This window comes from Phaseolus vulgaris, chromosome 1 (assembly GCF_051622355.1).
Source record: "Phaseolus vulgaris cultivar YP4 chromosome 1, ASM5162235v1, whole genome shotgun sequence".
Lineage (NCBI taxonomy): Eukaryota > Viridiplantae > Streptophyta > Magnoliopsida > Fabales > Fabaceae > Phaseolus > Phaseolus vulgaris.
This window is the reverse complement of record NC_143498.1, coordinates 47,024,258-47,139,516: the sequence shown is the minus strand read 5'-3', so window position 1 is coordinate 47,139,516 and position 115,259 is coordinate 47,024,258. Positions and strand designations below refer to the sequence as shown.

General features: G+C 30.4%; 12 protein-coding genes, 1 long non-coding RNA gene and 1 pseudogene across 28 annotated transcripts in view; 6 read left to right on the top strand and 8 right to left on the bottom strand.

Moving 5' to 3' along the window:
- Positions 1-860, bottom strand: part of LOC137814446 (putative catabolite repression protein creC) — a 6,374-nt gene extending 5,514 nt beyond the window's left edge. For both annotated transcript variants that reach the window (XM_090304206.1, XM_068617204.2), the window contains exon 1: positions 420-860. Coding sequence is in view for 1 of the 2 variants with exons in the window: in XM_068617204.2 (XP_068473305.1) it covers positions 420-590 (171 nt within the window). In the remaining variant the exon portion in view is untranslated. The remainder of the gene's footprint in view (positions 1-419) is intronic.
- Positions 861-12,772: 11,912 nt separating this feature from the next.
- FLA11 (FASCICLIN-like arabinogalactan-protein 11) lies at positions 12,773-13,861 on the top strand. Its single transcript, XM_068617203.2, has one exon. It carries the CDS (start codon positions 12,829-12,831, stop codon positions 13,549-13,551), a length of 723 nt encoding a protein of 240 aa, XP_068473304.1. The 5' UTR covers positions 12,773-12,828; the 3' UTR covers positions 13,552-13,861.
- Positions 13,862-15,068: 1,207 nt separating this feature from the next.
- P58IPK (DnaJ P58IPK-like protein) lies at positions 15,069-19,366 on the bottom strand. The gene is made up of 9 exons (XM_068617202.2): positions 19,065-19,366; positions 18,295-18,460; positions 17,572-17,773; positions 17,248-17,408; positions 17,063-17,156; positions 16,734-16,946; positions 16,464-16,544; positions 15,982-16,200; positions 15,069-15,614 (listed from the first exon to the last, which is right to left on the bottom strand). Exons 1-9 carry the CDS (start codon positions 19,198-19,200, stop codon positions 15,414-15,416), a joined length of 1,473 nt encoding a protein of 490 aa, XP_068473303.1. The 5' UTR covers positions 19,201-19,366; the 3' UTR covers positions 15,069-15,413.
- A 9,719-nt stretch (positions 19,367-29,085) lies between these two features.
- LOC137814443 (zinc finger protein JACKDAW) lies at positions 29,086-31,829 on the bottom strand. The gene is made up of 3 exons (XM_068617201.2): positions 31,309-31,829; positions 30,818-31,214; positions 29,086-30,466 (listed from the first exon to the last, which is right to left on the bottom strand). The coding sequence occupies exons 1-3, from the start codon at positions 31,442-31,444 to the stop codon at positions 29,500-29,502; spliced, it is 1,500 nt and encodes a 499-aa protein (XP_068473302.2). The 5' UTR covers positions 31,445-31,829; the 3' UTR covers positions 29,086-29,499.
- A 12,474-nt stretch (positions 31,830-44,303) lies between these two features.
- LOC137814442 (NAC transcription factor 29) lies at positions 44,304-45,835 on the top strand. Its single transcript, XM_068617200.2, is given in 4 exon segments — positions 44,304-44,564; positions 44,722-45,008; positions 45,131-45,567; positions 45,569-45,835. Coding segments are annotated over 4 exon segments (945 nt in total). The 5' UTR covers positions 44,304-44,380; the 3' UTR covers positions 45,606-45,835.
- A 2,015-nt stretch (positions 45,836-47,850) lies between these two features.
- On the bottom strand, positions 47,851-51,671 carry LOC137814441 (syntaxin-71-like; annotated as a pseudogene). The gene is made up of 9 exons (XR_016522754.1): positions 51,542-51,671; positions 51,164-51,289; positions 50,206-50,368; positions 50,010-50,119; positions 49,838-49,906; positions 49,692-49,736; positions 49,509-49,571; positions 48,154-48,198; positions 47,851-48,078 (listed from the first exon to the last, which is right to left on the bottom strand). The product of XR_016522754.1 is annotated as a syntaxin-71-like (transcript).
- A 7,863-nt stretch (positions 51,672-59,534) lies between these two features.
- Positions 59,535-68,452, top strand: LOC137814440 (RING/U-box superfamily protein). Of its 14 annotated transcripts, none has more exons than XM_068617187.2 (10): positions 59,593-59,927; positions 61,206-61,255; positions 61,532-64,064; positions 64,235-64,285; positions 65,593-65,760; positions 65,884-66,630; positions 66,721-67,136; positions 67,725-67,823; positions 67,914-68,051; positions 68,144-68,452. In XM_068617187.2, the coding sequence occupies exons 5-10, from the start codon at positions 65,661-65,663 to the stop codon at positions 68,291-68,293; spliced, it is 1,650 nt and encodes a 549-aa protein (XP_068473288.1). In that variant the 5' UTR covers positions 59,593-59,927; positions 61,206-61,255; positions 61,532-64,064; positions 64,235-64,285; positions 65,593-65,660; the 3' UTR covers positions 68,294-68,452. The 14 variants fall into 14 exon arrangements, with proteins under 14 accessions (XP_068473297.1, XP_068473296.1, XP_068473298.1 ...); XM_068617193.2 differs by having other exon boundaries at positions 59,613-59,927; positions 64,013-64,064; XM_068617185.2 differs by having other exon boundaries at positions 59,613-59,927; positions 61,473-64,064.
- A 5,239-nt stretch (positions 68,453-73,691) lies between these two features.
- LOC137814435 (MLO-like protein 3) lies at positions 73,692-82,441 on the top strand. The gene is given in 16 exon segments (XM_068617179.2): positions 73,692-73,844; positions 73,922-73,979; positions 74,087-74,247; positions 74,318-74,437; positions 77,471-77,531; positions 80,189-80,277; positions 80,361-80,435; positions 80,532-80,623; positions 80,756-80,805; positions 80,894-80,934; positions 81,027-81,200; positions 81,305-81,340; positions 81,483-81,550; positions 81,663-81,723; positions 82,067-82,306; positions 82,308-82,441. Coding segments are annotated over 16 exon segments (1,497 nt in total). The 5' UTR covers positions 73,692-73,718; the 3' UTR covers positions 82,353-82,441.
- A 150-nt stretch (positions 82,442-82,591) lies between these two features.
- On the bottom strand, positions 82,592-84,357 carry LOC150029668 (uncharacterized). Its single transcript, XR_016522401.1, has 2 exons — positions 83,890-84,357; positions 82,592-83,715 (listed from the first exon to the last, which is right to left on the bottom strand). It is a non-coding gene; the product is annotated as an uncharacterized LOC150029668 (long non-coding RNA).
- LOC137814436 (uncharacterized) lies at positions 83,437-84,863 on the top strand. Its single transcript, XM_068617180.2, has 2 exons — positions 83,437-83,709; positions 83,836-84,863. Exons 1-2 carry the CDS (start codon positions 83,437-83,439, stop codon positions 84,352-84,354), a joined length of 792 nt encoding a protein of 263 aa, XP_068473281.1. The 3' UTR covers positions 84,355-84,863.
- A 3,581-nt stretch (positions 84,864-88,444) lies between these two features.
- LOC137814433 (DNA-binding protein S1FA) lies at positions 88,445-90,454 on the top strand. The gene is made up of 2 exons (XM_068617178.2): positions 88,445-88,527; positions 90,056-90,454. The coding sequence occupies exons 1-2, from the start codon at positions 88,474-88,476 to the stop codon at positions 90,251-90,253; spliced, it is 252 nt and encodes an 83-aa protein (XP_068473279.1). The 5' UTR covers positions 88,445-88,473; the 3' UTR covers positions 90,254-90,454.
- A 1,982-nt stretch (positions 90,455-92,436) lies between these two features.
- On the bottom strand, positions 92,437-95,354 carry LOC137814439 (TFIIB zinc-binding protein). Its single transcript, XM_068617183.2, has 5 exons — positions 95,113-95,354; positions 94,900-94,940; positions 93,002-93,061; positions 92,836-92,892; positions 92,437-92,746 (listed from the first exon to the last, which is right to left on the bottom strand). Exons 1-5 carry the CDS (start codon positions 95,225-95,227, stop codon positions 92,672-92,674), a joined length of 348 nt encoding a protein of 115 aa, XP_068473284.1. The 5' UTR covers positions 95,228-95,354; the 3' UTR covers positions 92,437-92,671.
- Positions 95,355-97,578: 2,224 nt separating this feature from the next.
- Positions 97,579-100,460, bottom strand: LOC137814438 (PLAC8 family protein). The gene is made up of 3 exons (XM_068617182.1): positions 99,897-100,460; positions 99,286-99,488; positions 97,579-98,027 (listed from the first exon to the last, which is right to left on the bottom strand). The coding sequence occupies exons 1-3, from the start codon at positions 100,135-100,137 to the stop codon at positions 97,788-97,790; spliced, it is 684 nt and encodes a 227-aa protein (XP_068473283.1). The 5' UTR covers positions 100,138-100,460; the 3' UTR covers positions 97,579-97,787.
- A 7,867-nt stretch (positions 100,461-108,327) lies between these two features.
- Positions 108,328-110,111, bottom strand: LOC137814437 (uncharacterized). The gene has a single exon (XM_068617181.2). The coding sequence runs from the start codon at positions 109,830-109,832 to the stop codon at positions 109,047-109,049; it is 786 nt and encodes a 261-aa protein (XP_068473282.1). The 5' UTR covers positions 109,833-110,111; the 3' UTR covers positions 108,328-109,046.
- Positions 110,112-115,259: the final 5,148 nt, after the last annotated feature.

Sequence of the window (115,259 nt, the reverse complement as noted above, 5' to 3'; positions counted from 1 at the left end):
ACCATTTTGACTCAATAAATAGTAACGAAAGAGAAAGCATTACAGAATTCCCCGAAACCATTACAAAATAATAGCTAAAAGACAATAAAATAACATGTGGAATTGAATGCCAAGGTCAATTACCCATCCCAAAAATGCCAACATTCCCCTAAAAACATCGCCACGGTTGAATTTAGAAGAGAAAATCAGAACTCGCATGAGTCAAGATTATAAAATATAATGAATATCAAGGAAACTCCTAGAAATGCATCAAAACAGAAATTAAGAAAAAAAATGTAAAAAGATAGATTATAATATTACAAATGATAAACAATGAAGAAAGCGAGTCTTTACAACCCTAAGACAAAAAAACCACAAGCAATAGCAACACGAGCATCAAGCATCATCGCAAAGAGAATTAAGTCAGGTTTACAGCAAACCTGAGTAACGGTTTTTCCATGGGCGTAATGAAGAAGACCAGAAGGGTGAGTCTTCTCGTACTGAAGCTTATATCTTCCTTCAAGAGTTTTGAAATAAGTTTTGAGTCCCGGCGACTGTACCGTTCCCGACGAAGACGACGGTGCCATCATGCCGTTCGATGTGTTCATCATCGTGGCGTGTAGAGTCACGTGTGCACGATCATCACATCGCAATTGACTTCGTGACTCTGTTAGGGTTTGGAAGGTCCAGAAATGGCTTCTCTGCCAGCACGGATCAGAGGGCACGCCAACGAGAAGAAGAGACTAAGGGTTTGCGGCTGTTTGATTTGATGTGTGCGCTGGCGATGCCAATGGGGATGGCAAGTGCGAATCGCGTCTTTTTTATATTCATCGGTCAACGTAATCGACGGTCACGATTGCCATTTGCGAATTAGTTACAACTTTTTTTTTTTTTTTTTGCTCTCTTCTTATCTTATCTGATCGTATCAGCTTGCACTTTTTGAACAGAAAAACCGATTCCGGGATACGCCGATAAGTGGGATGCGCTAATTCCTGCAGGCAAGCAAGCTAGTCTAGTCTACAATGAACCGCGGTACCATTCATGTGTTGTTTTGTGCTGTTGCTGCGCAATCTTTCACTGTCATGCTTTGTTGTGCGTGCCAATTTCCATCGGCCTTTCCGTTCACGCCAGCCCATATTTTGGCCTTTTAGGAGTCCATGTCAAAGGCCCGTTAAGGCACTAAATGGACTCTCTGAAGCCCGCTAAACCCCATTGCGTAGTAGTAGAATTGTTAATAAAAAGTCAGAGTGAACTCTCAATATTCTTCTCCAAGTTCACCCTGTCTCCGTTGGTCCTCCTTAATTGTTGTCTCATATTCATAACTTTTTGTCATTGTCAAGAAGAATCGTCTTGGACACTCATCGCTCATCGCTTTGTCGCATCGATTAAAGACGTTAGTTGTGTATTTTCATTTCAGATTGATTATTTTGGGAAGTTTTGGAATTAGACAATTCAAAAATTATTTTTTTAATTTGTATATATTTTAAATTGTGCAATCCATAATGCATTTTTAGATCCAAAATTATATTTTGGATTACCCATTTCATAATGCAATTTTAAATCTAGAAATTCATTTCATATTTGAATGTATTTTCAATAAGATAATACAACTGGGTTGTGAAATTTGAAATGCATTTTAAAAAAATAATTTTATTAAATTATCTTTTTTATTAATATAAGAATTGTGTAATATGCATAGTTGTGGCTAGGAAAAAAGGTGGTGCATCAATGTAGGTCTGTAGAAGAAATCATGAATAAGTTTTTCAAGGTATGGTGTTGATATAATGGATGCGCATACAATAGGACATGATGACTAGAACAGATTTTCTAGAGGACCTTTTGATAGTTTTTTACCACTGAGTTTTGTTGATCATATTGGGTTATGATTGTTGGAGGGTGAGATAAGAAACAAAAACTAACCATATTTTTTTATTATAATTAAGGGGAACTAAAGTTGGTCTCCCATGGTTAGAAGTTAAGTAAACTTAGGATCTCTTAGATTGATGTTGCAATGCTTAACTTTGGATTTTGTTAGCGTTATCCATCAATAATATAATGTTAAATGCATTCAACAATTTAACTGAATCAAGGTATGTCCAAAAGACATTTTAAACAACTTGTGACAACTTATTACATTGTTGCATTTCAATTCTACATTCTCTATGTGATCTTTTTTATGCATATATGGAATTGTAAACTTCTTTTATTGTCGTGGCATTTTCTTCATTGTTCTCTTTCAATGTAAGTAATATGTTTGTCGGCTTCTCCAAACTTTTAGTCACGAAAAACGAGCACAAAATGTTCATTAAGTTTTAATCTATTAGCATAAGGGTGACCAACTAATGTATTAGTCAATTCATGATTACGACTCCAACATATTACCTTCAACACACAATCTTCTCAAGTGTGAACTGGTTTACCCTACAATTTCAAAGGACAATCACGTTTTCTTATACTAGTTACAATAACCTCCAAATCGTGTTTACATTCTCTATACATATAACCTCTTTAACAACCTAACAATATATTTGTCTTTATTTCCCATTGTCCATTTGTTTTGTAGGATTCAAAATGAAAATTACAAACCCGAGTTGAAAGACTACCCTACACACCCATTGGAGTAAGTAATCTCGCGTATCAAATACCTATACAAATACATTATAACATAAGTATATGTCTTGTGTCAAATTTTACACACAAGTGATATGAAATTCCACTTACATCATTTGTTGTAAAAAGGTGAATGTAGTCTCTTCCAACCAATTCATCTTCGGTTGCCACAAACTTGATAATATCATACTCATCCATGTCGAACAACTTATCTACTTCATCAGTTATCTTGGTCCACAATTGGGATTTCATATCTAGATTCAGCAATCATTGCTACAGTTGTATGTAGAGTGAGTACAAAGCAATGTAATATCTAAGGTTATGATCTGCATTTACACTACATAAAAAAATATAAAAATGATAAAATACATCAAAAAAAATTATAATACAAATTTGTTTGTTGGAATGTACAATTTGGAATACAAATTTGTATTTTGGATTGTACATTCCAAAACTCAAAAAAAAGTTATGTTTTACATTTCGGATCATATAACTTGGAAGGCCCTTGAATTGCACAATTCAAAACTAAAACTAAAAATCTAAAACCAGATAAATAGGAATCCTACCGGAGTCACAAATGCACCAACAACCACCACCTCCAAAGAGTGATTTGCAAATGTTGTTCTTGAAATCAAATATACCAATTTTTTTCTAAATTTTGCAATATAAAGCACAACCTATATAGTTTCTCCAAGGACATATATTCATTGTATTCCATTTTTAGTATTGTTCCACACAAATTAAAATTGGAGGTTTAGGGATTTAAAACCATGAAACACAAATTCAAAATGCAAACAATAATTAAAAGCGAAAATCAATAAGATGAAAAGAGATCAATCCAAAAATTCAAGAACAAAAAAATATTTTTATCATATTTCTCTATAAATTTATATATAAGTTTGAACAATTAATCGATTCAATTAATCAATTAAATAGACTATACAAATCATATCAAAGTATCATTCAATATAATATGCATTTAATCAATTCCTAATTTAATTCTAAAATCATAACGACAAATTGTAATCACAAAGTGCAAAATCGAAACTGGATAAGAGAAGAACAAACTTGGAGCATTAAACTATTACTGAAAACTCAATTCAGTTTGTTTCATCTTGATTCCGTGAATTGATCTTCAAGATTTAGTTCTCCATGAATGAAAAACAACAAGAAAATTTTATAGAAGAAGGGACGATAAGAGGAAAAGTAAAAAACAAAAATTGGGAGAAAAGAGAACAAAATGAGATGAAGAGACAATTTCTAAAGCAGACAATTTAGTAAATGATTTTTACTATATGTGTCATTTTAAAGCTTATTTAGGCTATAGATAAGCTCTGAAATCTGAAGTAAACATGGACCAAAATGTGTGGACTATAATTAGATTCATAAGTTCAATTACAAAAGTTTAAGTTAATACAAAGAAAATTTAATCTACATGGGTTGTTTTATAAAATTTCAATAAATATGTCTCAACTTCAACTCCAAATCCAACAAACTATATATCAAACTTAAGTCCTAAACATCTCGAATTCAATGCAACTAAAATCAAGAAAAAAATATCCAAAAAAAAGTTATGGTCAAAACAATGCCTAAAAATCATACGAGTTAAAAATATAAAATTGAAACAAATATGTATAATGAATCTAATTTATTACCATTAAACAAAAATAAGCTAAAAAATAGAAATAAAGCATATATGAAGAGTGCTTTCCTGCAATAAAGGTATAAATGTAGACAAAATATTTGTCATGAAGAATCACACCATGCATCACCACCAAGCATTATGGTTAGACTGAAATTATAAAGGTGTAATAAGAAAAGGAAAAAGTTAAATATAAAGAATGGAACCTTTTAATATATGTGACACATTGTCTAATGAGTAAGAAGTTTCTCTCACGTTATTGTCTCTCTCAAAGGAGTCACGTAGTATGAGTGTAATAGTTGAGTGTGCACGTTATTACAGTAAATGAAGATGAATATTGGAACATGGTCCCCAAATATCAAAGTGTACAAGATAAAAAAATAGCAGAGGTAACAATATTACTTAAAGTGAAAGGAAGTTTTCTCTGTTTTGCACTACTACAAGTGTCACATACATGATGAGTATCAACAGTAATAAAAGAGTATTGTTTGCTTAAGACATGTAATCTTTCATGTGAAGGGTGTCCTGGTCTATAATGCCATAGTGTTTTGTCTGTGATATTACAATTAATAAAAGGAGCAAAACAATGCGGTTTAGAATGACTAGAAGCAGGCAAGGTAGTGACAAGGTACAAGCCAGCAGTGACTTTAACTGTACCAATCCTCTCTTGAGTGAGATTGTCTTGTATAATGCAGTGGGTTGAAGTGAAAGTTAAAGTGCATTTAAGTTGGTGTGTGAGTTTAGAAACAGATATTAAGTTTAATTGAAAATGAGGCACGTATAACACATCAGACAAATAAAACTGATCAGAAAAACGTACTAAACCAGAATATGTGGCATAAACAGTTTGGCCATTTGGAAGACTAATTAAGACAGGTTTAATTTTAGTATAAGTAGTAAAAACGTTCAAATTGTGACAAACATGATCAGTGGCACCAGAATCAATAATCCAAGATTCTTTTATAGAAGATAGTGAAGAGAGAAACTTACCTGTTGAAGAATGCTCAGTATTGGGGATTTCATCCGTAGAGATGGTGCCGACTTGATTAATTTGAGTGTGAGGGGCAGGATCCTCAAGGTTTTGCTGACGCAAAATGTTGGTAAGGAATTGGCACTGTTGTGATATAAGTTGAATCCCCTTTACATCCTATTCTTTAGGAAAAAGCTCAGAAAAAGTGTTAGTAGTAATCATATTATTGGCAATTGGTGAATTTGTAGCCAGGAGGGAACCCATGCTTTTTATAATAGGTGTCAACAGTGTGGCCAAAACGATTACAAAAAGTGCAGACTTTTCTAGTAAAAGAAAACTTTGAGGTTTTAACATTACCAGAAGGAAAACCCACTTTGCGAAAACAAACAGCCTCAGTATGACCATATTTACCACAAAAATTGCATGTAATAGTGTGACTACTATTAAGACTATGAAGACTAGGGTTTTCATTAAACATTGCCTAAAAGATTTTTAAAACCAATCAAGATTTTGAAAGAGAACAGAAAAAAAAAAAACAAGAACAGCAAATAGGGAAATAAAAATCAGAGAGAAGCGCAGCATAACTCTTCATTCGAAGAGCTCTGATACCATATTACAGTAAATGAAAATGAATATTCCTTGTCTGATGTGATGTTTTAATGTAGCGTACGTAATCACACGTAATCGTAATGAAGAAAGAGAGGTTTTGATGAACCCTAATTGTAGAGAAAAATAAATATAAAAGAAACTTTTATTCACTTGTATATTAGAGAGTAAAATACATGGTGTATATATAAGAAAAAGATTAAGACCTAGATGAAACAGAAAAAGGAAAGTTGGGTCAAACAAACAAAGCCCAATAATTTAAAATAGAAAATTAAATATATTAACACACGTATAATTCATTCAATCTCGCAAATAAATATGTAATGTATATATTTTTTTATGACTCTCAAAGAAATTTTTTGTGTCTTCCTCTTTGTAATGTCTTGTTACCTTATACCAATTGGTACTTTATTTTGTTGTGATTGTGGCAATCGTTGTTTCTTATTTGTAGACATAAGACTTCTTATATTTTGTTTTTGTTTATTTAGCTTGTGTCGTGTGTGAGCTTGAGTTTATTGGTGATGAAGGTCTCGTGTATTTTTTTGTCTCTTACTGAGTTAAAATTTTGGGTTCCATGTACTACAAGAAATATAATTTTTTGTGACAAAAAATTAGTGATAAAAGTAAAAGTTGTCATTGTTTATCTATTATTTGTGACTACTCATTCTACTTGTCACAAATGTTATTCGTAATAGCGACAAAATTAAAAAATGTTACAAAAATTATATTAAAAGGTTAAAAACACATATCATAAATAATTACTAAAATATATATATAATAAAGTTATTTTTTATAATAAGGATATAATTAATCTAAATTATTAAATATTTATAAATTAATAGCTATTTTTATCAATGTTAAATTATTAATTATTAGTTTGTTAAAATATGTCTCAATAATAATGTGTTATATTTTTTTTATATTTAATAAAAAATTTACAAGTACGTGTATTTATATTAGTGGTAAAAAATATTAAGTTTATGTTATTTTAAATTTATAATTTTTTATAAGTTAACATTATTTACAATTTATGATAATGTAATTAATAGTGAAAAGTATAAAAATTGTGACCAATTTTTTAATTTGTGACAAAAAGTTAAAAATAAATTTTTACTTTATATTTGAACTCAAAACCCTTAAATGAAAGAAATTCATTATTTTCATTATACCACTTTAGAATTATCATGATATTTGTATCAATAATAATATATCATAATTTTTTTTCATAAGTTAATATTATTTTTATTTTGTGATAATGCAATTAATAGTGTTATTTATAAAATTTGTCACTATTTGTATATTAGTTGTAATTGTATTTTAAGTTGTTAGTATTTGTATATTACTTGTGACTATTTGTAAGTTGTCACTAAATTTTTATAAAAAATAAAAAATATATTTGTTATAAATAATTATTTATTAATGGAAAATACCATATGATAGATTTATTTTTCTTTCAATAAAAGTATAATTAATAAAAAAATTATTGAATGTTTATAAATTAATAATGATTATATAATATAAAATATCATATACAACTAATTTCATTATTTCATTATCATTATATCACTAGTGATTGTTAAAAAAATATTAAATTTTTTCTACTTTTAAAAAATATTATATCACTAGCATTTTGTCTATTTTCATCTAGGTTCTTAGAGGTTGTTTACTTATTGACCTAATTAATAATATTTTTTTAGGGTTATTAAAATATACAAGATTCATCATAAAAGAGTACATATGTGGATTGGAACGTCCTTCCAATGTGATATTTCTTATAGTCAAGGAAACTGTTATTCGCTATTAAATGTTAATTACATAATTGAGTTAGTTTGGACTAATTATAAGACCTTATTCCAGAATTTTTTCAACCAAATCAAATATACCAAAGAAAACTATCAAAATGTTATGGAAAATATAGTTATGTGTATTCATTCAACTCATGTATACAATCATATTAGAGAGATATGCTCCGTATAATTTGTCACTTCATATGTTATGTATATTTATTAGCAATTACACTAAATTATTGTCTTATTTACATTGATACACTTTTTATATACATCTATGTGGAAAATATAACAATTTAATAATTTCAATACTCCCCTCAAGTTGGTGAGTAAATATCATGGACTCCCAACTTGTTTTGCAAAGTCACGAGCTGATCTTTCCCAAGAGACTTAGTAAGTATATCTGCTAACTGGAAATATGAAGAGACATGTGATGGACTTCTCATCCCAACTTGCAACTTTTTCCCGTATGATCTGACAGTTTATCTCGATATGCTTCGTACGCTAATGAAATACAGGATTTGCTGCAATATGGAGTGTCGCTTGGTTATCGTAATACAAAGGTGTATGCATGCTAATTGAAACCTTGAGGTCTCGCAGGATATAGCGTAACCATGTTAGCTCCATACAAGAATTTGCCATGGCCTGATATTCTGCTTCGACAAATGACCTTGACACGTTGGTTTGTTTCTTAAACTTCTAGTATATCAATGAATTTCCCAGGAAAATGCAATAACCACTTAATGATCTTCGAGTAATACGACATCCTCCCCAGTCTGAATCATAACAGGCTTTCATCTTAAGGTCATTATCAGAGGTTGGAGAGATATGCTCCATATAATTTGTTACTCCATATGTTATGCTTATCTATAAGTAATTAAAGAGTATATAAGATGTCTATATGGAGTGTCTATGTGTGTAATTTTACTTGAATTATAATAGTGACTTGTATGACAAACCATGAGATGTAATTTTAAAGGTGAATCACATTATTATACTAATTATTCATCGTTTACAATTACACATGAAATCTCATTCACTACAAGAAACTCATTAAATAAAAATTAATTTTAGAGACAAAAAATAATTAGTTACTATGTTAACTAGATTAGGTACCAATTTAGAAACTATTTTTTAATAATAGAATTACTTTAGATACCAATAATTCTTTTAGTCTCTAAAATAGTATCTAATCTAGTTAATATAGTAACTAAATATTTTTATCTCTAAAATTAGTTTCTATTTAATGAGTTTCTTGTAGTGATTTTTCACATATGTCTAAGTTAATATAAGGTTGCAACATTTCAGTCTCTATATAGTGTTACGTTTACTTAACTACTATCAGTCTAATTAGTAGTTTATTTTGGGTTGTTTCATTGTTTTGGGTGAGGTGAGGTTGTGGTTCCTTGTTTTTCAAAGAGAAAGATGTTTCAAACTAAGATCAATGTAAAAATGGCTTTGGATATTTTTAGGAATGAGATTTACTTTGGTTGGATCATCCTAAGTGAATTTGCAAAACTCAAGAAAGACTATAAGAAAACACCAATAATTTCAAATGGATCATTCTCAAATACAATGTCAAATGTTCAACATCAATCCAAGGGGGCATATTTAAGAAGAATTGTTATTAAGTTGTAAGAGTTTGTCTTATTGGTGTACTTACAAATACTCTTAAGAAGATTTTGGAATATGATTTCTTGTAAGACAAGATGAAGAGGATAAATATACAAAAATATACATTCATTTAATAAGTATTGTTTGAGTAGTGGCATATGCTAGTTTTTTTTCCTAATATAGGTAATCCTTGGGTAGAATAAGGTTACCTTTGAGTGTCTAATACACCTGGGGCAAAGTTCAGGTCAAACATGTGAATAATGACCTTGCTTACTAACGGTGAAATCCTACCTTAGTAAGCTTTGTAAGGTAACTTTTATTTGAAAAATACATGAGTGTATGTTTTTTCTTTTCACTAAAGAGTTTTTAGCCTAGACGTATGTTTATTAGTTTATCCTCATAGGTGTTAAAGGTTTATCAAAGTTCATCTATGTTATGGTGTTAAAGGTTTATCAAAGTTCATCTATGTTATATGAGATTCCAACCTTTCATTTGATTCATTTTTTTTCCTTTCTTTTTCTTTTATAATTAGAATGGTGTAGCCTTCTCCTTTCCTACTCCATTTAACCATATTTGGTCAAGTAAGAAAAACAAGAACAACCAAATTTCCAAAAGCAAAGACACTAATATACCACCCAATAGCTATCGGTCATTCACCTAAAACCCTACCAAATTCCTTCCATAATTCAAGTCAACTAGACCATTGTCTTTCTTATACCATCCACAACAAAATCAATCGAAGAAGTTAGCTAAAATATCATAGCATTCCATAACCAAGATCAACATCATACCTCCAAGAAATTCTTTAAGATTCAAACAATAACTTTACCAATCCTTACCAAACCAAGCCAAGAACCTAAACCACCATAAAATTATCGAAATATAACTTGACCTTACCTTTAAACATTTAAGAACACGTCAATTTTTTTATTTTATTTTTTTTATCAGCAAGAAAAAATAAATAAATATATGTGGTACAACCTTTTACAAAACTGAACAGAAATGTACAACACTTCCCTCCCAAAAACTTATCACAAATATCCTACTTGAGCAACTAATAAACAAGTCAATAGACCGAAATAAAGACACCTCAGAAACAACTTGACACCTCATCCCAACCTTCTAAAAAACAAAAGTTTAGAGTTTCAAAGTCTCTTGATCAAATACATACAAATCAGAGGATCAAGGCATCAATCAGAATAAGAAAAGCATGCAGAGATAAATTATAAGTGACCCAAGACCATACCTTTAATTGAACCAAGGCTGATCAAACACACCACCTTTAAAAAAGTGTTTATTTCTATGTGTCCAAAACTCACCAACAATTTCAATCCAGACACTTCCCAAACAGCATTAACATAAACAAGTACATTAACAAGAACTCATCAATTTGATACCATTAGGGATTGTTCTTTATCAGTGTATTTTTTGTCCTTGAGTTATGAAGTTTAGAGTGAAAAGATCATTCTTTAAACTCACCTCTAGACTCACATAAGTTTGATAGTTTAAATTTGAAAGTATGTCTAATTCCTTTTTAGTCTATTTATATCATTGTTACCTAAGCTATAATAATGATTCTTACATAAAGAGAAATGTTGAGGTGCCTAGTATCGTTTGTCTCTTACAATGTTTATCAAATCTTGTGCTTTGAAACAACATGGAGCTTTAGTAGTAGTGAAAGATTCTTGACTTCTATGCCCTAGCTTTTATCTTAATCTAAACTTAAACTTAGTAGCATCAAGCCAATCTATTATCCTTGTTGATTTGTATGGATCAAAGTTCTTGAGATGGAATCTAATTATGAGATGAATTTTTGCTAACATTTCACCTTCTCAAGTACAAAAAGATAGATTTATGTAGTAACAATTTAAAAAATAAATGAGTAAATAATAAAGTCAAAAAGAAATATTTGAGAGATAGTGAGAATTGAGAGGATCCAAATCCAAACTAATAATTGGGATCATTATTTTAAAAAAATAACAATTTAAAATATATTAGTCTTAATTTGGAAATAATTATTTATTAAAAATGAGTAAATAGTCATAATTTTAGAAAAAAAAACTAGTTGAAAATGACTAAATTATTCTTTCATTATACATTAATATTTTCTTATCTCACTTAATCAAAATATTAAAATTAAAATATATTTAAAAGTAAAAATGAATGCATTAAAAAAAACTATGTAACGGGAAATTTAAAAAATATTAGTTGTTAAGCTTGATATTATTAGTATAGTTTTTAATAACGAAAATGAAGTTATTAGTACATAAACCTCTATAGATTTATACTAATACGACACGGAACTTTAATACTATGATGCATGAAAGCTATGTATTAATTTTCTTACCAAAAGCATTGTTGTGTTGTTAGTATAAACAAATCCAAATTTTATTAGCTTATAAATTTTCAATAGACAAAAGTTATACTAATGAAAAGAAGTATAATGGCAATATTTTTTTTTTTTGTTAGCTTATGACATTTTCTACAGTGACATCTTCATAACTTTTTAAGGATAAAACAAAATAAAACCCATAAAAGTAAAAAATAGTTTAGTATGGATGAAATTAAAAGAATAACATATTAATGTTGACGAGTGCACTTATCAAAACATTAATTTGTTTGTATTGAAAATGCAAAGAAAAAGAAAACTTCTAGATTATCTTATCATGTATTTATTCTCTTTGGATTTCTTAATAAATGAACAGAGTACATAGTTTCATGTACACCAAAAACTAACATAAAAAAATAATATCAACTGCAAAATACCTTGAATTCTGAGAATTAAGTTACACAGTGGAAATAGTAATTATATTTAAAGCGTGACGCCATTAATTATTTCAGTCTATTTCTTTCTTTCTTCTATCATATTTTCAATATTTTTTTTTCTATAGCAAACAATGTGCATGAATCATTTTCCACATAAAAATGGAAAACCTACTTCTTACGGCAATGGATTGGTGACATTGAGGTATACGAGTATAGTAGATGAATTAAAATTTCACTACTAACAGTTGCAGCTAAATATGTAGTCACTTATCACTAGAACTGAAGTTTTCATACCATTAACTGTGAATCAATTAAATTGACTGAAATGTGTGAGAAACTGTTACGGTTACCTGGAATTTAAAGTCATCTTGTATTGTGACAACCACCACAGAAAAGGAAACGGGACACCATCAAAATGACCCTCCTTAACTAACATCCACCTCATCATCACTTCTTCACAAAGCAAAAGATTTCTGTAAAGCACATTGCTTTTCTTACAAGCATCTAGGAATGCCTTATTAAGTATTTATTTACCTAAACCACACCATTAGCAAGTGGTCCCTTCAACAAAACAACTTCCTCTAACAAAATCATCACCCATTTCCCAATCTTCACCAATAAAAAGACCATTCAAAGGAAGCAATTCTCCCTCCCTGTAATGTCAAGCTTTTAGAAAGAAAATTGATTGCATGAGGGCCTCTTGCCACCTTATACTAATTGCAACCTTTCACCTAACCTTTTACCTATCCAATCTCCATGCACCCTCTTCTTCATATATATATTACAACACCACATCTCTTCTTCCACTTGTAACAAACATCTTGGTCTTCTTCTTAGCTTCTTTCCTCACACCAATGGCAAAGCTATTCCATTTCCTCCTTCTCCTCTTCATCCAAACAATATCAGCCCAAGTAGCACCAGCACCAGCAGGACCCACCAACATCACCCAGGTCCTAGAGAAAGCAGGCCAATTCACAACCTTCATCAAACTTCTCAAAGCCACACAAACAGCTGACAGACTCAATTCACAGCTCAACAACTCAAACCAAGGCCTAACTGTGTTTGCACCCACTGACAATGCTTTCACAAGCCTAAAAGCAGGAACACTAAACTCCATAAACTCACAAGACCAAATGCAGTTGGTGCAGTTTCACATCCTCCCCACTCTCTACACCATCTCACAGTTCCAAACCGCCAGTAACCCTTTGCACACGCAAGCTGGGAACAGTGACGACGGAGAGTACCCTCTCAACGTGACCACCTCAGGGAACCAAGTCAATGTAACAACTGGGGTGGTTGATACAACAGTGTCCAACACTATATTCAGTGATAACCAGCTCGCAGTGTATCAGGTCGATAAGGTGCTTCTTCCTATGGCCCTTTTTGGCTCGACGGCGCCGGCGGCAGCACCGGCGGAGGCTCCTGCGCCGACCAAGCCGGAGAAGAATGTCCGGGCAGGGGCAGCTGATTCTCCATCAGGGTCGTCGGCTGATGCTTCCGGTGCAGTGAGTTTGAAAAGGAAGACAGTTGAAGTTGTTACCTTCGTTGTTGCAGTTATTGCTGTTTCTTGTTTCTGAATGTAAGTCCTGAAATGGCTTATTTTTCATGTTCTTGTTTTAACTTTTTTTTTTCCCTGGAGCAAGTTTGGGTTGATTGATGATGGTGGAGATTCAGATCTTGTGTATTGGTGTTGCTACGATGTTAAAAAAATGTATCATTATACTTTGACACCGACATTACAACTCCTGGATGTCAAAGTATCATTTTTGATTTGTTTATCATGTTTAAAATGTATGTTTGTTCCTATCTCATATACACTTCTACAAGACAATCAAAAAGTTTGTAACTTTTAATCATGGATTGCAATGATGGAAATTGTGCCTGTCATCTAAAGTGTACTGGCCCTTGGAATTGGTTACGTTTCCATACCATTATAAAAGTTTTGAATAAAATTTATTTCACCCTCTAATATTAAAAAAAAAAAATTTCACAACTATTTTTAATAAAATATTATAATAAAATAAAATATTTATATTATAATAAAATAATAATTTTTTATGTCAATTGATTAAAATTGATGTGAAAGTATCATTATCCTAAAAATTATAATATTATATAAAAAAATTATTAATTAAGAGTGTTGATATCTTGACACCTTAATAGTGAATGATAGACATCAATTTATAAGTGTGATTTGATTAATGTAATTTCAAATTTTCTCAATTTGAACTAAAATATATTTTTCTTTCCAGTTATATTCTGGTGCAGGATTGTTAACATATTAACACTCATAATTTTTCACCGAAATGTGGGTTCATAATATATTCTTTAAAAATAAAAATTTAAAATAAATTAAAAAAATACGAATATAATTTGCCTACTTAAAATAAAAATAAAAGTTAAATATTTAGAAGTAAAAATTTGAAACACTTTATATTTTATTCTTTTTCACATAAAATCTTTATTAGCGGTTGGAATATTGTCAGCTTAGAATTTTAAGAATTATCTTTTTTGTTAATGTAAAGTAATTCAACATTAGTTTGAGTTTCATTAAAATGTAAAGTAATTCAACGTTAGTTTGAGTTAATATCAATTAAAATAATTTTTTAATAAATATAAAATTATTTTACCCAACATCAATTAAAAGATATTGATAGAGAAATGGACCAAAAAAATTCTACCTAATAGAGTAAAAAAAATCTCATTATAAAAGTCAAATGATTAGTAACATCGACTAAGGAATAACCTAGGTCAACACTAATAAAGAAAAACTTTTGATAATATCTTTCAAAACTCAAATCTTCATTAGAAAATAACATAATCAACTCAAGAAATCTTTCGAAACTTCCGTTCAAAAACAACTTCAATCAATATTAACTAAATAATATTATTGACTACTTTCTTATCTATTAAATATTTTTTGTATTTTGTAATAATTAAAATATTTTAAAAAAATCTAATTTAATAAAACAAAATGTTTAATCCAAACAATATTTTAAAAATAAATAATTCAAAACATTTGAAGAAAAATTGTAAAATTTTGTATCAATGGAAAAACTTGATTGTGAGTAAATTGTAGAGACACAGCCACAGGTACAGAGCTAATCAGTTTTACATTTTACTGGATAATTGCAAGTTCACAACTAAAAAGATCTCAAGTAGCAGCTCAAAACTGCGAAGGTGTTAATTGTGAAGCAATTCCATTGATTTAAATCCGTCAAAACTACCAAGGTGCCTCCTTAACTAACATATGCAACTCCAACCCCAACACTTCTGCATAAGGCAAAAATTTCTCTAAAGCATGCCTCTTATCTTACAAGTAACCGGGGATGGCCTACGTATTAATCTCAACAACAGTTAGAAAGGGATTAGTTAAATAAAATTGCTGTGATCCCTTGAGGAAATAAAAAATATGGAGGTGTGGGTGTGCCTTTTCCAATCAGAAGTGAAATTCAAACCCTCCAGGAAAGCCCCCTCCAAATCCACCACCACCAGGGAAGCCACCCTCAAAATTAAAGGTAAACTGCTGGCCTCCACCACCAAAAGGGTTGAAACCGCCGCCGCCACCGCCGCCCATTCCCATCTCGTCAAGGTCCTCCCCCCTGTCATATCTTACGCGTTTGTCTTCATCGCTAAGAACCTAAAACAAATTGCAACAATCAGTCATTGGACAAATTATTGACATCCAGATTAATGCCACAATAACATCAAAGATATGATTGCGTAAAGAGAAATGCTAGTAACATACTGCACACTCCTTTCAACACACACTTATCGGGTTCTTGCTGATAAAAAAAACAAAACACACTTATTGGGTGAACTTCGTATAAGTCCCACCAAACTAGGAATAAGACAAAATTTAATTGGTCCCACTTAAATTTCACTAATATCAAAACATGTGTTAAAAAGGAATGGGTTGTTAGCCATTCCCATTCAACAATGATCCGTAAGTCTCGTTAAATACTGTAGAAGAAAGGTGAGGTAACCAAAAGATGAAAATAATAGACCTCATATGCAGCAGCAATTTCTCGGAATTTAGCCTCTGCTTCTTCTCTTTTGTCGACATTCTTATCTGGGTGCCATTGTAAGGCTAGTTTCTTGTAGGCACGTTTTATATCAGCGGCAGAAGCAGTTTTTGAAATTCCCAAAGTCTTGTAGTGATCCTTACGTTTGCTTATCTTTAAAGCTTTCTCCGCCCTCATTACTGCTTCACGGATACTCATATCCTGCAGTTACAGATAAACCATTACTGAAACGCAGACAAATGTTAAGGTAGTACAGTATTAGTGAATCTCATGATGTCACGATCAAAGAACTGTCGAAACTTGAAAACTTTCAAATCACAAACAATTGTAGGATGAGTGTTTTTTTGTATCTTTCTCAAGGGAATTCAACATTGAACATCTGTTCCTCACAAAAGTCATCCTAACAAGTTCTAATTTATTGGTGAACTTGAACATGCTATATGAGTACTATGTAGATAACAAACCTGAGGAGATTTTTGAGCAGCTGATTTCATATCATCCACAGCTCCCTCCCAATCCTCTATTAAGAGTTTAGCTTCTCCTCTCTACAAAAAATAGCATCATCAAGATAAGTACTAAGAGCAACGTACACTACAGTTATCTTACTGCAATCACGTATTTGTCCCATTACACAATGCAGCAAATGAAGAGAGAAATAGCTAGCAGATTGTAGCCAAAGAAATACTGCTAAAGCTAAAAAACAAGACAAAAGGCCAATGATATTCATAGCATACCTGAACAAGAGCTTCAACAAGTTCTTCATTGATCTTAAGAGCTTCACTACAACTTTCCAAGGCATCTTTTCCTCTGCCAAGCTTGACTAGCACTTTACATAAGCCAAGATGAAGATGTACATTGTGCGCAAGATGGTTAGGGTCTACAGCAAGAGCAGCTTTGAATTCTTCCACTGCCACACGTAGTTTACCCTTACTCGCATTATCTTCAGCCTTTCACATAGAAATAAAAGGCAACCAACCATTCTTCAACACCCAAAAGAAAGAAAAAAGGAAAATAGACTCGAGATGAAACGAAAAGGAAATTTCCACAATAGACAAGGCCTTACACTTTTACTCTTCTTTAGTAGATTTTTCAATCCAAAATATGCTTTTTTCAGTTCACTGTGCTCTGGATCTGAGCGAAGACCTTTCTGAAAATGCCTGAGAATATACTCTCATATAAGATAGATTATATATAAAAAAAAATTATTAGAATACCATACAAATTTAACAACATTTCCACAAGACACACCTCGTGGCAACATCATGATCAGCTAAATAGTAATATGCTCGACCACGTAACAACAATGCCTCTAAATTATTTTCATCCTCCTTGAGAAGAAACCCTGACTCAGCAATGGCACCCTCATATTCTTTATCAGCTATTAACACCTTCACTTTAAGAAGCTTGGCCTGCATAAAACAATGCTCATAGAGTTAACATGTTGGTTCCACAAACCAAATGCCAGAATAAACCCAATGCTTATTTATGCATTCACTTTAAGACTGTATACTGGAACTACAGAGACACAACAGATAGCATATTTATACAACTAAAAGAGAATGAAAGAGTAACCTTAGTGCAATCTGGAGAGAAAACAAGAACAACTTTATCAATAAATTCCAAAGATTTTGAGAAGTTGCCCAAATCATGGAGGGACTGAGCTGTTTCTAGGGCACTTTGAGCCTGCAATAGTTGAGAGAGCTCCTTTTCTGCAACTGAATCTCCAGGCTTTAACTCCAGAAACTTTTTGTAGCTCCTCTCGGATTGCTCATATCTACATTAGCCAAAAAGCACCTGAATGATATAACTTCCCAATTAGGAGTTTGAGAGACTTGGGATGAGGGGTAGATTAGAGATGGGAGGTGAGGAGAAGAGATATGATCGCCATTTTCTGAAACAGAGTTTAAAAAAGGCCCTTGTTATGTCTCTGCTAACTTTAGGAAGATATGCACCAGGGAGGAGTGCATTACTGCTGTTTTTCATAATGCTTGATTGATAATAAGAAGGTTTGGGGTATATCTCCCCTCCCTCATAACAAAAAGAAAGTGGAAAACTTCGAAATAAAAATAATTCTGAACAAGACAGCATTAAATTAAATAAATAAATAAATAAAACAGTCTTAAAACTACTTTGAATGTGCATAAAAAATACTCAAGAGGAAACAGACACATTTTTTACAGTATCTCCTGTCCTCGTGATAAGATGAGCTTATTTTAAGCATTTGTTATCAATTCCAAAAAGTTCATCGCAAGTATTTAACAAGGAATATTCTCTAAGATTGCAAAGGAACCACACCTGCATATCTGACGAAGAACTGAGGCTCTGAAAAGGTATGCTTTTGAAAGGGTTGGGTCTGCTTCTATTGCAGCATTTAGATCATTAAGTGCCTCAGTATAGTGTTTCACTTTTACGCTTTGCGATGCCCGCTCAAACAACTCAGCAGCATTTTCAGGATTTCCATCTGATCACATCCAAAAAAAAATAAAGAATGTTCAGGCAACACAAACAGTTATCAAACTTGAACATATGACCGTTGCAGAACTTCAATCTAACATCAGAGATACATTCTTTCACCTTCTCCATTTTCTCATGCCTCTATGATATTCAGATTCGTTGTTGGGTTCATAACACTCATCTACTACTAAATCCTCACAACAACATATACTGTTAACAATCTACTTCAGTTTCTAATGTTGATACTCCCTACACAAAAGCCCCATGAAATTTCAGCTCTAAAATCATAATTTACGGTGGAATAACCATATCAAAGTCTATTGATAAAATTCATATATCTTGAAAAAAAAAGTAACTTGATTAATAGCAGTCTTGCAAAATGCACTTCTTTATTTTGCAAACCAAACCACACGAATCTACAATTAAATTATACTAAAAAGCAGTAATAATTCTGGTGCTAATACAAAAACCGTTATCATACATAAATTTAAACTGTGGCAACAACACAACTCGTGGAGAACTAGGGAAAAACGAAAAGGAAGATCAAATAAAAAAGTAGAAGAGAAAATTTCAAACGAAAATTGAATCGATAGAAACAGATCAGGGTATACCGGAAGCAGAAACGAGAGGGTGAAGGAGAATGAGTTGGCAGACCAAAACGAAATTGAGTATGAAGAATGTGTAGAGCAATCCCCTGTACGCCACCGAATCCATTGTCAACAACGAAGAACCGATAACATTGAACATTATGATCTTCCTTTTCCTCTGCGATGGTTTTTCGAATCCTTTTTTGTTGTTTTTCGCATTCGCACAGACAAGAAATGGAGGCCACTGTTCCAAGAATCACCACAAGCAGCTTAATATTTATTTTTAATTTTTGTAATTTGAAACAGGGAGTTCCAAAAATTGAAACAGGGAGAGGGGGTTTTTTGTAATTTGCTTAATAGCTTTGAGCTACAACTGTCTACATGCCACGTTGTTCATCCAATGGACGCTTCACACGTGGATTTTAGACACACTTCCCATTAAGAAACTTCTGATACCAAACCTGGGCCAATAAATATCTGACACGTCATTTTGCTACGTTATAAATGCCCCGTCATCATTTTTCATTATTAAACTTCATTTTAAAAGAAATGTTTAGTTTTATATAATTAATATTAATATTCATAATAAATACATATTTTAATATATAACTTATATATGCTTCAATTTTAAAATGTATATATTTTATTATGAATTTAGATCAATGATTATATTATCTATACTAACATGTCTGTAATCCTCTCAATTCTCTATTTACAAAACTATACAACTCGATTCAACAACTTATTTATCACGTAAAATTTCACATTCTTTTGATTTTGATTTTTATTATTTATTAAAATAAATTATAAATTTTTAGAATGAATAGTTACAATGATTGTCATTATATATATTAGAATATTTTTTTATATATTAGAAGTACTTTACCTTATTAATTATGTAGAAACTAATTGAAGAAAATAAGAAGGTAAAAGATGGTAGAAATTAATTCTACTTGTAAAACTATTGAGCTGATCTTATTTACTTCAATAATATATAATATATATATAATAAAATTACAATTACTGGAAATTATAAAATAGGAATATCATTAATGCAATAATAATGATAAATAGTTTAAGGGTAATAAAATCATAATTAATAATAATAAAATCTGAATTAATAACAACAACTCAAAATAAATCTTTTAAAATATATAAATGATATTAGAATTAAATTTATAATAAACAAATATTGATAAAATATCAAATATATTTATTATAAATAATTAATATTGCGGTAATTTCATTTTCAATTTTTTAATCAAATATTAAAATTTAAGTCATAATTACAAATATTAAAAAATATACTAAAAAATTATTAAATAGAAACTAATTTTAGAGACAAAAAATAATTAGTTGCTATATTGACAAAATTAAATATTATTTTAGAAACTAAAAAAAAATATTGATATTTAAATTAGTTTCTATTTTTTATAAATTGTGATAAATAATTTATAAATTAGTATCCAATTATTTAGATTCTAAAGTTGGTATATAAAATCTTATATTTAATTAGATATCAATTTAAAAATTATTTATCTCTATTTATCAATAATAAAAACTAATTTAGATACTAATAATTTTTGTAGTCTATATAATTTTGTTAGTATAGTAATTAATTATTTTCTTTATCTAAAATTAATTTTTATTTAATAATTTTTTTAATGATATTTCACACATTGAAAAAATAAAGAGTATTTTTTTTTTAACATTTTCAATAGACTCAAACTTCATCCCAAAATATGGTTTAATATTAAATTTTTCACCAATATTTAGTGAATGTAGTAGACATAATTTTTTTTAAAGGGAATTTTTACCTTCTTGTAACTTCTAGAAAATAATAAGAGCATATAACTTCTATACCTACAACAAAGGGAGAAAAAAAGTGAAGAGACACTTGAGGAGAGAAAATTATAATATATGTTTGTTTGAGTTCTAAATTCTTACTTTTACAATTGTTATATACAGAGAGAGTTGTGAAAAATACAACATATACCTCACCTTTTATATGCTCTACTACCTTCCATCTTTATTTTCAACCTACATTGTATAGAATTTATTTCTAAGGGTGAGAAGAAGAATGAGAGAATTGAATTACAATATATGTAATTGATTATATGCACTGGTTTCTACCAAATGTTATGTTATTTATGGACTAAAAACACCTTATTGTTGTTAATTAATCTGGGTTGTTAATTTGAAATTAAATAAAAAGCTTAAATTAAGAGTAATTTTTTTTTAGGTACTATAGAAGTAAACAGATATTTTATTTTCTCTTATTTATAAGAAAAAACTTTGTGAAGTATGGTACAGAATGTTGAGAATTATTTTTTTCCTTGGTTCCCAGACATTTTTTTATTTTTTGTTGTAACATTTTTACAATTGCTTTGAGAAGGGTCCATGCAAGGGATAAATAATATTTTGTTGCCATTGACATCGCTGGTTTCCTGAATGATTTGATGGTTTGGTTCAATGACTCCAAGCAACAAGTCCTTCAGTTCGAAACTGGCAGAGAGAGATAGAAGAAGAGAGAAAGAAGAGAAATGAGGTATTTCAAAATACCTCTCTTTTTTTATAATATATTTAATCATTTAATAAGTGTACATTTCAATAAATTTAAGAATAAAATAACCTTAGTAGTTTTTCATTTTTTATAATAATAAAATTTGTAATTATCAGTGATAATGTTAAATTATATTTATAATGTTTTTATATTTTAAAATTTCATCATTTATGTTTTATTTAGATTGTGAGATGAATTTGTGAATAGGAAAACAGTCAAAAAAAAATGAAATTATTTGGATTAAAGAAGAAATAATAAGAAATTAATTAAAAAATTTGAAAGTTCCTTAATGTTGTAATGGATGTAATTGATCATTTTTTTTATTTAATAAAATTGTTATTATAATTTTACCTTTAGTTAAAATTAATTTAAAATAAAATATGATTCTTTATTTATACACAAAATTTATGATTATTAAAATATTATTTTCACATTGGTCCATAAACTTAGTTGAAAAAGTACAAATTATTTAACATTATGAATAAATAAAAAATTGTTGAGAATAAATTTTAATAAAATTAAATAAAATGAAATAGTGTTTTATTTATAAAACTTTATAAAATAAATTAAAAATGGTATAAAAATCCAACGTCTAATTAGTATTAACCATAAAACTTTACAATAGAATATGATGAAACAAAAATTAAATTACAATAAATAGAGGAAGAAATAAATCATATAATATGATGAAAAAAATACTTAAATTACAATAAATAGAGGAAGGAAAAAAAATCATATAGTGTATTTATTCAAACTTGATTCTCGTAAGATTCTTGAATTAAACTTAACAAAATTACAATTTATCTAATATTGTCAATACATCTAAAACAGTATAAAAGAATTTATAAAATAAATTTAAAATTAAAATTAAATTAATATTATTATTATTTTATAACTTTTTTTTTTACTTTTGTTATTATTATTTTAGTTATTATTTTATAATTTCATTATTTTATTATTATAATTATTATTTATGATTTTATTATTATTTATATATATTATTATTTATATATATTATTATTATTTTATAAATTTATTTTGATTATTATTTTATTATTTTATTCATTATTATTATATTATAATAATATCATTATTATTTTATTATAATTGATTATCTTATCGAATAAATGAAACATATAAAATATTAAAAAATTCAAAATTAAAAGTATAAAAATATTTATTTTTAAATTGAAGTCAGGAAAGTAAAATTAATTTCAATTATTAAATATATTTATTTGATAAATTAAAAAATATGTGTATCTGATCTCAAAATTCTACATTGATGTGGCTGCATTTGACTTGCAGGCTATGTAGCACAGATACGGATACGGACACTGATACGATATGGATATCGACACAAAGATACGTATAATTTATAAAATGTATGATAGGACACAGATCTATATATTATATAATTTTGAATTATATAAATTAAAAATAAATATTTATGTGCAGAAGTATGTTTCATATTCTTTTGGGAGCATAAAGATATTTTTCATGACTGATTCAAAAAAATTTGTTCCTTATTTTTATAATTATAATAAAAATTTATACAATAAATTTGAGTTTTAAAAAAATTATTGTATTTATACTTTTTAAAATTGTGTTAGAACCGTGCTAAAATTTTAAAAATCTAACAATTTTTTTGAATTGAACACTTCACCTATAAGTGTTCTACGAACGAGTGTCGAAACTGATACGATTTAAAAAGAAATGTTTGAGCCTCTTGGTAGTTACACCTATCATGCCAACAACACTCCAATTCTTTATGAATTATTCTAATTGATTCATATTAAGACACATTTCTGTACTTGAAGTTAAAAAAAATCATCAAATAAGTTTTTTAAATGATATACCAATTCATTTAAGTTCTTAAAAATTAATATTTTTTATTCCTACAAATAAAAATTAACTGTCTCTTATGCCTTCATATTAATTATCAAAATTAAAAAATAATAATTTTTTATACTTAAACAATACTCAAATAAATTTTTTTCATTTTTTAAATTTGAAAAGTTTATTAATATATTAGAGAAATATAATTACAAGTCCTAAATCATCATTTAATTAATGTATTATAGTATCTCTCGATCTTGTAAAATAAATAAATTAAAAGTTATTTAAACAAAATATTAGAATAAATAAATAACAACATATACTTGTTAGTTGTTTATTTGTTCCTGCACCCTAACAAATGTCTTTCTGCACTTTATCATTTTTTAAGAAGACTATTTTATCCTTTTTTTCAAAAATAACTTTCGAATAGCTCTTTTTAAGATATTTTTGGAATATATTTTATTAATTCTTCAATCCGAAATTAAATAAAAAAATATGTTTTAAAAAAATATTATAGAATGATTTTTTGTCTTTCAAATTTTTTATTTCATAAAAAATTTTGTTTACAGAATCTTATTCCGAAAACTTGCTTACAAAATCCTATTGAATCCTATTCTAAAATTATCTAAACTGTGAAATTAACCGTGAAAGGTTAATTTTGATATTTCAAAAACTGTAGGAGTGCAGAAAGAAAATTGTAACAGTGCAAAAATAAGTCCCATACTTATTTTGGATAGGAGTCCAAACTTGAAAGAATTTTGATGGGCCGACTCAAATACCAATAAAATAAAAGTTGTTTCTTTATGTACTTCCATAATTTTTTGTGCATCTCATATATTTAAATATTAAAAATATTTGTTATTATATTAATTTTTTTTATTTTGGAATGGATGACCCTAAATATTTTCAATCTGAAGATATCTTCTTGATTTTATAATTTATATTGGTTTTTTAAAAAAACTACATTTTGAATTATGAAATTCATAAAATATATCCAGATTAAAAAATCTAAAAATATATTTATATAAAATACTTTTCGGATTATGTAATTTAAACGGTATATAAAAAGATGGTAAAAAAATGAAGATTTTTTATTTTTTTTGTGTAATTACATCTATGTACAATAAATATAAGTGTAGTGTATGTACATCCAATTATGTAGTATTATATGCCTCAAACACTATAAGAAAATACTATAAGATTTTCCTTTATATGCCTCAAACATCACCTCATTTGAATTTCAAACACTTTCTTGCAATGATCCCAGAGTACATGATGAGACACGTCTTTAATGAAGACCCACACAAAAATTTACTGTTTATTGGCATCTTTTCTAGTAGTATTCATCAGGAAAAAAGAGTAATTAATCTAGTTCAACCAAATGATAAATGATAAATGCATATCCAAAAGCGTGTAATTGTTACATTAGATAGACTGTAGAAAAAATCCTCACAACTTCATCAAAGGATAATTAAAATGAAAACCTAATTTTTTTTTACAACAAAAGAATTTTTCATGAGTGTAGGCGGAAAATAATTGTCTCTGTTATTCCAACACCTTTTTTCTGTAAGCAACACTTTGAATAGGTTAAAAATTTAGAATTATATAATTTAACTTTAAAAAGGATAGTGTCAGTTAACAAATTTTATGAAATTATTTTTCTCCAAAAGAAAATATTAAATAAAAAGGATACTTTGATGTACAACTATAATAAAAAAATAAAAAATTGTTAACACAATTAACAATAAAAAAACATATATTTAACATTGTTTATAATAATATTTTTAAATTAAAAAATAAAATGAAAAAAATAAAATATTAATTTATTATGATATACGTGAAGTGTGTAAGGACCGAGAAAAATAGTCTTAGATTAGAAATGATACCATTAAAATTACACCTCAATATTTATTAAAGTGAAAAAGCTATATAAATAGAAAATTAGTTATTCAGGTTTCATTTTAAAAGAACCACCATCTCTTTAGAAGTTTCATTTTCCTTTCCTCTCCCTTCTCTCTAAGATTCTGATCTTCTCGCTCATCTGTTTGTTTGACGATCGGAGTCCTGGCAGCGAGATCTACAAGACTGTCCGATCAGAATCTTTCATAGAGTAACTTCATTTTTGTTCCTTTTCCTTTCCTCTCCCTTCTCTCTAAGATTCTGACCTCTTGCTCATCTGTTTGACGATCGGAGTCCACCATCAGAATCCTGACAACGAGATCTACAAGACTGTCCGATCAGAATCTTTCAAAGATTTTATGATCAGAGTCTGTCATTGGACTCCTGACTCCTGACAGATTTCCCGATTAGAATCTTAGATAGAGTTAGGTTATCCTTAGATAGAGTTTGGTGGGTTGGAACTCTTAGTGAGCATCTGCTCAAGTCCAGGTAAAGGAAGCTAGTCTTATTCTTTACATTAAAACCCTAGGTTAGAAGATTTTGGATGTGGGGTGACGTGGTCACCAATTACAATTGTCTTTTTTGAAGAGTAAAGTAATATATTGACTAAAATAGTTGACTTTGAATATTTTATATTGATTTTAAGGTGAATAAGTTGTTGAAGGTGTTTGTGATTGAGAATTGAAAGTGTTTGAATGATAATATAAATTAGTTGAACTGTTTTAGAATATTTTGTTGAATTACTTAAGTGAGATGTTTGATGAGAAGTGGTTGTTTGATTTTAAATGATGATTGATTTAAAGAGCATATATTTGGAATTAATTATGTGTTTAAAGTTTGAGATATATTTGGATTGTTTAGAAAATTTAAATATGATGTGATTGAGTGATGCATTATGTTAAATGATGTATATTTAATGAGGTTAAAATGTGATCAAGACATAGTATTTTTAGGAAAGAAAATAGATTGTTATTAGGGTGTATTGATTTGTGAGTGTCATTTACCCCCGTCATATAAAGATGATGAAATGATAAGATATTGAGATAATTATGTGCATGGTTGTGTGAGTTTCACAATAGTAGTATGACAGGTGCATGTCTCTGGATGCTAATTTCAATACACCTTCCGGAAGTAGAGTTAAATGTCTGAGTATGTGAGTCAAGTGTCTGACAGGAGTAATGTGGATGATGAACGTGATAGACACTCGATGGTTATATGAAATATTTGAGAAATTGTATGAGAATTTATGAATTTTGTGTATCAATTTGAAATTTAAATTATATAGAAAATTTTGTTATAGTTAGTTTACCTGTTATTTGTTTGTATTTGTGTTTTATCTGTGATGATCGTGTACAGGGGAGCAAATAAGATTGCAGGTAATAGAGCTCCTAGGTGAGCAGCTGGAGGATGTGATAATTTTAATTTGAATGCTCTGTTTGTTTTTAAAACTTTTGATGTATATATTAAAATCCCTACGAAGAGGGATATTTTTTTTTAGATACAATTATGAGATAGTTATATATATTCATATGTTAAGTAGATAATGTTTTTTTTACTTTTATTTTATTATATATGGGTAAAAATTATGGATGTTACAAAATGTGTATTTTTACTATTAAGAATGTTAAAATATTAACATCCAAATAATATATATATATATATATATATATATATATATATAAACTATATATCACTCTACCTGCATCAGCTTTGTTCTTGGTTTTAAGGCCTCACCTAACTTACGACTATACTATTAAAAGTTATTAAATAAAAATTAATTTAAAAGATAAAAAATAATTATTTAATATATTAATTAAATTAAATATTATTTTATAAATTAAAATAAATTGTTAGTGATAAATAAAATGTTGTTAAATTAAATATCAAATTAGTAATTAGTTTATTTTATTTTTATTATTAATAGAAATTATTTTAAATATCAATAATTTTTTTAATTTATAAAATAATAACTAATTTAGTCATAATAATAATTAATTAATTCTTTTTTTACACGATTATTTTATATATACCTTTCACATCCATCTCAATATGTCTTTTATACATGTCTTTAACAATAATGATATATAACCAATGATTTGTTATTAAAACAAATAACAATAACTATCTCTTGTAGAAAGCCATATTGTGTTTTTCTCAACAAGGTGCAACTGTCTTTCTAGCATACCTGATCACACTTTTGATATGCACTCTTAAAGAATTAAGTTAGAGTGTAAATATAGCATAGAAAACTAATTTTTTTTATCGATAATAAAAATAAAATAAATATAAATATTTGAGGGATATTTTAATTCTATTACACAAGTTAATTAGTAGTCTAACATATAAGTTTCAATATCCAACCAAAACATCCTACCAAAACCTAATAGAAAATTACAGCTTAAAAAACGCAATAAACCTAAATCTTGAACAAATATCATAAATTAATTTGCACTTATTTATTTTAGGGTTTAGAGTAAACTAAAAAAAATCAACTATAAAACGACAAACTTTAAGTTTAGGGTTATATATATAATATGTTTGTCTCCTATTTAGTATATACGTTTTAACCCTAATCAAATTAGTTACTTAATATTCATCCATATCAAAGATTGTGTCAGATTAAATTTTATTTAGAAATATCATCTATTCCATATTCATGTATGCAATGGTATTTCATTCCATTGTAAATTCTGACTAAATTAAAGCCTATAACACATGTCTGATGCAGTAGATGTGTTACAGGTAAGTGAAGATGCTGCACAGCTACTGTTGGAGATAAGTGAGAAAGTTTGGAATCAGTAGGAACTAGGCGTTTACCTGATGTTTCTCAAGGGTTATGCCCATGAATATGTTTTGGACACATCTGTTTTGTATTGGCTTATGTTAGAATTTTTTTGGACAGTAGAATAGGAATTTTTGTAAGTCTATTCAAGCATTTTATGACTAATGTTTTTAGAATTTCCTCTTTGTTTTGTTGTTGACTTGAGTGGGAACTTTAATCTATTTTTTCTAATAAAAAAATGTCTGATACTGAAATATAGAATAAAATTTGTCTTAAACCTAACTCGAAACTGTTCCAATAGTTATTCCGGCTTTTTTTTTTCACATGCATGGGTTAAGTATGTTTGTATTTGCCATGGGTCGTTTCCAAACATCTGAACTGGTCTAGGGCAAACTTAAAGTTTCTATAAATGCAGAGCAGCAAGTACCAATCAGATAGACTGTGTTTTAACTCACTATACCACCAAATTAAGAAGTTTGACCTGAAAGCTAGTGGCAATGGAGCATAGCCTTTAATTCAATAAATACATACACTTATTTGACCAATATCAAACAAAACTTTAACCTCTAGCTACAGATTTTGGTTATTATCACTAGGGTCTATGAAAAAGCTAGCCTAACATCTAGATTCTGGCTACTTCAAACTACTACTAGGAAGCACTTGACATATATCTACCAAAAAGGCAACCAAATAAAATATGTCAAAATGCTTTTATTCCTCGTGAACCTCCCTTAAGCATCATTATTAATATTATGATTACTACTATAAAACACATCCCAACGTGTAAAGTTAGCTAGACTTATTTATTGTTATAATAATTTCAATAAGCAAGCTATTCCACCTTCTCATAGGTTCTGCAATACGTGAACTAATAATTGTTTTCCTCATTAACCCACGCCATGTAGGGTTGTTCAGGAACCGAAATTTGACTGAAGGTCAACAGTAATAGTTGTAATACCAAATACTATGCAGTGGTCATATTTTTTAATCATTTTCTATATTTCTACATTCGAATTCTTCATATTTTTTCTAATTGTTTTTTCATTACTTTATATCTTCCACTTCTCTCGAGGAAGTGAAGCCAAAAACGATAACAAGGTTAAGACAGAAGACAAACCAACAACAACAACTACTACTTAGAGAACATGCACTGCTAGGGGAACTTGCTGTTCCTTCTTTCATCTCAAACATGCAGTGGTCCCTACTACACTCAGAACAGCTGACAATAAGCAGAAACATATCTGATCACAAAATCGCTCTAAACCGGTCTTAAGCTTCACCAACAATTCCCAATAATTTTGTGTTACTTTACACTGTACTGCCATACACATGAATTGGGACCACTAGATATGTCATCTGAGTTATAGTCAGAAAGGACTTCATTGATGGCCTGCAGTGAATTGGTTCAAACCCATTGATGAGCCTAAGGAAGCAAACTTGACCAGCTCTTGGGGTAGAAAGGGATGTCCACCTCCATTTCTACTCATGCCAAGAAAATCTCTTGTCAAGTTATGTTCCACTGTGTTTGAGACTGGATGGAGCTTTAGCTGAGTTGGTTCCACATTGTTTTGCATCAGAAACTGATCAAAACCGTTTGATGAATGTGTCAATGAGCTAAAGTCAGTAGAACTGCCCAACATAGTTGCACTGCTGCTTGATCCATTGAAATTCTCATGTTGGTTAAAGTTCTGAAAGGCTTGGTTAAGTTGATCACAACTTTGGTTTGCATTGCTATTGAGACTAGTACTCTGGGCGGAAGATGAGCTCATCACTCCAAAACTGCCTCTGAAAATTGAAGGGTTGGTGCTTCTGGTGGAACCCATTTGTGCTGCCTTCTGCAAAAGGGCAGTGGCCGACATTGGGGAAGCTGAGATTGAATTCTTGTTTTGACTCTCAGAATAAATAGATGCCAAATCGGAAGCTCCACCTTCTCCCTTTGAATTGGATGCAGGCATTCCAAAATTGGAGAATATTGAAGAAGAACCAATCAAGGCATTATTAGCCTGTGCAATTTGCACAACCTCAGGCAAACCTGAAGAACTTGATGATGCCACATCAAGTGGGTTATTGATGTGATGATTTCCCTGATTCAACCACAGTGACAAGTTTGGTCTTTGTTGGTCTGCACCCATTCCCATTAAACGAAACCCATGTGGACCAAAGTGCGGAACACTCTGCATTCCCTGACCAGTGATTAATCCATGTGACGACAAACCAGCCTGTGTATTCATCACAGTTGCATCTTCGCTCTTGAAATTTAGACTACTGGTAGAAACTGAGGAGAGTCTCGAACTCTCTTCGACTAAGGCATCGCAGAAAGCCCTGTGAGTAATAAAGCTGTCCTTCCTGTTCAAAGTTCAATGAAAATTCCCCATTAATTATCAAATCATTTAAACTATACACTTCCACAATTATCCCACATTAAATCTCGAACTCAATGCACCAACAAACGAAAAAGCCTTTATTACATCCCAAAAAAGCACACACCAGAGATTTCAAAACTAAATCATAATAATATAGTTATACTACTAATAAACGAGAATAGAAGTAGATTTTATGTGACTTTGCAACTGCGAATTAATTCATGTCTACTTTGTATTGTGTCTATGAAAAGAATTCATTTTCACGAGACAAAATTATATGAATCAAATCCACATGTGACTATTCATTAGGAAGCTGCATGAATTAGTTAATTACCTGGAGAAGAGGGTGCCACAGTCGCACTTATACTCTCTGGTGCCACAGGTTTTGGTGTGAGCTTTCCAATCAGATTGAACAGCGTATTTTTTGGAGCACTTTTCACACTTCCACTTCTTCTCACCGTGTTTTCTGCTATAGTGCTTTTTTATTCCGGTGAGGTCGCCGAGAGCCCTGGCGGCGTGGTGGTGGACACAGGTCTTCTCTGGACAGATATATACCTTCTTCCGAACCTCTTTGTTTGACCTCTGTCGTAGCTTCCATGGAAGGTTGTGACCCCTCCTATGAAGCTGAAGGTTCTGGTCCCTCTGGAACCCTTTGTTGCATATTTCACAGATGAAACGGTTCGTGGCCATGAGAGTCTTTGGTGAAAGAGCAATAACCTCAGCATCTGGATCTGCATAACCCAGTCCAAATTAAAAATAAATTAAAACCAATTCGAAAGGTGGAAAAACCAATTTATTTGAGAAGAATTAGTGCTTTTAGATTACCTGGTGTTCCTGGTAGGTTTCTCTTCTTCTTGGTAAGTGGAGGGGGAGGATTAGGGTTAGGGTTTGTGTTTTGTTCATTGGGAAGCCCTGGGAGGGTAGTGGATAGTGAAAAGGGGTCACTGGGTATCATTTGCATATTGGTAAAAAGGTATTGAAGTGGTTTGCTTTCTAGCAAAGTAGAAGCAAACAGCTAACTTTCATAGGTTTCAGACAGTACAAGCAAGAAAACAAGGGATGTTAGAATAGCTAAAGCCAAGAAATATAATATAAGTTTTTTTTGGAGGTTACCACCATATTCTGTAAGAGGGAGTGGCTGGCTTCATGTGATTATTCTGCCCAAGGACAAGAAAAAGCCATAGACGAAACTTGAATCAGATAAAATATATTTAACCCCTCCAAAATATAGTATATATATACACAGACTTGTGTAAGGGCTTCCGACTGCTGTCTGCACCCTTGTTTTTTTTTATTTCTTTAACGTTTGAAAGATAAAACAAAGACCTCATATTTATAATCAACATGACAAATGATAATATACATACATATATACATACAGAGAGAGAGTGTGTGTGTTATACTATTGTTTATACACATTTTGTACCAGTTTTTTTCTTTATAAACTCCTTTGTCACACTCTTTCTCACGTAACCTACTTGTTTTGCATAAAAAAATGTTTCATAGTAGTATTTCTATTAATTATATAATTCATAAGATAAATTTATACATATAATATGTTAGCTATACATATCTTATGTCATACCCAAAATCTTTTCTCTGAAAGAAAGTTATACAAATAATATGTCAGCTCTCTGTCTGTCGTCACCCTCCCTTCCTCTCTCTCTCCTTTCCCTTGCTCTTTACTGTCTTTGGTTTTACGCGTACCCTCTTTCTCCATAACTCATTTACTGGCATTCTCAAAGTGACATGGTCATAAATTTTAATGGGCCACCACATGCCTATACACAAACACACACACACACACTTTCTCTCTCAGTCTCACACAAACACACAAAACAGACCAGAACTTTCTCATAACAGAGATACAACCACATGCAGATCCGTAGAAGAATGTGTGTTTTCATCTGTTGGAGGGAGTGAGTTGCATTTCCTCTGCCTCATGTATATAGCAAATAAAAAAAATGACATATAACATTCCCTGCCAATATGTATAACATAAAATATAATTAATCTTAATAGAGCATGTGTATATTTAATTTTAAGCTCAATCTCCTTAAAAAAAACCGAAAATTTTAAAGCTGGAAGTGTACCTCCTTTGGTAAAAGTGAATAGATTACTTTATATACATACGTTGACTCTTTGGTAGCTAAATAGCATTATTAGTAATACGTATAAAAAGGGTTGTGTTGTGCACGTGACATGGAAGAAATGAAGGTTAAGATGATGGTGTTGGTGAGGAGCAGGGTAACAGAAAAGTTACTTACCTTTATAAGAGGCTTTAGTTGGTACTGAATGATTAAGCCATAATTACAGTGAGGGTACCCTTTTAGCATGCGAGAGACTGTTGTAAATGGCAGGTCAGTGAAACATTTGCATAGAGAGAGAGAGAGAGAGAAAAGGAAAGAGAAAGAGAGTGCATGTGTGTTGTGGGGTCAATGCAGTAGTCTACGATGTGGGACAGTGTTTGAGGTTCTCTTTTTCCGATGCAGGTTGATAGGACCGTCCGTGATACTCTGTCACTGCGTGGTCATTGTGAGGGCTCAAGAAAACTGAACCATGGGGGTCCCCGCTGCACCGTCCATCATCCCAAAAAGTATCACTCCTACATCCATAATTTTCTACCAAAATCTTTTTTACTATTCTTATTTTTACAGATTAATAAAATTTAGTGATTTCTAATGTGTCACTTAACAAATCACATCTATCTACTTACTTATATATTTATTTATTTAAATTACATAGTGGACTTGAATTACTAAAAAAATGATTAAATAAAAAATAATTTTAAAGATAAAAATTATTTAATTATTATAATAATTAAATTAAATATTATTTTATAAGTTTAAAAAATTATTAGTATTTAATTTTTTTTCCTAATAAAAATTTATAAATTAATATTTAATTAGTCACAAAAATTTTAGTTACTAATTATTTTAGATTATAAAATTAACAACTAAAATCTTGATAACTAATTAGATATTAACTAATTAACTATATATCAATTTATAAATTAATTTATATATTTTTGTTAATAATAAAATTATTTTAGTTTATAAAATAATATCAAAGATGGACAGATTATAATTTATGTTTTATGGACTTTTCTTAAATTTTGTCTACTTAATTTAATAATATTTTTGAATTGTGATAAATGGTTGAATTAAGTTATGATGGAGTGTTTCTTTTATTATACTATAATAAATATTTGAGTAAAATCAGTTTATGTTGTGTTATAATAAATATACAAATTAGTTGTAATTAAAACATGTTTAAATAAATCAATTAATGTATAATGGTCAAACCTTTGCCTAGCCACTTGATACTCCTAAGACTAATTTAGAGTAAACATATACCCTTCTATAGTGACTTACACTTTAAGTTATAGAGTGACACCAACATGTCTCAGAATATGCTCCTATTGTTTAGTCACCTAGACGAAGACGTTACATAACAAATTTCAGCTAACTTCCCTGTATACAATGTTAATATTTTTAATAAGATTAAGAATTAATAAGAAAATATGAATTGTGTGTGTTTTTTCATGAGAAAAAATAAATAGATGTATTTCAAAGATACTTCAACCCTTACACAAGAAGGTATAACAAAATCTCCTAATACACAAGAGACAAGAGATAAGTTTTTAACTCAAACAAACCAACAAACTTAAAAAACTACCAAAACATTTACTCTCAAACACAAGTACACAAAACACTGTTCCACTAACAATAGATCCTACTGTACTAGTGGTGTCCGCACGATCAACACTCTAACTCAGCATTCGGTCCAAACTGGCTGACACAACCAAAACCATTACACCTAAACAATGTTAACAAGACTAATCAGCGATCAAACACTAGGTAATGCACTCTAAACATGACCCAACTCCCTAATTTGGCCTAATAACAAAGGGTCCATGGTAATTATATAAATATACACAAATTCCAAGAATCAGGTACGTCATGGTACTGTACTAAGAGCATCGAGTGTCGAACACTGATTTCTTACTTGAGCGTCAGAATACCTTTTGCAGGTACCATCCGATCCCAGAGCTAGCAAAGAAGAGTGAAGGAGCGAGTGTGAGAGTTCAGCTAAGAGAGAGGAGTAAGGTGTAGATCGACCGACCGAGGAGTAGCCCGAATCGTTCTCTGAGTTCCAACCTCGTTCGAGAACACCTCGCACCTAAAGCTTTTTAATAGATTTTATGCAAACCAACGACTCAAGGCATCAATCCGAATAAAAGAAACAACCTAAGCGTACCTTCGAACCAATGACCATAACTTCAGTTGCACCATTGTAAAGACTTCAATGTGATCTATCATGCTGCTCTTAAAAAATTTCTTATTCCTTTGCTTCCACAATTTTCCTACAACTGTTATCCACACACAATCCTAAAGCTGATTAACTGCTTCGTAGAAATCTATCATATTAAATCGTGATAAATACATTTTTTTGACTATTAGTGATAAGTCAATAACAAATTCATCCACTCATAATACTTCAACCAAACAATACTACAAATGCAAAAAAAATGTCACATTGTTTCCTCTTTCTCATACAAATATACACGTATGAATTAATTGTGTATGTAAGAAATACTTCGAATCACGTTGTGAAGATGAAGTTAATTAATTAAGAACTGGAGGACTACAAGAGTGATAAGACATCTTACCTCACACTCACACTCAATAAATGATGATAATAACTAGGTGACCACCAACTCTAGATATTACTTGATCATCATTGATCCCATGTGGCTTTGTGGATCATTATTTTCCTTTACTTTTTTTTTCTCTTTCTAATTTTGTTTCGCCAAAATTCTTCGTCCTATGATCATGTGCAATTGATTGCAATTCAATCAGATATTCTAAATCTCCATCGATACTCTATTTTTCCGGGTAAATTCAGTTGTTGCATTTTTTATGTAACTGCAAATGAGATATAACACCTTGTTTAGGATCTTTTGGCAGTTGTTGATCAGGGTTATTTTGGTTTAAATTGTTGCTACATTTTTTTTATAGTAGCTTATATGTATATGCACTTGATATATAATAATTGTTCTAGATTTGGTTGGGTTTAGAGGAATTAAAATATTAACAATTGGATGTTTTGCACATGTCTTTTTTAACCATCTTCTCTTTTTTTCTTCTTTGAAATACTCTTAATGTTTTATTTGCATTACTTACTTAAATGTCATAAGAAATTAACAAATGCAATTTAGAGAGAAAGATCAATAAAAGTTAGTTAAATTAAAAAAACGGTACAAGGAATGATTTATATTATAGTATTTAATTTTTAATCCTAATGCAGGGTTTGAAATTGTCCTATGATTTCATATATTGTTCACTTTACATGTTTTTAAAGCAACTTTAAAATGTAATTATATCTCTCTCCCAATTCGTCCTAATAATTTGTCTCTCTCAATTTCCAACAACCCTAGCTAGCTAGACTTATGTCTCATATATGCACAACTTTTGCCATCACAAGTAACAGCATTGACCTCCTCACTCAACTAATCACTGCCACTAATGTTAATATGAGAACTCTATTATTCCATATAGCACAAAGTGTCTCCAAAAGATTTTGAATCTTCTTCAATAATGATTATTTATAGATGTACCAGTATCCTCGTCAACTTGGTCCTTACGTGTATATATAGTTTAGTTGACTTTACCTATTACTGCTCTTCTTTACATTATTACATGAACAATATTTTGAAGTGTGATCAAAACCTATTTTCTTATATAAGACAATGTCTGTGTTCTTGATCTACAACAACTAGCATTAGTTCAATTTTCTAAGCAATTATGTGTTTTGGTCTTAGGCGTGTAAAGGTCGCAATTACTGGTTTTGAGATAGGTAGAGCACTTAAAGTTTCACGTCTTTTATAAGGACAACATATAATTGCAAAGACAATAATAGGTTAATTAAAAAATAAAAATAAATTACAACATGTCAATACAAAAAATTTATGGTGTATTATTATCTAAAAATTTAAAATTTATTTTTTTAGCAACAAGCTGTACTTTACAATAACATTAAATATCTTGATATAAATATTACTTAAATAATTCTTACGTCCATAACACATATAATTAAAAAATAATAATAATTTCGTAAAACAGATAAAAGTTCCTGCGAAATTGACAATAATTTTTTCTTCATATAACAAGATGAAAATTTAAGAACAAAAAATTAAAAAAAAAAAATGTCAACTCATTAGCCTAAATCACATTAAAAAAGTATATTTTATTTAAATAATATTTTTTAAAGCTTGAGCTAACCTAAAGTAAATTATAAATCACGCAAGTCGATTTGTCACGTGGCAACATTATATATCTAAGAAATTAGTGACATGGTGAAATTAGAAACTACTTTTCTTTTGGGTTGGTGATATTTGTAACTAGTTAATCCAAGTAACAAAATTTTGCTCATAAAAGAAGGTACAAAAAATATTTAGGATGACGAACATATTAAGAAGTAACTTTAATGAGCCATTTCGTTGAAACGATGGATTTTTATAAAAAAAAAATTTAGAAAGTTCATAAATCAAAGAAATAAAAAATTAATAAAATATTAAAAACTAATTAACAAAAGTTTCAATTTTTTTAAAATATACGGAGATTTGTGAAAAATATGATTAAAAAGAAATATTAAAACATATTATATTAAATATATATTTTATACTAATTATAATAAATATATTATGCTTTTATGTTATTAATCCATTTATATTTATATTATATTATAATAAAATAAGTATCATTAATAATATAATATAAATAATTATTATTATTTTATATATAAAATAATTAAAATAAGAATATTAATAATAAATTTATAAATAATAACTATAATTAAAAAATTAAAAATTTATAAATAATAATTAATAGTGATACAAATAAATAAAATTAAATAACAGTTTTTTTTATCACAAAAAATAAATAAATTGAAAAAAAAACTGTTATTTAATTTTATTTATTTGATCACTAATAATTATTAGTTATAAAATTAAACTATCAGTTATAATAATAAAATTAAAATTATTAATTAATTATAACATTATTATCTTTTATTTAATTAAAAAATATTTATAATAATATAAATTAATTAATTTTTATTATATATATATTATTTTATAATTCTAAAAAAATATTATATTTATTAAATATTCATAAGTTTCTTTTTACTTTCCACTCAATCTATAATAATCTAAAAAATCTCTTTTTTCTTATACTTTCTCTTTAATTTCACTTTCTAATTCAAACAAAATATATAGTATAACTCAATTTTGTAACCACTTTTTATTATATATATATATTTGAGTACATGTTCAACTCGTTTGACGACACTAATATTTTCTGAAAGTGAATGACCCTGGCCGGCGAGACTATTGAGCTAAAAAATAATACAGATGGAAAGAGAGAGTGGAGAGATAACATAATTAATTTAAAGGAAAATGTAATTTAGTAGTTTCTTTATTATACTATATAATTCTTTTTAAAAAAACTATATATATATCATTAGCCAATTCAACAACTTTTGGCTTTACATATTTGGAACTATCTCACCATGAAATCCATATTATATTGCATGTTTCATCATCTCCATGTATAATCAGTATCCTATGCTCACTCCCCAACACATTCACAACAACACCACAAACATAATACAGATTCAAATTTTTTAATGCAACAAATTTCTCGTAAGGGTAGGAATGGAAAACACAGGTGCCATATAAAAACATATTATATCTGACCAGATAACGACATAAGGAGCAACCCTCCATTTATCTTCTCTACAAACTACACATTCCAATGGTTAATTCTTTTCAATTCAATTATAATAATAATTCCCTTCAATCTATACTTAATTAATTGGTTTTCGATTCACTGCAAAGTTCATCTGCCTTTTAATATTTTTAAACTAATACAATTGTCATCTTGTTTCCCTAAAACGCGTTTTAGAGTAAGATTTTCAAAGACCCTAATGGTCTGTGTTGGTTTAAGTTTTTGTGATTGTGTAGTATCACACACACAATATTCCACAATTAAAAAAAGTGGTCATACTTTAATACACACAAAAACATATTCACTTTATAATTCAAAATAAAAATATTTTAATTATATTTATTTTATTTTTTAATTTAAAATCTTAATATATATTATTATATTATTAGAGTTGGTTATTAATTGAGTGTATTATTTTAAGGTTGTGAAATTATTTCATATATATATATATATAATATTCTACTCCACTACTCATAATGAACATATTAGGATATGTGATCATAGTCAATCTTATATTTTTAACAACATTCATTAACTGACTAGAAGATGGTATAGACAATAGATGAAATAGTTTATCTTCTAACTTTTCACAAATCACATGATAGTTATGTCTATGTACTTTGTGTGTTCAAGAAAGTAAAGATTGTGTGATATGTCAAGCTGACTGATTATCACACTAGAAAGCAGGAATGGAAGTTTGTATGTGAAGATCTTGAAGGATGTAGCTGAACCCTTCTAATTCACAAGCTATAATGTGAGCATCCTGTATTTAGCTTTGGAGGACCAAGAAACGGTAGTTTGTTTTTTTGATTTCCGTGAAATCAAAGAAGAACATAGGAAAAGGTAGTATCCAGTTGTAGACTGTTTGACAAGATGCCCAATCAGAGTCATTGAACCTTTATTTGCACCTCAAACTTAGCTACAAAGAACAATCATTGTGCAGGATCAGTCTTCTGGTAGTGTAGAATATGTTGTGCAACTTGTTGATGATAAACTGTGGATTCTTGTAGGAATTGACTGACTGAGAAGATGAAGAACAAAATGTATATTGTTAGTGTATATGTGAGATATAAGAGTTTGTCAATAGTCTTGTGTAAGAATCTCGATTTTATAAATTTACAACTTCATAAAGAACTTTGTTATTAGACATAAAAGGTGTGGAGCAAGGCTTACTTGCAAGTATCCCAACTTCTTTCAAAATATCAAGGATATCTTTCTTTTGACATGGATGAATTATCTTTTTAGACCTGGTCACCTCAAGGCTGAGAAAGTATTTGAGTTTTCCTAAATCTTTAATCTTGAAGAAATCATTTAGAACACTTTTATATTCTTTTAATTTCAGATAAAGAATTTGCAATAATTATCATCTACATACACAAGTTAAAATGTGAAAGAATTTGGAGATTTTATAATAAGAAGAGAATAATCATATTTAGATTGAGAGAAACCAGCAAAATTAAGAAAGAAGGAAAGTTGGAAAATCACTACTTGCTTGCTTGCTTTAGCCCATATAGAGGCTTTGTAAGTTTGCAAACTTGATTTTGTTTTTCTATAATCAATCCTGGACGAGGTATCATGAACACATCTTCATTTAGGTCTCCAATAAAAAAAAAACATTGTCAACATCTAATTGATGTAAATGCTAGTTTCGAATAGCTACAATGACTAAGAGAAGTCTAACTATTAGTTTAGCAACAAGGAAAAATGTATCTAAATAGTCAATTCCTTCTAATTATGTGTAACCCTTTGTTACAAGTCCTGCATTATGTCTTTCAATAATTCCATCTCCAATGGTTGTTTTTCTCCTAGTAAGTCTATGAGATACAATAGTTTGATTATATTGGAGAGCTTTAATCTCCTTCTTCATGACAATGATATATTCTGAATATTGACAAACTTGTTCATAATTTTTGAGTTTCAACATAGAAAGATATAACCAAAGTGAATTTCAGGTGTTTTTCATATATTAAACGTGTTTTTGACATGAGTTCATGAATATTCGACATCACATTTTGTATAACTCTAAATTTTATTAGAGTTGACATTTTGTATGACATTTTTACTCCAAAGAGATGAAAAAGGTAGGTATATAATATAAGCTTATATGCTTGTACATTTTCGCTGGAATAAATGAGGAAAAATCAATTAAAACATCAGTTCATTTAAATGCATACTTATTTGGTTCCAATGTCTAATATATGCTTAATGAGTTGGACTTTTTTAAGGAGGAAGGTTGAGTTTGTGGTTATATTATTATTTTTAATTTGCTTATTACTTTATTATTTTTTTGGCATATTTATAAAATTAGCTTAATATTTATTTACTTCTTTTTCAATATTTGAATGTTTATATTTTTTTATTCAAGATACGTATAGATGAAATACTTTTCTAGATTTTATTATTAATTTTATCAATTTAGATATATTTCTTGTATGATTTGTTAATAGTAAGACCATTTTCAACTTTTATTAGTTTTTTTTGCATAATTTATTAATTACTTTTGTTTTCTTATAAAAAAAATACATGTTCCAAAATTTTCATATTGTTTACTAAATCTTAGTTTATTAATCAGAATCAAATAAAATCAAAATCCATGAATCAATAAACTCAATCTGACCCATTCAAACATATATTGTAGGATTTAAGATTTGAGTTAACTAATGATTCTTGATTCAATAGCTAAATTTTAAGAGGCATTTGGATACCCCAATCTATAAAAAAAAGTAAAAATAAAACATACAAAAAGGGTTGTTATGTTGTATGTGTTTATTGTCACAAATACTTATTAACCACCTCTTCCCAACCAAAAAAAATCCTATAATTCAAGTGAATATAATAACTAATCAATTCAAACTAAGATGCTCTCTCTAATTTTTTTATTAACAAAAGAATGAAAATAAAATAAATATGAAGTATTTTGCGAATTTTTTTTTATCAACAAAAACGAACGAATAAATAAAAAGTATTTGAGGATACCTAAACTCTTATTAAAAAAAACTTCCAAAGGCTCTTGACTTCTACTCTCCTAAAAACATGCAAGCAAATTATCTCCTAGAAACATAGACTGTAATGCAAATCAAAGACTCAAGTCATCGATGTTCTAATATGACTATAAGACTGCATAATCTTCAAAAACTAACAAACCCACTCTAACACCAAATGGTTGGCATAACTCTACACAAACTAAGATTCCCATTTCTATGGTTATATATTCCACGGTTAATTATACATGCCAATACCATTATGATATAATTGTTGGATCTCTGCATTATTATGTGACATACTGTATGTGTGTGTTCGTTAGAGAGATCAAGATGAGTGATAGTTCTTTAGTGGGTGACCCATACATTTCTTGCATTGATTGGGAGTGTAGTGACATACAGTTGTGAGGCAGCGGAGCAACGTCAAAACTGTCTGTCTATTAAGGGGAGAACAAGAATTAGAACACTGAAATGAATTGGTTAGTTCCAAAGAAGAAGAAACCAAATTACAGAATCAAGTTGGTCTTATTATGTTTATTCACCTTTCGTTCATCTTCTATTTCTTGGACTTTTCTGGAATAGGGTATTGGTACGGTAGGAATGACGCCAAATGCAAGCATCCTTCCCTTTATGGTTTTTTTTTTAAGAAAAATATAACAGCTCCATTATTATTTTCTGATGGAACCTTGCAAGAGAAACTTTTGGTTAGCACCATAGCTTTGGTAAGCTATATAAATATCTCAAGTTTTTAAAGCACATTTTTTTATTGAATATTTGTTGTTTAGATGATTTGTTACAGTTGGAACTAGTTAGAATGCAGTAGTTTGTAGTGTGCCCTAGTACCTTATAGCACGTTTTCTTTATTACTTTTCCAAATTCTTCAGGCAATATATATATTACTCAAGTTAGTGACAACAATAATTGTAATTAAGGCAGGTTTCCAAGTGATGAAGATAATTTTGAGACAAAAATTGCACTCAGGATACGAGAGATTGTTAATTCTGAGTCAAGTTTCATAAAAAGGAACAGTGACAGAAAATTTATTTTAGTTTTATCAATTAAAAAGTTTTATGGAGTAACTAATACAATTATCTTTCTCGACGTTTGGAACTGGGTATAAATTCATAGCTGGCAGAGTTAAAATGAAAAAAAGCACTGGAAATTATTTGTGATTGTAAATTACTTAATATAGATGAGTGATAAAAAATACTTACAATAGATTGATATAGAAGGAGAAGAAAAAGACTGCAAAAATTGAATATGTTAAAATACTGGATAAATAAATACACAACAAAAGAACATGGAATGATGATATGCCGGGTATATTGGTAAATGACAAGAAATTAGTGACGTAATTTAGACAAAAGAAGATTTTTGAAGGAATCAGAAAGAGGAAAGTATAATTTATTCACTTATTAACCCGAGAAAAAGGTAGAGTAAAATTAATTTCTTTTTAACAGAAAATAAAAATTTAATAAATAAAAATATTTAAAGAATACTTCAATTCTTATAAAAAAATTACTTAATGTTCATAAAAAAAAGATATCTTTTATGAACTTCTATAAACCTACATATCTAAAATTTTACCATTCTTAATGTTTCAGATAAAAGTATTGATGATCTCAAATCTAAAACATTCAGTTGAGGTCGGATAAACTCTAAAATGGTCACAAGATCGTCTCCTTGCAAATTTCATGAATTGCTTTCAAGGAAATAAAGAGACTCCACCTGCAGAAGATATCTGATGCTCAAGTCAGTAAGAGTATAAAAATATAGTGAGTATAATATAAAATAAGAGTTGAAAGTACTTGTTGTGTTGTGTGTATATACGGTGAGTTGTTTTATTTCCCTTATATAGAGTAGTGTTCTCCCCCTTGTCCTTATATCTAGCCTTATTATTGGCTTAATTCAGTAATAAATGTTGTCTCCTATTTAAGGTTGATTGTTCGGAATCCCTTGAGCATTCCTTCTGAGTCTAAGTTGGTTGACTTTGGAAATTAGGTTGATGGAGTTTGGGTGTGGAATTTAGCTTGGAGAAGGAGTCTCTTTGAGTGGGAAAAGGTTTTGGAGAGTCAACTTCTTCAAAAGCTTCAAGGTTTGAGGATTGAGTTGGATTTGGATGATAGCTAGGTCTAGAAGGATGATGAGTTTTCTTCTTACTTGATCAATTCTGCTTACGTTTTCTTAAGGGTGAGCTAGAAGGGGAAAACAAGTATGTGTACGTAAAGTTTTGGAGGATTAAGGTTTTGTCATCGACCCATGTCACAGGGTGGAGAGTGTTGGAAAATAAGTTAGCCACCAAGGCCGATTTGGAAAGGAAAGGGATAGTGATCAAAAGTAGTATGTGTTGTATGTGCGGGATGAAAGATGAGTCTTGTCACTACAAGAAAATTATGAAATAGAAACCAATTTTTAGAGATAAAAAATAATTAGTTATTATAGTGACTAACTTAAAGACTATTTTAAAGACTAAAAAATTTTGATTTTTAAATTAGTTTCTATTATTATTAAATAGTTTCTAAATTGATATCTAATTAGCAACCGAGGCTATGATGTTGACTCTCCGCCATCCCAGGGATGTGACTTCGCCGGACATTCCTATGAATAAGCAATCATCTGAAGCTTCTGAGCCGCTACCACATATTTTAACTTTTTTAATACAACTATATTGCCTGAAACTTGAGGCATATTAGCAAATTGATTTAGAAATATTGATATTTTAAAGCTGTAAGTTGACAAACTTTGCCTTTGAAGCCTCAAACCAAGCTGTCCTATGTGTGATTCCACCTGATTTTGTGGCCACCCTCAACTCAATCTTTTGGCTAAATAGATAAGCAACCTTGCTCATGAAATTATACACATACCCTTTGAAGAATGTTGATCATAGAACATGGGACAAACGGCTTGCTTTCAAAGTCTCTTTCCCCACACCTATTTATAGTATTATATATAGGATAATTGTCCCTCTCTGCATGACCAACCAACATATATATATATATATATATATATATATATATATATATATGTGTGTGTCATGCACAGTAGTTTTAAGCTTACAGGCTTTTTTATTGAAAATATCGGTAACTGATTGATGCATTTTCTAGTTTGTTCCTCCGGAGGCATTATATGTTCATATTCATGGACAAAGATGCTAATTTAGAAATCCAACTCCCTCCTGGATTTAGATTCCACCCTTCTGATGAAGAGCTAATTGTTCACTATCTGAGAAACAAAGTGACATCATCACCCCTTCCCGGCTCATTCATAGCAGAAATAGATCTTTACAAGTATAATCCATGGGAGCTCCGAAGTTCGTGTTAGCAATTGCACTGATTTAGTTTTTGTTTCATTGTTTTCTCGAAAGTATTCATCCAGTGAGATAAAGCGTCTGTTGTTGTTAATGGTGTCATATTGAAGTAGTAGTTATACTAATAAAGGAATGATATAGCTTTTTCAATTTTGAACAGGTAAAGCTTTGTTTGGGGAGGATGAATGGTATTTCTTTACTCCCAGGGACAGGAAGTATCCCAATGGAGTGAGGCCTAATAGAGCAGCTGCTTCTGGTTATTGGAAGGCTACTGGCACTGACAAACCCATTTTTACTTCATGTGGGATGAAGAATATTGGAGTGAAGAAGGCCCTAGTGTTCTACATGGGTCGCGCACCCAAAGGATCTAAAACTGATTGGATCATGCACGAGTACAGGTTGCAGAATTCCATGATCTCCATTCCACAGCAAAGAGGGTCCATGAGAGTAGGTCAACAATTGCATGATTTCAATGTTCCATCTTCTAAAATGTTTGGTGGTTTTTTATGGCTAAAGTGATAGAGTATCAAGTTTTGACACTTGCTTTTGTTTTTCTCCATGTGCTTCAGCTGGATGAGTGGGTGCTGTGCCGGGTCCGACAGAAAACTGGCAGCACAAGAAGCACTTGGGAAGACTCAAATGAATCTATTCATGAACCAACACGCCACTTTCCAGAAATGAATAAGAACTCAAATCCTGAACCAGCCAAAAATTGTATTGGCATAGCCTCAGGCTCAGGCTTTGGTTGTAATAATGATGTAAAAGCATATGCTTCATGGTATGATGACAACTCGAATATAGTAATTGGAGCACAGTTTATGGCACCTGTAACTGAGGGCTTGTTTAATCCACTGAAGAGAAAAATCATTGAAGAGAACGATCGGTTGGACTTGCTCAATAAAAAAATAAGCGAAGAAGTTGATGTTGGGAAACAAAGAGTTGAGAAAGATGTAAACAAAGGCTACAATTTCAATAACTTTGACCACTGGACTTCCATCATACAACCCCGAGTTTAATATCGTTACCTTTACGAAATATGCATGAATTGTTAGATCATGCTTGTTTGTGTGCATATGTAGAAAAACATGTGGAGATCTTTCTGTTCTGCATGGGAAGGAAGACAGCGAATTCTATATGTAAATAAGAAAATGTAGTTGGGTTTTGTTCATGCATTGTGAATGTAAAGAGCTGAAAACTGCCATCATAGTGCAATTGAGTTGGTGATTGTTTATGTTTCGAAATGAATTTGTGGAAATTGAACTTTTTCTTGCTAATCCTTTCTTATTGCATGGATGATAGAAATGCTATTCGCAAATGGTGAAAATTCCCTACGCAGTAAAATTAGAGTTTTGGCAAAGACAATAATATATTAATAAAAATTATAATTAGCTGCAAAAAAAATACGAGAAAACAAATGCAGACGAATTAAGAGATATTATTAGTGTTCCGAATCCTATATAATTGAGACATAAAATTAAATATTATTTATAGTGTGGACAAAAAAAAGTAAAGTTTTAAATGGACACTAAAATCATAAAAAAAAATAGTCGTTTCCTCCATAGTTTTCACTAATTCATTAGCAACCTTTAGATTAGTGGCAATTTAATGGGACACTAAACTCACTCTAAATATCATTTAGTGTCTCCCTTTTACTTTTTGTGTGAATTTTTGTGTGAATTTTTTTGGGAGGTTAATATTATTATTTCTTGTAGTGATTAAATATATAATCATTAGACAACAGTTAGTAATTATAATAATATTTTATCTAAATATCTGGTTAAATATATTAGTAAATATATTGTTAAAATCAATTTATGAAATCCAATTCACAACTGCGTGCTTGTTTTTATAATTATCACATTTTAACAACAACAAAATAAAGGAAAGCGAAATGAATGAAAAATTATTTTTTAAATAAAAATTATAAGAGAAAATAAATAATTAAAATAAGAATACAATTATCTATATGTTCTTTTTTTATCTCTTTGAAGGTGGTTTAATATAAGCTAACTTGTTTTCCCTATCAGTACAGGAAGGATATATCTTATTGGATTAACTCGTATCTAGCTATGTTCAATTAAACATATTAGGTTTGTTAATTCATTATCCGTCAAAAGATTAACTATACTCTCGTAATTTAAAATCTAAGGTTTTCTTTTTAAGTCCAATAATTAGATTCAACTATCAATTATTTTCTCTAACATTTTTATGTGTAAATCAATGGTTAAAAGTTTTGCATAATACAAAATTAATAAAAGATAAATTAAGAGAAAGAATAAATTAAAATCAATAGTGATAAATAAAAGGTTAAGTCAATCCTATAATATATAAAATTACTTGTAAATAGTCATGAACAATCAATCCTCTACCAGAAAAAGTGTCTATTTAAAGCATATAAGTTCAACAACATTAATATTAGGTCTACACAGAAATATATTATAGAGGATGAATTTTAAGTTTAATACCACTAGGATAAACTATTATATCCTTCTAAAAAAATAAAATTTACACTAACATATAAGACAAAGGTTTAAATAATATATTATGTAACTAACCCTACATAAAACATTCCTAAAATGTTTAAATTTTCTAAATCAAATTTATTATTTAAAAGATACTTTTATCTATAAACTTAAGCATTAGTCCTAAAATAGAATTGAGAAAATTTTAAAAAATAATAATATTACATGAAAACAAAAATAATAAATGAACTTTAACTACTATTTTAAATCCATATTAATTTGCCACATTGCTACTAGTCTGAATGGTGCAGGGTTGTTGGAAATATCTTACATGGGGAGTGATGAGTTCAGGTACAACAACCACTGGATCAATATGAATCTTAAGCGGACAAGTTAGGAATCATTTGCCGGCCACCTGACCAGAAGACTTGGGAGTAAAGAAAACAGGGCAACACCTTCTCTGTATGTCTAATGTTGAACTTTTAACTTTTAAAGGTATTGATTTAATATTTGTAAAATAAAAACTCACATTAAATTCATATTAATTTTTCAACTACCTTCTTTTATATGAAAAATTATCAAACTACAATATATTTATTTGAAATGAAAATTTTGTCCTCTCTTTGGTCTGTTCAAAATACACCTTAAAATCCTTAAAATAAACAATGGGATTTGCAAACCCACACATCATGTATACCAATGCTTGAATTGATAGCTCATCACCACTAAAATCATATTAAAGCAAGATAGTAGTTACGTGTAATCAACATACATAGAAATGTGCAATGGGGTCCTCCACAAATCAAATGATTTTACAATAGAAGAACAATTATTGGAGGCCCAACAAATAATAATAATAATAATAATATCAATACAAATAATAATAATATCAAAGTGAAAATAGATTCCTTGAGATGTCCTCAAGGCAAACATTGAATTAGTATATATAAAAATACAAATACAAATTCGCACTGTTTGACATAAATTAGTGGCATCTGGAGTCTGTATAAAGGACAAGTGCATCTCTTTAAGTAGCAGAAACGACTGCAAAAATACTGTTTTGAAAAAAATAGGCACGAGTCACACCACAATACTACCAAGAAAATACAAGAAATACAGATATACCATACATATTGATCCAATGGTCCTCTATGACGTATCATTTCTTTAGCACACTACAATAAAAACAGGGCAAGTCAGAGAAGGTATCTCAAGAAGCGAAAGCAAACACGCAAGACTAGTAAAAGCCATCTAAAACACACGCTATGGTATTAAACATCTCACTATGTGTGTGTGTAGTACCAGGACACAATAACTTTCAACAACACTACATTTGAAATTGAATCGCACAGTAGTTTTTCTTTTATATTTAAAGAAGCGAATGTAAGTGACGTGAAAAATACAAAGACATCATCACCCCAAGGCTAACAAATCAAAAGATTTATACTCCCTCTCACAACGTGAGCAAAGCTTTTTTATCTGCCGGTATCATTACTAACTTCTCAGAAGTCAGAAATTCATTTGACTGGAAGTTTGGCAAATAACCATTTCAAATTGTAGTTCTAGTTTTACTATACAAGTTCTTATGAAGTAAGCCAGTAGTGAAAATGAAACAAATACACAAGTATTTGATACACTGTTTATTATTTAACTAGAACACCAGCAAATAATCTAGAGAAACATTTATCAACATAACTATATAATCAATGCACTCGTGTAGAACTATGGTTTTCTCCCCTCGAATGTAATAAAGCCTCAGATAAAGATATACACTCCTCTGATTTCAAAGGAATGCCTAATCAAACTTGATGCAGACCAGAAATTCCCCCCAATTAAAGCAAAGAATTCTAGTAGAGTTGGGGAAACATTTTTTTATTATTGTAAAGATAAAGGACATCTCGGTATATGAATCACAAAGTAAAGGGGCCTTACTAGCTAGGAATAATGTTTATAGTAAAGGCTGCATTGCCATGAGTACAGGTAAGGGAATAAAGATTCCTTGGTTTGATAAGAGTTTAAAAAACATTTATTTCCTGGTTAAATTATTATCAGGAAAAAAAAAAGTCCCCAAGTTCTAATGGATTTTCATTCCCACACGATATGTCTGGAAAGATGCATTTCCATGCGTAGTGATGGGAATAAAACTTTTATCCAAAACTTCTAAAATACGTAATACCCATGCATTTCCCACATAAATTTCTCATGATACAACCCAGTTCCCTGTGTTATATGGTAGCCATGTATTAAAATGTTGGTTATGATTCATCTAGAGTAGCATCACTTTACATCTTTTATGCCAAAATCTTGCTATGTTACAACAATTTGACTATGTTTACAAAATAATTGTCGACGTGGTTATTTTGTTTCATAACTTATACAGTAATTCTTTCACTTCGGCATGCAGTAATAATAATACAAAGAAACCAAAATATTGATGCAACTGGGAACTGGTGAAAATTTAAGAATAAAACTCAGTTAAAAAGACCTGGTTCGCTGTGTCTCGAAGTCTAACATTGGTATTTTTAAGGTCGGAAGATGCCTTATCCACCTGAAAAGACAAAAAAAAAAGCAGTGTCCTACTAACTTCAACTTCCTAATTCCAGTTTCAAAAACTTTGATTTCCATGATTTGGGGCTTAAGGGTAGAGGCAGAAATTGACAAATCACACCTTAGCATCAATCTCATCCATCACTGGTACTTGTCTATCCAGTTCCTGCACTTGTCCCATAAATAATGAACTTAAATGTGAAAAAAAATACATGTGCATGCATACATGCACAACGGAATAAAAACAAACACAGCAGGGAAACTGACCTCATTCATATCATGTGCCATGTTTTTCAAAGTATCCAATCCTTCTGCTATCATATTCAAACCTTGATCCTAAGAATGACTCATATAACTAGATCTGAATGAAACCATTTCTGGAACAATATTGACTAGTAAAATTCAGTCCCTCTGGTCACAACGGCAAAAAGTTACTTACCTGTTTCATTTTACGCATTTCATACTCCTGCCTAAATCGACTTGATTCTTCAGTTTGTTGGAAGTATTCATCATCAAATAGCCCATCTGAAATTGACAAGATACGGAAAACTGAATGGAGGAGCATCCATTACAAAGTCTCCCATTTGTAAACTACCATGATTGTATCACTATGAGACATGGATCACTCCAATTACCTGAATCAAATTTAATTCCAGGACGTGCGGCAGAAGCTGCCCAACTTCCCGTTTATTTGGGTGCTGCAGGGGGTCTTATCTGGGACAGCTTGAATCCTATCTGGCAATGCAAGAACCAAATCATTATACGGGCAGCAAATTCTTGCGACGAAAGCCCCTTTACCTGCGATTATACATTGTACCATGCATTGGAAAATGAATAGCATCATCAATAATTTTGAACATGTGTCGACAGTCGAACTATTGAGAAACATGCATGCTAAATAAAACAAGTCAACATTTTCTGGAAGTAGTCAAAACTACATACAAAATCAACAACAAACCTAACCCATCCAAGATGGATAGGTGCAACAGAAATTGGATTGTTTTTCTTTAATCTGTCTTCTGATTGCCAAATTTTATTGTAAAGTCCCTCAAGTAGATTAAATAAATGATCTTTCCAGATAACATGTTATTAGCTAGCTTGGTGCTGATATTTTGACAATCTCACTTTTATAAACAATTATCCTACAGCTGTTTTTATTAATTATTTTATTGAATAATTTAATTTACATTTTAATTAAATTTCTTATTCTAACATTTTATTATTAAAAGTGGGTTGTTATCTGGTTGCAATAGAAAAAATAGATGTGAAAATATCTTTTTCCTATCTAGATATCTCAATAACTGCATAAATCATCAATTTACTCTTCACTTCAGATGAAAGTACCAACTACAGAATTATTCACTATTCACAACTACAATACTTTACTAATTCAATCAATCATATCATAGCTAAGACAGACATCATATGCATTGAATGCAATTCATGGTTCCAACCTAAATCCTAAAAAATGCAAATAACAAAGTCCAGAGAGTTAACAGAACCCCGCAAAGCAAAAAAACAGAAATCAAATCGAACAAAACAAAAAGCACTGTTTCAAATGATACCAAGCAGCAGAGAAAGCAAAGAACCAACCTTTTTCATAGCCAATCTCTGCAACTTGGGAACCTCCTCCAACAGCCTAGCCTTAGTACGACGAATCTCGGCATTGACCGCTACAGTAGACGTCATACTTTTCTCCTTGGAAGCGGTATATGCTTTCTGAAAAAAAAAATTAATTTATTACGACTTTAAACCTAACTCAATCCATAAAATTTAAATTCATTTATATATTAGCAAAAAAATCTTTGCACTCACTTATATATTAACTTATATATTATGAAAGAGTCTAATATCTAATAGATGTTATAACACTACATACTATCACATTGGAGAGATACAAAAGTTTCAAAAAAAATTCCAAAAATTGTCATGAATTAGGGCACAGGTTGCCACATGAGTTTAATAACGAACTTGAAAAAAGTGTGACCTGAAGTAAGACCCCGATTTCGGCGTCGACGGAGGCGTAAAGTTTGGCGAATTCATCGTGGGCGGAGATATTGGAATCTCTTAGTTTTTCGACATTGTATTTAGAATATATGTTTACAGTATAAAATTATAATTAAAATTTAGAATAAGAATTAAAGCCATAACTTTATTATTATATTTATAATTTTTTAAATTACAATTTTATGTTTAAATTTCATGGAATTATTGTAACAGTAGCTTTTTTTTACATAGCCATGTGCCTTCATTTTTCTTCTTTCATTCTCTCTCCATATTCTTTTTTTCTTCTTCTCTCTTAATTTTTCTCTCAATCTTCATCTATTTTAGAATCTGATCATACCACGTTGTAGCTGAGGAGTTAAGAAACATTTATACCCGATCTGATTTCAAACGGAGTAAGTTCATTTTTACTCTAAATATCCTTTGTTCTCTGTTTTTTCTTAGAATTTAGTCATCAATCTTGGTGGGGTCAGGTGAGAAGTTTAATCCTCTCAACTTATTCTATTATATACTGAAATTTTGTTCTGTTTAGATAATTTGCATTAGACCCGTAAATCTTGAAGCTTATCCAAACGATGGGGAATAAAATTCTAAAAGTTGCTTGGAAAGCAAGCAATTGAGGTAAGGGAAGCTAAATTTAATTTTTAATAGCAGCCTAGGATAGAAGATCTGAATGCGGAAGGGATGTGGTCCCAATATTCAATTTCTCTTGCAGGGATGTTGTGTGTTTATTTATATTGGGTTGTTTGTTTATATATTATTTAAATTTGTGGAAATATTGGGTTTTGATGATTTAGTATTAAAGTGTTAGTTTTTATGTCAAATAAACTTTTGAATATTGTGGATAACTTTTTGAATGATATTGTATGACAGAATGGTATGGAATTGAATTCATACATTTGGGATAATGTATGGACTGATGTTTGTTGTGTATTAAGTATTGATGCCTATGTGGTAATCTTTGGATGCACGATTTGGGTTGTATTGAACTTACCCTGATCCTTACCCTGATCCTTTCTGTTGGTAATCTTTGGATCAAGTGTTAGTCTCTGGTAGGACTTACTTAATACGGGTCTTCCGGAAGACGTTGTTTGTTGAATATTCTGGATGTGTAGATCCATGTGAGATCTATGTGATTGTTTATTGTTGAGATTTGAAGAAAATTGAATAATTTGAGAAATTGATCATGTAATTTGGTTTTCTCTTTTGATTTAATTGTGTATATTATAAAATTTTGTTTTCACTAGCTTACCCTTGCTTTTCTTGCTGTGTTTAAACTGCAATGACGGTACTATGTACACGAACAGATGATTATACAGGTGCAGGAGAGTCTTAGAGGTTTCAGAGTTTTATTTTGAGTTGTGGATATGTAAATATTTGTATTTCTATAAATCCTAATAATGTATTAGGAATATTTTGAAAAACTCCAAGTTTGTATAGAAACTGGTAGAACTGATATTGTAATAGTTATATGTAAATTATGGGAGTTACAATTATAGATTACAATTAAAGTTAATTTTTTTTTTCATATTTGTTAAAAGAAATTTGATCAAGAGATACTCGTTATTTTGTTAGGCAAAGAGTGAATTGCATTCTCTGAGCTACCAGTGGTGGTTCATTTATAAATTGCAAATAATTTCACTCAATTGAGGTAAAATTCCTCTAAGAAAGTGTTCACATTTATTGCTCTCATTTTGTAGATTTTCTCTCTGTTTTTGTTGCATTGATGCCAACAACCTCAATTTTCCTTGTAGGACAATTATTGTAGTCATTAATGGTTGTTACTATGGTTATCATATTTACAACTAACATAGGAACTCATTAACTTGTGAAATTACAAACACAGTAAAATAAATTAGTTTGCCTAATCTTTTCTTTAAATTTATTACATAAGTAAAAATATTAAAATAAAAATACAAAAAATATAATTAAAAAATTCCAATATATTGTATTGTTTGTTTGAAGGATGAAATCATCTCCATTTACACAATTAGATTACCTATATTCCTAGCTAGATGTGTGGTTAAAATTATGACAATATTTTAAGTAATATTGTAAGTAATCTTGAACTTTACAAAATATCCTACTACCATTTAAGAATTTTTATCACAAACAAACCAATATCTTGAACTCTACAATATTACTTACAATTTTTTTTTGTCCTAAACTCTATCATAAGAAAACTCAAACAATAAAAAAATACTATCACTATAAATTTTTACCTTATAAAAGGAGAGTCATTAGTGCTTAAGAATATCAAACTATGAACTTGATGACATGATTATAGTAGAAAAGTTTCATGAAAATGTTTTTAAAGAGAAAAGTTTTTGTTCAAATTGTTTTTAAAAAATTAATGTATATTAGACTTTAATTTAATTTGTGCTTAAAAAGGGTAAAAAGCTTAACTTCGCACCTATGATAGTTTAGTCAATTAAAACAACTTTTAATTAGTTAAAACAAAGTTATGTGAAGTTTTAGAAAATGTAGGTCAAGTCAAAATGATATATTAGTTAGATAAAATCACTTAAATTTATTCTTTTAGTGATTTTAAATATTAACATTGTGTTTTGGTAGGCTTTATAAATAATTTTTGTTTTTTAGAATGAAAATTTAATCAATTAAAATGTTCTATTTTATAAATCCAACAAGCTTAAAAATGTATTAATTTATTAAAACACTTTTCAATCAACTATAACATATCTAAACATTTATGAATCATCGCCGAATTTGTGAATCATCGCCGTCCTTGAAGAACAGAAGGTCATTGGAAGTGAGGGGCGATGTGGATGAGGACACGTGGAAGGCCAATATGATCGTCAGTCGATAAAGCATTGCGTAGTCGGTGGTCGCCGAAGGTATGCATCATCACCGTGACCAACATGATCGTCGGTCGGTGAATAGGCGGTATCTGTGCTTGTGTAGTCGGGGATCGCCGAAGTTGTGCATCATTGTCGTCTTAGAAATGTAGTGGTGATCTCTGAGCGTGAGTAGAAAATAGGGTTTGGGTTGTGTAAAGGGTTGTGATACCCCTCTTGTATCCCCTTAATTTAAATTAATTCTTTGCTGATAAAAAAAATAAAATAAATCTAAACATTTAAATGAAGGCTCAAGACACTTTTATATCTCATTTATGACGAAAACTTACTTACAAGACTTAAAACATTAATATTACAATTCAAACACTTGATTAACTATAATATCAACTCTTCAACACATTCATTATCAAATTCAAATAGTTGGAAATACCAAATCAACTAACCTAAACTTCCTTGAATTAATAATCAAATAACCTATCCAATATATTGCATAGGTCAAAGACATTTATTTATTTCTTTATATATATTATCGTTACATAATTAATTATAAATTTAACATAATCAATTATATCAGTTAGTTAAAGTCAAACTAAACTATTAAACGGATCATAATTGTTTGTTTACAGTTAATTTATCATCAGTTATGTACTCATTCCCAATACAAATCCAACCAAAAATTGAGTTTAAAAAAATCATTTAAATATTTAAATTAGATTTTTTTATATTTTCTTTAAAATAAAATCACGTTATTTTTTTACTTTTCACTTATTATTTTTCTGTCATTTTCATTTTCTTTCACTTAATCTAAACAACACCAATTCTTTCTCATTTTTTTTTCCTTTTACACTTCCTATTTTGCTTTGCATCATCTATGCACAGGAAAGCTAAAAGACACCAAGATCATCCTTATTCAAAAGTAAGTTTGACGTTTCAAAATATTGTTTTAGAAATAATTATTCAAACGTGCACTTATTTCACTGGATGGAATTTTCAAGATATCTTTGTTACCACCACTACCAAATTTCATAATGAATGTCATGAATCTAGTGTAAATAATTGGGACAGTTTCCGTCACAATTTTTTAAAAATTCTCATTGCGTAGTATAAATGTATAAATACAATTTATTCCTATGATTTAGAGGGAGTAATATTTTTTATTATATTAATAACATATCTAAATAAAAAATAAAATAAAATATATTAGTTCGCTTACTCACCTACCCACACGCACATCTCCTTCGCACGTGAATAAACTTGAACTAATTTAAAAGTACAACTTCATATCCTTTTTATACAAGTTTAATATATTCGACATGATTCTTGAACTCAAAAAGTTAGGATTTTATTTCGTGGGTCAAGCAAATTATTGACTTTTTACCTAAAAAAAGGATTTGCAAGACCAATTATAAGTGAAATTTATGGTTCAATCATTGCCCTTCTTTCTTTGAATTCATCAAAATAGGGGACGCAACATCAAAATATTAAAAAAAAACACATTTTGTTTGATTTGAGAAATGAAAAAGAGAAATTTCATAGATTTAGAAGACGTTTGTTTCATGATATACTTTTTGATATGACCACAGAAACAAGAGGCTAATTATTTTGCAGACATAAATTTTCTAGGACCCAATCCCAGAATTTCTAAGTTTTGCATCTTCTTCTTTGCGCTAATCACTCTTTCACTCTCAAATCTCAACCATCACTTTAATTAAGTCTAAAGTCTCGCAAAAGTCATTGGCATGGAAAAAAGAAGAAGCATACATTGTTTTTCCAACAAGAAAGAGAGGCATCCACCACTTGAATAATAAGTCATAGCTTTCAACCTCTCCCTTACAATTATACTTAATGATCAACATAGAGAAATTTATCTACATTGCCTTTAGATCCTGGTCGTAGCCATGATCCTGTACCAATTTGTTCTTGTCAAGGCACAAAACCACGTCAACTCCAAGAAGTAGTGTTCATGAGGTTTGGATTGGAAATTGAAGTTCACCACCTACTCCCAAACTACTCACCATCTATAGATCTAATCTACTCATGATTTGTGTCAAAATATAATATAAAAACAATATGATCGAGATTTTTTTTCCTTTAATGGCACTGATTTGGGTATGATTTTCCTCAAAATAACACTATTTTGCACTTTATTTCCCTCGATAACATTGATTTGTGCTATGGTGAGAATTTGGTTATAAAACTGAATTCTCACCTTTATTTTTTATTTGCGGAAAAGATGCTTTTAAAATTTGGTTTTCAGGAAATTGAATTTTAAGAGTATTTTTTTATGGTGATAATGAACAGGAACAGAAAAATGTCGTTTGGAGATGAGTGAAAAATATAATTTCAAACTTTTAGTTAATTTTCAATTTTAACATATTAATGTTGATTCAAAATTAATTATATGATAATTGAATGTTCTTGAAAATTAGTTACTTATCTATGCGAAGAATTTTGGAAAAAGTCAAAATTAAATTTTTCAAAAACACACTCTTGTTTATTATCATAAAAAAAATACTCTCAAAATTTATTCGAAAACCAAACAGAATCCAACATCACATAAGGGAGAATCAATTCTCCTTCTACCTTCAAAAGCCACATAATCGATTCTCCCAAATCACTTCTATAGAAAATTGATTCTGCATCTTTTGGAAAAATGTAAAATCGATTATGCACCATCCAACCATATGGAAAATCGATTCTACAGCATGTACAAAGATAAGAAAATCGATTCTACAACATCTACAATGATAAGAAAATCGATTTTGGAAAAAAATGGAGACAAACCAGTGAGTTTCATCTTGCTCAAACCAGTTCTCTCTCGTTTTCTTGTTCTGGGCACAACACAACAATCAAATCTAATCTCATTTATAGCAAACACAACTTCTTTCACATTCACGGGTCTACCATTTTGGTCAAGATTCTTCTGCAATTGGTAGCACTGGACACTCTAATGAAAAGAAAAGTCATTGACTCAGAACTGCACCACAGTAAACTCATTCACATGTGCACAAAGGATACGAAAGTAAAATGCTATGTGTATGAATGGTCTTTGCTACCTTCTCACTTTTGTGAGGAGGAGAAAAACTTCCCACTCGCTTTTCCATCCACGCCCCCGCATTCAAATTAACCGATCCAAACATAATTCCACCTGCTCGCCCCTCCCTCCTCCTTGGTCACACCTGAAAACAAAGAGTGCCTAAAAGAATTTTTTTTTATAAATAAAAAATAAAGGCGAGAATTTGATTTTTTTGGAAATCAAATCTTTACTTGGGACAAATGAGTGTTGTTAAGGAAAATAAAGTTGAAATGATGCTATTGAGAAAAATAATACCCAATGCTATTGAGAGAGAAAAAAAGAAGAAGTCTATGAACGACTTATGTTCATCATTACATTACACAACATGAGTGATGTTTCAATGATTTATGGGTTTGTGTTAGTTAACTATTTTTTTTGTTATTAAACTAATTCAGAAATGGTGTCATTGATAGTCTTTTTCTTCTTCTAAGATACTAGATATTTCAATATTTAAAATTAATCACTGAATTTAGTAGAAAGAGTTAGTAGTCCCCACAACAATTACTGAATTTTAGTCATTCTAAACTTTAGTTAATGCTAAAGTAGCTAAAGGATTGGGTCAATAATATACGCTAGCCACTGACAAATACAGAGTAAATAATGATGGTGTGGCTAACATATAAAAAATGCATTTGTTTTTCAAAGTAAAGAAACTAGACACGCATCTTTAGTAGTTTTTGGGGTGTTTTGTTGAGATTATAGGTAAAAAAACTCAACTATGTTCCCCTCTTTGTTTGATAAACTAAATTCGTATTCCACTAAGCACATTCCAAATTCGCTAACCAAAAAGTAAGTTCTGATTAATGCTTCTTATAGAGATATTTTCAATGGAGGCATAAGCCAAACCCAAACTAATGCATATATTCTCACTGTTGGACTATTCTCTGTGAACAAGGTCCATTATTTTTGTCAATTTTAAAGTTAAAATGTGCGTTTCTTCTTTCTTCCGTTTATATTATCATTCACATTATGATGAAAAGAAAGAGGGGATTCAACAAGAGGATTTTACTTTTTTGAGTTAAATGCTTTAAGTTTTTTTAATAAGAGATAAAGCATTTTGTCGTCATGCCATGTCCCCAATAATTTGAACCAAAAAACATGTCAATATTCTTAATACCCAGTATGTAATTATTTTAATATTTGTAGGAATTAAAAAAAACATATTTAAATATTATTATTATATTTGTACTGCCTCTATTAATTTATTTAAAACTGTTTAAATCAATCATTTTAACATTAGCAATTTATATTTTTTTTCTTCATATTATTTAACTATCATAATATTTATCATTATTAGCAAAACTTTACAATAGACGATTAAATATAAATTTTCCTTTACCTAGACAATTATTTATTAATATTAACTTTTAGTTGTTGGAAATAAGTGACGAATCAGCTTAAAAATAAATTTGTAAAACAAGTGAAGTTGAAACAAAATTACACTCTAAATTGAGTTATATAATTTCGTGTGTAAATAATAAATTTTGAAAATAGAAAACCTTTTAAAAAAAACGAAGATCTAACATATGTGTAAACCTGGAACTTTTCATTGTTAAAGATGTAAATAACCTCAGACCTCGTACCATTCTCCCATTTTGTAAAAAATAAATAACAAGTTGACAACACAAAAAATTTATAGTAGTTGACAATTCTTTTAATATATAATTTCTCTCTACAATTGTACATTGAAATGATGTTTTTTATTTGAATTTCCACAATTAAAATATTATTTATTTATTTATATTTATAAATATATTACAATATTAACAATCTTATTGATGATGTCATCATAACATCATAATATTATCATTAAAGAGTCGATGAAGAAAAAAAAAACGAAAACCAGAAAATAATAAAATAGGACAAAACACTCTATATTATGAGGAATAGCAATTTAATTAAGTCAATAATTAAATTATAATTATTTTATTTTTAAAAAAAAATCCAAACCAAATTTTCAGTTAAGCCTTTTCACTAGTGATGGAAAATGTTAAACTTTATTACAATATTTTTTTTCAAACCGAACCTGAAGAAGCATTAATTGGTGATTGGTTTAAGAAAGAGGAACTGAAAAAACTAAACTAATTTTGAACATCAATGAATGAGGGAGTTAATAGAAGCATAGCATACTGAATGCGTCGGTAACTGGTAAGAAACGTGGTGGTGGAGAGAAAGGGAATTTCTCCTCCTCTTGTTTTTCTTTCTTATTGCTGCTACCGCTTTATTTCGTTGTCTCCTTCTCTCAACAAACAAACAAACAAACCCCCTTACACCTTTCTTCTTATTCTCCTTCTTCTCTGCAACTCTCTCACCTTCCGTTTTTTCGATCCTCACTCAAACGCCGCCGTTTCCTCTCCGATTCCTAAACTCTCCTTTACAAATTCCATATTCTCACCTTCATTTCCCTCCCTCTGTCAGAATCTTGTTCACGATCATACGCTTTCTCCGTCTTTTCTTTTCGGTATGCACTCGCCTCATCCTTCCTTCTCGTCGTTTTTTCTAGTCCTCTTGATTTGCTTCTGATGCATCTTCAAGCCGATTTTTCAGTATTCCGCGTTTGTGCGTTGTTTTGTTTCTGCCACGTGTTTGTCTTTTTATGATGCTGCTGATCCTCAGATTGTTCGTTAGGGTTGAGGTTTTTGAACTTCCCTTGGGAAATTATACGGTTTAACGATTTCTTTTTTTAATTTGACTTGTTTTTTCTGGTTTTTTGTGTTTCGCGTTTCCCTGGCTTGCGTGACAGAAGCATATCAAGTGTCTGGTGAGGTTGGTAGAATCATCGTGAGTTCATCGTAACATTTATATGTGATGTATCTATATCCACTTCTTGTAGTATATGTAAAAGTAAAAATGAAGAAAAAAACGTATATTCTCGAATGTGGTGAGATGACATAGCTATTATCTTTGGAAGCCGTGTGATTATGAACCTCTCGTTAAAGAATCTTATCGTGGTAGTAGATTTTTTCGTTGTTTATGGTTCATGGCTGCTGCATTTAGTTATGTTGAACCTATTTGAAGTGCTGCGGGTTACCCTGTTTGGATGAACTTCTTTACTATCACTTATATGAGAAGAAAAAATACACTGGGTTTCTCTTTAAAATTGACATATGTACTTAACTTTCATAGAAGTTCTCTCATCCAACTTCTCATAAAGTCGAGGTGCATAAATTGATCTTATGGGAGAAGTTTAATTCATTTCACTTTCTTTTTTTCTTCTTGTACAAGTGCTTATGGAGATGATAATCCAATCTGGGCCTAAATCACCCTTTATGTCTGTTTTGGCTGCTTGATGATGGATAGACATCGCAGAAAGCTTTCTCGCTAAATATCTCTTCATAGAAGAAGGGATAAAACGATGAATCATTGATATTTGCTTGTACCACATGATGTACGCCGTTTTACTTGCATTTGCTTATGTCCCGATTTTTAGTTACGACTTCCTCCCTTGCCTTGTGTAAGAATGGAAAAAACTTCTCCCGCTGTGTTTTTCTCATGTTTTGTTGTCTTTATAGTCATCAGGCGCGCCGTTCCTATCTTATAGTATAATGGTTTTATCTATATACTTTTCTATTTTTTACATTTTGATATTTGTCTTTGCAACTTAAACTAACATGCTGTATAGTAATTGTTTGTTGATGATTACAGTTTTGTATATCGGATGCTTTGTCAGATATTGTTGGTCTGCTTTTTGTCTGATTTCCTTATAATCGATTAGGTTCTGATGTTTTTTGTTTTGCAGGTTTCTTGGTGCTGTTGGTGTATTCTACATTATTATTTCTACATGTTCGGGTGAGATGCACTTCCATTGGAAATTCTCCTTCATTGCCTCTCTTTCCCACCTTCTTTAATAATAATTAATCCTTCATAGAACCTTTAAATAATGTTTATTTATACACACTAGCACACACTTATACCTGTGGGTTTAAACTTTAAATTTGTTATTACTTTTATTATTATTATCATTATATTTTAGGCAAAACATTGGTTTTGCCTTTGCAATGTGCAGGTTACAGAAGGGGGTGATTTCTTGATTTGGTATATTCCATTACATTGTCTGAATTGCAGATGGTGTTATAGGTCCTTTTCAATCTTGGATTAATGGGGAGACTATAGAACTGATGAGTGACAACTTTGGCATTTTCAATATACTCAGGACATATTAGCATTATATGCCGCAGTTATGGAGAGCTGTATGCCAACTTTCATATAGGAAGAAGGTATATTGTGCCAAAGAATATCAGTTAGGAAGAAATGTGTAGGCCTTGTACAGCTACATCATGTCCTTTTAGGTCATGGTCATCCTTCTTCTGGGATTGTTTGGTTGTTTAGCATGAAATGCCCTAGCTATTGTTCTGAGGATATTGTGGCAATACTAATAGACTGGTCACATCCAATGTTTAGCGATGCAAGCTGTCACTGTGAGCTGTTACAGGAAATTTAGGGAGGATCGAACTTTTCATATACCATTGTTATTGTTCTAATTGGTGCTCTCTGAGGTGCTAAAGTATGGATGTCAGTAAACCTCAGTACTATCTGCCCATAACTTCTAAAATTTCTTGTCGAATGCTTGTTCTCTTAATATGGAATCTGCAATGGAAGTGGTTCTGTTTAGTGGGGATGATATAATGAGTAAAGAAGTACAAATTTCATAGAGCACTCACAACACATTAACATGCATTATGGAGACTGCAATGTTGAACCAGTAGGGCATACCATAGATGGAGGAGGCTTCTATAGTGATATGTATACTCTCTTAATTGACATAGACTGCCCTCTGTCAGTTCAGCTTTCTAGTTCTGGGAAAAGTTGGTTTCTCCAATAATGCAACAATTCATGGTTGGGATTGGTGTAATACTGGACAAATCTTTATTTTGACGGGAACCTATGAGTTTGTTGACATGGAAGCTGTTTGATAGGCATGAGTTGGTTACATCATCTTCACTCATGATTATAAATGTTCTGGATTTATATGAAAGTAATGTCAAGGTGTTGATAGCCTAATAAGATTGCAGGCACTCTTCCTTTTGCTTCACCTAGTTAAGGGCAATGGAAAATGTTTTACTTCCATGTTAAAGCCTGCACATCCTAATTTTTAGATGTCATGCTTTACTGGGCAATGGATGGTCTTAACCAGAGAAACAATTGAGTTTGGTTAGAATTGGATATAGCAAGGAGTTTCAATTGTTAATACTATTTTTGGTAAACAAAACACTTCTATGCGGAGATAGCCCGTACTACTGTCTTTGAAGCTTTTGTACTTATTTGAAAATTTCCATTTTTTTTTATTGAAAGCCCCAATATACCCCAAGATATAGCTTGAAAGATGAACATAAAATAGCATGTAGAATATTAGTTAACAGTGAAATCTTCACACTTTGAAAGCATAATGACTGATTCTCTGTTTTGATGTTTCGATATAATTTAGTGTTTGGATTCTAAAGAAATCTGAAACTAAAGTTTAAAATTAAGCGAGTCCTCTTATTTGAAAATTTCCATTTTTTTTATACAAAGCCCCAATATACCCCAAGATATAGCTTGAAAGATGAATATAAAATATCATGTAGAATATTAGTTAACAGTGAAATCTTCACATTTTGAAAGCATAATGACTGATTCTCTGTTTTGATTTTTCGATATAATTTAGTGTTTGGATTCTAAAGAAATCTGAAACTAAAGTTTAAAATTAAGTGTGGCTTGTCTAATATATTATTTTCTGATGTTTGACGTCTTCAATAATTTACAGTTTAATAATATTTCTCCATTGAGTTTTTATCATCTTTGCAGTGTAGTGTTTTTGGATTTGTCTGTGTTAACAAGAGCTTATAATAATAAAAAATGCTCAAGACAGAGCTTTCCACTAAAAGGCTATTTTTTGTGTAGAATAGAATTAAGCATAACCAAACATGTGAGATCACTGATTTATACAATCATAATATGCATGTTGACATTCAGTTGCCAAGCTCTTTTAAACAAGTTTATTTGATTTATCATGGTTTATTAAAGGTAACAAATTTTGTGATGCTTTTTCTGGTTTTCCTGAGGAAGCTTGGTTTTGATTCTTTTGAATTTCTGTTTATAAATGAATGAATTTATATTTTTTATTTAATATAATATCAATTAATGCTAAAGTTTACAGTTTTGCCAATATAATATTCTCTTCAGTGATATTTCTCGTTGTAAAAGTACTGTCTAGTAGTAAACGTTTTCTATCGGATTGTTTTATATGTTTTCATCAATGATTTCCTCTACCTTTCTGCTAAGGTTTTAGTCATACATCTCTCTGTGTTTCTCTCTTTCTTTCTCCTTCGAAAAAATGTTAATTTTTGTTCTTCAAGCAAATTTCACTCTAAATTGCCTTGTATGTTTTTCCCAAGAAAAGAGGTTGTGGAGTGAAATATTCTGTGTTTTTTTTTAGTTACTGTGATTTATTTAATTTTGTTTATGTTTCTTTGGTCTTGTCTTGTTTACTGTTTAGAGGGCTTAGATAGGAGTATTTCCTTATGTGCTCAATGCTTGTGTATTGTTGATAATTATTTCAAAGTGCAGGAAGAGATTAGAAAATGCTAACACCTTCTAACACTTGCTAAACCTTACCCAGGTAATATCTGATTTGTTAGTCATCCTACTTTTCAATCCTTCCTCTTTTTATCTAGTCTATCCTAACTCTTTCTGACATTCATGAGGATCCATCGTCTAATTTAAATCTCAGCTGTCATTGTTTTTCTCTTATGTTTATTTTTTTTGCGTCCTCTTTGTTTTCTGCCTCAGACTAGAAGGTGCTCCTTCTGTATCAGTGGATAGAGGCATGGGTGGCTTCAAGTGAGTGAACATTTTTGGGGCAGTTGATTCACGGTTAAGGATACCATGAGTATCAAGTATTTAGTGTTTAGAGGCTAGTTCTTTAGATTGATTATGAATTCCTTCCTTCCCTCCTGAATTAATTGCTTGAGTTGTTTCTCTTCCTTTTGCCAAATTTGATTGGCCATTATTATGCTTCAATTTAAGCATATATATGGAATAGTTTTTTTTACTCAGGAAAATTAAATAGTTCAGCCGGGGGTCATTGTGTAAGGCTAGAATATATTGAATAGAAATGTCAAATTGATGGAATTTTTTTAAAGATTTGGAAGTGGATGTCAATTTGTTGTATTATTGTATATTCTGGAAGTGGAAAAGAAAAGGTCGGCCAGAAGTAACTGTAGTTACTACTAGTATTCTGATCATGTACACATCTTATGTCATCTCTGGGTATTATTCTCATATTGTGCTGTCAGCAGTATTCTTCCTAGTCTTCCTGCCCATGACGCTCTACTTGCAGTTTGTGGTGACAACTACTAACTTTTACTTAAAAAAAATAAAAAAAAATCTGTGGGAGTTGTGATTTCTGACCATACCCTTTTTCACATATTCGTATGCATGTGTGTCTCTTATGTCTTTTCTCCATTCCCCATCCCCTGTGCATGCCTGTGTTAAAAAAAAACTACAACATAGTGCAATCATGTTTGACACAACTTCATGCAAAATTGTTACCTCTGGTATAGGAAAAAAAACTTTGTATATGTTTGGACAAAAAGACATTGAAAATTTAGTATTATATCCTCCCATTTAATATTTTATTAAAAAATATTCACATCTTTTTCAGAAGTTACAAATTCCAAAGTGTTTTTGATTTACATTATCCTAAGGAAACGTAACTTACTCCAAAACAAAATTTTAACCAAAATAAAATTTGCAAACTCTAATCCAAAGATGTGCTGATAAATTAGGTTCACTTTCAACTATGCTTGATCAACATATCTTCTATTTACTTATGGTTCTACACGGAATGAGTTGTCATTATAAGTGTCTGCAGCATTGAATTTAGCATCTAGGCAAGTCTTTCAGTTATGCATTGGATTTACTTTAAATTATTAATTTCAATAGGTTTGTATTTGAAATATGTATGGTACACATTAATCGGAATAGTTATACTTTTGTTTTATTATTATTGCATACACTACAGTCTTGTTAAAGCTTTGGTCTCTTGCAAATGTTGTGATTTGGAAGCAGCTGTGTTTGATTGTTAAATTTTGTTTTTGATATTCAATTTCTCCAACTCTGATGCATCATGCTCTTTTGACTTGCAGGTAGTGAATTATTTGCAGATCTAACTCAACTACGGTATCTATTTTGACACCTATTCCAAGTGACAGTTATGGGTCATAGGCACGTATATAACACATCTCCATTGTTCGAGGGTGAGCCTGACCAGAACTGGAATCATATGCACATTGATCAACACTATGTGCACCTTGGTAATGTTATATGCGCCTCTCTTTTGCTCGTATTTGGTTTCTTAGTCCGTTTTAGAAAAGAAAAACTAACCTAGTTGATTGCATCAGCACCATATTGCTTATTTAGACATATCACTATTGCAGGTAGAACTAGCACTTCAGAGAATGGTTCTTTTATTTATCCTACGGACAATATGTCTATAGATAGCATTTCTTTCCCCTCTCATTGGAACTCTTCCACAAGGTCAAATGGATATGCATCCTCAGGTCTCAACCTTGATGTACCTCCTCATCAGCCAGATGCATCAGGCACTTCTAATGATCATTTTGTGCATTCATCTAGTGCTGGAGCGTTCTTTACGGTGTCCGATAATCACGTACTCCAACCTTCTTCCAATTATGACAGACAGACATTTCATGTTGATAGTGGTTTTGTTGATCTTACAATGGGAAGTGGTCAAGGGCCTCACAAGCGTAAGAGCCCTGGAATTTGTCCAGTCTATGAGAGAGGAAGTACAAGTAGATACTTCAATGCTGGAAGTTCAACTGATGTTCCTATACCTTCGGAATTATGGCAGGAGAAGCCAAATATTGATTCTCAATATATTCCCTGGGATCATTTTACTATGACACCATCATTCAGAGGTACTGGCCTTTCAATAAAGGGTGAGGGTTCTTTGCGGAATGTGAGGAGCCGCCCTGCACTTGATTTGGATTCCAATCCATCTAGAACCCATTTATCAACTAATCATTCACACAATTCGTACCCTACTCTCCCACCAGTAGACCATTCTAGTTTGGTGGATGTTTCTGGTCAGACTTCTGCTACATTGACAAGGGATTGGAGCCAAATGAACATATCTCCAGCTAATGGAAGGGTTTTATTACCAGGTTAGTTTCCTGTTGATGAATATTAGTATCAATACATACACATTCCATTCTCTTTGCCTTTATATTTAAAAAAGCTGACTTGGAATGCAGATACAAGTGCTTTTGGTCTTGACACAAGTCATTTCCTTGGTGGAAGTGGTGCTACTGTTAGCAATGCTTCTGTAGATGTTGGGTGCTTCCATCATGATTTTGGTACAAGCAGAAATCCTGCTCCCCCTCTAAGTTTTCAAAATAATCAAACTCAGACTGCTAGGGGAATTCAAAGCAACTATTCTCAGAGATCCACTCCAGCAATTAGGGCTTCTTCAAGCTTGCGCATGGGACATGTGACATCTTTGGATGAAGGATTGCCTATGGTAGCTGAAAGTTACTCTTCTAGACATCCAAGGCCATTGAGCACCCATGGCTGGCGGAATGGTGATAGAAATGGGAGATCAAGAATTTCAAGTCAAAGATATCGTTCGTTGACGGAGGAGAGTGGTCTCGCTGAACGATTTGCCTCGGAGGTATCTTTTGCCAGTATCTCAAGGAACTCCTTTTCTTGTGTCAGTATTAATGGAAAAATATACCTGTATAATATCTGGAATTTTGACGACATGTTTATGCTTGTGCATCAATGTTGGAGATCTATATATGATAAAATTATAAGTAAATTACATAAGGTTATGTAGGATTGAGTTAAGTCTGAAATCCACTTTTAAGATGATATAAGAGAGAGGTTTGTTATTATTCGGGTGATATTGAACCACCTATAAATATTTATTTCTACGCTCCAATGTTCACTCTTCAAGATGGTGGTGTGTTGGAGAATTAATATGGATTAAAGATATTAATAAATTATAGTATATAGGTAGAGACAATTCTTACCTTATGAACTGATTTGTTGAGTTTGAATTAAACCTAAATCCATCTTTTATGAACCAATGTTAACCTTAAATAAGGATGTTTGGTTTATTTGCAAATCTAAGTTAGTTTAATATATTCCTTTGAACTAGTTGCAGTACTTATTCATTGAAACAGCGAAATTGTTCCTTCTGGTATTTACTAGTACTGGCTGACCCATTTTTTTTCTTGTACTTTTTGTTGGCTTTCAGGGTATCTTGGTTGTTGAGCGTGGATCGGTGTATGCTTCCAGGAATATGCTTGATCAGCACCGAGAAATGAGAATGGACATAGATAACATGAGTTACGAGGTAATTATAAATTTATTACAGGTTTTTTGTGTTACAAATAATATTATGTATTCTCAAAATTTCTAATTATTTTTTGATTGGTTTGAACAGGACCTACTTGCACTAGGTGAAAGGATTGGCAGTGTGAACACAGGGGTCTCTGAGGATTTGTTTTCCAAATGTTTGACGGAAACAATATATTGTTCATCTGAGCAAAGTCAAGACGAAGGAAACTGTGTAATATGTCTGGTATGTTTTTATTATCCCATTCATGGTAAATATTTTACGTGTTTTTGGATAAACAATAATGGGATGCTCACGAATTTTACTGAAAATTGCAGGAAGATTACAAGAACATGGATGATGTTGGAACACTTAAAACTTGTGGACATGACTACCATGTGAACTGCATTAAAAAGTGGTTATCTATGAAGAAATTATGCCCTATCTGCAAAGCATCTGCTTTGGCTGAGGATACAAGGGATAAATAAGTTGTAGTGTAGTATAATTAATATCCTTGTATATATATTTCCAGACATCCCTCCAGATGGAGGAAACAACCTTGCATTTGGAAATGTTGTAAGATGAATGCTACTTTATGTCATTGGATTTGTTTTCGGCTTCGATCTCAATTACACGAAGCCTTGAAATTGTTTTATTAATTTACTCATGTTTGATTGGTGAAATTGTTTAGTTTTTCTATTTTTATAAATAATTATAATAATTTTAACTTGGTTTTTTCCTTTTCTTTATTTAAAATAATGTCTTTTTTATAATTTTCTCTAGAAATCTTCAAAAGTAGGCAAGATTAAATCAATGCGATAATTATACAATTGTTTGGAAAAGTGGAAATGTTTTTTATTCATAATTGAACATTTAAATAACAAAGGGGAGTGTCTGATATGAAATATATAAGTAGATTTGATTATATTAATGGGAACATACATTTCATCATCTTCATATGTTAATACTAGTTTTTTTTCACTCAATTAAGATCCGTCTTTTTCTTATAATCATGACTCGTGCTAAGATAAAAATGTAGTTCATTTACATGAATGTACAATAGGGTGAAATCTTAAGTGTCTGAAACTTATATTTGAGTCTCATACAACACTGATTTTATTTAACAAGAGAAGTTGTTTATTTATTATTCAATAAAAGGGAGGGTCTATATAGACCATTACATATTAAAATGGCATGAAAAAAATATACCACAAAATAAGGATTATAGGAGGTAGGAGGGTTGATAAACCAGATACATGATTAGGGAGGGAAGCCATTTTATTAACGTCGAAGTTACCTTCCCCAAGAGTGGGGGACAAACGAACAAATATCTTCTTCACCTGGATATGACTATTTCTTCTTGCATCTCCATATCTTCTTCACCTGGATATGACTGTTTCTTCCTGCATCTTCATATCTTCTTCTGTCACCTCCATACACAACATGAAAATACATTTTTGTTCTTCTTGTGTCACCCCCATAGAGTAGTTTTCGGATTATGTAATTCGCCATTTGAAAAAAGACTTCCGGAAATCCAGAAGTTAAATAAGACTTCCGAATTATGTAATCCAGAGAATAATCATGCATCTGAAAAATGGCTTCCGGATTATGTAATCCGAAATATTATAAAGGGATATTTTTAAAAATTTGAAAACTTATGAAGGTGAGAGAAGAAGGTATGGAGGTGCCGGAAGAAAGAGTCCCTGGATATGCCTGATAATAGAAGCAAAAAAAATGAGCATAGGTATCTAAGTTGTGTGTGAGATGTAGCTGTAAAGAAGTGGGAATACTTGAAAGTTCCGCTTGTAACCAAAATCCTGAGTTGTCTTAACACTCCACCATGTTAAACTTTAAGCAACCCATTGTTGGTGCAGCCTAAGAGATAAGTTCAGAACTTGCCTCTTGCGATTTGTACTTCATGCATGATCTCAGTGGTGTGTTATTAAACATAAACATGTATACGGACACAGATAACATATAGACAGGAATATAGAGATATGGTTCAATTCAAAAATTACAGAATATGGGATATAATAAAATAAAAATAAAAATAATATATATATATAACTAATATACTTTGTAATGTGAAAAAAATAAAAGAAATATTTATAAAAAAAAGTTTAACAAAAGTAATTTATGTAAACTACTTTATTTTTGTATTTGTTCATCGTTGAAAAATACAATTTTTTATTTTAGTTCATCAAGAAATAAGTTAATAATTTCAAGAATTTGATTGTAATATCTTATAATTTAGTTTTATCTTAATAATCTCTTCTTTGTATTTTGAGGAGTTTTTTTGAAAAAAAGTTTGCATATTTTATTTATGTATTCTTACATCCGGATAATTCAAGTATCTCTTAAAAAAAATTATTGGATAAGTTTCACACGTATTTATGTGGGGTAAGTTTTTGAAAATCTTCATATAACCATTTATGACTATAATACCTACAACATTAAAAATATATAAATATAAATTCACATAATATTATAAATTTATGATATTATAAATAATATGTACACACCAAAATATAGTTATAAAATAATTCAATTACATAATGTATTACCTAGGATTTAAAGAATGAACAAGACACTTTTAATGTCCTCACAATAAAGTTTTTAATAGATAGAATTATCAATAATATCTAATAAAATGTCTTCACAATAAAGTTTTTAATAGATAGAATTATCAATAATATCTAATATAGAAGCACATTGATAAATATCATTATTTATTTCTGCATAAATATTGTTTGCTTCAGACATATTTTTTCAATGCAAGATTGAAGAAAATTTTATTTCTACGGGCATATTCACTCCCTTACATTCAACTTCATGCTGATAAAAAAAACATCCAACTTCATTATTAATTATAATTTGTACTACATTTCTTTTGTTCAACTTCCATAATTGCATCTTTCATGTGTTTAACAATAAAATTTGTGTCTTTTATCTCACCAAATTCATTTATTGACTCTAAAAACATTGATCTACTCTCATTGATAGCTATAATATTTATAAATGGTCTTCTTTGAGGATCACTCCATCCATCATTAACAATTGTCACACCTTTCTGATTCCATGGGTTTAATAGGTTGGAGAAGGTTTTGTGCATGACTTCTTTCTTTTTAAAGTAAAAGATCTCTCAAATTATTCTATATTGGTGGTACATATTGACTAAGATTAGAAGTATTAGTTACATAAATAAATACATTTTATAACAAGGACTTCTTGTTAAATGAGATGAAAGTTCTAAGAAATAAAACACAATTTCACAATCAAGAGTTTTTCTCGCTTAAATATTGAAAGCAACAACTTGTAAAGAACCTTTGTATTTTTTGTTAACATCATTGTTTATCTAATTTTCTTCATTGGAAACAAGTGGTAGGGAAGCTTTTTTTTTTCATTGAATTTTCTATTTTCAATATTGTTTCATTGTCTACCTTTTTAAACTCAACAAATTTTAACGGGGTCGCGTTTAGACAAATTCTAACTCTTCTAATACTTTTAACAAATGAACTCTTACTTAAATATAATAAAAAATTACTAACATTATATTTGATCATATGACTATCAAGAATTTTTTAACTTTGAAACATACCTTACAAATTTTTTGTTTTATTTTCTTGTTTGGTAGGTATATTTATCTTAATGTTATATAACAAAATAAATTAAATATAAAATATTACCTATATATATATATATTAATAGAAATTAATTTATAAATATAAAAAAAAACATGTAAACAAATTAAAAAATAATTATAGTATAATGCATTATATATTTTTAAATAATTTTTAATTATTATGCTATTTAAGGTTATTTTATATTTTAAATTTTAGGACGATTATTGTAAAAAATATTATTTTGATGTCCTACCCATGATATGAAGTAAATTGCATTAAAGAATTTTAGTTTTACAATTGGTACACTAAAAAAAAGGATATTTATGATCAAACACAAATGAGAAGAGATATATCATATGTTTCAAGAAAAAAGCACCCTGGTGTATTATGTTATTTAAGGTTATTTTATATTTTTAATTTTAATATAATTATTGTAAAAAAAATTATCTTTAATATTTATTTATTTTTTAAGTAAAAGTTTATTTTATCTTTTATTTCTTTAATATTTATTATAATATTTTATGTTCATAATTTATAAGTAAAATAAAATAAAATTATGGTATTTATTCAAATTGTAAAAAAACATAAAAATATTAAGTTGAAAAAATATAAACTAAATATAAAAATATAAAGGTTTTCAAATTTAAAATAACCACGTGCATTTCACATTTAATGTGGCAGTGTGCTTTTTCAATTTCATTTATAAAAACGTTGTTTTATATTACCTTTTGCTTTTGCAGTTGTTTTATAGTAAGTGCCTTTTGCAGTGCTTTTTCAATCTCAAAGTGCCATTTGTAGTCTCAAACTTCTCCTTTTCCTTCTTTCTTCTTTGTTTGTTGTCTGTAACTCAAGAGTGCTCTCAACATAGTTTTCTTCGTTGCAACTCAACGACACAATGTTTATGATATTGCATCTCAACACAGCAGTGGTGCAGAATTTCCCTATTTCATTTATTTTATATAACTTTTTTTTTTCTTCTCTCTTTTATAATTTTATGTAATTTTTCATGAACTCATTTCCCAAGAGCAAGTTCATACATTCTCTATATTTTTTTGAACGTAGATATTTGGTATAGTAATTCCACATGAAAGAAATTGCAATTTAAGGGGAAATTTGTATATCTTAGTGTAATAAAATCTTTTTGGGATATACTTTTTAGATATATATGTCCCGGGAATACACAATTTGATAATAATTGTATATTTTTTATAGTTATGATTTTGTTTACCACTTTAACTCACTTCTAGTTGTTTTATATCTCCTTTATAAAGATAAATTATATATATAAGATAATACATATACAACTTAAATGTTTAACTTACATAATATGTGACAATTTATTGTTTTCTATTTTTATATATTTATTCATTATTCTTTATTGCTTTTTATGTGATTATATAGGAAATCACTGCAATATTCTTGAATTGATCATTTTAACAAAAGATGTCCAATAGTGTCAATGTGCTCATCAACTAGACACATAAATAAGCATGACATCATGGTGATGATAGCAATACGTTGGAATCATGTTTCATGTGTCAATCACACACACACATTATCATGATGTTATATGTTATCAAAATTTATTTAATAGATAACGGATAATAAATATAAATAATTAACACATGAATTATTTCAATTTTATGTTTGCACAACCAATTAGTGATTAATTATGTTAATACGTCAATATGTCACATTAAGACATGTCCGAGTAAAATAGATGTGAATGAAAATAATTGTACGGATCCAATTGAATTGTGAAACTAAAAATTTGGAGAAAACATTTTGGAAAAGTGTATAAGGATTAAAAAGATCAAGGAAAATGAACATTTAAGAATTGGTTTTTTTCATTAGTAGTTCTTGACAATTATTATAGGATGACGTGGAATTGGACTTGACAATTATTAATAATGCATTTATGAGTTCTGTATTCACAAGGTGAAAGTTCCTTTTAAGCTTCCTCAGTTTACAGGAATGTCGAAATGAAGTGCCCAAAGGTGCTTCCATGAAAAAATCCTTAGAGAATGACAAAAACTGAAAGGAATTAGAAAAAGGGAAAAAGTCTCACGTATATACACATCACTTAATGATTTTAGATCCACAATATCCATGAAAAGACACAAGTGGTGTGTATTAAGAAGCATGTGAGTGGATTGAAATTTTGTCCAACCTTGAAAGCCAATGACAGTGATATGTCTGAGAGAGACACATTCATGGTCCCTTAAATCAATTTATATATACAAACATTGAACTCTACAAAACAACAACAAACGTAAACGAGAATTAGCAGATGAACATGGCAACAGCACCCGGATATTCTCTACAACACACTCCAACATGGGCAATCGCCACTGTTTCCTTCATTCTTATCTCAATCTCAATCATCTTGGAGCATCTCATTCATCTTATAATCAAAGTCAGAACTCTTTTATACCTTCCAATAGCCTCATTATTTTCCTACTTACCTAATAATATCTTTCTACATGGTTACAGTGGTTGAGGAAACACAGGAAGAGCGATTTGGTCGAAGCAATAGAGAGGCTTCAATCAGGTTATAGATGAATGTTGTAGTGTTATTTATTTATTTGTTATCTAAGTAGGCAAATAGTATTATGATGTTTGAATAAGGTTTAATCCCCGAGTGAGTGTTTTGTGCAGAGTTAATGATCTTAGGATTCATGTCGCTTTTGTTAACAATAACTCAAGACGCCATAATAGAAATCTGCATTCCAGTGAGGGCTGCAGATACTATGCTTCCATGTCGAAAACGTACTACTACCAATGATACTGCAATTTTGGATTCTTGCAGTGCCAAAAATGTATGTGTACAGTAGTAACCAATTTTTTTGACTCTTGATCAAAGTTAACTAACTCTATTTGCATATGCAGGCCAGTGAGGTTGCTTTAGTGTCAAAACATGGAATCCATCAACTTCACATGTTTATTTTTGTTCTGGCTGTCATGCAAATTGTGTACAGTTTTCTCACAGTTTCTCTGGCAAGGGCTAAGGTAAGAATCATGAAGTGCCTGAGATCTGACTTTTTAGGTTTTTTTTAAGCTTTCTGCATGTTTCTACAGAGATTGACACTTGAAATATTTGAGATAAGATCGTTACATAATTATAAAAAGAGTCTAATTAGATACATTTCATGATATTTGGTCTTTATTTCTTTTAATACCTTTATCCTTTTAACTACTATCGCAAATTTTCTACTATATATTATTTGAACCTTCACAGTTTTTTACTCAACAAAAAATACAATAAAATAATTAGGAGTACTAATCCAACCCTTCCACAAAAGAAATAAGCTCGAAAACATAGCCTACAACACACAACTAATGAGCAAAACATAATTGGTTTACATGTGTTGACAAATTCCAAACAAGGAGAGCTCACACGCCAAAAATTTACAGCCCACAAAACAACAAAAACAATTGTAAACTACTCCTACAAGTTCAGATAATCCAACTAATCCAAAATAGAACAAGGAAAGTTGTTTCATCCTCCAATCAGATGCACAAAATAGAGACTATATGAGTACTAATCGAGGCTAGCGGAATGCAACTCATCCTAGCTTCTAAAAGTTACATTCTAATACCTCCTTCTCTTTATTCCATCCCTTTACGTATTCCATTATAATCTCCTTTGGTTTATCAAAGGAAAAAGGAAAATGATAGTTTGACAATTTTTGGATTTATATACAATTCTTGATGTGTGATGAATTTAGAAACAAATATATATAATAAAGGATAAATTTGTAATTAAATTGTATAAAAGAATATTAAAATAACAGTATTGAAAGTTGTAATGTGGTTGTATAAAAAATTTGAGTCGTGAATGTATCATTACCCTTTAGCAAAATAACACTACCATATATTCTGCACTTTAGCATCATTCAACCAAACGACACGCCACTAGCTGTAAATAGCTAAAATAGATGAACATTATACAAAACACATTGATATGCAATTATAACAAAAAAAAACACTAATAAGAAAAATTAACCTTTGAGACCTTATGTTTCATCCATGTCCAGGATTATACTTGTGTCAAAGATAAAATTTTCTCTGTATCCACCTTTGCTTGATTAAACACTAACTCGTTCATATGCTTCCAAATGCACCAAATGACAAAAATCTACAAGTCTTTCTAAAGTTTGTTACCCTATTTATTGAAACAAAGACAATAAAATTGGTTAAAATGTTCAAACATGGAGTTATGGTGTACTGAGTTTACCCCAAGTCATACATTGCACAAATTCCAAACCGCATTTGAGATATGGCAAGATAAAAATAGGTGAGATGTAGTTTCCTTCGCATTCTCGCATAGAGCACACTGTGTGTCCCTCAACTGAACCGTCCTCCTGGTCAGATTTTGCTTAGTGACAATCTTGTTCAACAACACCCTCCAAGCAAAGAATTGGGCAGAGGGAAAGACTTTCAAACTCCACGGTAAGTGAAAAAGATTAAGACTTATCACCTGTACTCATATTAGCCAACAATGTATACACATATTTAATAGTATAGATGTTGTTTTGTGGGTCTCTCCAAAGTCATTTGTCCTTCCTATCTATATGCAAGGCTTGTTGTTCTAAGAGTAGAATAAACTCTGCCCCCTAAGGCTTCTCTCACTCAAACCAATCCCTTGTTCATTTGAAATCCCAAACCCGGCCTTCCCTATACCACCTGCCATACTTATTAAGTGGTTTATCTTTGATTAAGGAATTACTAACATTCTTGGAAATCTATGTTCTAGTTCAATATTTTCTTAGAAAATATCTTCCAACAACTTGATTTTTGATCCTGACCTCACTTGTCACTCCATATTTAAGTCAAACCAATTGTGACATTGTCTTGCTTCACACACTTTACATAAGTCATTCCACCAACTAGAATTGTGCTTGCTTATGCTGGATACATTAGTTTCTCCAAGACTCATACTTTGATTCTAAAACATCTTTCCAGAGATCTATCTCTAAGGACTCCAATCTCCATTTTCATTTTACTAATAAGACCTTATTGAACAAATCTATGTGTCAATACCTAGCATGTCTTCCTCTTTGAATATTTATATATATTGTCCAGCTGATCCAGGTTATCTTCCTCTCTTCAATCCCCATCCCTACAATAAAGTTCACTATATATTTGAAATCATTTTACATATATTAGCACGAGCTTTAAAAAAAGAAAAAAGTACAATGGAATGATATTTAAAACAAATTTAATAAGACATTGAAGTCTCAGCAAAGGATAGGCTTTTGTCTTTATGTACATTTTCGTTAAAAAGAAGAAAAAAAAAACAATAGTTATGAATGTACTAGTAATAAATTCAGACAAATCCAATCTAAAAATATAAAATGCATGCATGGTACATTAAAAAACACGCATGAGTCATTCCCCTTGTTAGTATAAATATAATAGCATCTTATATAAAATGTTATTTACTAATTCAATTTTTTTTATTTAAATATACAATTATTTAAAAAAATATTGGACAGTATAAGATTTGAACGACCCATAAAACCATAAGAATTTATTCTCTCTCTATCTATCTATCTATCTATATATATATAAATATATATATATATATATATAAATATATATATATATATATATATATATATCATGTTTAATTTTGAAACCGTTAAAATTTATTTCGACTTAATACGTATCAGTGGGATGGAATGAGTCATGAACATCTCTAGACTACACTTTCTGATCATTCACTTAAAATATAAATATAACATTATTTATGCATGTATATTTTAAAAAATTAATCTTGTTGGAAAGTTTTAATATGATATTAATTATTTACGTTGTTTCCACTCAACGATATTGTAATTTAGAGATTGATTATTGTATAACCGTTTTTTAATTAAATAAAATTTAATTCTTGTTGGCTATAAAACTATTTTGTTCTTACTTAAACTTAACCTTTATGTGAAATAAAAGTATTCATATAAATCACCATATATTGCTTTATTTATTGCCAATGAATTCTTGTATGACTTTCCAATATTATCATTTGAATCACACTTGCAGATGAAGAACTGGAAAGCTTGGGATGAAGAGACTCAAACAATGGAATATGAAATTGCCAACGGTAAAGTTGTTTTTAAACAAATGACTAATTAAATATTCATTTAATAAAATCATATCACATGACTTGTTTTCGTAAGTTTTACTTTATCTTGAAATTTTTATTAACATTAGTTTTTTAAAAAAGTTTTATATTATTTGATATTTTGCATTGAGTTGTTAGTCTGTAATTTAGTGTACAACCTTCTGTAATCCTTTTCTCTTGAAATTAACTTGGTGATTACTACATTACAGAAAAGTTATTTAATAATAATTAATTTTATAGATAAAAAATAAAAATAATTAGTTACTATAGATTAAGTTAAATACTAATCTTTAATTTAAAATTTAAAATTAATTTAAAATATAAAGTAATTAGTAGGTAAAAATTTAAAATATAAAACAATTAGTAGGTAAAATCTGTGTAATTAATGTTTGATACTAATTTATTAATTATTTTATAAATTTTAGTAAATTTTAATTAATAATAAAAACTATTTTATATACTAATAAATTTTTAGTTTATAAAATAATATCTAATTTAATTATTATAATTATTAATTATTTTTTCTCTAAATTAATTTGATTAAATGATTTTCGTGGATTACTATATCTAATTTTGATATTAATAAGAACCTTGAGACAAGAATTGTTCAAGGGTCGTGTATTAATGCAGACAAAAATGAAGAAAAATCGATGGAAATAGAATCCATTATAATCTAGTGTGTATTGAAAGAGTGTTGATACAATTAATTGAGAGAAAATGATTTTATAAAATTAATTTTAAAGGAATGTTTATTCTAAAACAAATAATAAGTAAATTTATATATATATATATAAACTATATAATAAAGAATTTGCTTAGGCGGGTTTATTTCTAAGATAAAAAAATTAAATGATTTTTTTAACAAATGAATTTATATAAAAGCTAATTTTAACTAAAAATATTTTACTAGAAAATTAATTATGTACTTAAAATTAATTTTTGAACAACTAAAAGCATTGGCCAAAACTCACGTAAGTTTGTTTTTTAAGTAATATTGGATACGCCTAGATACCAAACATACACTGAAAAGGTAATTAATGAAGTGTTGTTTTTATAATCAAATAAATAGAGAAAAAAAAATTGCTTGGGCGGCGCAATTATTTGCAAATTGCATCTTATTATTATTATTATTTACGAATATTAAAAATACTCGTATTATTGCCTTTACTTCAAAGATATTTTTTATTATGGACTTAAAAAGTAATTAAGGTTTTTTTGTTATTTCATTTATGGGATGTGAATGCGAGTAGTCATATTCATGCAGGGGTATGATTGAGTAAAAAAGTATTAATATTATAATTTTTCAAGAACTTAATGTATTTTTTTTTTCGCAGATTATATGATGTTTCTAAACCCTAGTCTAGTCTTTTTATAGTGCAGTTACTCCTTATATTTAAACAAAAAATATTATATTTGTAGTACCTTAAATATAATTTTATATGAATAAAATTAATCAAGTTTTAGAAATATATTAAAATGTTAATTGATATCTTTTAACATATTTAACATTTTTCTAATTATAGTATTTGAAAAATACCATCAACTAGTAAAAGTATAATTATATCCGTGTTCTCATTGTAAGAAGAAGATTGAAGTACAATATGAAAATACGTTGTACTCTTCTTTTTAGAAGACGAAGATATTATATATATATATATATATATATATATATATATATATATATATTTGCTTTTAATTTTGACTAATAGGCATAGGGAACTATTACGCGTAACAAAAAAATGTCTTAATAACGTTAATGTTCTGTATCTCAAAGATCCAAATATGGATCACTATGTTTTGAGATTCAGAGGTTATCAGAGTCATGTCATTTAAGATAAAGAAAAAAATGTATTCAGTTGAAATTATAATGTGTTAAATTAATTAAAATGCCATAACAATATATATATATATAACATGAAAAAAATACATTTTATTTAATAATAATAAAATTAAAATTAATCATAAATATTTAAAGGGGTCGCTATTTTTTTTAATTATGATGAGTGAAAGCGTCTTATTCAATTTGTTTGTCTTTTCTTCCTTCAATTCCATAAATTTATTTTCGTTGCATACAAACAACAAAAATGTTGTTTAATGGATTTATCATCCATGTTCCTTCATTATTTTTCATATTCAATCCTCTAAATTACTTTTTCTCTTTCATGTTGTGTTTCTTTGTTATTTGTTTTGAAATGCCGTAGTACATGCGTTAAAACTACTTCTTAAATTGGGTCCATATTAGGACCAAAGATTTTTATGGCTCTGACTCATTGAAACGCTGTTTTTCCTAAGGCCCCACTTTTATGTTGTTATCATTCTCAAGACTTCGACGTTGAACCAGTGACGGTGATGATAACGACACTCATTGCACTGCATAATCATCCCTACAAAGAGAAATTGAATGTTAAATCGTCACAGAAAATTTTAAATATACCTTGTAATTTGTTTCTATTTCTACTGATCAATCATATCGATAGGTTATACGTCTTTTTCTTCGTTTTTATTAATCATTCCGTTTCCATGTAGTTTCCTCTCGAATGATGCTAACTATTTCATTGGACATAATAGACTAGACAACGTGTTATGACGTTTTTTGTTGGCTAATTGACCCTTCAACGTTTATGGTTCATAATCAGACCCTAATAGATTCAGATACGCAAGGCAAACAACATTCGGAAGACGCCACATATCTACTAGTACGGCATCACCAGTGTTTGTTTGGATTGTAAGCCTTTTTTCACACTACAATTAAGAGAATTCTGATTTTATGAGGATCATAGTTTTTTATGGCTAATGTTATGTGTACAGAAATGTTTTTTCAGACAGTTCTTTCATTCAGTAGAAAAAGTTGATTACCTCACCCTCAGGCATGGTTTCATATCAGTTGAGTACACATCACACATCAAAGTCTAAGTCTATGATTATTATTGTTATTATTATCGTTAAACCTTTCATTAAGATGTTCCATGCACCACTCAGGCTCACTTTTCAGCAAGAAACAGCAACTTCGATTTCCAAGCTTACATTGAACAGTCACTAGAGGAAGATTTCAGAATCATAGTGAGCATTAGGTTGTTACTTGCCACTTGCCAACCAAATTATGTGTTTTATAAGTCCGTTAATCTAATTCCAACCTATAATAAAACTGGAGTTTCATGCTGTGCTCATCTTAATCACATGTTATGTGTGTTACCTTGTTGCAGCCCTGTGATGTGGTTCACTGTTGTTATTTTTTTGCTCGTGGATGTACACGGTTAGAATGTTTTACTCTTTTCCATTTCTTAAAAAAGCTTTCGTATGTCTAAGACAGTAGTTATTTTTCTCTCTGTGAACTATATTAGGTTGGCACGTATATCTCTGGTTATCCTATGTTCCCCTCTTCGTGAGTAACAAGCATGTTGCATCTTCTTTGTCCTTATTAAAAATGAATCTGCATGGCTTCTAAAAATTCAGCTTTCTGAATTTTATTTACAGCTGGTTCTGGTTGTGGGAGCTAAACTTGAAGTCATTGTCGATGAAATGGCTCTTCAGATGAAAGATGTCAACAGTGTAACCAAAGGGACCCCACTTGTTTGTCCAAGTGACGACTACTTCTGGTTTGGCCATCCAGGATTTGTGTTAACACTTCTACATTACACTTTATTCGTGGTAAACCTTCTTTTATCTATGCACATGTATATATGATGGCAGTGATATCCATGATGACACAATTAATCACTTATTAATCTAAGATTTTAATTTGATCCTGACAGAATGCATTCGAACTTGCCTTCTTCGTATGGGTATCAGTAAGTTGTCTTTCTACTTGCTAAAAAAAAAAATCAACATTACAATTTTTTTAACAAGTCTTCTACATTAGAAATATTGATCCAATATATGTATGCCTTAACACCCTTCTCTTTATTTCTCTGTTATTTTCTTGGTTGACAGACACAGTTTGGAATAAATTCTTGCTACCACGAACACAGAACATTTACAATCATAAGGGTGGTGATAGCGTAATAATAACCGCCTAAAGTTTATTATTATTATTTCCTTTCTTGGCATGTTGATCCTCCTGGAGTAAATTTTCTTAATCGTAGGTGACATTTTGATTTACTATTTCCTCAGGGTGGCAGTTCAAGTCCTATGCAGCTATGTTACTCTTCCCCTCTATGCACTAGTGGCACAGGTAAACTCTATATAGACATTGATGTAGTACTGTGAGAGTGTGTTTTGGTGAACTTTTATAAAATTGATTTTAAAGTGAAGTACTTACATTTATATACTTTGATCTTAAAAGCAAATTTGTAATAAAACTTAATGCAAATTTTTCAATTTAATGCAGTAGTTGGAGACAACTATAATTTTGCCAAACATTAAGTGTACATTTTTGAATCTCTGTTGAAATCATGTTGGACAGAAAAAAAAAAAAGTAATTTTTATTGTTCCCATTGTGAAACCAAACAGACACTTGGCAGTTCCTATCTCAAGTGGGGCAAATGGTTTAGTGTCTTAACATTGGATTGTTGCAGATGGGATCAGAAGTGAAGAGCAAAGCTTTGGCTAAAATTCTGAGGCAGTGGCATGTTGAAGTGAGGGAGAGAAGGAGGAAGCAACTAAAACTTGTGAAGTCTTTTAGTTTTCGCCGCATGAATATGTCCTCAGAATGGAGCCAAGGAAATAAGAGTGCCCCTGAATTTTCTTCCGAACTACGTGAAAACACTCGTTCCTCTAATGAAGGAGAAATTGTGGAAGAATTGGAACATGAGGGTGAAAACAGAGGCAACCTCGTCGAATGATCCACCTAGTGTTGTCTAATTACAACTTCAAATAGTATTGATTCTATTGTACATTAGATTCATTCCGCGGACATATAGTGGTGAAATTGCGATAATGTTTCATATTAATTTGTTCCGCTAACATAGTAAAATCTAGTGTGCATGCAATTGCAGTAAATTATTATTATTAGTACTTAGAATTTTGCACTTTTCGGCAGAATCTCAAGATATTTTTATTCGAACAAAAATTCTGAACACTAACCACACTGCTTATCAGGATTGAACAAGAAATTTTCCATTGAATAATCGTTTGCATAAGGTGTAAATATATATGAACCCCATCGTACTGTTGAAGGGAACTGAAAAACATATAAACATGAAAATCCTCTTGTAAAGTTATTTTACTTGTCGTATTAGGTGAGGAGAGGGAGTGATGAATTTGCTTAATAGCGTCCAAAGGTCACGTCAGGATGAGATGACTGTAAGTGATGAAAAAACAGTTTGCTTTTTTGTCACTATTACTTGACTAAGGCATTATACCATAAGTGGTGTCTCTGGGTGAAACCAATCATGCAATTAGTAGTACCTTTCAATGTCGGTATACCCCATCCTGACTCTAGATTGAACTTAACCAGCTTGCATATCAGATTTTGTTGGTGTGACAACTGTAATGTCAAGATGCCCCAACCCATATTTGGATCATTAATCTTCATATATTTTCTCTTTTTACAAACTTCAAGTAAGTTTTGGAGCCTTAGTCTCATCTCATCTCATGCTATAGATGACTCATGAATCAACTCAACTTGGTAGATCTAACTAGTTCGAGTGTATGATTTGACATGCATAGAGCATCGTATTCCCTTTTTCAAGCATGGACACAACAGTCTTTTTATCAGCATAGAAGTTGTGGAGTTTAGAATCCACGTCCCATGTCCATGGTGACCACATCCTTAGTTGTCCAAGGTTGTCCCACACACTTCTCCACGTTCATTTGCCTTCACTCGCTTCTCTACTTCTGTTTCTTTTCACCACCACCACACCTGCCGACAGGCCACTACTTCCTTCAGCCTTTTCATACGCAAATCTTACTCTCTCTATCCCTCTCACACACAGAGAAATAAGCAATGGAAAAAAAAAACTTTCTATGCACTATAGAAGAAATGGATAGTCTTTGGTTTCACAGACTCATTTTTTTCTCACAACCAAGTCCAACAGCCTCAGTTCTTTCCTTACCATCTCCACCAGATGAAGAAAAACTTATTCCCACATCAGAATCTGTGTGTTGCTCATCCTCCATTCTTTCTTCATCACCTCCACCAGATGAAGAAACTTCAACGGATGAATCAGCTTCTTTAGAGAAACCACTCTCTTCAGAGTCAATATCTGTGCTTCTTCAGGTATAACTGAAAAACAGTTAGAGTTAGTCCTTCTATCAACATTCTATCTATCCTGTACTATGAGTTCAGTTTTGATTCATGCTATGATCATTCTTCTATTTTTATGTTGTTTTTATTTCCGCAAAGGATGGATCAATCAACAATGAAGAAAAAACAAAGGAAAGATTGGCTAGAATGGACCTTTTGTTGGGTGACAAAACTCGTTCACACTCATCCTCACCATCAACTCAAAACCGTCACAGAAAATTGAGGAATCCAGTTACTTGTGCAAGGAAACTGCAGAAATCCGAAAGCTGCAGAACACTTGGGGAACTAGAACTTGATGAAGTAAAGGGTTTCATGGATCTTGGTTTCACATTCAACAAAGAATATCTAAGCCCAAGAATGATGAGCGTTGTTCCCGGCTTGCAGAGACTTGGTGTAATGAATGGCAAAGAAACGGTTGAAGGAGATTATATTGAAGCAGATGAAGATGAAGGAAAGAGAGATATCATGAGACCATATTTATCAGAGGCTTGGCTTATAAAAAGACCAGATTCACCGCTACTAAACTTAAAAATTCCCAAACGCTGTTCATCTGCAAATATGAAGAAACATCTTCGTTTCTGGGCTAAAACTGTGGCTTCAGAAATCCACCAAAAATGAGTTATGGTCAATACTGAAAAATAGTCACAAAGTAGAGCAAAAGGGTATGGTCCATAAGTGACCAGCCGCCACATGTGATATAACATGTCATAGCCAAATAATTGTATATTAATAAAAGCATAATAAAGAGAGGTAGGTGGTGCAATGTGAATTCTGATTTCTTCCATCTCCTTTTTGTTTGCTAGGCAATAAAGGGGAAGAGATGGGAAGGTTCTTATTGGAACCAAATGTGGAGGCTTGGTTAATGAGTTCGTTGTCGTGAGGAATACTAGTTAGGTAGATAAGGCAGGAAGAAGATAAACACAAACAACAGAAAGAGAGACCCTACTATGATGTGGTGTTGCCTCACAAGTGGGGTTTAGAGAATGCCCAAGCAATAGACAGCCCCATCAGACTGTTCCATTGTTTTTTGTTGGCATATATGACCCGAGAAATCGTTATTGGTGTCATGTCTCGTTTTTTTGTTCTTATTACATCAATATGGAACAATGGTTTTGCACCTTCTTCAACCCTACCCTATCTATATTTTCTTTGTCCACTCACTCCTTTTTTAAACAAAAGTAAAAAAATACAATTATTAAGACTACAAGAAAATGATGGGCAGAAACATTAACAGCCAGAATCCTTCCATAACCCAGGAAAACATTAACCACTGGACCAAACAAATTTTTTGATTATATTATCATTTTTATTATACTTATTATTAATATAATATATACATATTAATATAATTATTATTAATAATAATAAAATAAATTATACTCATATTATTAAATTATTATTAATATTATTATTAATATTATTATTAACATTATAATTAATATTATAATTAACATTATAATTAATATTATAATTAATATTATAATTAACATTATTATTAATATTATTATAAATATTATAAATATTATTAATATTATTATACATATTATTAATATTATTATACATATTATTAATATTATTAGTATTAATATTAATATTTAATAAATTTAATTTAACTAATTTATATCATAATTTCAAAAATAAAATAGTTATGACAATATATAAATAAAATAAATTTAAAATAAATAATATTTAAAATAAACAAATATTTTATATAACATTTAAATAATTTAAATATATATTTTATTTTAGTCAATTAATTTTAAATCAAACGCTTATTTAATTTAATAAATCTAATTTAATTAATTTATATTCAAAATTGATAAATTAAATAATTTATTATAACATTAAAGAAATAATTCTAAAATAAATATAATAAAGAATTCAAAATTAAAATATTTATTATACATTAAAAATATTTAAATTTTAAAATTCTAAACATGCGTGGGCTATAGCGGACGCATATGCGTGGGCTATAGCGGACACATATGCGTGGGTTCTGTGGGCAACGCAAAACGGACGCATATGCGTGGGCCGCGGCCGACGCAAAACCGACGCCTATGCGTGGGTCGCGGCCGACGCAAAAAAAAATTTAAAAAAAAAAATTAAATCAATATATGCGTCCGTTTTACGTCCAATGTAAATTTTGCATGGACTTTTACTCATTTTGGCCGACGAGAGTAGCGTCCGCAAATGGCCCACGCAAAAATTTGGAAGCTAAATCAAGTTTTTCTTGTAGTGTAATAGTGTTCTTACAAAGTAAGAATATCTCCTATCAACCTTCCTGAATCATTTCTTTAAGCAGTATAGTGGTGAGGTATTTGTAAAGATATTTTTGATAATCAAGTCAATCGTAATATTTTTTTATTTGTAAATTTAAGATTAAAACCGTCATTATCTTTCACCATATACTCCCCTCTTATTTATAATTTTATGATAGTTTTTCTTTATGCCAGGATTAGCACAGGCCCAATACTTATTTAATCACACTTTTACCACTTAATTAGGTTTTATTTCCTAATAACTAAATTAGATCGTGTCTGACCTGATCGAAAGACCGAACAACTGATGTTCACTTATTCAACTTCTCGGTACCTGAGTACGTATAGATATATCTATAAATATATATCTAGAAATATGAGTGGTGATAACCACTAAAAAATAAACATATTACCCCTTTGTGCTCATTATAGTATATACAAATCTATTTTACTAATAAAAAAGGTAAATATATTTAATTTTATGATATTTTTTTATGATATTATTATTATTATTCTAATTCAAATACTATAAATCAAATTATTTATTTTTCGTATAATAAAAAAAAAAAATTTATTAACGAATATTAAACTTTTCATAATAAACATAAACATGTGTATTGCACCAATTCAAATTCAAAGATTACATTACAAGAAAATCATGAAATCTAAACCAATTTTAGAGACAAAAAATAATTAGTTGTTATAGTTACTAAATTAGAGATCATTCTAGATTCTAAATTTGGTAGCAAAAACCTTGGTTGCTAATTAGATACTAATTTATAAACCATTTAACAATAATATAAACTAATTTAGAAGCCACAATTTTTTTAGTCTCTAAAATGGTTTCTAATTTAGTTACCATAACAACTAATTATTTTGGTTTCTAAATTTGATTTTTATTTCATGATTTTCTTGTAGTGTTAGTTCATTTACCCATGAATAATGAATAAAACACAACGCCACACTATTTGAACGAAAATTAGGTAATCTTGGTCATAATCTTAATGATTCTTCTTTCTTAATTATAGTTTCGATCTATCTATTTAAACCAGAGTTTACTTAATATTTCATTCTTCTGTTTAAAAAAATCACCAATTTGCTAAAATATTTTCCCAACATACCTTATAAGCCAAGTTTACAAATAATTTTGAAAGTTTTTTTTTTACAAACTTAAAATTAATATATTTATTAAAAATTAAAATTTAGAAAACATAAGTACTAGTCATGTATTGACTAGGTCGAAAGGCCGAAAGGTTGAGACCGAGAGATTGGCCGAAAGGTGGAAAAGCTAACAAGAAGACTAAAAATTAAATAAGAAATGAATGAACAATTAAATAGTAAAATACTCTAGCAAAGTTCATTGTACAGGTCCAAGCAAGGGTAGTATACTTAATAAACGTTAGGTACAAAGAGAAAGAGCCTAAATGGGTTTTAAGTCCAATAAAGGAGTACTATAAATAGGTGATCAACTTAAGAGGTAGGTAGAGTGAATTTTATCTGATAATCAACTAAAACCAATTCTGATTTTATCATCAGAGCTCCTTACAGGTACACACACCCACCCGTGAATGGATACCGAGACCGAAGGCTGAAAGATCCAATTGACCTAATCCAGTAAGTAGGAGTCCACAAAGCATATCCAAACCCAAGCCCAAATAAAAAGAATAGTAAGCCAAAAGCCCAAACCGAGATAAAAGACTGAGAAGTCAACCAGTACAAAAGAAAAAAGTTTGTTTCTAAGTAATATAGGTAAGTGTAAAGAAAGTTAAGATAGTAATTTCACATTCGCTAATCCAAACTTTCAACTTGGTGATAAATAAAATCCAAAGTTTTTTTTTTATATAAAACTAAATTAACACTCTCCAATTTTACATGAACTAAAAATACACTTTCAATAAAAAAAAATAAGTAATTCATATTTCTAATTTTCAAGAAAGTTAAATTTAGTTAAGTGTAATTGAAAATCTTAATATTTAGATGTAATGAAACAATAACTTTATCTCAGTTACCAATTCTTCATTTTTAATCTATTTTATCATGGTTGATGGACATATTAAGATCCAAGAGGAGAAAAAGGACATGAAGTTAAAATTTTACTATTAAAATATAATTTTTATTTTTATATAAAAATATCATTATGATATCGTTCTGAATTATATTTTCTATTATATTATTTCTTAGAACTTTATAAAAATTTAAAACTAATCCTTTTAATTCTATTTTGAAAAAAATGTTGTGTTATCATTTAATTTTCAACTAAAAATAAATGAATAAAAATCTAAATTAATTAAAAAACTGATTTTGTTTTTTAATTTCAAGGATTAAATTAAAAAAAAAACACCGCGAATCGATTTAATTGGGTTAATTAAATAAACCCATGGGCCCTGGGTGGTTTCTGGAACCTTCTCAGAGGCCTGGTTAAAATTTGAATCGGAATCTCAGTTTGTTTTGATAGAAACACGAGTTCTCTGCATCAGCCATGGCCGATGACTTCGAGTTCGCAGATAAAGTTCCTCCTTCGTTCGATCGAGTGGTACATTTTCAATTACTGTTCCAAACCTTCAATTTCATCATCGCTTATTACTTTACATCTCATTTTAATCGATTCTTGCACAATGTTCTTCCTCGCACGTATTTTACGGATTAATTAGGTCTTAAAGTTATGGATCGAACATTTCATGTGGTCCTGTCGTGTTTTATTCTCAGATCTTTGGATTTATGGAATCATTAGCATCTTGCTTGATTTTTTTTTTGTTTTCCGTCGTTGACCTTTTCAATTTTCCAAATTCTTAGTAATTCTAATGTTAAAGATTCAGTGAAAAATAAATTAGGATTCCTTTTTCTTTCGAAAAAATATCGTTCATCTCTTCAGCTAGGATTTTGATCAGGTAAATTTCGCCTTCAGATTTAAAGACTTATTTATGATTATTGGATTGTTTATATTCGTTACTGTATTGTTACGCAAATCTATGCTTTATTGCATTACTGTTGTGAAGTGGGGGAGCTACGTTTCGTGAATCGTGAAGTGTTTTTGTGTAGGTTAGATTTTATTTGTTATTCAATGCGTTGCTGTTTTGTGTTTTTCGATGTTGATGCCTATTTATTTTTGGATTTTAGATGATAGCAATATTACAGAGCAAATGGTTTGTGGTTAGTTTCAACTTCATACATGACGCGGTTTAAACCCTTTTCCACAAGTTATCAGCAAATGATGGGGTTTGTATGAGTGGAATAACCTTTTGGAGATTTTATGATGGAATGGAGTGAGTTGAAATTGTTTAAGGGTTCTATTCTAACCCGTACCTCCGAAGTGGGGGAAAGAAAGAGAGTTTATTGATGGAATAAAATGTTCATCGGATTCCATTCCACTCCAACCTAGTTTAAAAAATCTAAGCAATAGAATTTAGTATCCTTACTATATATCATTCACATTTTACCGTCTATTCAAAGATAGTTAAAGCGATTCTAGTTTTATGTCACGATATTCAATGTTTTGGCCACTTAGATAAAATTGAAGAATATCCTATTTTTCTTGAGGATAATACTGTAATGAGACATATTACTTCTCTTATTTCAAAATTTGACCTGTGCTTCAAAGTAGTTTTAGAAAGTATTTTGTATAATTTCTGCAATGTTTTATGTATTCTAGCTCACATCACTCATTTGACATGCTGGGTTTGATTTCACTAAACCTAGGGGAGCACACTTTAGAGGATAAAGTGAAATAATAACCATTAATTAGAAAATCAATGGCTGAGATTGTACTAAACTTTTGATTTTTGTTATATATGTAATTGATTTTGTCACAGTTCTCAATCATTGATTTTGTAATCAATGGTTTTAAGTGCACTTTATTTTTTAAAGTGCATCTCCTCACATTAGAGGAGTCAAATCTATTGCCTATTTTGGGTACCAAGCTTTCTCAACTATATTGCACCTTCCTTATTGATGGTAACCTTTTTTATCAATCATTCTCAAACAAGTTCAATTGTTTGATTGTTCTCTTTTATATTTTTTTTCAATTCCTTTTTGCTTAGTGCATTTTATTTTGTTATACGTAGGCCTCAAACCAAGGGTTCAACCCAGGCTTAATTGTCCTCCTGGTTGTTGGTGGGTTGCTGTTGACATTTCTCATTGGAAATTTTGTGCTCTACACGTATGCACAGAAGACCCTCCCTCCTAGGAAAAAGAAGCCTGTTTCAAAGAAAAAGATGAAAAAGGAGAGACTGAAGCAAGGTGTTTCTGCACCTGGAGAGTAGACCTCGTAGTCACTTTATGTTCTATGGTTTGAATTGTACTATTAAGATCAAGTTTCTCCTTCCGTAGTGTCTTGGATTACTTTGATTTTGATTTTTTCTACCTGTGTATTACTGATAGAAAGCTTAGCCCCATAAAGTAGTGCTTTAGTAATATTATTGGGACTGGCTATTTCAATGTCAAATCACCAATTTGCTACCTAACTGATCACTCATAGGATTTTGTTTGGTTGACGAGCAATTGAGAAAAGTGAAACTTGGAATTTCAATAGTACATAGGATGGGAACAAACATAGAAGAGAAGATTACCAAATATTTTCCCCTGAAGACCCAAGTTCCTTTTGCTAATCTTACGAAGGGAAATGTTGTTTCAGTTCTTGCTCTAACATTCTTTCTTTTCCAATCAAAACTTGAAACACAAAATTAAGTGGTAGCAAGAATCTTTTCCCAAGTAGTTACAGTTCATTTCTCCATGGTAGGTAGATTAATGCTAGGCCGACATATAACAGGTTCAAGAGAAGATCGTTTTATCTTTTACAGGGCACTGCAATCTTGATTTCCAACATCACCATTTAACTAAAAATTAATCATGTGTCCTCTCTTCTGATTTTGTTAGGCAAAACTAGTTAAGTCAGCTGGTAGTTAATAAGCCAGTTACCAGCTAGTTCATAGTTGTGCTGACAAGCTTTTAGTTTATAAGTTTTGAGCTCGGGTTGTCAAAGTTAGTTAATATGGTTCACACATGTTAGTTCACCACAAATTGAGCTAATACCAAGTTAATTTAATTTCACTTATTTTTGGTGAGTCATAAATTTTGTAAATTGATTTGACTCATTAGAAGTTAGTGGGTTTGTTGGGTTGGCTATTCTCCTAACTATATTTGTTTTGGAACAAAGTGGACTGACTTAATCAATAGCATTACAGATCGAAGTAAAAAATTATATTTCATAGCACTTTAAATTAAAATAACTTATATAATCGGTCACATAATTAAAAGTAGTAAATTCGTATAATAAAAAAAGTATAAAAAGTTGTTGATGGGTTATAGGTTGACTCACCCTCAAGCTAGTTTGAATTTGATTAACTTATGAATTAATTGACCTACATTTTCAAAGTTATATATTTTTTTTTTCAAAAAGTGGCAACTCAGATTAGTTCACAGGTTTTAATTCAACTTGACACCCTTTTTTTTAGCAGATAAGTTAATTTATTAGATTAGAGATATTTAATAAATTACATATATATGATAAAAAAATTGTATTAATGAAAATATATTATTATTAATTTTAATTTTTTGTTAAACTTTCAAGTGGTTCTAATTATTTTTTAAAAATGTCATGCTTTTTATTTGAACAAGTTATTTTCTTAATAAATTGATTTAATAATTGATAATCAAATTTAAATTTTATTTTTCAAAATTTTATTTTATTTTTCAATATTTTATTTTATTTTTCAATATTTAATTTAATTTATTATTTTAAACTATTGTTACATTGATTTTTTTTTTATTGTGTGTAACTTTTAGATGACATTATGTAATTAAAGATTTATTATTTTAATTTGAAATGTTAATATTTTTAATTTAAACTGTATAAAAAATTAAAAATAACTTAATAAATATTAAAAGTAATGTGATAATGTATCTTGAAATAGATGATAATAGATGAAATGAAATTAATAATAATAATAAAATAATATATTAAAATACAAGAAATAATAATTGAATAAAATTAAATAAATTATAAATTAGTTAAAATATATTATAATCCATAAGTTTCTAAAATAAATTATTTTAAAATATTTATTAAATATTTTATGCTAACTAAATTAATTTATAAGCTACTTAAATAAAGTATCACCTACCTTATCAAACTTGTTCATCTATATTTTGGGCAAATTCTTCTTTCACCTTACAATAAATTGTGACTTGCACCCGATGCATCTCAAATATTTTAAATTAAATAAATTGATAACGAAAATGGATTTAGATTAAATTATAAACATAGGACAAATTTGTTTCTAATAACAAAATTAATCACCTGATGAATTAGATAATCGAATCTTATAAATAATACAAGTAATAGTAAAAGTTTTCCTTGCATTGCTTTATGCCATTATATTAATTATAATATTGCATGAGAAAAAATATCAAAAAATCCTTCTGCATAAAAATACTCTAAACATATGTTTACCCAAAAATTAATTACTAAACCTCAATCCTTAATTTAAAGTATCTGTCATCTCACATTCATATATTTCCTCTACTTTCACTTTCTACACTACCAAATAAGAAAGAAAATGACTTCATTTTTCTTTCATTTTCTCTTGTACAAAAAAAACTGAATGATCATCTCACTATTCACTCATGATTTTCTATTTTTCCATACACTTTCCTCCCAAAGATAGCCTTAAAATAAACCATTAATTCTCCTGAGATTGATGACCACAGCGCGTACATGTATAGAAAGTAGTTTGTCCTTCATCAGCTGATCTCATCTGAAATTAGAATTGAAATAAATAATTCTGAACTATAAATAAGCTTCAGATCAAATTGGCAAATCTAAATTATAAAGTCTAAACGATACCTGTCTGGTATAAAAGTTAGCTTCATCATGGCCACATTTTTCACATTTCTTGTTGACCTGACAAGAAACAATGACATCTTTTTGAGAGAAGAAACAATAACATTTAAAACATACAAATATCTTCTAATAAATCAAGCTATTTAATATGTATTGCATGATACATTACCTTAGACAATTGCACCTTCTGTTCCTCAATTATTTCTATTCCAAGCTCTCTTCTTATATCCTGCCAAACCCAAGGTTACTTGAAGAACAATTGCCAATAATAGTCTACATAAAATTGAATATGTTCACGGCTATGATAAATCACAAATTTGGCTTATTTCAATTATATGATGAATCTCTCAACAGACTCAAGCTGATCACCTAAGCTGCTGAAACTACTGTTAGGAAATTTAGAACTTCAAAATTTAACAATCCTAACCAGTGTTGTCAAGATCGGGCGAGTTATCTTGTGAGTTTACAATTTTTTAGGCAAAATCATGTCGGATCAGAGATGGGATGGGACTGTCTTCCGCTCCGCCACTGCCTCTCTCTCATTTTGGAGGACAAAGATGATTATCATATGATTAATGTGAATGATTTTGTTTGATAGTTTATCTGTATTAAACATTATTTTGAATCTATTGTTATTATTTTATGTATTTGGCCCATTTAGTTATGTTATATATTTGGACCATTTCATGAATTATGAATCTATGTTAAATTATGTTATGTTTTGAACCATTTCATGAGTTACGATCTCCGAGTCGAGGTACGATCTCCGAGTCGAGGTACGATCTCCGAGTCGAGGTACGATCTCCGAGTCGAGGTACGATCTCCGAGTCGAGGTACGATCTCCGAGTCGAGGTACGATCTCCGAGTCGAGGTACGATCTCCGAGTCGAGGTACGATCTCCGAGTCGAGGTACGATCTCCGAGTCGAGGTACGATCTCCGAGTCGAGGTACGATCTCCGAGTCGAGGTACGATCTCCGAGTCGAGGTACGATCTCCGAGTCGAGGTACGATCTCCGAGTCGAGGTACGATCTCCGAGTCGAGGTACGATCTCCGAGTCGAGGTACGATCTCCGAGTCGAGGTACGATCTCCGAGTCGAGGTACGATCTCCGAGTCGAGGTACGATCTCCGAGTCGAGGTACGATCTCCGAGTCGAGGTACGATCTCCGAGTCGAGGTACGATCTCCGAGTCGAGGTACGATCTCCGAGTCGAGGTACGATCTCCGAGTCGAGGTACGATCTCCGAGTCGAGGTACGATCTCCGAGTCGAGGTACGATCTCCGAGTCGAGGTACGATCTCCGAGTCGAGGTACGATCTCCGAGTCGAGGTACGATCTCCGAGTCGAGGTACGATCTCCGAGTCGAGGTACGATCTCCGAGTCGAGGTACGATCTCCGAGTCGAGTTACGATCTCCGAGTCGAGTTACGATCTCCGAGTCGAGTTACGATCTCCGAGTCGAGTTACGATCTCCGAGTCGAGTTACGATCTCCGAGTCGAGTTACGATCTCCGAGTCGAGTTACGAGTTTTTTTTTTTCGTCTCCCTCTCATATCCACCTCGAGTTACGAGTTTGACAAAATTGATCCTAACTAACTATACAGTATTTGCACGATATAAATTCACCTCTGCTTCCTATCATTGCTACATTGATATTAAAAATCTAAACCCAGGTCTAAATTTCACTCAAACTCCAATGACATTGTCTTCTCACCAATTCCCCCCTGGACAGAGTAAATCAAGGTAGGTCTAAGAGCCTACACGAAAACAACTATTTCTAACGATATAATCACTTACTTTTCAAACGCTCTCTTAGAAAGTTGGTAAAAACAGATTATTATTTCTTCAAAATGAGCCAAAGCAAACAGACACTAAAGCGGTTATTTAATTACACATACCCCAAAATTTATCATGGATTTGGGTCATGCGTGAAGTAACAGTGGAGTTAGACATGCCCATTTTTCTTTTACAAGTAGACGAGGCACCATACGTAAACCCCAGAAACAGAACACAGGCATATAAACTACAATAATAATTCACCGTCATGTGAGGTAACAGAAACAAAACATACCTCAGCATAGATTGTGTAACCTATTTCTTTATCACGAATATCTGAACACAGGGATGTTCCATTAGAACACATAAAAAATCAATTGAAGAAAGTTATACATAATTTATGTATATACACACAGATAATATAAAATTCAGAAAATAGGAAAACACGTTCCCAAAGAAAAAAACAAGCACGCGGATCAATTTGAAGAGAAAAACAATAGGGTTTAACCTTGTATATCTCGGAGAGTTTTGCACAAAGGGCATACGGCGTACTCAGAGTTAGGGACGGTGAGCATTGTCCCACACAAATGGCAGAACAAGAAATCGAGCCGAGAAGAAGCCATCGTGTACGCAAAACGCTATCGATTTTGGGGGCGAAACGCACCGTTTTGAGTGTAGTGCAGAAGATGAAGCTGCTGCAAGTGCAAAAACCCTAACGACCCATGATTTGGGTTAAGAAGCGACTATATCATTTTATATGATACCTGAATTTACTTAAATACCCTTCTGTTTTATATTTTTAAATTACTCTTATTTGGTCTAACAATTCTATAAGTGTTTTTAAAAACTCAGTTTGTCTACATCATCTCTTCTACAAACATTTTTCCTTTACATTTCAATTGTTTTCGTGTATTCTTCTACATTTTTTTTTAATTTGAAATAATTTATTTCAGTATTGTGACTCGTACTCTTGGTTCTATTGATTTTTAACATATCTTATGTTAAAATCTGGATCTTTTCTCTTCCTTAATAAAATAGTTTTGTGTTGCTTTAAAAAAAATAGTTACTATAGGAATCGAGAGAAAGTTGTGAAATAGTTATTCCATGTTCCATTATCACTTAAAAAACATTCTTGGTTCAATTGGTTTCTCGTGTTATATAGAATTTTTATTTATAAAGTGCGTGATAGAAAATTATTTACAAGTCTTGTTACTCTTAGTTCACTTGACAATTCTCAAGACAACCCACATATTAGTTCACTCAACAATCCTAAACTCAATCTTCTTAAACAAAATTTTGAAATCGAGTCATATAAATAAAAAATGCTATTGAGAAAAAATCTCTCAATCAGCAAGTTTCCGCAATGGAAAGTAGTCACTAAGAAAGGCACACACAAAAAAAAACTGCTAATTTATTTAACTAAAAGCTTGTGATTGTGCATAAATTAAATGGTATTAAAAGAACCCTTCTGTGGTACCGTATCCAAAAAAGGGTGAGCAAAAATATTTATAGAATGCAAAAAATTGTGCCACATATTTATTAGCTTAGTGCTCCTTAGTGCTCCTTCACCTTGCACTAATGCATTGTTTGGATCAGATGATCGACTTTTGAAGCAGATGTGCATGTGCAAACGGAGGAAGTGAGTCTTTTTTTTCTTTTCTCATATGCACGCGAACTAGAGAGTACATATAGTTATACCCATTCAAAGTTACTTTAATATCCTTATTTCTTCAAGTGTGTGCATGTGAGAGGTTCTTAAATTTGTTGAAAGTTATGAGATTGAGAAAGAGGAAGTAGAAAACATAGGAAAAACCCTGCATGTGAGTGAAATAAATTTGTTTTACTGTTGAACAACAAAGTTGTTATAAGAAAGAGAGAATTAATTCTCATAGTTATTATAAGAAAAAAATAATCGATTTTGTTGTGTGTAATTATTGATTTGATTTGCAATAATAATGAATAATAATAAATTTTATTTAATAATAATAATAATTTTGATTATTATTATTAATCTTATTGTATATACACAATATATTCTATTATATGATATAATATTATATTATATAATAAAAATAAAATAATATTAAAAGATATTTAAAGAATATAAATAAAATTATTAAACATTACATAATAATAAAATAATATTATAATAACAAAAATTATATATAATAAAAAATGTATAAAATAATTATTATTATTTTCATAAATTATTATAAAATTATTACTATTATTTAAATTTAATGCAAAATTATTTATTTTTTATTTTTTAGAATTATGAATATTTCAATAATTTATTTCTATGTAACAATTTTCAAATTTTACATATATTCATTATTTTCCATCTAAAAAATTATTACAATTATGAATATTATCATTTTATTTTTAATTGAAACTAAAATCTAAAAAAATACCTCATTTCGTTATTCAAATATTTTAAAACACATGGATAAATTTGTAAATTTACATTTTACACTTTTAAAAAAAATTATAATTTCTTCTCAAACATCATATCACTCACAAATTTCAATAAATCATCCTCATAAATTCACTTCAACATCTTTAAATCCAAACAACTTCACATATCCTCTCAAATTCTCACACATCTACTCTCTCAAATCCGCACATTAATTCAACCACACCCTAAAGAACATTACCTATTCCATGAAAATTACTTACTTATACCCCTTTCAAGCAAATGTCCTCCTAGCAAGCCGAAGCATGCGATAACAACTCGATTGCTGTTGAATCTTCCATCATAAAATAGGTGTTGAATACATTTCCAATGCAAATAGGATTACCATTTAAGCTGCACCCTAGACTGAGGAATTAAAATTGTTCACATTACACTTCCCTTTGATATTTAAGCCTGAAGAAACAGGCGGAAAGTACATAACCATCATGCAGGAACTATGCACTTAATGTAGCATATTCTTTCATTCAGTTCATTAAACTAAATAGTAGTTATGCATAGACGTTGACACTAGGAGAAAATTTCTCCCATATGATTCAAATCTATATATAATACAAAATAATAATAATAGGTTTAATGTTCTTATTTATAAAAAAAATAAAAATAAAAAGTCAGGACCTTTTTTTAGATAAAGTCATAAGATGGTTCAACATCAAATTATAGAGGCAACAACATACACAAGAATAGCACTTCCAAGATGATGGAGAATATCTTCAAGCTTCACGTCCCATGGTCTGCTCGGCAGGGGGAATCATAACCAGTACTGGTTGAGAATTAAAGCCAGGATGAGGTAACCTGCGACGGAGCTCACGACCTTCTTGACAAAGAGCACACACATGACAGAAGACATGAGTTGCCAAGTCACATGCCGCCTCACATTGTTCACGCTGTGCCTCATCTTCCAAAATACTTCCACAGCACCCACATGACCTATTAAGTGCTTCGCAAGTTCCCTGATTCCCAAGAACAATAAATGGTTTATATCAGATTTTAATTTTTTCATTAGGGATGTGGTTTTTGTGAACGAGGGAGAGTGGCAAATTATAAGGTTAAAAAACAGCAGGTGGATAAAGGAAAATCTCACTTACACAGGCTTTCCATCTATGAAGCATGCCATCATACATGGTACTAGAGGACACCAAGTAATTTTAAGCAATACAAGTTACATATTGAATACGCCTGAAGTTAAATTGAACTTTGAACAAAACTTCAAGCATACCATTCAGTGACCAATTAACCCCCAAGAAAATCTACATACAAAATACCAAAGTTGTTCTATTAATCCAAATCACCTCCTAATAATAGGACTGTTTTCTTGGTAATCCATAATTGCCACATTTCAATTTCATAAAGGAAGGCTACAGATTAAACCTACTTTCTTAATACAAATGACACAAAATTCGACTAAATACAGGTTCACCACACTGGACATATATCTCATTGTACCAAAACTAAATAGACAAGTGTAAAATATCCAACCAAACATACAAAAAGAAGAGTCGACATAACCAAAATTCTCAACTTCAGAATCAGAAGTTTGGAAAGATTTCTTATTATAAAAGATGAGGAACCCGAACTTTCCAGCTTGACAGAGAGTAGACAACCCAATTGGTATGTTGAATCTAGCCTACTTGGGTTGTACTGCTACAGCATTTCTCGAGGTAGTATTAATTATTTATAGCTGAAATATAAAAGAAATTTAAAGTAGAAAGGCTGATCAATTAATAACCAAGTCCAGATAACATGCTTAGCGGGACCAGGTGCGTCATATTATCAGATACAAAACACTTGTGATATGAAGTGGACTGGATCACGCAGGAAAAGGGTATTACTATCTACTATGTAACGTAACATATTGAATCCCCAGTATCAGTGTGATTTCAGCAGCAGTATAGAGGGATTAGAAGACTAAACTGAAGGGGAAAAAATATACAATAGCATAGGGAGTCTGATTTGAGACCACCCTGATCTCTCCTATGCAGTCCTTTATCCTACTTCCTTACCTCCCCTCTCTACCCTTCTCTCATTTTATTTGACCGCAGCATGCAATGAATTTTCCCTCCAATTTCCTCCCACAGTCATGCTGGCAGTTAATTACCCCCATTCATGCCAATTCCTTTGCCCACTTAACACATTACACCCTCACTTCCAGGTGGTTTCTTAACACATTATCACTAGATTATTAAGAGCAACGAATAAAGAGTAACATACCTCTAAATTGAACCTCCGACGAATAGCAGTTCGGCTAGGGTAGGAAAACCACGGTGCAAGGCAATTCCAACCAAAGCAGGAATTCCCAATTACATACAGTCCAGAATAAGGCAAGCAGTGGTTAGCAAACGTCCCGGGAGCCGATCCAAGTCTCTCAACATTGCTTCCATACAGCACACAAGGAGCCACACTCCCAAGAAGACCTAGCCAATTACAAAGGTTTCAAAGTAAATAAATTTTTCACGAATCCAGATCGAAAACACATAAAAAGGAACGAAATGCCAAAATCCACAATCAACTTTTCTTCATAGCACCAGCCTAAAACACAAAACCAACCCAATTATATGGCACAAAAACAATAACAGATGTTTCCACTGATCCCAATGGTTTAGGAATAGGAAGTCTAAAAGGAGCACGTGGTAAAACTACAATCTGGATCGTGCAGTTGATTGAAATCGCCGAAATACACAGCATTCATTTCAAAATAAATACACGCAAACAATATCCGCGGAGGTGAAATGGAAAGCAAACACGAAACATTAATCCCTAAATTACAAATGCAGAAAACGCAGAAATGAAATAGGCAAGTGCGGGCGGATGGGATAACTCACAAACTTCGAGATCGCTGCTGCAGAAGTGATCGTTCTGGCCGAGACAAGCGCAGACGGAGGAGTTCCAGGGGGCTCGGCCCATGGGCTGGCCGACGACGCTGGCGTGGCCCAACGGAAGCCCATCTGCGGTCCATCCGAGGAGAAATTCGGGAGTGTCGGATGGCGCAGTTGGTTGGGATTTGGTCTGGTGGAGAAGAGGACTTGCCTCCTCGTTATTGGGCTGCTTATCATGATCAGCCATTGAAATTGGAGGTGAAGGGAAAAGGAACGGAACGGAACGGAGCGGAACGGTATTGAGAAGAGAAGAGAAGGGATGTCGGTGGAAACCAGAGACTCCCCGCGTCGTCGTCTTCTCCTTATAATATTATCTAACTAACAATCTGACCCTTTTTCTTACCACACGTAATTTATTTATTCCTTTCTCCTTTTCACTCTCTCTTCTCGACCGCGTCAATGCCACCCAACCACACAACACCACAATGCTATTTTTCTCTTCCCTTCCCTTCCATTTTTACTGAATTTTTTAATATTTTTATAAATTGCTAAATTAAAAATACTACTTTCAAATTATTCGTGAAAATGAAGGAAATAAAAAGGTGTAGATATATATTTTATTACAGATAGAATTGATAGAACAAATTGCTTTTAGAGCTGGACAAAGGTACGTGTCAAAGTTACAACTTACAACCATAAAGTGGTGGATTAAAAATAAATGGTGGTAGGTTCAACTTAGTTGGATTGATCAAACTCAAGCTCCAGAAGTTGAATTCAAACCGAATCAAAATCTTATCTCACGTCCATTTTGGTTTATGCGAATTGCCTATTTGGCAACTTATGGATTAGAAGTTGAGTCCAAAACTTTTGGGCCAATACTTTTTTAAACTCGGGTTAAAATTTATTTTAGACTGTTTCTTCCCGCACCTCCATATCTTCTTCTGCCACAATACATAACATGAAAATACATTTTTATCCTTCTTGTGTCATCTCCGTAGAGTAGTTCCTGGATTATGTAATCCAGAAATTCATTAGAAAAAAGACTTCCGGATTACATAATCCAGAAGCTAAATAAGACTTCTAGATTATGTAATCCGAAAAGTAATAATGCATATGAAAAAAGGCTTCCGGATTATGTAATCCATAAACTAATTACAAATTTGAAAAATGACTTCCGAATTACGTAATCGGAATATTATAGAGGGGTATTTTTGGAAATTCAAAAATTTATGGAGGTGAGAGAAAAAGGTATGGAGGTGCAGGAAGAAACAATCTTTTCTTTTTAATAGTTTTATATGTTTATTGAATTGGGAGGCAAATTCTCCCTCTACATCTATATCTTCACTCTATATTTCTATATTTTTTTAATTCCAATTTAAGTTTTAGAGTTTAATTTCAACATTATCCTTTTAAATGTATGTTAGGATTTTTCATTTATTTTTTTATATATACTGGATTGTAAAAAACATAATATTTCCTTATTATAATATGTATTATGGATTGATTAATTTAGAAGGTATTTTTTATCCGAAAATACCTTTCATATTGTACAATCTAAAATGTAATTTTAAAATATATTATGGATTGTAAAATTCAACATGTATTTTCAAATTTTGAAATACTTTTTGAATTGTAGAATCCAAAATACATAGTAAGGGGATGTTATGGATTATACAATTCAAAAGCTATTACCAAATTTGAAAATATCATCTAGATTTTATAATTCTTAATAATTTTTTTTATAATATTTAGAATTTAGGGTTTAGATAAGTTATGGAGACAACCTATTTGGACAGTGAGTTTTAATTCCAATGGCCCAAAAGCTAAATTATATACATGTTTTAATTAATAGCAATTTTTGAAACTCTTAGGCTGATTGCTTGGCTGTAACATTAACGTTTATTCAATATGTCATTGACTGAAAATAGCATTTAAAATAGTAAAGATAATGAAATAAAATAGCAAAAAATATTGTGAAGATTGGTATTATGATTTCATAGTGACAATATAATGATAACAAATTAATGTAATATAACTTGCTTTAAGAATTAATAAGAATTTATTCCATGAAGAGATTAACTAAATATAAGTGGCTTTAACTTAGAGCATTTAAAATTGAATGTTTATATATATTGAAAGATATATTTTATTAATTTTAGTTAATTTCTCTATTCAATTAATATTTTCTAATTTTTAAGTTTGTAATTTTTTTTATCGATTTCAGTATTATAAATTATGGCAGAGCTCTCAACCACAAGTTTTATTAGAGCAAGGATAAGAATATTTTGAGAGGAATAGAACTCAACAGATACTATGAGAGGAATTCTTAGAAAACTACAATAAGAATGGAACTCAATAGAGACTTTCAGATAAACATTCTTACATATCTTAAACATTGTTCTAGTTATTAAATGTTATAATAGAATTCAATTTCTTGTAAAATAATTTTGGCATACACAATTAGGTCAAGTAGTGTAGAAACTTGGTTTGTATTTGCCTTGAACAATACTAGGCCAATCATAAGAAACTTAGAAGGTGCACATGAAACACATTGCCTTCACATGGCAAGTGTGACTTGCCTTGACGTCACTTTTTAAAACATATTTTTTAATTTGAATCACCCTCCATTTTGCTTGTAGTTCCATTTTGCTTGTAGCTTGGCTGTCCAAAACACATATAAATTAAGGTGCAAGGCATGGTAGAATTCAGATAAATTATATTATAGTTATGCTGCCAAATTGCAAGTTTATAACTCTCCTTAGATTAGACATCTTTGTTGATCTCCTTTCCCTTTTCAAGTTATTAGGTCTCATCTATCACTCTCCAAGATACCTCACAACACTCCAAGTTCCATGAGAATTCTTTAAATTTTACCTTAGCTTCATTCTTCCATTACTTCCGCCTCCAATTTCTAATCAACTGATGCTAATTTCACAATCACAAAAAAGGAATTCCATCAATTAATATATATTTATTGTAATTTTAAACTAAAATTCTGGATAGTTTGATTGAATTTCTTTATCCAAATCCTATAAGAGATATGTGATGTTAATTATCTTTTAATAGATATAGGGTTAACTAATGATTCAGAAGCATTATGGAACCTTGAGTCAAAGAAAAAAAAAATATCCATGGTGGTACAATTGCTGAATAATTTTTTACACAAGTTTGAGTAGAAATATATATGAAATTAAATGTAACTATGTGAATATTTTCATACGTCATCCTTACACTATCAAACACAGACCCCACATAAAATAGAAATGTGATGAAGACATATTGTCCTGAAATGGAATTGGTATTCATTCACAATAACTCACATTAGCAGTTTCTTTGTATTTATTTTCCTTGGCACTTTGATTAGTTGATAGCAGGTGGTCCCAAAACCAAGTTCTGTACAAACCTTTTAGGGGACCAATCTCCTTCATCATGAAATTTCTTTTTGACAACATATACAACTTTTCAAACCACGTCTTCTCTTTCATACATAATTTTGATTGAGATATAAATTATGTTCCCGAAAATACCAAGTCATAGTTAAGAATTTGCTTAAGTTAATAAATTAAGATATGTTCCCATTTGAGTTGAAATACTCAAACAAAATTCATAAATGTGTTCTGTCCAAAATATTTACATGTATGATTATCTTCCACCAAGTGTAAGATAATTTTGCATGAGAAAAAAAAAATCTTCATTTGAATGTAACATGAACGATACTTCATATCCCAGCTATTTATTTTGATATTTAAAAAAAATGCAACATCGTGAATATGGATGATCAAGGCCACAAAACACGTCATAAACAAGCTTTAAGCAAAATAAATGATCAAGCTAAAGAGTACTGAATTAGATTTATACAAAGCAATTTAAACTTATATAATTTAAAAATACTTTATTTTATATGTTTAATTTTTTTGGGTGTGATAAGTGTACGATTGTATAGTTATTGTTTTGTAAATAATTATATTTTAATTATTAGAGTTAGTTTTGCAATTGTAATATTCTTATAAGGAGTTAATGACCTATCTGATTTTATTTTTCCAATGATCTGGAACGAACTTTTATGATTCATGTTTAGAATTTTTGGACCTCTTGAATTTAATATGATGCAATATTTTACAATATGATATTACAAATTTTGTATGATTTATTTATTTTGAAACGTATATTATAAAATGAATTTAATTATTATGTATATTGTTTTGTAGTATCATTTAATTCCAAAACATTAATGATATATAACTTTTAAAATGATTAATATATAATTTTAACAAACTTATTATATTATTCAATTAAATGAAGGAATAAAATTATTTGTTTTGTCCGTATATTACTAAAAAAATTATTAAATAAAAATCAATTTTAGTAAAAACAAGTAATTAGTTGATATATTGACTAAATTAGAAATTATTTTGAAAATTAAAAAAATATTTTTAAATTAGTTTTTATTATTGATAAATAAATTTTAAATTGGTATCTAATTAGCTACTAAGGTTTTAACTACCAATTATTTAGATTCTAAATTTGATAGCCAAAATCTTGATAACCAGATACAAATTTAAAAACTATTTATCAATAATAAAAATTAATTTAAAAAAAAATAGTCTCTAAAATGGTCTTTAATTTATTTAATACAACAACTAATTATTTTTATTTATAAAATTAGTTTCTATTTAATGATTTTATTGTAGAATATAATTTTTTTTCTAATAAAATATATTTCCATTTTAGTTTAATAATTTGTTAATTATATTATTATTTGGTTATATAAACCACTACGTGGGTTAGAAAGAGCTCAATTCCCTATCTAGCACCATTTACATCTTTATTTCCCTATCTAGCACCCTTTTGTTTTTATTTCCCTATTTAGCACCTTTTTGTTTTTATTTCCCTATCTAACACTCTTTTATTTTTTATTTCCCTATCTAGCACCATTTTTAAAATAAATAAATAAATAATAATTTTTTTTTACAATTTTAATTTTGAATGCATTAAAAAATAAATATTTTTAATGTTTAAAATAATTAGAAATATAATTAATGAATAAATAAATGAGTTTTTACAAAATAAAAAAAAAGTAATAAATTAAAAATGTTTAGTTTAAAATTATTATTTTTTAAATGAAGAAAATAAAAAATTAAACTATACAACAACATAAAAGTTGAATCTATAAACATAAATTAACATTTATTTTTATTATTATTGATGATATAATCATGTTAATTTCAAGTAAAAAATACAGGACATAATTATAAAAAAATCAAAGTCAATTAGTATTAATTAATAGTGAACACATAAATAATATTGAAGTGTCTACCCTAAATGCAAAATTCTAAAAAAAAACTAATGCAAATGCTACACTTAATGCTTAAAAATGAGACAAAAAAATGCAAAACTAAATAAGTGTAGAAAATAAAAACAGCAACAATAAAATAAAAACAAAAAATAAATATAAATAAAGAATGACAGAAAAAAAATAACAACTAAAAACATAAAAGATATAAAATAAAGGCAAAACAAAATAAGATAAAGATAAAAGATATAAAAAAAATTCAAACAAGATAAAAATAAGAGATATAAGGCGATATTAAATAAGTATATATTGATCATAAAAAGGAAAATAAATAAAAGATGATCATTCATTTGATATTTTCTTCAGTGGTACATTAAATAGTTTGTGCAAAATGAAACATAATTAATGACGAGAATTGCACAATCCAGTAATTTTTTTTATAATTTTAATTTTGAATGCATTAAAAAAAATATTTTTAGTATTTAAAATAGTTAGAAATATAATTAATGAATAAAAACATAATAGAAATAAATAAAGAATGACAGAAAAAATAATAATATTGTCAAACAGCAGGACACACAAAAAGAACGTGTCCCAACATTACTAGACCGTCTACTTTTCGTCATTAATTATGTTTCATTTCGCACAAACTATTTAATGTACCATTGAAAAACATATTAAATGAATGATCAACTCTCATTTATTTTCTTTTTTATGATCAACATATACTTATTTAGTATCGTCTTATATCTCTTATATTTATCTTGTTTTGATTTATTTGATTTTTTTTATATCTTTTATCTTTATCTTGTTTTGTTTTTCCTTTATTTTATACCTTTTATGTTTTTAGTTATTATTATTTTTTCTGTCAATCTTTATTTATTTATGGTTTTTGTTTTTATTTTATTGTTGTTGTTTTTATTTTCTAGACTTATTTATTTTTGCATTTTTTTCTTCTCATTTTTAAGCATTAAGTGTAACGTTTGTATTAGTTTTTTTAGAATTTTGCATTTAGGTAAACACTTCAATATTATTTATGTGTCCACTATTAATTAATACTAATTTACTTTGGTTTTTTTTTTATAAATATGTCCTGTATTTTTTACTTGAAATTAACATGATTACATAATCAATAATAATAAAAATAAATACTAATTTATGTTTATAGATTCAACTTTTATGTTGTTGTAGAGTTTAATTTTTTATTTTCTTCATTTTTAAAAATAATAATTTTAAACTAAACATTTTTAATTTATTACTTTTTTATTTTTATTTTGTAAAAACTCATTTATTTATTCGTTAATTATATTTCTAATTATTTTAAACATTGAAAATATTTATTTTTAATGCATTCAAAATTAAAATTATAAAAAAATAATAATCTATTATTTATTTATTTATTTTTAAAATGGTGCTAGATAGGAAAATAAAAAATAAAAGAGTGCTAGATAGGGAAATAAAAACAAAAAGGTGCTAGATAGGGAAATAAAAACAAAAGAGTGATAGATAAGGAAATAAAGATGTAAATGGTGCTAGATAGGGAATTGAGCTGGTACATTATTTGATTTTCATTAGAAAGAGTTATCATCATTATTATAATTAAAAAAATCATATTTTATGAGATTTATTTTTAAAATATTTAGTAGAATTTTACAAAATTTATAAAAGTATTTAAAAAAATATTAATTTTTACAAAATTTTATGAAAAATCATTCTAAATATAAAAACTTATGGGTTGGTTGGACAATTTACACAAGGACTTAAGTTTAATTTTTGCTGTTACTATTGCACTCAGTTCGTTGAAGTCTAAAACCCATTAGATGGTTTCCCAAATAATTAAAATTAAATTAATAATTTTAGTTTTGATTGTTTGAAAGTTATTGGTTACTTCATCAAATTCATTCTTTCTCCAACTTTTGGTTTCTTTGTGTTTCAAAAATTGAAATTTCCCTTGAGCTGGTACAGTGCCTCAATCTTGGTTAGTTAGGTTCAGATATTGGGTTCACTAGGTCATCATAACAACATATACTAGAAATGAAGGAGAAATTTATTGCAGTAAGTAACTACAGAAGCAGGGACAAAGATGGACCACTTAGTAATTATCAATCTTGCTGTCACTTCATCTTATTATAAATGCCATTCCACAGGGTCACATGCCATTAACAAATGCAAAGCTCAATCAATCAATGCAACTGATCACTGTCACACATGCATTTTACTCCTATGACACCAGAATATAGTATGTGCCTCATGTGTCTGTGCCAACATGTACAGGTGAATCCTAGGTTCACCACATCCATTTCTGTTTTCTTTTCCTTCTATCAAAATTCATATTACCTGATAAAAATGTAATACACTTTTTGGTAACGCTTTTAGTTTGCACGATGAAGTCTGAGTTTAAATCTTTTGAGGGAAACAAATCATACTGTGGAAACTGGTTGCAGTGATCAGTAAGCCATTTGTGAGCTTGGAGACCTTAGTGGGCTTTCAAACTTCATTGGAACTATGCCATCTTAGAATTAACCTTAACCTTAATTCCTTAAAACAACTCTTCATTTAGTTTTTTTGGTATGCTGCACTGATAAGGTTTCTTGATACTGTACACTAATCTTTAAAATTATTTCATACTCTCATGCACAATTTGTACAATTCTGAAATAAATAAAAAAACATTTTATCCAGTTCAGAAAATATGAAATCAAATTATATTATTTTAGAAAAAAAAACTATAATTGAAAACTATAAATATGGCACAAAGTAATTAATTGTTTGAGAGCTGAGACCGTGTCATACTTTTTTTTCTTTCAAAAATAATAAAAAAAAAATTGTTTGTTTCAGAATTAAGATACAGGAAAACACAATTATCACCAGCGTTGTAGTGGTTTTATTTTGTTATTATTTTGAATAATAAAAAACAAAGATTTTAATAAAAAAGTATTAAGAAAATATTTTGTTTATTAAATTATAAAACACATAATGATTCTAATAAAAGAAAGGTTATTTTTAATTATATTAAAGGGTCAGGAGAACGATAATGATTTTTCATAAATCTAATTTTATAATGTAAGGTTAATTCTATGAAAATCAAAGTTATCCAATTTAAAAGAATCCAGCTTTTCTACAATGACACATTCACGACCAGGGATTCACAGCAGAGTCCTAAAGATACTTCCAATCCAAATTAACTTTCCACTTTGCACTTTCCACCCAGTGGGAAAGTTGGTCAGAGCATCCAAGGGTACTTAAATAGTTTAATTTAACAATGTCTGAAAGAGTACTGCACTGTCATGGATGGCAGCTAAACAAATCATGTTCAAAATCTTACTCCAAACACTGTCCCTCCTGCATTTACTCTCTCTCTTTCATCAATGTTTTACCATTCATAATCAAAAGTAGTAAACATAAAATTACAATTAAACCCAACCCTTTATTTTGAGTTTAACTCCCCGAAGTTCGATGACTGAAACAGAAACAAAAAAAAAAAAGCAGCAGGTGAAAGCAAATTGAAGTGAGTTCAGGTTTTTAACACCGTTGGCAGTCAAAAAAAGAGAAATTCAGGTTTGTGTTTTGTATGTCTGCAATGTAATGACAAGAAATGCATTAACTACCGAGAACAGAAAAAACAAGTACCTCAACTCACTTCTACCTTCTTTTTCTTCTCCTCTTCCTTCTTTCTATTTACCAATACAGGCTTCTATCTATTTATGTTGCCAAAGACAAAAAAGCCCCATCGATTAAAGCCTATTACTCCAGGTGTCAAGACATTCAATTATATACCAATAAAAAGGACTATATTCAATTAAGCAACCATTAATTATAGAATCAAAATAAGAATATGGATTAATCAAATTCCAACCTTTTTTTTCACAAATTATTTACCAGAGGCTCAATTCTGTGTCCGGTTCTCGCCGGTTCCGATTTGCACCTAGTGAGTACAGGAGAGCGGGATGCAATTGCAGGCACAGTTTCAACTCCGTTTTCGTCAGATGATAATTCCTCAACCTTTTCTTGTTCGGTGGTAAGTGAGGCAATTTTTGTTCCGAGAAACCCCAGTTTGGCGTCCGTTTGCGGTTCCTCGGAGGCGGGTTCCGTGTTTGAAAAGTCCGTTTCTTGCTCCTTAACGGGAGAACTCCAAAATCTACAAGCCAGCGACGAGGATCTGTACGGCGCAGACCTGCAACGGGTCAACAAGAAAGCGTTTTTCGGGGGCGTGTTGGAATTGGAAGAGAAAGAAACGTTATTTTTATCCACATTGGCTCTCTCTTGGGACGCTGATTCCGATTCTTCCTGGTGGTTGGATCGGGAGTGTTGGTTGGGCTTTGGGCGGAAGAAGGGCCAGGTGAGGCAGAAGGGCGGGTAGCGGCAGGGGTTGGGCTTTGGAATCCAGCGGCAGCGCGTGGGAGGGACGTCGCGTTTGGTGTTGGAAGAGCGTTTAACTCGGACTTGCCCCATGCACGTGACCTTGGGGGAAGAAGGTTCCTGGGTGGTTTGTGTTTGGATGTTGGCGGTGGTTTTCTTGCGCACGAACATTGGGCTTGACCTGGACCTTCTGCTTTTGCTCCCTGCATTGCTCCTGAGGAACCTCATGAGTGGGGGAGGGAACTTCTCTGTCCGACCCGGACTCGAAACGGGTTTGGCTGATAGCTTCATGTCCAGTGACCAGGGAAGGTTTTTCTTCCACTCTTGTTGCCAATGGTATCGGTTCCCTGAAAGTGTGTGAGAGAGAGAGTTTGGTTTGGTGTGGTTGTAGCAGTGACTTGTTGTGAAACGCAATCGAGATGGGGTATGTCTGGGGGAACTTGCTTTCTGCAAAATGCTTTTCTCATTTTTGTTTTTTTTGCTGTGGACTTTTTTATTTTTATTGCATCTTCGCACGGATGGGTGAATCCACTTTACTGTCAAGATCTTTTTTATTATTTCCAGCTTCTCACCTTCTCTTTCTCCTCACTCTCATACAAAATTCAACTATCGTATTCTCATTCTTTTTTATTCTTAGGTTAATGCTTCAACTTAGTTCTCCATCACAGTCCTAAGTTAACAGCTGAACTCAACTTCACATTATTTTTATTATACATACATTGAAAATAAATACAAGAATAATTGAGAAGATATAAATGTTTTTAGTTAAAATTATATTAATTAATTCGTGTTACAATTTTACAATTATTGTTTGGAAGCTGGCAAAAAATTGAACCAATCGTTGTCTTGGATTTTCCCCCGAGATCCTACGTGTTACACTTGTGATCTTTAAAAAAAAGGAAGTAAATATTACGTATGGTTTTACGGAACTTCACATAACAACAAACCAAACATGAGGAGACGTCTCAGAGCACCATCCAAATTTATGTTTGCATTATTATCATCACTTAAATTATGTTGGATATATTTCCTTTTTCTACTTTCGTACCTGGGGTTCCTGGAATTCATTCTGTTCTTGGTAATTAAAATGACATGTTTAGAAACATAAGTTGCGGAACTGTAATGTTCACATTTACTATTTTTGTGTTATAAATTTTTAAGACTATTTGATTGTAAGAAATACATAAAAAAAATAGGGACAGAACTGTTAAGGACCCCAAACTTTTTATCTTTTTGTAAATAAACACTTTTACTTGTTATTTTATCTTGACTAATACTAAAATTTTCACGATTGTCTCAATAGAGCCTCCTGTTAACTTTTTGTTAAAAGAATTAACTGAATAAATTTGTGTGGTTAGCTTAAAGTCTATATTACTGATTTAAATTTGATCTCAACCCTGTAGTTAAGTAATGTTTCAGCAACCCAAAACCTACATAGAAAGTTTTAGGGGCATGAAAAAATTCTTTGTGATGAAGTGGTAGCAATTTATAATACCTGGCACATATGAGTGGCACAAAGGTTTCCAGCATGACACTCAATGGAATTTTGAACAAAATTGTAATATCAACTCATAAAAAAAACAAATTTGAAGGAAAGATTCTAAATGTTAATGAGAGCTTCAAACACTGAAAGGTTTGTGATTCCCTTTGAGCCTCTGAACCACCCCACCTTGTCGCAAATAGCTTTGTTAAGTCTTTTTTTAATGTTATACACGGTGTGAAACTACAACAAACAACTAATAAAATAGCTGAATTATCAAGTATCCAAGTCTGTAGAAAAAATATGGGAACGAGAATCCATGGCTACCAAAAAATATATAAGCGAGGAGATAATTTTATTTCAACTTTTAGTTCATTTATCTATTTTGTAAATAACTATTTTATATGACTTTAGATAAATACCGAATAAAAACATTTTTGAATAAGAACATTTTAAATAAAAACAATGAACGATTGACACTCAATTAAAATTAAGGATATAGATTGATGGGTGAGTTATCTTGTAATGGAAATACCTGGAACACTCGGGATCCAGAAAAAAAAAACCAAGTTAGAGAAAAGAAATCAAAACTTATTATTTTATAAGAATTAAAAACGGGTTGTAATTCTTAATTTTTAATCTATACATTCTATTAAAAATGATTTACCTCACTTTCTCAACAATCCTTCTTAAATTTTAACAATTTCTTACAACTCTTTTATTCATTTTTCACGGAGATTACTTTGTCTACTGTTGGTTGGAGTGTAGGACGATATATGTAGGAGGAAAGAAAACAATGATAGCGTGTGTTATATGGTCTCCAGAAATAGCAATTCGAGAAGTTAGAAGTTGGCAAGTAAAGATGCCAATTCCTTCTCAAACGCTATTTCCAACATCGTGGAACCAGTTTGTTGTGGTTTTCCTGTTAATACATATTCTATTTTTGCTCTATCATTTTCCAATATTCCGTATTTTGGTCCTGCTTCAATTCTGGCATTGTTTTTTCAAATTATAATAAATTCATTAGAACATGAAAATAAAATGTTTTGCAACACTTTTTATCAAAATTATTGTTACTGGTTAAGGGGACAAGAGGAGTAGCGAAAAATGCTTGCGAAAATTGAGAAAACAGCAGTGATAGATTTAAGGGCAGCAATGATTTTTTTTTTTGCATACAAGAGAAAAACGCAATCCTCTAATGCAGGCCCCAATACCATGGTCTCACGCCTTTTCCGTACTGTTTCTCAACATAGTAAGTGAACCAACACTATGTTCAAGATTTCGTTAATAACGTTTCTTTACAATCCTGTCCCTGTGAAAGTTCAGACAACCATGCAAAATGTCAAAGCAATTTGGTGATTTCAGTGTCATTTCTCCCAACAAGAGAGCATGGAAAGTAAAAAAAAATTCAGTTTCAGCAGTCTCAGTCCTTGTCACACTCGTGAAGATAGCTTGCAATGAATAAAAAAAACAATGGCATCATGGCCCCAGAGAAACACCAAATCTGAGAGCAGTCTAGTCCTGTAACGTAGGCATTGAAGTATAAAATCCTCAAGATCAATTACTATATTCACATGTCCATACTGTAGAGTACAGCTTTTCCTGAGCTGCAACTTGCCTCTATTAAAAATATGAATATGGGTCGTCTTGAGATCCGGTACTTAGCCTTATAAATTTATATTTGTATATTGATCAGAACAATGTTTACATATATCACATGAGGCCCAGTAACTAATTGAAATCTTATAGAACAGTTTCCTACAAAATTACCGTTTTAAAGTATCATATAATTTTGTCAATGTACTTTGTATGCTCATACAAATCAGAGTCCCTTGGCTCACACACAATAAGTGTTTTCACATCACCAACTGATTGTTCTGACATTGAGTCCAGAGTGTTATAGCCCCAATTGGTGGTTCCATTGTGAGCCTTGGTTCCATGACCTGAGAACAATGGCTGAGATTAGAGATGCACCTTTCGCTAATAAAGCATAGTAATGCAAAATGAATGAAATGAATTAAGATGCAGGTTCAAGGAAACAAAGCAACACAGGTTTTGAAGAGAAGGGTCGAAAATAGAAGCATTTACTTGTGCCTGTAACTGTGGATAGAGGGAGTTCGATTAGGAGAGTGACACAATTTTTTAGTGCCTGCAATTCAGCTTCGTTCTCTTGGAGTTTAGATCGAGCCAGGTATAATTCAGATTCCAATTCCGCAATCTGGTTTTCCCGCTGTTCTATCTGCAACTCACATAGTTTCTGATCAATTGTGATGCCGATAGTGCGTGGAATTGAGAAGAGTTGAGGAAAAAAATTTCTTAAACAAATAACCTCGTATAATTTTGACCTTGTTTCTTCATGACAAATAGTGTCAGGGCAATCCCCAGGAAGATTTTGGAGTTCAAACTCAAGTTCAGCTTCCAGTTGACCCATGTCCAGAACCTGCGAATCTAAGTCTTCTGTAAGAGCACTACTTTCACATTCACCATTATCAATTAGAGGGAGACACCAAAATTTAGAATCAGTGTCTCCGAGTTCACTATTTGTTTTCTTCAGCATTATTTCTTCATCCTTGTCACTCATGTTGCTACATTCTAGACCACGAATAATATTGTCAACGTAATCAAAAACTTGTTGAGCAAGTGGTGATTTTTTTATAATGATTTCGGATTTTAGTTCCTCCACAATTTTTGCCGTCGTGTTCATGGTTTTTGTCAGTTCACTGACCTCAGCTCTTCCAACCATCATACACTTTATCCCAAATCTAACTCCCGAATCAAATAAGACGCTAGCTGAAAAATATAATATGATGTTAAAATTCTTTTTTATTTTTTGGTAAAGAACAAGGAAAATTCAACTAAACAATATGAGTCTCTATCTCGAGGTTCAGTATGATCTTCAAGTCATGGAGGCAAAGAAAAATATCAAAATCGCTCTTATATAAAATAATACATTATCAAAACATGGATGAGAGAATACGCACAACAAATATAATTTAAAGAATTAGAAACATTTATAAATTAAAAAAAATAAAACATCTAATTAAAAGCACTAATCAACGAACAAACCAGCCTGTTTTTTAGGAGACAAGAGAGGACTGTTATTGTTGATGGATTTTCTCCTCTTGAAAGACAAGAACGCAGTTTTGTCAGATATATTACTATTCACGGTTTTTCTCCTCTTCTTGAAATTCAAATGCCATTTTCTTCTACCGTTGCACTGCCCCGTTCGTACTTCACCCACTGACATCAGCTCAACCTTCGTCATTCTGAGTTGCCGATGGGAACTGTTATGGGCATCGTCAACGGTTGGAACTTCTTCCCCGGAACTGCATTGTGAGGTTTGCTGGGCGAAGAAGAGCTTTGCGGCTAAACACGTAGATCCAGCTACAACAGCTGTTAAGAGAAACTGCCACATTGAAACAAATTAACACTGTTTGCAAACAGAATTACCAAATCAAATGTGCATTCAGAAAAAGGTTAGGAACTTGGTATAAGCTTAACCGAGTGAGCGTGTGCATGTTATCTTCTGTATCCGTTTTCGCTTTGAAGTTCACCGATTCACCCACGCTTCTTTCAATCCTGTAGTATCAGTATCGGTATCAGTTTCGATTTTCATCTTTATGCCACAATGACAAGTTGTCAAATTACAGATTCAAAATTAAAATACTTGGCAAAATCTTTGTTTTCAGAATATTGATTCCATGAAAATTTGATTTACTGTGAATTGATTATAAGGTTTAGCTGTGAATCGTTTTAAATATAACGCAACATCATTTGTGATTCTAAAATATGGAAAAATATTGCATCATTTATTGTTATCTATAACTTGTAGAGGAATGGCCTAGTGATTTTTATCTTTTGAATGCTTAGTTAAACGCATGCATTTTCAACAAATGGTTAAACCAAGTTCATTTCTTATTATTGCGCATAACCCTAATTTGGTCTAGGTAAAGGTACATCCTGAAAAATTATACTTATCTGCTAAATTTTATTGTTTTGGTTAGATCCTTTAGGATTAAACTACTACCTACGAGTTCAATTTATAGAGTTGGTAAGAAATTAGATGTTAGGATACCTTCTTCTGGTGTTCTGACTAACTAAGATAAGAAACTATTATTATTATAAATATTATTATTATTATTATTATTATTAAAGATATTAGTGATTACTTTAAGTCGCGTATTCTGGCATCTTCTTTAAGTTTTAAATAAGATTATTTAAAATATAAATTCAAATAA

What these genes read in the sequence shown, in the direction of transcription:
- LOC137814436 (XM_068617180.2), top strand. Translation starts at nt 83,437, where the DNA reads ATGGAAAAAAAAAACTTTCTATGCACTATAGAAGAAATGGATAGTCTT. An exon ending in CAATATCTGTGCTTCTTCAG is followed by an intron (nt 83,710 to 83,835) that starts GTATAACTGAAA and finishes ATTTCCGCAAAG; the next exon opens with GATGGATCAATCAACAATGA.
- P58IPK (XM_068617202.2), bottom strand. Translation starts at nt 19,200, where the DNA reads ATGTTCAATGTTATCGGTTCTTCGTTGTTGACAATGGATTCGGTGGCG. An exon ending in TCTCTCCAGATTGCACTAAG is followed by an intron (nt 17,409 to 17,571) that starts GTTACTCTTTCA and finishes TGTTTTATGCAG; the next exon opens with GCCAAGCTTCTTAAAGTGAA. An exon ending in TACTAAAGAAGAGTAAAAGT is followed by an intron (nt 16,947 to 17,062) that starts GTAAGGCCTTGT and finishes TCTATGTGAAAG; the next exon opens with GCTGAAGATAATGCGAGTAA.
- LOC137814437 (XM_068617181.2), bottom strand. Translation starts at nt 109,832, where the DNA reads ATGAAGCTATCAGCCAAACCCGTTTCGAGTCCGGGTCGGACAGAGAAG.
- LOC137814439 (XM_068617183.2), bottom strand. Translation starts at nt 95,227, where the DNA reads ATGGCTTCTTCTCGGCTCGATTTCTTGTTCTGCCATTTGTGTGGGACA. An exon ending in AGAAGGTGCAATTGTCTAAG is followed by an intron (nt 92,893 to 93,001) that starts GTAATGTATCAT and finishes GTTTCTTGTCAG; the next exon opens with GTCAACAAGAAATGTGAAAA. An exon ending in CTAACTTTTATACCAGACAG is followed by an intron (nt 92,747 to 92,835) that starts GTATCGTTTAGA and finishes TTCTAATTTCAG; the next exon opens with ATGAGATCAGCTGATGAAGG.
- LOC137814433 (XM_068617178.2), top strand. Translation starts at nt 88,474, where the DNA reads ATGGCCGATGACTTCGAGTTCGCAGATAAAGTTCCTCCTTCGTTCGAT. An exon ending in CTCCTTCGTTCGATCGAGTG is followed by an intron (nt 88,528 to 90,055) that starts GTACATTTTCAA and finishes TGTTATACGTAG; the next exon opens with GCCTCAAACCAAGGGTTCAA.
- LOC137814443 (XM_068617201.2), bottom strand. Translation starts at nt 31,444, where the DNA reads ATGCAAATGATACCCAGTGACCCCTTTTCACTATCCACTACCCTCCCA. An exon ending in AAACCTACCAGGAACACCAG is followed by an intron (nt 31,215 to 31,308) that starts GTAATCTAAAAG and finishes TGGGTTATGCAG; the next exon opens with ATCCAGATGCTGAGGTTATT. An exon ending in TGTGGCACCCTCTTCTCCAG is followed by an intron (nt 30,467 to 30,817) that starts GTAATTAACTAA and finishes AACTTTGAACAG; the next exon opens with GAAGGACAGCTTTATTACTC.
- LOC137814438 (XM_068617182.1), bottom strand. Translation starts at nt 100,137, where the DNA reads ATGGCTGATCATGATAAGCAGCCCAATAACGAGGAGGCAAGTCCTCTT. An exon ending in CAGCAGCGATCTCGAAGTTT is followed by an intron (nt 99,489 to 99,896) that starts GTGAGTTATCCC and finishes GTAATTGGCTAG; the next exon opens with GTCTTCTTGGGAGTGTGGCT. An exon ending in GTCGGAGGTTCAATTTAGAG is followed by an intron (nt 98,028 to 99,285) that starts GTATGTTACTCT and finishes CTTGGGAATCAG; the next exon opens with GGAACTTGCGAAGCACTTAA.
- LOC137814440 (XM_068617196.2), top strand. Translation starts at nt 65,661, where the DNA reads ATGGGTCATAGGCACGTATATAACACATCTCCATTGTTCGAGGGTGAG. An exon ending in TCAACACTATGTGCACCTTG is followed by an intron (nt 65,761 to 65,883) that starts GTAATGTTATAT and finishes TCACTATTGCAG; the next exon opens with GTAGAACTAGCACTTCAGAG. An exon ending in TAGATAACATGAGTTACGAG is followed by an intron (nt 67,824 to 67,913) that starts GTAATTATAAAT and finishes TGGTTTGAACAG; the next exon opens with GACCTACTTGCACTAGGTGA.
- FLA11 (XM_068617203.2), top strand. Translation starts at nt 12,829, where the DNA reads ATGGCAAAGCTATTCCATTTCCTCCTTCTCCTCTTCATCCAAACAATA.